Source organism: Ovis aries, chromosome 2 (genome assembly GCF_016772045.2).
Source record: "Ovis aries strain OAR_USU_Benz2616 breed Rambouillet chromosome 2, ARS-UI_Ramb_v3.0, whole genome shotgun sequence".
In the NCBI taxonomy this organism is placed as follows: Eukaryota; Metazoa; Chordata; class Mammalia; order Artiodactyla; family Bovidae; genus Ovis; species Ovis aries.
In genome coordinates, this window is record NC_056055.1 from 79,639,115 (window position 1) to 79,783,293 (window position 144,179).

Below are 144,179 nucleotides of genomic sequence, written 5' to 3' on the forward strand. Positions count from 1 at the left end.
ACAAATAAGCAAATCTAAATAATTATAATTCATTGTTCATTCAGGCATAAATGTAGTTTCTTGATAAAAGCTTAGTTATGTGTTTAGTTCAAAAAGTTGCACAGCTGTTTTTATTTAAGTTATTGTACTTCACAGCACAACAGAAATATTTAGGAACACTTCTCTTTTCATGACATAGAATATTAAAAACAGGTGTACTTAAGGACTAACAGTTATTAAAATAAATAATTTACTGCTTCGTCAAGTACTTTATCTTTTGGTTGTGCTGGGTCTTCATTGCTGTGAAGCTACTTCCTAGTTGCAATACATGAACTTTTATTGTGGTGGCTTCGCTTGTTGTGGAGCACAGGTTGTAGGACACACAGGCTTCAGTGTGGTGCCTTTTCAGTAGTTGTGCCATTGGGCTCAGTAGCTGCAGCTCCAAGCCTCTAGAGCACTGTTTCAGTAGTTGTGGTAACGGGCTTAGTTACTCTGAGGCATGTGGGATCTTCCCAGATCAGGGATTGAACTCATGTCCCCTGCATTGGCAAGCAGATTCTGTACCACTGAGCCACCAAGGAAGACCAAGAACACTATTTATGTGCTTTAACATTTATCTAACTGTGAACATATGGAGGAGAAAATACTGTAACTTCAAATACAGTTTGATGCCAATGCCTTGATTGTATTAAAACACAATCAGTTTATATGCTACTGCCTTCGCACCCTTAGTTCAAATGCCAACAAAGTTAACAAACACAAAGTCAATGTGGTAGGCAGAATAATATCATTCAAAGATATCTCTTGTCCTAATCATAGGATTAGATGGACCTTTGTTGGCAGAGTAATCTCTCTACTTTTGAATATGCTGTCTAGGTTGGTCATAACTTTTCTTCCAAGGAGTAAGCATCTTTTAATTTCATGCCTGCAGTCACCCTCTGGAGTGATTTTGGAGCCCCCCAAAATAAACTCAGACACTGTTTCCACTGTTTCCTCATCTATTTCCCATGAAGTGATGAGACCGGATGCCATGATCTTCGTTTTCTGAATGTTGAGCTTTAAGCCAACTTTTTCACTCTCCTCTTTCACTTGCATCAAGAGGCTCTTTAGTTCTTCTTCACTTTCTGCCATAAGGGTGATGTCATCTGCGTATCTGAGGTTATTGATATTTCTCCCAGCAATCTTGATTCCAGCTTGTGCTTCTTCCAGCCCAGCGTTTCTCATGATGTACTCTGCATATAAGATATTTAAGCATGGTGACAATATACAACCTTGACATACTCCTTTTCCTATTTGGAACCAGTCTGCTGTTTCATGTCCAGTTCTTTTACTTATTTATTTTTAATTTTTTAATTTTTTTCAATTTTACTTTAAATACCGTATTGGTTTTGCCATACATTGACATGAATCCGCCACAGGTGTACATGAGTTCCCAATCCTGAACCCTCCTCCGCATATCATCTCTCTGGGTCATCCCAGTGTACCAGCCCCCAAGCATCCTGTATCCTGTATTGAACCTATACTGGTGATTCTTTTTTTACATGATACTATACATGTTTCAATGCCATTCTCCCAAATCATCCCACCCTCTCCCCCCACAGAGTCCAAAAATCTGTTCTATACATCTGTGTCTCTTTTGCTGTCTTGCATATAGGGTTATCATTACCATCTTTCTAAATTCCATATATATGTGTTAGTATACTGTATTGGTATTTTTCTTTCTGGCTTACTTCACTCTGTATAATCAGCTCAAGTTTCATCCACCTCATTAGAACTGATTCAAATGTATTCTTTTTAATGGCTGAGTAATACTCCATTGTGTATATGTACCACCTCATGCGAAGAGCTGACTCATTGGAAAAGACCTTGATGCTGAGAAAGATTGAGGGCAGGAGGAGAAGGGAACGACAGAGGATGAGATGGTTGGGTGGCATCACTGACACAATGGATATGGGTTTGGGTAGACTCTGGGAGTCTGTGATGGGCAAGGAGGCCTGGCGTGCTGCGGTTCACAAGGTTGCAAAGAATCAGACACGACTGAGTGACTGAACTGAAATGAACTCAATCATAGGACATGTACATATAAAAATACTCTAATACCCAGAACCTGTGAACCACGTGGCTTATATAATAGGGACTTTGCAGATGTCATTAAGTTACTGGCCTTGAGTTTGGGAGATGATTCTGGGTTGTTTATTTGACCCAATAGTCACCTGATCCCTTAAAAGTGGGAAATTTACCCAGCTATAATGAAAGAAAGAAAGTGGGTGGGGACAGAGATTTGCATTGTGAGAGACATTTAACTCACTGTCACTGACTTTGAAGATATAGAAAGCCATGGGCCAAGAAATGTGCATAATTTTTGGAAACTAAAAATGGTCCTTAGGTTACAACCAGAGAATTCCAGGGACAGAGGAGCCTGGTGGGCTGCCGTCTATGGGGTCACACAGAGTCAGACACGACTGAAGCAACTTAGCAGCAGCAGCAGCAAGAAAATGAAACCTCAGTCCTACAACTGCCAATAATTAATCTTCCAACCACCTAAGTTAATAAGCTAACAGGTTTTCTCATAGATCACCCAGAAGGAATCACAGCCATGCTGATCTTTTTCACTTTAATCTGGTGAGGCCTGTGTTAAGACTTGTGCTCTATAGCACTGTTAATTTGCTTTGTTTTAAGCTGCACAGTTTGTGGTAATTTGTAATGTTGATGCAGACAAGGGCTCAGTCATGTCCGACCCCTTGCCACCCCATGGACTATAACATGCCAGACTCTTCTGTCTGTGGGAGTTTTCTAGGCATGAATACTGGAGTTGGTTGCCATTTCCTTCTCCAGAGAATCTTCAAAACTCAAGGATCAAACTTGGGTCTCTTGCTCCTGCTGTACTGGCAGGCAGATTCTTTACCACTAGCACCACCTGGGAAGCCCTTAAAAAATGGTCTGATTATTATAAAAATCAGAACTTACTGTCCCCTGCAAAGTGTCTCAGGAACCGCAAAGGGTTCAAGAGTTCACAAATTGAGAAATGATCTTCTAGACCTACAGATATCACCTCATAGTAGAATTAGATTGTAGCCAAATTGTTTGTAATGCTGTTTTTAATTTTTGTCTTTTTGATAGTGGCATCTTTCTTTGTAACAACAGAGCTTTGTATTATGAAAAAATCATATTTTTTTCATGTCTGTTACTTCAGATAAAGTAAATCAAAATAAAAAACAACAAAAGTAGTTTAAACTGAAAAATTTGCTCCCCACTAGACCCTTGGATGCGAAGAGTTGACTCATTGGAAAGACTTTGATGCTGGGAGGGATTGGGGGCAGGAGGAGAAGGGGACGACAGAGGATGAGATGGCTGGATGGCATCACTGACTCGATGGACGTCGATCTGAGTGAACTCCAGGAGTTGGTGATGGACAGGGAGGCCTGGCGTGCTGCGATTCATGGGGTCGCAGAGTCGGACACGACTGAGCAACTGAACTGAATTGAACTGAGACCCTTGGAGAAGGAAATGGCAACCCACTCCAGTGTTCTTGCCTGGAGAATCCCAGGGATGGGGGAGCCTGGTAGGCTGCCATCAATGGGGTCACATAGAGTCAGACACAACTGAAGTGACTTAGCAGCAGACCCTATACAAATCTAAGAGAACTTAAATCTTCCTGCCTTGTGTTTCTTACATACTATTCAGTTACTAAACGTTCCAGCATTTACTAGTGAAGAGCTACCATAGAGACAAGAACATACTTTACAGTTATAGGAAAGTGTACTTGACTTCAGATGCCTAAGCCTTCGGAGAAAAATCAGTTATACCAACAAATTATAAACCACTTGCCTTTAATTAGTTAATTTTTTGCAGTTGCATATAGATAGATATATAATTTGAAAAGTTCAAACAACAGTTTTAAGAGGGCATTCAATATAGAGCAATACAAATTAAATAAGCAAAGAATGTATTTTTTCTTAGGGAAATAATTTACTCCAACTTACATAGATTTTATGTTCAAATATATGGGGATATTAGAAAAGTATAAGATAAGAAAACCACAGTAAATAAGCTGTTATTATTTTACTAGTGATTTTCCTAAAAATATATAATACTGAATATATTAAAAATAAATGTAAAATTAGGTAAAATATTTAACATTGAACCAGGAATATATGTTCCTTAAAATGAAAACCAACAGCCTTGCTCAGTTCTTTCATAAGTAAAACATAAATATCATAGACATAAAATAGTAATGAATTTTTTTATATAAAAATCTCTTAAGTTGCTAAAGGGCAATAGGTTTACCTGTCAAGCTAATGACAAGCTATAAGCTGTTTTAGAATTTCATTTTTGTTCTACATAACAACCTTTTAGTTCTTTGCTCAGTCAGCTCTTTCCTACCATGTAGTTTTCAATTTAAGTATCCCATCTCAGGAATCCCTTTCCGTATCACCTTTAACCCTTGAGCAGTGTTCATCTGTGCAAAGCCCTAATTTACTTTATTAAGCTGTTTGTTTATCCTCAGGATCCCCACTTTGATAACAGCTACATTGCCTGCCGTTTTCAACATTATATACCAAGTGCTTAGAATAGTCCCAGGCAGGTAAGAAATACTACACAAATGTTTATTGGAAAAAATAATAGCTAGGCATTTCTCAGTTCACTTTGAAAAACCAGGGCTAACTTTCATTTATTTCTGGTCTAGGTTTATAGCTGTTAGGGATGCTTGCAACAGCAGTGTAAGAAGAAATCTGCTGCAGACAATCAGAAATAGTATTTATTCCAATAGGAGCAGGATGGCATTAGAAACTTCAAGACATATTCTGAACATAGAATGAAATCTGTGTATGAAAAGATCATGTATTTACTTAAGAGATAGTGTAAGTCAGGACCTAACACATGAAAAAAAGCATAGTCAGGATGTCACAAGGGGGTCTTTCTATGCCTGCCACAGTATCTCCTTGGGCCTGCGGGATTACACGATTATCAGATTGCACCTTGAGCAGACATATCTGAAGTACAAACAGGTCATCTTAAACTCAAAGTTAATATGCTTGAAGGAGAAGAATTGGGGGAAATTTCAATTTGTTTTTTCCTGCCACGTTCCCAGAATCTCACTAGGCAATTAGTTCTCCCACCGTCTTGTGAAACAAAATTAAATCACTGTTTTACAGATGAGGCCACTGTAAGTCATTCACTAATTTCCCTAAGGTTATAGTTAGAAAATTAAAAATTAGACTATGAACTTAAAATTTTTTAGGTACATAGTCTATTGTTTCTACTATAGTATATTGGCAATAAATTTTCTTAAGATTTAAGACTCAGTGAAGAAAAAAATGTTTAAATATTAGACCATGTATGAGCATTTGTATTATCGTCTTACCTAGCACAGAAGACTTGTGGTGATTTTTTGAATAATAACTAATTAAATAGAAGTTTTAACACAGTGCAAGTCTGCCTTAACTTAGGGCTTGAAAAGTGAAAGTGAAAGTGAAGCCGCGCAGTCATGTCCGACTCTCTGCCACCCCATGGACTGTATAGCCTGCCAGGCTCTTCCATCCATGAGATTTTCCAGGCAAGAATATTGGAGTGGGTTGCCATTTCCTTCTCCAGGTACTTAGGGCTTAAAAGGTGTTTAACCTGGTGAGAAAATGTTTTTGAATATCAAGAGAAACACAGGCATACTTACAAAGGGCTGTTGACAACAGAGAGTAGGGAGGGTCATTCATTAGGCCTGAGAATCACACTCCAGAGAAGTCACGGTATAAAATAAGGATACAAAAACACTTTAAAATACCAACATCGCTAATGAATAGAGGCTTTAAAAATGTGAGGAAAGAGTGAGGAAAAGAGGTCGAGAGAGAGAGAGATGTGTTTTTATTCCTTTCAAAAGTTTCAGCTAAATTGATTTATCTTTCTTGGGTATAGCAACCTTATAGCCATGGATGCTGATGGCTGATAGGTGTGAGAGTATGACTTGGACTTTATTCATGAGTATAAACTATTAATGTGGATCTACAGTTAATTTGTCTGTTGAATTTTCTGCTGGTATAAAGAATACACTCCAGCCTTGATCAGTGAGTTTTTTTTTTTTGTTTGTTTGTTTTGTTTTTAAAGAATGGTTCAGTAAAACATCATAGCTGGAAGCCAGTGATCCTCAAAAAATTTAATATAATTTTTCAAACATAATTATATTTTTATGCCTAGACAGATGCATATTTTGACACATATAACAGGACAGTAGTCCTTCTTTACTGCGGTTAGCAGGGTCAGACTTGAGACCTGCACTGAGTCCTCCACCTAACACCCTATGAGTGTAAGACCTTGAGAGATGAAATTCATATCTAGGGTCTCAAAGCTGCTTAGGAGACAGTTCAGTTTCTGGCCTGGTTTTACTGTCAGTAAGCTGCCTCTGTCCAACTCCAAACTTACCTGCCGTACCTTTCTCCTATAAACTTGGTTTCCATTCCCATTCCCACCAGTTCTAACATTAACTCTGAAAGCCTGAGTGAGCTCTGTACTTTGAGGAAATACGTTAGTCCTAACACTCATAACTGTCCTCTACTTCAGTATACTGAATTCAGTAGTGATTTTCATCCAAACCTTCACACAATCTCCTATCCATAAACCGCTTTCTATTGTTATTTGATTATTTTGTTTGTGTGTGTGTGTGTTGCTTCCACAACTAGTGTGAATATTCCTTAAGGGCAGGACCACATATTAAAATCATGTAAAGAAAAACAAGGGAAACAATTATATATGGGTCACTATTTACTTAATGGCTTTTGAAGGCAAGAAAACTTACAGGGTAAAGGCCTTTTAGTGGCTATCAGCTAATTAACAGTAGTTGCCATAGAAAAGATACTTGTTTGTTGCTTTGCTTTCATTTCAAAGTACAGATGCTTTTTTATTATTTTTATATGTTATTGCCTTAACTCCTCTATATTTATCACTCCCCTATGTTTGGCTGTGAAAGCTAGAGTTATAAGTAATTTGAATTTCTCAAATATTAAAATATATTCTAACATTTATCCAGGTCATTCTTTTAAATATATCTTGCTGACTTCCATATGAATACAAGAATCTATATCTGACTGACCTAGAAGACCACTTCAAATTTGAATCAATAAGATTAAATCCTTTGTTTTGGGGAAAACATAAGACTTCTGATGTTCACATTTAAAGCAAACAAGTTTGAAAATTTGTCACATTTTTATTTCCTTACATATGGTTTCAGTATTATGTATTTGGATATATTGTAATCAGTTGTTTGAGAAAGAATGCAAACATAAGTCTTTTACCAATCAGCATAAGTGGTTTCTATTGATACTGGATTTACTTGTGTGCCTGATCTTGAACCAAAATTGCCAAAAAAAGCAAAAAAAAAAAAAAAATTATTGCCTGCTGGAAAATTGTACAAGTGTGTGAATTATTCAAATTCAGTGATTGATGGAACAGAGGCAAAATCTGTGCAGTGGAAAGAAAGATATTGTCTAGTTTTACCTTCAAATAGTGGAAAGGCTCTCCTGGCTGGATATAATTTTCCACTACACTTTAACTTCCTTTTCCCAGCCTGCTTATTAAGAGTGCTGCTACAAGTGGGAGAGAAATAGAGTTTCAAAAGTTAAAAGGTTGGAGAGACTTCCTGAAAATTTTGTGTGTAAATTAAGTAGCTATCATTGTCTGAGACTTGGAAAAGTATTGAAAAATCTCTGAGGGAGAAAGCACATAGGAAAGGTATAAATTCAGAGTGTGATATTAGAAGACTGACTTAATATGAGCATGAAGAAGCTCTGAACTGTAGTGAATTTCACTATGGCATTAAGGACTGGGATGATATATGGGAATGTCTTCTCGTGCTTCAAATCTCTGACCATAGAGGGAAGAACATTTCAGACAACACGTTTATGCTCCATAGACTGAGATAACTAGAGGAGAATGGTATATATACGTACATACACTCACAACAGATATGTGTTGCATATGTGTGTACACACAAAACTTTGTAAACTAACAACTAATACAGGTAAAAGTCAAATAAGAAAAGCAGTAGAATAAATTTAAGTGAAATAACAAGTAATAATATGCTACAAAGAAACAAACATTTTGAGCTACTTTGCAAGGAACAGCTGTGTTGCATTTTAAATCGAAACAAATACCATTGACAGTAATATAAGAAAGAAAACATCACTGGGAGATCTAAATGACCTCTGAGGTCTTGGGTTTTTATTATTCTAATTTATATGATTCTGCTGATCTACAGAATTTTTTTTTTTTGTGAAGTATATGCTCTCCATCGTTACAAATACTGAATGGGTAAATTTTATCATCTTTAAAATTATTAAATATAATTCTATTTTTTAATATAAATTTATTTATTTTAATTGGAGGTTAATTACTTTACAATATTGTATTGGTTTTGCCATACATCAACATGAATCCGCCACAGGTATACACGTGTTCCCCATCCTGAACCCTCGTCCCTCCTCCCTCCCCGTACCATCCCTCTGGGTCATCCCAGTGCACCAGCCCCAAGCACCCAGTATCATGCATCAAACCTGGACTGGCAATTCGTTTCATATATGATATTATACATGTTTCAATGCCATTCTCCCAAATCATCCCACCTTCTCCCTCTCCCACAGAGTCCAAAAGACTGTTCTATACATCTGTGTCTCTTTTGCTGTCTCGCATACAGGGTTATCGTTACCATCTTTCTAAATTCCATATATATGTGTTAGTATATTGTATTGGTGTATTTCTTTCTGGCTTACTTCACTCTGTTTATTAAGCTCCAATTTAAAGGAATCTCATCTTCCAATATAAAGGTAACAGCTGGAATTATGGAGCTGAAATATTGTTTAGTTTGTCTTAAAACTGACTGTGTTATGTGCTGAAATAATAGCTAAGTGGATAATATACTTAAAAAGCTCATATGTTTCACTGTTATAATTTATTTCCTTGATATTCTTCTGGTTTTCACTTGTATATGAGAAGTGACTCTTAAACATCTTAAAATAACCTCCTCTCTTTCAAGTTAAAATTTTTTAGCAAGTGCTTTTTAAATTACTAAATATACAATATTAAAAATTAATTTGCAAGATTGCTGCTTTAAATATACTTATGGCCTGAAGTGTTCTCCCCCTTTCATGTGTTGAAATTTGAACCTCCAGTACCTCAAAATGTGACTTTCTTTGGAGATGGGGCCTTAAGGAGGTAACTAAGATAAAATGATGTCCTAATCGAATTAGGGGAGAGTCCTAATCAAACATGAATGGTGTCCTTATAAGCAGAGGAGTCAAGGAAAGAAAAGACAAATGTAGGAAGACCACATGAGAGCACAGTGAGAAAATGGCCATCTACAAGCAGGGAGAGAATCCTCAGAATAAACCAGATTTGCTTACACCTTGATTTTGGATTCCTAGACTCCAGGATGGTGGGGGGGGGGTGAGGGGGTGGGGAACCTTCTATTATTTAAGCCACTATTTCTACAGTATTTGGTTATGGCACCTTATAAACTCACACAAATATTAGAGACAAAATGTAAGCTTATAAGGCATTGATCTTGTCCATTTCTTGTCACCATTCATAACTCCCATCCCTACAAGAAAAATGTTTAAATATTAAGCATAAGCTTTCACCTAAGAGGGAGAAAACTTGAAGATGTCTCCCTCAAACTTATTGCAGAAAAACAAAATTACAATTTTTCTTGAGCCTTTCAGAGCTAAATATGCACAGGTATATTAACTAAGTTGAAATATAAGGAAAAACAGTCACCTGTAAGAAGAAATGTGGTATAAGAACTTGTTTATCTGAAAGAGGCCAGCCCTAATACAAGCCAGATAGGAGAATTTGGAAGGCCAAGGATGTGGTAACAGGATATCATGGAACCCTTTTAGCCACAGATAGACTTCACACCTGCTTGAAGTCTCTTTTCCCTTTTTTCTTCTTTGAACATACAAGCAGGATTGGGGGCATAGTGGCAGAGAGGTTGGAGAAACCCTATCTTGCAACGGCTTGAAAGGAACACGGAGAGAAAGACACAATGACAAAGGAGGACAATAATCTCTCAAGACAGAAAACAAAAGGGATAAGTTCCTATAGTTCCTTGAAAAAGCTTTCATCCTATAGCACAGAGAAAGAGGAAGCCCAAACAGAGTCCAGCCTGCTATCTGATTTGAGAAGTGGGAGCTATGAGACTGGGAAAATAAGTGACTAAAGTTTGTAGGCTAGAGTGTAATAGAGCTTCATCAAGAAAGACCACAGAGATCTGCAGAGACTCGCAGTATTCAGCACGAGTATTCGCAGTATATGCACGAGTGAAGACATGGAAGGAAATTACCTGGGACTGAGAAAAGAACCACCTGAAGTGATAAAGGAGAGTATCTGGCTCTTACATAGAGTTTGGGATTGCGCCTGTTCCTGCCAGATAAATTGGAAAACTCACAACTATGAAGCATTGGATAGAGTATCCACAAGAGTTTTTCCTCAAAAATGGGGAACAATTAACCTCAAACATTTTTCTGTCTGGTACAGACTAACAAATTTTAAAAATAAGACCTGTAAGATCAAACTGTTTCCATGTTACTTATCCATGTCACAGAACAAATCTCAAATATAAGAATACAAAAATATTCATCACTTCACCAAGGTAAAATTTGCAATATGTGGAGCCAATAAAAAATTATCAGGTGTCCAAAGAAGCAGGGAAATATTACCCACAATGAAATGAAAAATCAATTCCCAGACTAAAGCAGATGCTTGAATTACTTCCCCAAAACATTAAAACAGTTATCAAACTGTTTTCAGTATGTTAGAATTTTATGGAGATGATATCACAGGAAAAAAAAGAATTACTGATTTCAAAAATATCCAGCCATTATTTTTTCAAAGTTTTTTTTTTTTTTTCTCTAATCCCATCTCTCTCCTCTTTACTCAGTATTCCAATTACATGTACATTAGGCCACCTAATGTTGTCATACATCTCACTGATGCTCTAGACATTGCATTTGATGTATTTTCTTTTGTGTTTCATTTTGGATACTTTTTATTGCTATTTTGTCTACATTACTAGCCTTTTCTGCAATATCAGCATCCCATTAATCTGATCCAGTATATATTTTTCAGTTGTTGCCTTTAGAAGTTGGATCTCATTCTTTTATATACATCTTATTAATCTGCTTACATTTTTAACATATTTAATATAGATATTAAAACTTTTAATATCTTTTGGTAATTAACATATCAGACTATTTGTACATATTTGAAAATTAAACAACATCCTTTTGAGTAATGCATGGGATCAAAGAGGGAGTGACAAAGGAACCTAGAATATATAAGGACTTGAATGAAAATGAATACTATATACATACCAGAATTTGAGGAAAGTGGCTGAAGTAGTGCTTTATGGAAATTTAAGGTATAAATTATCCTTATAAGAAACTAAAATATAAAATATGAAATACCATCCAAAAGAGCAGAAACAAGATAATAATAACAAGATAAGAACATAGTCCATAAAATTGAAAGCAAGAAAATAATGAAAATTCTTTTATTATTTTTAAATATCAACAAAATGGAAATCCTCTAGTTAGACTGAGCAGGGAGAAAAAAAGAGAGTGATAGTGGACACATAAATTACAAATGTCAAGACTGAAAGAGGAAACCTTATTACAGATCATAAAGACTTTTCAAATATAATGAGAGAATATGACAAAGAATTAAAAAAAAAACAACTTATGTATGTATACTTCAGAGGAAGTAGATAACATGAGTAATCCTGTATGGATTAAAGAAATCACATAATAAAAATATTTAGAGAAACAGTATTCCTGGCCCAGAAAATTTCCCTAGTAAATTCAACCAAACTTTTAGAAAATTATATTGAGGAAGATATCTGCAGTGATGAAGTAAAAACCTCTATAAGTCTGGAGTTCCATAAGCATACAAACAAGAACTTTAGCAAACACTGTCTAAAGCAATATTTTCAAATTCAGGTAATTAACTAAAGACTTGCAACAATCTGATAAATATTTATCTAAGAAAAATGGCTGATTCTGATGGTGAGATTAATGGCATTTTAGTTTCCCCTATTTCATTTCCATCATTCCTATCCACATTAACTTTGAAAACCAATAACCTCATGATCATAGTAGTTATGACATCATGGAGACCAGCAGCCTTCCAAATATAATGTGTTTCAACCTCCCCACAAAGTCACAACACCAGATAATTTTTATTTTTGGCCTGTCTTGCATAGCCACTGACATTGCTTGGTTTTACTTGAGCTAAGAACTCAGTTTTAACAGCCTTTTCCCTGGAAGCCTTATCAAAAACAATTAGTGACAAATATTTATCATCATAACTTCCTGAGGCAGAAATAACAGTTTGTATAAACAAGAAGCTGATCATGAAATGAAATGGTGGGAATAAGATGTCAGTAGAGACCTTTGCAAAGCTCCAGTTTTTTCCTAGAAGTCTAAAAAGACAGATGCATGTGAGATCTATGCAGAACCCCACCCAGTATATAATATTAGGTTGATCTTTTTAATAAATGATAGCACTAAGTAAAGTAAAGGCAAAATTTTAAATTGCAAAAGTGTTTAAAGTGTCCCCCAAGGTACTCATGAAACCTATTGGAAAGGACTCAGAGACACTTAAGAAAAAATATATGTCCAACTATTGTGTGTACTGTGTGCTCAGTTGCTTATTTGTGTCTGACTCTGTGTGACCCCCATGGACTGTAGCCCTCCAAGCCCCTCTGTCCATGGCATTTTCCAGGCAAGAATAACTTTCCAGACAAGAATAAGAGAGCCAGTTGCCATTTTCCTACTCTGGAGAATCTTGCTGACCCAGGAATCAAACTCACATCTCTTGGGTTCCCGGCATTGGTAGGCAGATTCTTTACCACTGTGTCATCTGGGGATTCCATGTCCAGTCATTAGCTTACTCTTAATATAATAAAGCAGATACCACAATGATCGTACAGCAAATAATACAAATGTTACAGAATTAATTGAGGAAAATCACAAATAAAAAGTAGTCACTACAACAATCACAATAATTCCTGAGGAATGAAAGAGATCTGATTTCCAGAACTGTTGTATTATAGTGTTTAAAATGCCTAGTTTTCAACAAAAAATTACAAAGCATGTAAAGAAACAAGAAGGGGAAAAAAAGTAATAGAAACTCTTCCTAAAAATATACAGACATTCAATTATTGTACAAAGACTTGTAAATAACTATAAAGAATGCATTTAAAGAACAAAAGGAAACCATGTCTAAGAAATTAAAAATATGAAAACAGTTCTTGGCAAGTAGAAACTATCAATAAAGGAGCAGAACGATATTTGTAGAAATAATAGTCAAAACATCAGTTTTGATGAAAATTAATCTACATATGCTATAAATTCAACAAACCCCAGAGAACATAAACCTGAAGATATCCACACCCAGCCATATCATAGTTGAACTGTCAGAATCCAAAGAGAGAATCTTGAAAAGGATGATGTTCAAAGTGCTGAAAGGAAAGGAAATAATATTAACTAATAATTCTATATACAGAAAATTTTTCCTTCAAATGTGAAAAAGAGCTTCTTTTATGTCGGGAGCCTCGTTAGGCATTACTGACAAAATGGAGGCATGGCCCCAACCCCCTCTCTTTGTCCCATAGGCACGGACCCAGGATGAAGGAGTTAGGCCTTATGATTCTGACTTGTTTTGTCCTCACCTCAGCTGAGTTGACTGAAAAGGAATATTAAGGTACTTATTGTTCTTGAGAGGAGCATGAGAAGCCACAAAGCCTTCTGCAGCTGTGCTCAGAGAATAATTCATAAAGTCAATCATTGACATTTGTTTAAGGACTTTTACAAAAGAGTGTTCCAGGATGAGCACATAGGCCATAGCTTGAGGCCATGGGAGGGATTGCTATCTGAAGCCTATTTGTGAGGAAAATGTTTATGGCAAAGGAGTTTACTGAATTTAAGGCTTAGAAATAATTAAAATAGTTAGAAGTTAAAGATTTAAAGAATGTTGTAATGTTAGCATATTTTACTATAGCTTATAAAGGTTAGGAATTTTAGAGATACCATAGCTAGAAGCCTTTTTAAGAGATAGAGAGCTCAGGATGTTAGGGGCAAACAGGATTTAGAAAGATAAGAAGTAAACTGAGGAATGTAGCATGAGTTACAATGTAATCACAAGTTAACTATAGGACACATAAGAGGAAGTAGATAATAGATGGTAAAGCTGATTCCAAGAGAATCACTGAAGCAGGAGCTCTGTTTCAAGGGCAACAATGATTTATGGAGATAATAAATCTGGGTGAGGGGGAACTGAAAATGTCAAACCTCTGACCTAATGCTTTTGCAAAAGTATAAAAGAAGATCTTAAACTTGAAATAAATGCACAGTCCAAGAAAATTGAGAGGCTGCGTCGTTACTCGCTGACACTGTCCCTCCCTTCAAGTTGAATCCCTGGCTGCTCGAGCTGGTCTCTGGCACTTTCACATCTGGAAAGATGGATATATATACTCTTTCCTATCCTCTTACTAAGTACAGCCAGCTTCCAAAAACATCACATATACAGAACAAATATAAGAAAACTGAGAGGCAGAGAGAAGGTAGATAAACTAAAAATCTAGGAACAAGGGACAAAGTACATTGAGTTCCTCTTTTGTTGTTGTTGTTGTTGTTTTGCCTCACATCTCTCACAGTTAGAGATGAAGAAACAGAGAAAATGGAAATGACTATGACTGCAGTCAGAAGTAAATCTCGAATGAAAGCCTTTTCTCTCTAGTCAAATGACCAGGAAAAAGGGAGAATCTAGCCAGACAAAAATCTTCAGACAATACCCACTCTACTCCAATCAAGTGTCACAGAAAATATCACATCTATATACTTACCTACAGCAAAATGATATTGAGGAGCCTGAGCTGCCACACTCATAAGGCTGCAATGAGATTCTCCAGAATCTACCAGGTTACTGTCAGAGAAAGCCAAGTAAAGAGACCATTCAACTCCACCAGTAGTAGCAAAGCCTCCACTCATCATGATTTCAGTGGAGACCAGAAGGAAAGCCTAAAGTTTCACTGGCACTAAGCATTAAGGAGGAACTCCTACCCATCTCCACTGTGGTGCTCTCAGAGGAGACTTTATGGAGTGTTACCACTTTTAGGAGTTACCACCACACCACTCTATCAGTAGATATGGAACTGCTACTTTTACCTAGATGTCCAGCTCACTCAAGTGTCAGTGGAGGCTGAATTGAAAGCCTGTACTTTTACCTTTAATTGGAATTTACAAGACAGTGTCTCTCTCCCCTTCCCTTGTTGGAGCAATGTAACAGGTAGCCAGCTTAGGGTTATTTTTTCAGCAGTATCACAACATGATATGAAAATACCCTGTTTCAACTGAAAGTCAATCATTACACTAAGTTATTAGAAAATCTCAAACTGTTAGAAAAAAAAAAAAATCACTAGGTCCCAACATAGGCATAAGAAATATATTAGAATTACTTGACAAAAAGATTTTAAAGCAGCTACAATAAAAATTCTTCACTTAAGTATGAAAATTTTATGACAAATGAAAAATGGTAAGTCTCAGAAAAAAGTAGAAATTATAAGGAAATTATAGAGGATAAAAAAAGAATAAAATTAACATTTTGCACCTAAAAATATATAAACTAGAAATTTTAGAAAGATAAGTAAATGGGTTCATCACTAGATTGGAGGAAATAGAGAAAGTAATCAATGAATTAGAAAATACTTCTTTTAATATGAAAGTAGAAAATGATAGGAGGATAGACCAAAAAATAAATAATATATAGAAAATGATAACAAATGAAAGCAGAACTTATGCCTTTTTAGTTATTAAAGGTAGATGGATTAACACTTCAAGAAATGGCAGAGATTGGCAAAAGGGTAAAACAAAAACATGATGGAACTCTGTGTTGGCTTTGAGTCATAACTTAGATTTAAAGATACAAATAGTTTATAGTAAAAGGGTAAAAAAGAATATGCTGTCTGACATTAACCATAAGAGATTAGCAGAGGCTATGTTGATATCAGAAAATAAATTGACTCTTAAGGCAACAATTATTACTAAAAATAGAAAAGGGTATTTTAGTTGATAAAAAGATCAGTTCATCAAGAAGACTAAACAGTTATAAGTACATGCACCTAAGAACAGAGCCACAAAATCCATGATGTAAAAAATGGAAATAACTGAAGAGAGAAACAGAAAATTTCATGATAGTTGGAAGCCTCATTATCATGCTTTGAACAGTAGATATAATAAGTAGGTATAAAATCAATAAACAAATAGAGGTTTAAGCAACAGTATAAGCCAATTAGAGAGCTACACAGCATTCCATGAAACAATAGAATAATATACATTTATTCAGCTGCATATTGAAAATTATCTATGATAGACTGTATGTTAGACCAGAAAACAAATCTCAATCAATGTTAAAATAATTGAAATAACATAAAATATGTTCATCACATGAAGGTAGATAACAATAACAATGCAATTTGGGAAGCTTTTAAAATTGTAGAAATCAAACCACATTTTCCTAAATATCCAATACCCCATCAAAGAAAAGGGAAATTAGAAAATATTTTCCGTTGATTGAAACAAAAATATACACCATGCCAAAATTATAGCTTATGATTAAAGTAGTAAATAAAGGGAAACTTGGGCTTCCTAGGTGGTACTAGTGATAAAGAATTCGCTTGTCAATGCAGGAGAATAAGAGACAATCCCTAGGTTCAATCCCTAGGTCAAGAAGATCCTCTGGAGGAGGGCAATACTCCAATATTCTTGCCTGGAGAAAACCATGGACAGAAGAGCCTGGTAGGCTTCAATCCATAGGGTCACAAAGAGTCAGACATGACTGAGGATACTAAGCATGCACACACAGAAGGTAACATAGAACTGTAAACTTGAGTATTGAAAAAGAAGAAATATCTCAAACCTATAGCCTAAACTTTACACTTAAGAAAGTCAAAAAATAAGGGAAAACTAAACTCTGAAGAATTAAAAGGAAGGAAATAGTAAAGACTAGAATAAAACTATTAATAAGAAAATAAATCAGACAACAAAACCAACACAACTTTAAAAGTTGTTTCTATGAAAAGATAAACAATTAACTAGACTGAACTCAAAACACAAACTAAACAAGCAACTCAGACTCATATATCAAGAACTGTGGGAACATTACTATTGAATGCTGCTGCTGCTAAGTCACTTCAGTAGTGTCCAACTCTGTGTGACCCCGCAGAAGGCAGCCCACCAGGCTCCTCCATCCCTGGGATTCTCCAGGCAAGAATACTGGAATGGGTTGCCATTTCCTTCTCCAATGCATGCATGCATGCATGCTTCAGTTGTGTCTGACTCTGTGCGACTCCATGGACAGCAGTCCACCAGTCTCCTCTGTCCACAGGATTCTCTAGGCAAGAATACTGGGGTGGTTTGCCATGTCCTTCTCTGACTATTGAATAAAAGATAATAAATTTCAAAAGATATAATGACATAATATGAACACTTTAAGCCAACAGGTTAGATAACACAGATAAAATAGATACATTCCTATAAATCTATAATGAGTAAAAAGTTTGAAATAGTAATTAGGAAACTTCTCACAACTCAAACCTTGGCCTAGATGGCTCTCTATTGAATTCTACGAAATACTTAAAAGATTAACACAATTTTTTTGCAAACTAATCCAAAAAATAAGAGGAAGAGGAGACCATTCTGTGAGGCCAGCATTAACTTGTTATCAAAACCAGATATGGCAATAAAAGTAAACTACAGAATGATACCTTATAAGTATAAATTCAGAAGTCCTAAGAAAATTACCAGATAGAAACAGTGTATTAAAAGTTTTATATATCATGAACAATTAAAATTTATCCTTTGGCACAGGTTTTCCTACAATGGTGATGAAAAGATTTTTTATAATTAGATAATGATAATGATTGAATATCTCAGTGGTTATACTGAAAATCCACCAATCCATACATTTAAAAGGATGACTTTTATAGTATGTGAATTATAGCTCACAAAACTACTCTAAAAAGTAATATGAACCCTACACAATTTTGTTTAAAGAATTTAAGAAGTGGTAAAACATAATCCATATTATAAAGCATGTGTTGTATGTGTGCTCAGTTGCTAAGTTGTGTCTGACTTTTTGCAACCCTATGGACTGCGGCCTGCTAGGCTCCCCTGTCCATGGGATGTTCCAGGCAAGAATACTGAAGTGGGTTGCCATTTCCTCCTCCATGGGATCTTCCCTACTCAGGGATAGAACCAGTTTCTGTCTCCCACATTGGCAGGCAGATTCTTCACCACTCTGCCACCTGGGAAGTCCCAAACCATGTGTTACCTGGAACCCAAATTAGAAGGCAGCAAAAGAAAAACAAATTTGCAACACAATATTCCTCCTGAATACAGATGCAAAAATGCTGGAACAATAATCATTTGAATTTTGCAACATGTATAACAAACCATACATGATAACCAAGTGGGTTTTACCTAGATTATACTTTGAAAAGTGCAAGCCAAGATTATCCTTTGAAAAGTGATTTAACTCACCATTCTCAGCTAGTAGAGTGACTAAATCTCTCTGAAATGCTAATTGTTGATGAGAATGCTAAGCAACTGGCTCTCTCATATTTTATGGTGGGAATGGAATGGGTATAGTCACTTGGAAAAAGCTTGCCAGTTTTTTATGAAGTTAAATATTTACCAGATGACTTTGCAGTCTCTTATCTAGACATTTCCCAATTGAAATAAAAAGTTTCTGTTTATACAAATTCTTGAATACAAATTCTATTTACATCTTTATTTATTAGAAGCAACTCACCATCAAATGGAGAAAAGAAAGATGCATGCATATAAATGAAAGGAACAAACTCATTACACATAAAGCATTAATGAATCATAAATGCATTATTTTAAGAGAAAGAAGCTAGACTCTAAATGATTTCAAGTGTATAATCCATTTATATAACATTCTGGGAAGGGTAAAACAAGAAGCACAGAACTGAAATCAGTGATTGCCAGGGATTAGGGTGAAAAAAGTGCTTGTCTACAAAAAGGAAAGCCTCTTTTATTAATGTTACAATATTCTTATGTTAAGTGATACGTATTAGAATATGACACATATAACAAGCATATTACATGTGAATCAAATGACTATAACATGCCTAAATTAAATTATATGCCATAAATAGGTAATTTAAATGAACATGACACATCATATATGTATCTTGGAAATTTGCAAAAATTGGACAGAACACGAGAGTTATTTTAATTTTGATGAACTTCCTTCAGTTTTAAATATCCACACATTTATGTGTATGTGGTAAACTACATGTATATGATTCTGATTGTCTTATATAATTTCTTGCAGTAACCACACTAACATCAATAACAACCAATAGTTGCATTTGATTTTCACTCTAACTCCAGAAACATAATGTTAGTGTTTCAAGTTTTATTAATTTAAAATCTTGGAAAGATTAAGATACCATCTCAGAAATTAGGGAGTGGAGCAATTTGGATATTGAGTAAAAGGTACACCCGTGGTGGATTCATGCTGATGAATGGCAAAACCAATATAATATTGTAAAGTAATTAGCCTCCAATTAAAAAGAATAAATTTATATTAAAAATAATAAAAATACACTATACTGGACCACTGTATATTTAACTATGCCTCCAAATTTAAATTGTAATGATGCTTTTAATTTTCTTAGATCCTAAAAATTACATTTGACACATAAAAATTTTACTTTCATGTATCAGAATTTCATATGTTTTCCATTTTATTTAAGCATTGGTAAAGTTATGACTAACCTAGATAGCATATTCAAAAGCAGAGACATTACTTTTCCACAAAGGTCCATCTAGCCAAGGCTATGGTTTTTCCAGTGGTCATGTATAGATGTGAGAGTTGAACTGTGAAGAAAGCTGAGCACTGAAGAATTGATGCTTTTGAACTGTGGTGTTGGAGAAGACTCTTGACAGTCCCTTGGACTGCAAGGACATCCAACCAGTCCATTCTGAAGGAGATCAGCCCTGGGATTTCTTTGGAGGGAATGATGCTGAAGCTGAAACTCCAGTACTTTGGCCACCTCATGAGAAGAGTTGACTCATTGGAGAAGACTCTGGTGCTGGGAGGGATTGGGGGCAGAAGGAGAAGGGGACAACAGAGGATGAGATGGCTGGATGGCATCACGGACTCGATGGATGTGAGTCTGAATGAATTCTGGGAGTTGGTGATGGACAGGGAGGCCTGGCGTGCTGCAATTCATGGGGTCGCAAAGAGTCGGACACGACTGAACGACTGAACTGAACTGAACTGAACAGAAGCATCTCTTTATAGTAAAATTCATATTTAACCTAAAAATGAATACAATGTACTATCATAAAAAAGGTTTTTACTTTCAACACTTCCCAAATATTCCTTATCCAATAATAATTAATGGCATTTTCCCATTATTTTTGAAGTCTTATTTGTAATTTATTTTATTTATAGACATGAATGCTAGATATTTATGTGTTTTTAGTTATTTTATGCTGCCTGTGGGTTTCAATTATTACAACCTCAAGACATACAATGTTTGTACACTTAAAAATCTATTGAGAGTAGATCTCATGTTATCACAATAAAGATAAAATAAAACTAAATGTATGTGTAGTCATAGTATTGGACTCCATTGCTTTCCTGTTCCCTTTTTAAAAGCTATCATTTTAGCACTCTTTCACCTAAACTTTAAGATTGTTTTCTAAAATGATTTAGAAAAATATATTAAAGAATCAAACTTTTCAACAAATATGCTTTTGATCAGTAAAGAATAATTACATAGGACACTCAAGAGAAAAAGAAAAAAAAGTGTTTCTTATAAAACCAAACTGACATTCAAACATAAAGCACAAACTATAATGAAGATAAAATAACTCCGGAAATGCATTTTCAATGAACATTTTCTTATTAAACTATTAGACAAACTATTCTCTCTTGACGACTGCAAAGACTTGCAGATTGTCAGCATACAAATAGATACCTAAAGCTTAGCAGAAATTAAGCTTAAAAACAGCTCAATTCCCAGTTGAGAGAATTACATTTTAGCTGATCAGTTAGTTGCAGCACATGAGAAACCCTAAACCACAAGACCCAGTTAATATATGCCTGGATTCCTGACCCAAGAAAACTGTGAGCTAGTAATTCTTGTGCGGTCCACTAAATTTTGAGTAACATTTTGTTTATGAAACAATAGATAACTACTTCCAGTTTATATCATTTTATAATAATCCAGTCCAGCTTCATTTTCCCCAGCTTTATTTATGTATAATTGGCAAATAAAACCATAAGATATTTAAAGTGTACAAAGTGATGATTTGATATATCCATACATTTGAAAGGATCCTCCTACATGGACTTAACTTATCCATCACCTCACATGTTTACCTTTGGTTTTTGGTGTGTTTTTCTTTGTCTGTTCATTTACTTGGGGGTGTGGTGAGAACATTTATAGTATACTCTCTTGGCAAGTTTCAAATACACAGTGGTAACCATGTTATACATTAGATCCTCAGACTTTATTCACCCTGTAACTGAAAGGCTTATACCCTTTAACCAACCTGTCGCTATTCCCCCACTCCCCTGACCCCTGTAAACCATTTTCCTACTTGTTCTTCTGAGTTTGCCCTTTTAATTTCCTTTTTGAGATTCCACATATAAGTGACACAATGCAATATATGTCTTTTTCTGCCTGAATTATTTCACTTAGCACAAGTTTATTTTTGATAAACAGATTTTTGCCTCTAGGTTCAACGTCTCAGAGTAATACATGACTTAATTTGTTCTCTCTAGAATAGAACTCATCATTTTCGGCTGTCTTCTCTGGAAGTTGGCTGCCTTTGGATGGTGCTGTGTTACATACCTTGTGCATACCAGATCCCAGGGACCCCACAGAGACTGAGACAGAGCTGTGTTTGTGTGTCTCCTGAGGAGGTATGGGTCAGCAGTGGACTGCTACAGGGGCATGAGCTCTGGGTACAGTAGACCTGGTATGGCATAGGCCCTCTTGGAGGAGGTCTCCAGAAACCCCACCATAGAGCCAGCAGAACTTACATAGGACTGGGGAAACAGACTCTTGGAGGGCAGAAACAGAACCTTGTATGCACCAGGACCCAGGAGAAAGAAGTGACCCCACAAAGAGACAGATCCAGACTTGCCCGGGAGTGTCCAGGAGTCTCTGGCAGTGGTGTAGGTTGGCAGTAGCCTGCTCTAGGGTTGGGGGCATGCATGGGACCTTTTGAAGGAGGTCACCATTATCATCATTATCTCCCCAGCATAGTTTGGCCTCAGGTCAAATAACAGGGAGGGAACACAGAACAGCCCATCAAAATAAAATTGGATTAAAGATTTGCTGAGCATGACCCCCCTCCCCCATCAGAACAAGACCCAGTTTCCCCCACTCAGTCTCTCCCGTTATGAAGTTTCCATAAGCCTTTTATCCTTCTCCATCAGAGGGCAGACATACTGAAAGCCATAATCACAGAAAAATAACCAGTCTGTCCACATGGACCACAGCCTTGTGTAACTCAATGAAACTATGAGCCATGCTATGTAGGGCCACAAAAGAAGGACAGTTATGATCGAGAGATCTGACAAAATGAGGTCCACTAGAGAAGGGAATGACAAACCACATTAGTATTCTTGCTTTGAGAACCATATGAACAGTACGAAAAGACAAAAAATAGGACACTGAAAGATGACCTTCCCAGGTTTGGTGGTGCCCAAAGACGATTACTCCTTGGAAGAAAAATTATGACCAACCTAGATAGCATATTCAAAACAGAGACATTACTTTGCCGACTAAGGTCCGTCTAGTCAAGGCTATGGTTTTTCCATTGGTCATGTATGGATGTGAGAGTTGGACTGTGAAGAAGGCTGAGCGCTTAAGAATTGATGCTTTTGAACTGTGGTGTTGGAGAAGACTCTTGGGAGTTCCTTGGACTGCAAGGACATCCAACCAGTCCATTCTGAAGGAGATCAACCCTGGGATTTCTTTAGAAGGAATGATGCTAAAGCTGAAACTCCAGTACTTTGGCCACCTCATGCGAAGAGTTGACTCATTGGAAAAGACTTTGATGCTGGGAGGGATTAGGGGCAGGAGGAGAAGGAGACGACAGAGGATGAGTTGGCTGGATGGCATCACCGACTTGATGGACGTGAGTCTGAGTGAACTCCAGGAGTTGGTGATGGACAGGGAGGCCTGCTTTGCTGCGATTCATGGGGTCGCAAAGAGTCGGACATGGCTGAGCGGCTGAACTGAACTGAACTGAACTGAATATGCTACTGGAGATCAGTGGAGAAATAACTCCAGAATGAATGAAGAGATGAAGCCAAAGCAAAAACAACACCCAGTTCTGGATGTGACTGGTGATTGAAGTAAAGTCCAATGTTGTAAAGAGCAATATTGCATCGGAACCTGGAATTTTAGGGCCATGAGGCAAATTGGAAGTGGTCAAACAGGAGATGGCAAGAATGAACATCAATATTTTAGGAATCACCAAACTACAATGGACTAGAATTTGTAAATTTAATCCAGAGGACCATTATATCTATGACTGTGGGCAACAAACCCTTAGCAGAAATGGAGTAATAAACATAGTGAACAAAAGAGTCTGAAATGCAGTACTTGGATACAATCTCAAAACTGACAGGATTCTCTGTTCATTTCCAAAGCAAACTATTAAATATCACGGTAATCCAAGTCTATGCCCCAACCAGGAATGCTGAAGAAGCTGAAGTTGAACGGTTCTATGAAGGCCTACAAGACCTAAAACTAACACCCAAAAAAGATATCCTTTTCACTATAGGGGACTGGAATGAAAAAGTAGGAAGTCAAGAAATACCTGGAGTAGCAGGCAAATTTGGCCTTGGAATACAGAATGAAGCAGGTCAAAGGTTAACAGAGTTTTGCCAAGAGAAGGCACTGGCCATAGCAAACATGCTCTTTCAACAACACAAGAGAAGACCCTACACATGTACATCACCAGACGGTCGACACTGAAACCAGATTAATTATATTCTTTGCAGTCAAAGATGGAGAAGCTCTATACAGTCAGCAAAAGCAAGACCAGTAGCTGACTGTGGCTCAGATCATGAACTCCTTATTGCCAGATTTAGACTAAAATTGAAAAAAGTAGGGAAAACCACTAAAGCATTCAGGTATGACCTAAATCATTTTACTATGATTTTACAGTGGAAGTGACAAATAGATTCATGGGATTAAATCTGATCTACAGAGTGCCTGAAGAGCTATGGACAGAAATTCATGACATTTTACAGGAGGAAGTAATCAAGACCATCCCCAAGAAGATATCTGGGGAGGCCTTGCAAATACTTGAGAAAAGAAAAGAACCCAAAAGTAAAGGAGAAAAGGAAAAATATACCATCTGAATGCAGAGTTCTAAAGAATAGCAAGGAGAGATAAGAAAGCCTTCCTCAGCAATCAATAAAAAGAAATAGAGGAAAACAATAGAATAGGAAAGGCTAGAGTTCTCTTCAAGAAAATTAGAGATACCAAGGGAACATTTCATGCAAAGATGGGCTCAATAAAGGACAGAAATTGTATGGACCTAACAGAAGCAGAATATATTAAGAGGAGGTCACAAGAATACATGGAAGAACTGTACAAAAAAGATCTTCATGACCCAGATAATCATGATGATGTGATCACTCACCTAGAGCCAGACATTCTGGAATGTGAAGTCAAGTGGGCCTTAGGAAGCATCACTACAAACAAAACTAATGGAGATGATGGAATTCCAGGTGATCTCTTTCAAATCCTGAAAGATGATGCTGTGAAAGTGCTGCACTCAATATGCCAGCAAATTTGGAAAACTCAGCAGTGGCCACAGGACTGAAAAAGGTCAATTTTCATTCCAATCCCAAAGAAAGAAAATGACAAAGAATGCTTAAACTACCACACAATTTCATTCATCTCACACACTAGCAAAGTAATGCTCTAAATTTTTCAAGTCAGGCTTCAACAGTGAAGCCATGAACTGTGAACTTCCAGATGTTCAAGCTGGAATTTGAAAAGGCAGAGGAAGTAGAGATCAAATTGTCAACATCTGTTGGATCATCAAAAAAGCAAGAGAGTTCCAGAAAAATATCTACTTCTGCTTTATTGACTATGCTAAATTCTTTGACTGTGTGGATCACAGCAAATTGTGGAAAATTGTTCAAGAAATGGGAATATCAGACCACCTGACCTGCCTCCTGACAAATCTGTATTCAAGTCAAGAAGCAACAATTAGAACTGGACATGGAACAACAGACTCGTTCCAAATCGGGAAAAGAGTACATCAAGGCTGTATATTGTCAACCTGCTTATTTAACTTATAAGCAGAGTACTACATGAGAAATGCTGGGCTGGATGAAGCATAAGCTGGAATCAAGATTTCCAGGAGAAATATCAATAACCTCAAATATGCAGATGATGCCACCCTTATGGCAAAAAGTGAAGAAGAACTAAAGAGCCTCTTGGTGAAAGTGAAAGAGGAAAGTGAAAAATTTGGCTTAAAGCTCAACATTCAGAAAACGAAGACCATGGCATCACTTCATGGCAAATAGATGGGGAACAGTGGCTGACTTTATTGTTTTTTTTTTGGGGGGGGGGGGCTCAAAAATCACTGTAGATGGTGATTTCAGCCATGAAATTAAAAGGTGCTTATCATTGGAAGAAAAGTTATGACCAACCTAGACATCATATTAAAAAGCAGAAGCATTACTTTGTCAACAAAGGTCCATCTAGCCAAAGTGATGGTTTTTCCAGCAGTCATGTACAGATGTGAGAGCTGGACTATAAAGAAAGCTGAGCTCCAAAGAATTGATGCTTTTGAACTATGCTTGGAGAAGACTCTTTAGAGTCCCTTGGACTGGAAGGAGATCCAACTAGCCCATACTAAAGGAAATCTGTCCAGTATATTCTTCAGAAGACTTGATGCTGAAGCTGAAACTCCAATACTTTGGCCACCTGGTGAGAAGAACTGACCTATTTGAAAAAACCCTGATTTGGGGAAAGATTGAAGGTGGGAGGAGAAGGGGACAACAGGTGATGAGATGGTTGGATGGCATCACCGACTCAATAGACATGAGTTTGAGTAAACTCCAGCAGTTGGTGATGGACAAGTAGGCCTGGCATGCTGCAGTCCATGGGTTTGCAAAGTGTTGGATACAACTGAGTGACTGAACTGAACTGAACTAATGTTACTTACTGAAAGACTTCAGTACTTATGGTTTGAATATTCTCTGAATTTCTCATTGCCTTTCATACTGATATAAATTCCCACCACTTAGAATGTTTATATTTAATGGTAACTTTTGCATGATATTGATACTGACTCTAATCAATCTAAATTTCATAGGACATGCAGTAACAAATCTATAAATACACACACACACACGCACACACACATGCACACACACACGCACAGTTATGAAAGGTTGTTGAATCATGACGCCGGGATTCTTGGCCCCCGGAGGAGAAGAATTCAATCCAGGGCCAGAGACGAGGCTTGATCACTCAGAGCTTTTGTGTAATAAAGTTTTATTAAAGTATAAAGGAGATAGAGAAAGCTTCTGACATAGGCATCAGAAGGGGGCAGAAAGACGACCCCCCTGCCAGTCTTTAGCTGGCTGTTATATAATTTCTAGCAGTCTGTTAATGAAAGAAAGGAATGTCTTAAAACTCAGAATGGCACCAGGCCCCTCACCCATAAGATGCATTTTGGGATAATCTTGACACCAAATGGTTTATCTTGGGCCATAAAATGATTAACTTGAATCTTGAAGAAGGGCAGATCACCATACAAATAGTTTCATTTACATAGATTAGAGGAACAATATCTAAGTATAACATACTTGTTTGTCAAGTAGGTTCTGAGCCAAAAGGCGAACCGACTTGAAGACAGAGTTTGGGGTAAATGCATAGTACATTAGCATAGCTTAAGATAAACATTTCCATAAGAAACTCGCATTGGTTATCTCTAGGTTTGAGAATAATTAACTTCAGGTGAAACCAGGTGTCATGGCAACAGAATTTTAAGAGAAACCTCCTTTTAAATTTGTATAGAGAAGGAAAAAATATCGCTAGTTTGTTTCCTCCTGCTGCTTAAGAGAGATAAAAATGTCTGACACTTGCAAGCTATTTCCTCTGGAGACCCCTGGCCTTCCTGCCTCTTACCCTCTCAGTTATAAGGCTTTCCCAGCTGCAATGCAGGAGACCCAGGTTAATCCCAGGTCGGAAAAGTTAGCAAAGGGAATGGCAAACCACTTCAGTATTCTTTCCTGGAGAATTCCAAGGAAAGAAGAGCCTGGGAGGCAACATTGCCTGGCATTGCAAATAGTTGGACATGTCTGAGCAGCTATCATATATGGTTATACTTTGAACTACTAGACAGAGTACTGAGCATATGTATTCAGAAATATCCTGAACCACAGTTCACACCATAAGAGCAGAATTTTTTCACCCTGCCAGACAAGTCTTATTATGGGTTCCTGACTCTCTCGATACTGAGTTTTCCAAGGATGCTAATAGAATGTGATAGAGAAAAGCTTTAGTTTTGGAGTTAAATTTACTAACCATGGCAGAAATCCCTGCTTCATTTATTTTAAAATGTGTACTTAAAAGATTTTAGTCTTCCCTTTTAGAATCAAATGAAGTAACATATGGAAAGTAACACAGTTTTTGGTCCAGATTAAATGGTGACTATTATTATCACTAATTTTCATATACTACATTTATCAATGTAAAAACTTCCTTACATAAAAAGTTCTCCCAAGGAAAGTATGTTAGGATTTTAGATTAATTTAATATAACAATTAATTAAATCTACCCTGGGATTTACACACACACAGTGTGTGTGTGTGAGTGTGTGTGTGTGTGTATAAATACAAATATATGGATTAAAAATACTGCCTGGGTAGCTCAGCTGGTTAAGAATCTGCCTGCAATGCAAGAGACCCCAGTTCAATTCCTGGGTCAGGAAGATCCCCTGGAGGATGGCATAGCAACCCATCCCAGTATTCTTGCCTGGGGAACCCCCATGGACAGAGGAGCCTAGAGGGTTACAGTCCATGGGATTGGGAAGATTTGGACATGACTGAGTGACCAAGTACAACAGCAACAATATGTTATAAATCACACTGAAAGTACAGACATTGCACAAAAAGGTTGAACTGTGGCTTCTCAGTATAGTTTCATTATAAAATGATTCAATATTTGTAATACATAACAGATAATATAGACAGGTTATACAGATTATACAGAGAAGGCAATGGCAACCCACTCCAGTACTCTTGCCTGGAAAATCCCATGGATGGAGGAGCCTGGTAGGCTGCAGTCCATGGGGTTGCTAAGAGTCAGGCACGACTGAGCAACTTCACTTTCACTTTTCACTTTCATGCATTGGAGAAGGAAATGGCAACCCACTCCAGTGTTCTTGCCTGGAGAATCCCGGGGAAGGCGGAGCCTGGTGGGCTGCCGTCTATGGGGTCGCACAGAGTCAGACACGACTGGAGCGACTTAGCAGCAGCAGCAGCATACAGATTATAATTGAATTCTTGGGTGTATCATGCTAGGAAAGTAAGAAAAAAAGAAAACTAAATGTTATACCCTTGATAACACCAGTCATTGAAAAAATAATTTTACAAAAATAAACATTGCCCTTCCTATTACATAATTTAAGTTCTTATAGTACAACTTAAATATACAGGATGTAAAGCTAAATAAGCTTAATTTGATAGTTCATGTGTAGCTTATAGAACATGTTTTATTTTGGGGTTTGTTTGTTTTGTGGATTAAAAAAAAAAACATTTCAAAGTAAGCACAAATCAAATAAAAAACCATTGACTTTCGTAATAGCATAGTCAATGTAGCTAAAAGCTAAAGTATAAAGATGGAGTTAACTACAAATACAGTTTGTCTTATTTGTTGATTTTTCTCATTTTGAACATGTTGGGTTATTGATGCTATTGCCTTTATAGTTGTTTTATTTTGTTATGGTGGTGGTTTAGTCACTATGTTGTGTCCGACTCTTTTGACCCAGTGGACGGTAGCCTGCCAGACTCCTCGGTCCATGGGATTCTCCAGGCAAGAATACTGGAGTGGGTTACCATTTCCTTCTCCAGGGAATCTTCCCAACCCAGAGATTGACCCTGGTCTCCTGCATTGCAGCCAGATTGTCTACTGGCTAAACTACAAGGGAAAGGGAAATCCTTTATTTTGTTATACTGCCAATGAATTTAAATGAAATCAAAAATCCATTATTTTAAATGAGGAAATAAAACTTGTACCCCAAAACACAATAACAAGAAGAATCAAAGAACCTGTCAACTGTATATGAGCAATGGCATATTTCATATCTGGTCAAATATAAATTAGCAAAAACAGAGGTTGAGTCATTCAACTTACAGAATGCTTACACAAGGAGAATAAATACTGACCCCAAGTTTGTTTTTAGGAACAACTCTTAGTTGTGCTGTTTCTGATGCAGTAACACTGTTGCTGTGGCACTAAGTGAGTTTCAATTTTAAAATCTATTTGAGTAGGAATGGTGCCTAAGGGATCTGGATATTATATATATATACATTTAATTTAAAAATCTACTAAACGAAGACCAAATCATTGTTGTTTGCTGTGTCTAGAACCTTATGAAGTCAATACTATTTACAACATTTAATATTTCTACATTTAAACTTTACAGCAGGTCTATATAACCAAAATTATTGAATTTTTACTCTGGCTTTAAAAGTTATTTTGTTTCACAATAAGCTTTCCTGACTTTTAAGAAGGAAAAACAAACAACGGAAGACATTTCTGCATTAATAATCCGTGTGGAGTTAATAAAAGTAATAATACTTTAAAAAATAATACATCTAGTGTGGGAAAATATATATTGTAGCTTTCTCTCTCTCTTTGGCTCCCTCTCCCTCCCTCCCTGTCTTCTTCTCTTCCTCCTTCCTTCCTATTGTCTCTTTCTCTTTCAAATAGAATTTCAATTGAAAGTAGAAGATGTTGTGGGGAGGGAGGTGGGAGGGGGGGTCATGTTTGGGAACGCATGTAAGAATTAAAGATTTTAAAATTAAAAAAAAAAAACAAATAAATACAAATTTAAAAAAAGGGGAAAAAAAAAAGAAAGTAGAAGACAAGTTAATTTGATTCAAAATTAAATGGATTTATTTCTTCCTATTTGGATTTCTTTCTTGGTAATGATGGATACCAGAGTTATCACCACATGTAATAGTAGTTTAGGTGATGGCCAATAGTTTGAATAAATTAAGCCAAATCAATGTTGTTTACTAATTTGCACTGTACTAACAGATTTATCTTTGGATATTAGGGACAATATAGGAAGAGAGAAAGGAGGGAGAGAGAGATTCTATAATCACACATTACAACTAAAATAATGAAAGAACTCAACCCAGAAAAAATATAATACAATTTATATTTCCACCAAAAGTATCCAGAGTTTCCAATTTCTTCATATTGTCACTGACATTTACCATATTTTTGTTTTATCTTTTTTTTAAATGTTTTTGATCATAGCCATCCTAATGGGTATGATTTTGCTTTGCATTTTTCCCTAATGATTATTGACGGCTTCCCAGGTGGTGCTAGTGGTAAAGAACCCATCTGCCAATGCAGGAGACATAAGAGAAAACAGGTTCAAACTCTGGGTTGGGAAAATCCCATGGAGCAAGGCTTGGCAATCCTCTCCAATATTCTTGCCTGGAGAATCCCATGGATGGAGGAAGCCTGGTGGGCTATGGTCCATGGGGTCCCAAAGAGTCGGACATGACTGAAGTGACTTAGCATGCATGTACCGATGATGATTATTGATGTTGGTTATCTTTCCATATACCTCTTGGCCACTTGTATTCTTTGGAGAAATGTCTATTCAAGTTTTTTGTCCTTTTGCTATTGAGTTGTAGGAATTTCTTACATAATTGGAAAGTTAACTCCTCATCAGATATATGATAGAAGCTAAGGTACTGAAAAGCTAGTTCTCTGACAGTGACAACAGGAAATTTATGGAAAATCAGGGTTTGGCTTACCATTATTTCAATGGGAACAAAATACAAGAGAAAGTATAATTTATCTAGTAAAATGTTTTTAAAAAAGTCTGGATGTCTCCAGTATATCTTCCATCACTAATCATCTCTAACCTGGATGTTATAGATATTTTCTATTTCTCTCTTTACACATGCAATAAACATCCAGTATTCTTTTACAAAGGTGAGGTGGGGCCCATTTGAATACACTTTTTCATCTTTGTTTCCAGGTTTGCATCATTTCTCTACTTGACCAGCATTATCTACTACACTAGTATCTTACTTTGTCCTGCTAAGTGTCTCTTCTGACTTCTCTCCCTCTTCCTCAGAAATACCAAATTTTCCTTACTAAAAATACAGTTCTATCAGGTCATGCTTATGCTTGAGCACCTTCACTTAATTCATGTTTTTAAATACAAAACATACACCCTCTACTATGAGATAAAGCTCTTTCATAAAATGTCCTAATCTCCATTTTCTGTGTGTTGTAAGTTAAATTAACACCTGTTAAATTGAACTCAGGGTGTTGAATGATGAACCCAGGTTTTACAAAAGACCACAGTGGAGTTGAAGTGGAGTAATTTATTACTCTTGGGTCCTGGATGAAATGCAAGGCATACCTACAGAGGCTACGAGGTGAGGTCAAGGAAGGGTCCAGTCACAGAGAGAAAGAGAGGCACAGGATTTGGGACTTGTGTCTTTATTGGGCTCTGTCAGTGGAATTCTTAGGGATTCTCAGGTTAAAGCCAGATTGGTCAATTAAAACCAAAAATAAAAGGGTTTTCGTAAGCTCTACAGTGTCTTATCAGAGAAGGCAATGGCACCCCACTCCAGTACTCTTGCCTGGAAAATCTCATGGATGGAGGAACCTGGTAGGTTGCAGTCCATGGGGTCGTTAAGAGTAGGACACGACTGAGCAACTTCACTTTCACTTTTCACTTTCATGCATTGGAGAAGGAAATGGCACCCGACTCCAGTGTTCTTGCCTGGAGAATCCCAGGGGTGAGGGAGCCTGGTGGCCTGCCGTCTATGGGGTCACACAGAGTCGGACACAACTGAAGCGACTTACCAGCAGCAGCAGGAAGCAGTGTCTTATATAATGGATGTGAATGGGGGAAGGAGTAGGTCCTGGGAAGCAAGGGAGACTGTTTATCACAAGGGCCATTGATGAAGTCATGTCAGAAACTTACATTTACTTGCCATTTTGAGGGCTATCATGTAGAACATGCTCTTACAGTTTACAGTTTAAGGTACCTCTGCAGGCTGTTTGGGCAAAAAAATGGAGGTCGAGGAGGTAGCAATACCATGGAGTACCTTAGCTAAATTCTTATGACATTTACCAATATTATTTGTACTGCAGTATGGTTAATGTTTATGCTGGGCATTCATATCTTTCTTTGTACCTTTTCCTCTCCATTTAGTGTTCTTGACAGTTAGAATATTTGGATTGAAAAAAATGAGCTATCTTCCCTTTTGTCAGACATTCCCTCACTCTTTGAGGTGGGGGGTGGAAACAAGCTGTTTCTCTCGAAATCTCAAACATATTGTTAAAATCTCTTGTTATAATACTCAGCCTATCAGGTTTTATTGTCAATATTCATTTATTCAGTTGTGTTCTTCATTAAACTGTATTTATTGAGTATGAAAAAATAGTTTTGCTCTCATTTGTTTCCAAACTTAATGTAATTCTTTGAATACTCTAGCTGTTTAGTCGATAGCTCTTAAATTTTCAAATTTCTTTAACTAGGAATTTAATCCTACAAAAATATTTATTTTTACTAACAATTTATTCATGTCAGTTTGTAAAAATTTAAATGGAAACAGACTATGCTTTATTTTTTCTTAGCATTTCATCCTTCCTGTATTTTTTTAGTATTAAAATGTTTTACAAGTCATTTTTTACTTTGGGCTTTATCCAGTGTATTTTATATATTTTTATTAAATATTTTAGATATCTGCTTTTGATGTAAAGCCCAATGGTTTCAGTTTTGATAATAAATGTTATTTCATAAAAAGGAACAACAAACACTTTGACATTATAATAGCTTTCACACGTGATATTTCAGAAATCAGAGAAAACAAGTGTAGGCATCTTTCAGTCCACTTAATAATTTCATTTCTAAATTTATAGCCACACACCAGTTGTTACTAAAGAGAAGGCAAATTAACTTCTTTCTATAAGTTGACTTTGAATAATTTGGAGTTAAATTTGAACTGAATTTGGAAAAGTGCCAGATGAAATGGGATGGCCATCTGCACCATATGGTCTTGGAGAGGTTCTTAATGCCCAAGTACTAAGAAAGAAGTTCAGAAAGTTTTTTCTTTTACTGAAAAAAATTGTATCAGCCACTACTGCAAAACATTAGCTGTGAAGAGTGTGAATGTCTTAAGTAATAGAATGAAAACAAAGCCCAAAGTTATGTTTGAAAAACATAATACCTCAGGAAAAATGAATAATTATCTGTTTATGACAAATAAGAGAAAAAAAACAAATAGTCATAATAACAAGAAGGTGCCAAACTAAGATAAGCAAAATAAACCACACATATTTCTAGATAGGGACTATAGAAATGAATTAATGTAAAAATTGGTAGGATAGCTGCTATTAAAAAAAAAAGGAAAAGAAAGGTAAAAATATTTTATTCAAAGCTTGTCCCAAGTGTAATTTTGTGAAAGGCTAGCAATCTGTTTTATTCAAGTATTGCATAAATAGCAAATTTTCACATTATGCTGAGAACAAAGGACACTGTTATTTGTGCCCAAGACAGTGCTTCTTTAACTTTATTGTGGTAGCAATTAGAATGTAAAAACTCATAAAGTTTACCTTTTTTTTTTGGTCTTTGGTGATTTTAGGTTTGTTTCTTAGTTGCTTTTATGCAGTTTGGTGACTGTATAGATATCACACTAAGAGTCCTTAATGTTTTTTGCCTTTTGTTTTTGGCAGGGATTTATTTACAGAATAGATGTTATTGATGATAACTTCTTCTCCTCCATAGAGCAGCATAAACAAATGGCTTAAGTATTACACAGATAAAAGAAAATAGAAGCTATTGGCAGTAGCCCAATCATTTTAGAGGTATTGTGTCAGAAAATGCTCTACTACAAGCAAATCACACCAAAATAAAGACTAAAATCAAATATATTGAACGATGTAAACTTACTCATATAGGTTTCTTTTACTCATATCCCCCTGTCCCCAGCCCCCATACACCTTCCTAAATATCTAGGGCTTTTCACTGATGAAAGTCTTTTTCCATTATCAGAATGAAAAGATAGGTCAAATGTAAAACCAAAAATAATAATCTGAAATGCATGTAATTGATATTTGAATCTTAAGCCTGTTCTAAATTTGACTCTGTGGAAAAGTTATATGTAGCTAGGTGTTCTGATAAGAGGGAAATGAATGTTTTATGTTTCATTTATTCAATAAAAATGCTCTTCTTTTGGATTGCCACCAACTTATAAATATATTTTACATGTAGAGGTCTAGACACTCAGGCAGCTTCCTTGAAGTGGAACCAATTACATGCTCCTGTAAGTCATGCAAATGTAAGAAACATAATATACATTGTTTTAAAAGAGTGGAAGTTATCACAAATAGCTGTACGAACCCTTTCAAAGATAGTCTGTCTCAAAACTCTTTCCATGCAGTTACTTTTGTGTAAATTAGTAGAGGAGAAAGGTGTTGGAGAAGACTCTTGAGAATCCCTTGTACTGCAAGGAGATCCAACCAGTCCATTCTAAAGGAGATCAGTCGTCGGTATTCTTTGGAAGGACTGATGCTAAAGCTGAAACTCCAATACTTTGGCCACCTCATGCAAAGAGTTGACTCATTGGAAAAGACTCTGATTCTGGAAGGGATTGGGGGCAGGAGAAGAAGGGGACGACAGAGGACGAAATGGCTGAATGGCATCACTGACTCAATGGACATGAGTTGGAGTGAACTCCGGGAGTTGGTGATGGACAGGAAGGCCTGGTGTGCTGTGATTCATAGGGTCACAAACAGTTGGACACGACTGAGCAACTGAACTGAACTGAAGGAGCTTCCTGGGAGAATAAAGATTGACCAGTTCCCTTCAGGCATTCAGTATTTCTAGAACTTTCAAATGGATGGAAATGATGGCTACTGAAGAATCTGGGCATTAAAAGATGGCAAGGGGCTTTAAAATTGATACAACAGATATTTAGGCACCAGCAATATCTAAATATTATGTAGATAGATTAGTTTACAAAAAGAAATGAGTTTAAATGAATTACTGAAGTTTGCTCTTTTATTTATTCATTTTTTGTTACGGGTCAAATTATGGGAACTGACTCTTAACTATGTTATTCATTAAAAGCATGTTATCCAAACTGGGCTTAAGGTAATCTAAAAATTTGCTGACATGCCCAGTATGCATTAAAAAAAAAAAAGATATTAAACACAAGCACATATTCAAGCAGTAATAGAATAGCCATTTAATTAAACCTGGCATAATTCCAAATAATCAATGCAAGGATATATATATATATATATATATATATATATATGCAAGGCTATATAAAAGTCAGAAAATAAAATGACCTTTGTAAACAATTAATCCAAAGAGTTATATGTATAATTCAAATGATGTATCTCTTGCTGTCATTTGTTCTATATCTGTTTTTTAAAATATTCTTTTTAATCTTAAAATACCTATTTTATGTACGAATTAAATTATTCAATAATAAATTTATGAAAATGCCTGCAATCACTGTGACATATTTCTATTTAGCTTAATTAAGTCCCACTCATTTTTCATTCTCTGTAAAATGATGATGAAATAAATAATGCAGTGTATTCTGACTTCCAAGATATCCACTGAAAAATTTTACTTAACTGATCTTTATCTTAAAAACTTGAAGGGATTCTCAAAAAGATTAATTAAAAAAATACTACTTGTAAGAATAATCATTTCATATGATCCTACTATATTGGAAAACTTGCATTAATATAGATTTTTTGATATTTATTTGTTCTGAACATTATCATCTTTGCAACTTTTTAGTACTAAACATATACTAACAGACTATGGGGAAGAGAGTCACCACTGGTAAATGTTTTAGTTGCATTTACATTAAAAATCAGTTTGATTAAGTATATAATAATATGTTCCTAAAATGTTTCATAGCTTTTAAAATTATTGGTGAGTTGTTAGAAATAAAAGAAAGTAAAATGAGTGATGTTGAGCATCTTTTCATGTGTTTGTTAGCCATCCATATGTCTTCTTTGGAGAAATGTCTATTTAGTTCTTTGGCCCATTTTTTGATTGGGTCGTTTATTTTTCTGGAATTGAGCTGCAGAAGTTGCTTGTATATTTTTGAGATTAGTTGTTTGTCAGTTGCTTCATTTGCTATTATTTTCTCCCATTCAGAAGGCTGTCTTTTCACCTTGCTTATATTTTCCTTTGTTGTGCAGAAGCTTTTAATTTTAATTAGATCCCATTTGTTTATCTTTGCTTTTATTTCCAGAATTCTGGGAGGTGGCTCATAGAGGATCCTGCTGTGATTTATGTCTGAGAGTGTTTTGCCTATATTCTCCTCTAGGAGTTTTATAGTTTCTGATCTTACATTTAGATCTTTAATCCATTTTGAGTTTATTTTTGTGTATGGTGTTAGAAAGTGATCTAGTTTCATTCTTTTACAAGTGGTTGACCAGTTTTCCCAGCACCACATATGGATGGCTAACAAACACATGAAAAGATGCTCAACATCACTCATTATTAGAGAAATGCAAATCAAAACCACAATGAGGTACCACTTCACACCAGTCAGAATGGCTGCGATTCAAAAATCTGCAAGCAATAAATGGTGGAGAGGGTGTGGAGAAAGGGAACCCTCCTACACTGTTGGTGGGAATGCAAACTAGTACAGCCACTATGGAGAACAGTGTGGAGATTCCTTAGAAAATTGCAAATAGAACTACCTTATGACTCAGCAATCCCACTGCTGGGCATACACACCGAGGAAACCAGAATTGAAAGAGACACATGTACCCCAATGTTCATCGCAGCACTGTTTATAATAGCCAGGACATGGAAACAACCTAGATGTCCATCAGCAGATGAATGGATAAGCAAGCTGTGGTACATATACACAATGGAGTATTACTCAGCCATTAAAACGAATTCATTTGAATCAGTTCTGATGAGATGGATGAAACTGGAGCCAATTATACAGAGTGAAGTAAGCCAGAAAGAAAAACACCAATACAGTATACTAACACATATATATGGAATTTAGGAAGATGGCAATGACGACCCTGTATGCAAGACAGGAAAAAAGACACAGATGTGCATAATGGACTTTTGGACTCAGAGGGAGAGGGAGAGGGTGGGATGATTTGGGAGAATGGGAATTCTAACATGTATACTATCATGTAAGAATTGAATCGCCAGTCCATGTCTGACGTAGGGTGCAGCATGCTTGGGGCTGGTGCATGGGAATGACCCAGAGAGATGTTGTGGGGAGGGAGGTGGGAGGGGGGTCATGTTTGGGAACGCATGGAAGAATTAAAGATTTTAAAATTTAAAAAAAAAAAATTTTTTTCAAAAAAAAATAAATAAATAAAAATAAATTAAAAAAAGAAAGTAAAGACTGAAATTGACTTTTCTGTATAATCTCCCTTCCATCAAAATTTTCCATTAAACATAAATATTTTTTTCTTTAGTTACTGTTGTTTCTCTCAAAATGATACTTAAGCTAGAAATGTTTAATTAAATATGTACTGAAAATTTTTCCCAGGGAAAACTTTATAATATGAAAAAAGTACATTGAAATATCAATAACCTCAGATATGCAGATGACACCACCCTTATGGCAGAAAGTGAAGAGGAACTAAAAGCCTCTTGATGAAAGTAAAAGAGGAGAGTGAAAAAGTTGGCTTAAAGCTCAACATTCAGAAAACGAAGATCATGGCATCCAGTCCCATCACTTCATGGGAAATAGATGGAGGAACAGTGGAAACAGTGTCAGATTTTATTTTGGGGGGCTCCAAAATCACTGCAGATGGTGATTGCAGCCATGAAATTAAAAGACGCTTACTCCTTGGAAGAAAAGTTATGACCAACCTAGATAGCATATTCAAAAGCAGAGACATTACTTTGCTGACTAAGGTCCGTCTAGTCAAGGCTATGGTTTTTGCAGTGGTCATGTATGGATGTGAGAGTTGGACTGTGAAGAAGGCTGAGCGCCAAAGAATTGATGCTTTTGAAATGTGGTGTTGGAGAAGACTCTTGAGAGTCTCTTGGATTGCAAGGAGATCCAACCAGTCCATTCTGGAGATCAACCCTGGGATTTCTTTGGAAGGAATGATGTTAAAGCTGAAACTCCAGTACTTTGGCCACCTCATGAGAAGAGTTGACCCATTGGAAAAGATTCTGATGCTGGGAGGGATTGGGGGCAGGAGAAGAAGGGGATGACAGAGGATGAGATGGCTGGATGGCATTACTGACTCGATGGATGCGAGTCTGAGTGAACTCCGGGAGTTGGTGATGGACAGGGAGGCCTGGCGTGCTGTGATTCATGGGGTTGCAAACAGTCAGACACGACTGAGCGACTAAACTGAACTGAACTGAAGAATTTAAAAAAAAAAAAAAAAGCCCACACCAAAAAATGTAATTTTCATCATAGGGGACTGGAAAGCAAAAGTAGGAAGTCAGGAGATACAAGGAGTAACAGAAAAGTTGCTCTTGGAGTAAAAAATTAAGTAGGGCAAAGGCTAACAGTTTTGTCAAGAAAACACACTGGTCATAACAAACACCCTCTTCCAACAACAGATACAATGATTTACCTATGTACATCACCAGACAGTCAATAACAAAATCAGATTGATTATACTCTTTGAGCCAAAGTGGGAAAATCTCTATACAGTCAGCAAAATCAAGACCTGAAGCTGACTTTGGCTCTGACCATGAGCTCCTTATTATAAAAATCAGGCTCAAATTGAAGAGAGTAGGGAAAACTGCTAGGCTATTCAGGTATGACCTGAATCAAAGCCCTTATAATTATACAGTATAGATTCAAGGGATTAGATCTGGTAAACAGAGTGCCTCAAGAACTGTGGACAGAGGTTCATAACAATACGCAAGAGATGGTGACTAAAACCATCCACAAGGGGGGAAAAAATGCAAGAAGTCAAAGTGGTTGTCTGAGGAGGCCTTACAAGCAGCTGGGAAAAGAAGAGAAACAGAAGGAAAAGATATGCCCAACTGAATGCAGAGTTCCAGAGAATAGAATGGAGGGAAGAAAGCCTTTTTAATGAACATGGAAAGAAATAGAAGAAATCAATAAAATAGGAAAAACTAGAGATCTCTTCAAGAAAATTGGAGATACCAAGGAAACATCTGATCCAAAGATGGGCACATTAAGGGACAGAAGCAGAAGAGATTAAGAAGAGATGCCAAGAATACACAGAATAATTGTGTATTAAGAAGATGTGGCAAGAATAACTGTGAAATTATAAAGATTATAAACAAAAAGATTGTAATGACACAGGTAACCACTATTGTGTGGTCACTCACCTAGAGCCAGACATCCTAGAGTGTGTAGTCAGTGGGCCTTAGGAAGCATTGCCATGAACAAAGTTAGTGGAGGAGATGGAATTTCATCTGAGTTATTTCAAATTCTAAAAGATGATGCTGTTAAACTGCTGCACTCAATATGCTGGCAAATTTGGGAAACTCAGCAGTGGCCGCAGGACTGAAAAATGTCCATTTTTATTCAAACCCAAGAGAAAGGCAATGTCAAAAAATGTTCAAATTACCATTCAGTTGTACTCATTCCACATGCTAGCAAGAATATGCTCAAAATCCTTCAAGCTAGGCTTCAGCACATGAACCCAGAACTTCCATATCTCCAAGCTGGATTTAGAAAAGGCAGATGAACTAGAGATTAAGTTGCCAACATCTGCTGAATCGTAGAAAAAGTAAGGAAATTGAAAAAAAACACACATCTGCTTCATTGACTACACTAAAGCCTTTTACTGTGTGGTCCACAAGAAACTGTGGAAAATTCTTAAAGAGGTGGGAATACCAGATCACCTTACCTGCCTCCTGAGAAACCTGTATGCAGGACAAGAAGCAACAGTTAGATCCAGACATGGAAAAATGGACTGGTTCAAAATTGGGAAAGGAGTACATCAAGGTTGTATATTGTCACCCTGCTTATTTAACTTGTAAGCAGAGTACATTCTGCAAAATGCCAGGCTGGATGACTCACAAACTGGAATCAAGATTAATGGGAGAATTATCAACAACCTCAGGTATGTAGATGATACCACTCTAATGGCAGAAAGCAAAGAGGAGCTAAAAAGCCTCTTGATTAGAGTGAAAAGGAGAGTGAAAAAGTTGGGTTAAAACTCAACATTCAAAAAACTAAGATCATGAATCCAGTCCCACCACTTCATGGCAAATAGATGGGGGAAAAGAGGAAACAGTGACAGATTTTATTTTCTTGGGCTTCAAAATCACTGCAAATGTTGACTGAAGCCACAAAATTAAGACGCTTGCTCCTTTTAAGAAAAGCTATTATAAACCTAGATAGAGTATTCAAAAGTAGAGACATCACTTTCCTGACAAAGGTCCATATAGTCAAAGCTATAGTTTCTCCAGTAGTCATGTACAGATGTGAGAGTTGGAACATAAGGAAGGCTAAACACCACAGAATTGATGCTTTAGAACTCTGGCACTGGAGAAGTCTCTTAAAATTACATTAAATATTATATGCTAAATCGCTTCAGTCATGCCTGACTCTGTGTGCCCCATAGATGGCAGCCTGCCAGGCTCCCCAGTCTCTGGGATTGTCCAGGCAGGAACACTGGAGTGGGTTGCCATTTCTTTCTCCAACGCATGAAAATGAAAAGCCAAAGTGAAGTCGCTCAGTCGTGCCCAACTGTTAGCGACCGCATGTACTGCAGCCTACCAGGCTCCTCCGTCCATGGGATTCTCCAGGCAAGAGTACTGGAGTGGAGTGCCATTACCTTCTCCATATATAACATAATATAATATAATATTATATATATATATATATTTATTTATTTATTCAGCTTCCAATAAATTGCAAACAGATAACACCATAAAGTGTAATGAAAATGAAACTACTATACAATAGAGAAATAAAGACATAAAAATACAAGATCATTTCAATTGTTTTTACATTCCTCAGATAAGTTCTTCAACAAATTTCTATGGAAATGTATTAAAAACACTCTTGATGTCTCCACTTACCATGTGACAGACTAGCTAATAGTTCATAGAATGGCTTTGATCAGTGGACTATATTTTTGAGTAATGATTTGTGCCTTCAGCATCCAGCCCCAGTATCACATTTCCTTTAGTAATAACAAGTTAAATGTGCTGCTTCCTCCCTCACTGCAAGAAATCTCTTTCCTGGTGTGAGCATCATTTGGCATTAATTAAGCCTACCTATCTCACCAGACATCTAGCAGTTTCAAAAAACTTTAGTTCACAGCTGCCTTGTGGAATAAGCTACAAGTCAGAACTGCTGCTTGCATTTAAAACTATCACTAACTTTAAACAATTGCAATTATAATAAGAAAATAAGTCTGATTTTATATAGTGGAGATAAACAAGTACATTGTGAAATACTAACAATGACTGAATTCCAAATGATGGATTAAAATAGGGAGATGGAAAATTATGATGATGCATATAATTCTATTCTCAAAAAGTAAATGAAATCGTTGAAATCACATAAAAGACACTTCAAGAGAAAAGTGAAAGGACATTGTTTTCTTTACTTTTGTTTTTATTTTTTTCAGTTTTATTTATTTTTATTTTACTTTACAATATTGTATTGGTTTTGCCATACATGGACACGAATCCACAAGCTGGAATCAAGATTGCCAGGAGAAATATCAATAATGTCAGATATGCAGATGACAACACCCTTATGGCAGAAACTGAAAAGGAACTAAAAAGCCTCTTGATGAAAGTGAAAGAGGAGAGTGGAAAAGTTGGCTCAAAGCTCAACATTCAGAAAAAGAAGATAATGCATCTGGTCCCATCACTTCATGGGAAATAGATGGGGAAACAGTGGAAATAGTGTCAGACTTTATTTTTTGAGGGCTCCAAAATCACTGCAGATGGTGACTGCAGCCATAAAATTAAAAGATGCTTACTCCTTGGAAGGAAAGTTATGACCAAGCTAGATAGCATATTCAAAAGCAGAGACATTACTTTGCCAACAAAGGTCCATCTAGTCAAGGCTATGGTTTTACCTGCGGTCATGTATGGATGTGAGAGTTGGACTATAAAGAAAGTTGAGCACCGAAGAATTAATGCTTTTGAAGTGTGGTGTTGGAGAAGACTCTTGAGAGTCCCTTGGACTGCAAGGACATCCAACCAATACATTCTGAAGGAGATCAACCCTGGGATTTCTTTAGAAGGAATGATGCTAAAGCTGAAACTCCAGTACTTTGGCCACCTCATGGGAAGAGTTGACTCATTGGAAAAGACTCTGATGCTGGGAGGGATTGGGGTCAGGAGGAAAAGGAGATGACAAAGGAAGAGATGGCTGAGTGGCATTACCGACTCAATGGACGTGAATTTGAGTGAACTTCGGTAGTTGGTGAAGGACAGGGAAGCCTGGCATGCTGCAGTCCATGGGGTTGCAAAGAGCTGGACAAGACTGAGAAACTGAACAATGATAACAAATAAAACAATTTTCATTGAAAATTAACTGGGGAAAAAAAAAAAGAAAATTAACTGGAAACTGGCAGGAAAACTTCTATACAACCAAGGCTTTAAGAAATATTCACATAGAATGAAGAAGAAAAAGGAAAGAAGCAATTGGGTTAGGACCTGTACCCTTGGGAAGGGACTCGGAAGAAAAGGAAGGTTACAGGTGTGGAGATCCTCCCTGGAGAATGAGTAGTCTGAGACATATTTGGTTCTCCAGTCCTTAGGGCCAGCACAAGGAAGATGTACTCCCTTGGCTGCTTGGAAACCCAGTGGGACTACAAGTGACTACCAGTTGAAAGCAAGTACACAGTTATAAGACAACATGTCAGAACCTGATGGTAATCCAAAAAAAAAAAAAAAAAATTAAAAAAAAAATAAATCCATGAATACAATGCTTGCAAGACACTCACTTCAGAACTGAAGCCACACATGAACTGAAAGTGAGAGAATGGAAAAAGATATTTCATGTAAGCAGAAAGAACAAGAAATAAGAGATAATGATACTTGTATCATTCAGTCAGTTCAGTTCAGTTCAGTTGCTCAGTCATGTCAGACTCTTTGCGACCCCATGAATTGCAGCACGCCAGGCCTCCCTGTCCATCACCAACTCTCGGAGTTCATTCAGACTGGCGTCCATCGAGTCAGTGATACCATCCAGCCATCTCATCCTCGGTTGTCCCCTTCTTCCCCTGCCCCCAATCCCTCCCAGCATCAGAGTCTTTTCCAACGAGTCAACTCTTCTCATGAGGTGGCCAAAGTACTGGAGTTTCAGCTTTAGCATCATTCCTTCCAAAGAAATCCCAGGGTTGATCTCCTTCAGAATGGACTGGTTGGATCTCCTTGCAGTCCATGGGACTTATATCATTATAAGTATATTATTATACTTTAACATAAAAGCTACAACAAAAGACAAAGAAGGACATTATATTGATAAAGGAATTAGTACAAGATGAGAATATTACTCTTGTTAACATATGCACCTAATATAGAACACTGAAATATATGGAGCAAACATTAGCAGACATAAAGGGAGAGTTTTATAATACAATAATAGGAAGGGACTTTAATACTCTATTTCACCAGTGTACAGATCATTCATAAAGAAAATTTATAAAGCAACAGTAATCTTGAATGACACAATAGACCAATTAATCTTGATAGATATGTATAACACATTCCATTCAAAAGCAGGAGAATATTCATGGACCATTCTCCAGTAGAGATCACACCCTGTGTCACAAAACAAACCTCAGTACTTTTAGAGGCTAGACACTATATCAAGCATTATTTTTTCTGACCACAAGAGTATGAAACTAGAAATCAACTACAGAAAGTAAAAGGAAAATATAAAAAACACAGAGAGACTAATCAACAAGCTACAAAAAACTAATGGGGCAATGAAGAAATCAAAAGAAATCAGAAAATATCTTGAGACAAAAGAAAATAGAAAAAACAGCTTTGCAAAAGCACATTCAAGTGGTATGTAGTGATGCACACCTACCTCATGAAACAAGAAAATTCTCAAATAAATAACCTAGTATACCTTATAGATGGAGAAGGCAATGGCACCCCACTCCAGTACTCTTGCCTGGAAAATCCCGTGGATGGAGGAGCCTGGAAGCCTGCAGTCCATAGGGTCGCTGAGGGTCGGACACGACTTCGCGACTTCACTTTCACTTTTCACTTTCATGCATTGGAGAAGGAAATGGCAACCCACTCCAGTGTTCTTGCCTGGAGAATCCCAGGGACCGGGGAACCTGTGGGGCTGCCATCTATGGGGTCACACAGAGTCAGACACAACTGAAGCAACTCAGCAGCAGCAGCAGCATACCTTATAGAGAAATTAGAAAAAGAACAAAGTAGTGTCAGCAGAAGGAAAAAAAAAAAAATCAGAGAGGAAAAATAAGATACTGAAAAGCCAATAGAAAATATTGGTCAAATCAAGAGCTGTGTTTTGTTGTTTTTTTTTTTTTTAACAAGCGAAATAAATTATTTTAGCATGACTCTTCATGAAGAAGATGTTAAATAGACAAAACAAGTAATAAAAGAAGAAAAACAACACCACAGACACAGGCACACACACACACACACAAATCATGAGAAGAGTACACATAGTCATCTGCCTATAATTAGGAAAAATTAGAAGAAATGGACAAATGTATACAGTTTGTGAGAACTGAGTCAAGAAGAAGCAGACAGTTTGAACAATTGATCACTAGTAGTTAAACTGAATTTATAATTTAAAAAAAAAAAAAAGGAACAAAAGAAAACCCTCCCAACAAACAAATTTCTAGGACCAAATGGCCTCACAGTGAAATTCTACCTACATAATAAAGAGGAGCTAATATCTGTTCTTCTCAAAGTATTCAAAAAAAAACCCGTTTCATTGCTAACTTCCAAATTCACACAAGAGGGCCATCATTACCCTGATATCAAAACCAAAGAAAGAAAAATCCAAGCCAATATGTTTTATGAATATAAATGCAGAAATTCTCAACAATAAATTAGTGAACTGATCCCAACAATATATAAAAAGGGTCATACATTATAAAGTTGTGCTTATTCCAGAGTTTCAAGGATGATTCAATATTGGAAAATCAATCACTGTGATACATGAGGATAAAAAATAAAGATAACATTTCATCTCAAATGCATTTGATGGAATTCAACATACATTCATGACAAAGCCCTTATCAAAGTGGATATAGAGGGAACACATGTCAACATAATAAAGGCCTTTATGACAAACTCACAGCTATCATTATACTCAAGAGTCAAAAGTTGAAACCCTTTTCTCTAAAATCAAGCACAAGACAAGAATTAAAAGAACACTGTCAACACTTTTGTTTAACATAATATTGGAAATCTTAGCAATAGCAATCAGATGAGGAAAAGAAACAAAGGCATCCAAATTGGAAGTAAAACTGCCCCAATCTGTAGATGACATGATACTCTATAATGAAAATTCTAAATCTTCACCCAAAATAATTAGAATTAATAAATGAATTCAATAAATCTGAGACATAACCTTAAATGCAAAAATCTATTGTTTCTTTATACACTGGTATAAACTGTCAGAAACAGAATGCAAATATCTGTTTTAAAACCACAACAAATAGAATAAAATATTGGAAATAAAGTTAACCAAAGAGGTGAAAGAACTATACTCTGAAAACTAGAAAACAGTGATAAAGGAAAATGAAGATTATACAAAATTGGAAAGATATCTCATTCTCTTGCGGTGGAAGAATTAATATTGTTAAAATATTTATATTACCCAAACCAATCTATAGATTTAATCAATCCTTATCAAAAGACCCATGACATTTTTCACAGAACTGAAACAAGTGGTTATAACATTTAAATGGAATCACAAAGGACCATGAGTTGCAAAAGAAATCTTGAGAAAAAACAACAAAGATGGAGGTTTGACATTCCCTGACTTCAGACTATACTACAAAGCTACAATAACCAAAACAGAATAGTATCATCACAAAAACAGACACAAAGATCAATTGAACAGAACACATTTTCCATAAATAAACCTGCACATTTATGACCAATTAATCTACAAAAAAGTAGGCAAGAGTATACAGTGGAGAAAATATAGTATGTTTAATAAATGGTGCTGGAGAAAAATGAAGATCTGCATGTAAAACAATTAAATTAGAACATTTCCTCATGGTGTATACAAAAGTAAACTCAAAGTGAGTGGAAGACCTAAATGCAAGACCTGAAAACATAAAATTCCTAGAAGAGTATATTGGCAAAACTCTCTTAGACATGTATCTTAGTAATACTTTTTTGGATCAGTCTCCTAAGATGAAAGAAAAGTAAAAATAAACAAATAGAACCTAACTGAACTTAAAAGTTTTTAGCAGAGCGAATGAAACTGTTAGCATAACAAAAAGACTTAATGGGAGGAAACTTTTGCAAATGATATGACAGACAAGCCATTAATTTCTGACATATATAAATAGTTTATACAACTCAATGTAAAAAAAAAAAAAAAAACAACCCTAAATAGACATTTTTCCAAAGAACTCACAAAAATGGCTGACAGTAGTAACATGAAAAGAAGCTCAGGATCCTGAAGAGAACCCGAGTAAGGACATGGCATCCCACTCTTGTACTTTTGCCTAGATAATATAAGTGGAAACAACAATGTATTTATCACCTCTCATCTATCAGAATGCTATCACTGAACAGTCTTCAAATAAATGTTTCTGAGGATATAGAGAGATGGAAACCTTTTACACTGTTGATAGGAAAGTAAATTGGTGCAACCACCATGGAAAACAGTATGGAGTGTCCTCAGAAAGCTAAAACTAGAACTGCATTATAATCTAGCATTTCCAGTCCTGGGAACATATCTTTTTTAAAAAATGTAAATACCAATTGAATAAGATGCTTACACCCTGATGTTCACAGCAAAAATATTTATAATAACCAAGATATGGAAGCAACTTGTCTGTCTGTGAAGAGATGGATGGATAAAGAAGAAGTGATAAACACACAAATACACACACACACTGGAATATTACTCAGCCAAAAAAAAAAAAATTCTGCCATTTGTAATAATGTGGATGGACTTGTGGAAATATTATGTTTAGTGTAATCATTCAAACTGAGAAAGACAAATAATGTATGTTATCACTTATATGTAGAATCTAAAAATATAAACCAAATGAGTATACATAACAAAACAGAAACAGACTCACAGATATAGAAAACTAGTGGGTATCTGTAGGGTGAATAAAGGATGGAAGGGCAATATTTGGATAAAGGATTAAAAGATATAAATTACTATGTATAAATAAATAAGTAAAAATGATATATTATTATATAGTATATAATATATAGCATATTATATACTATATTATTGTATAGTACAGCAAACTATAGCCATTATCTTATAATAACTTTAAATGAATTTCAATCTATAAAAAATTGAATCACTATACTATAAATCTAAAATTAATATATTTGATAATATTGTAAATAAACTATGTTTCAATAGAAAAGTAAATAAGTAAAATGAAATAACTTACATGGACCTTATAATTTGACTTCCTATTTCTTCATTGTCTTCTTTCTCCTGAATCTACTTTGATCTCAGTGCTATTTCTGGAATGAGTCAGGAAGGCGCTCTCTTGGTATATTTCTATGTGTTATTCAACTTTCTCAGCATCCCCACAGCTTACAGTTTCACCTCACTCCTCTCTTTGCTCAAATTCCTCTCTCAATAGGCCTTCTCTATTTCAAATCCTGAAAGATGATGCTGTGAAAGTGCTGCACTCAATATGCCAGCAAATTTGGAAAACTCAGCAGTGGCCACAGGACTGGAAAAGGTCAGTTTTCATTCCAATCCCAAAGAAAGGCAAGGCCAAAGAATGCTCAAACTACTTCACAATTGCACTCATCTCACATGCTAGTAAAGTAATACTTAAAATTCTCCAAGCCAGGCTTCAACAATATGTGAACCATGAACTTCCAGATGTTCAAACTGGTTTTAGAAAAGGCAGAGGAACCAGAGATCAAATTGCCAACATCCACTGTATCATGGAAAAAGCAACAGAGTTCCAGAAAAACAGCTATTTCTGCTTTATTGACTATGCCAAAGCCTTTGACTGTATGGATCAAAACAAACTGTGGAAAATTCTGAAAGAGATGAGAATACCAGAATACCTGACCTGCCTCTTGAGAAACCTATATGCAGGTCAGGAAGCAACAGTTAGAACTGGACATGAACAACAGACTGGTTCCAATATACGTCAAGGCTGTATATTGTTACCCTGCTTATTGAACTTATATGCAGAGTACATCATGAGAAATGCTGGACTGGAAGAAACACAAGCTGGAATCAAGATTGCCGGGAGAAATATCAATAACCTCAGATATGCAGATGACACCACCCTTATGGCAGAAAGTGAAGAACTAACGAGCCTCTTGAAAAAAGTGAAAGAGGAGAGTGAAAAAGGTGGCATAAAGCTCAACATTCAGAAAACAAAGGTCATGGCATCTGGTCCCATCACTTCATGGGAAATAGATGGAGAAACAGTGGAAACAGTGGCTGACTTTATTTTTCTGGGCTCCAAAATCAGTGCAGATGGTGACTGCAGCCATAAAATTAAAAGACACTTACTCCTTGGAAGGAAAGTTATGACCAACCTAGACAGAATATTGAGAAGCAGAGACATTACTTTGTCAACAAAGGTCCGTCTAGTCAAAGCTATGGTTTTTCCATTGGTCATGTATGGATATAAGAGTTGGAGAGAGAGAAAACTGAGCGCTGAAGAACTGATGCCTTTGAATGGTGGTGTTGGAGAAGACTCTTGAGAGTCTCTTGGACTGGAAAGAGATCCAACCAGTCCATCCTAAAGGAGATCAGTCCTGGGTATTCATTGGTGGGTCTGATGTTGAAGCTCAAACTCCAGTACTTTGGCCACCTGATGCGAAGAACTGACTCATTGGAAAAGACCCTGATGCTAAGAAAGATTGAGGGCAGGAGGAGAAGCGGATGACAGAGAATGAGATGGTTGGATGGCATCACCGACTCAATGAACATGGGTTTGGGTGGACTCTGGGAGTTGGTGATGGACAGGGAGGCCTGGTGTACTGTGGTTCATAGGGTCACAGTCAGACATGACTGAGCAACTTAACTGAACTGAATTCATCATCAAATTTGCCTTACTTTTTCTGTCTTCACCACTTTATTTTTTGCTCTATATCATTCACCATTTAGACTATCACCTTCCAGCTCTTATATTTTGTATTTTCTTTCTCTATTTAGTAGAATATAAGCTACACAAGTGTAGGCATTTTTATCTTTTTAAATCCCTTGTGCTTAGAACAGTGACTTTAATAGAAATTTTATTTAATTCCAGTTTTTGGTGTAATGTTTTTAGCAACTTGATGTCTGGCTCAATTTTTAGTCTGTACTACTTCTTATATCATAGGGCTTTATAAGAAATATAAGAAAAACCCACACACAATAAAACATTTTTCATGTTCCTCAACACATATTTGACAATCAGTTAATATCAGCTATATTGGTACTGTTATTTATGATAGTTTATCATTGTTAATTACTATGTTAGCAATAGTGATCAGCTTCCTCAGGGCCTCAGGGTAGATATTCAACCTGCAGTGCAGGAGATGAAAGAGATATGGGTTCAACCCCTGGGTTGGGAAGATCTCCTGGAGGAGGGCATGGCAACCCATTCCAGTATTCTTGCCAAGAAAATCCCATGGACAGAGGTGCCTCTTCCCTGGTGGCTCAGAAGTAAAAAAATCTGCCTGCAATGCAGGAGACCTGGGTGCAATACCTGGGTTGGGAAGAGACCATGAATGAGGTCATGGCAACCCGCTCTAGTACTCTTGCCTAGAGGATCCCATGGACAGAGGAGACTGGCAAGCTGAAGTCCATAGTATCACACAGAGTTGGACACGGCTGAAGTGACTAAAAAGCAGCAGCAGCAGAAGAGACTGGCAGGCCTTTGTCCATGGGTTCACAAAGAGTCTGATATGACTGAAGAGCTGAATATGAAGTCATAATTTATAATAGTCATATTTCTGAAGGGGCAGTGAAAAGCAGATTTTTTAAAAGGGAGTATACATTTTCAGAAACATTAGAAAATAATCTTGACACAGCAGGACTCTTTAATGGTGGCATTTTCACTTGTAGTAAATATGGTAGTCTTGGTAGTCTTAAGTAACTATTTTCTTGTATTGTTTTTGGATGCTTTGGCATGCCTTCTTGTTGTTAAATATTCCATCTAGGTTTGTCATAGCTTTTCTTCCAAGGAGCAAGTGTCTTTTAATTTCATGGCTGCAGTCACCATCTGCAGTGATTTTGGAGCCCAGAAAAATAAAGTCAGCCACTGTTTCCAGTTTCCCCGTCTATTTGCCATGAAGTGATGGGACTAGATGCCATGAGTTTTTTTGAATGTTGAGCTTTAAGCCAACTTTTTCACTCTCCTCTTTCACCTTCATCAAGGGGCTCTGTAGTTCCTCTTCACTTTCTACCATAAGGGTAGTGTCATCTGAATATCTGAGGTTATTGATAATTCTCCTGGCATTCTTGATTCCAGCTTGTGCTTCTCCAGACTGTCATTTCACATGAAGTACTATGCATATAAGTTAAATAAGCAGGATGACAATATACAGTCTTGATGTACTCTTTTCTCAGTTTGGAACCAGTCCATTTTCCCATGTCTGGTTCTAACTGTTGCTTCATGACCTGCATACAGGTTTTCCAGGAGGCAAGTCAGGTGATCTGGTATTCCCATCTATTTAAGAATATTCCACAGTTTGTTGTGATCCACACAGTCAAATGCTTTAGTGTAGTCAATGCAGCAGAAGTAGATGTTTTTCTGGAACTCTCTTGCTTTTTCTATGATCCAATGGATGTTGACAATTTTATCTCTGCTTCCTCTGCCTTTTCTAAATCCAGCTTTAACATCTGGGAATTCTCGGTTCATATACTGTTGTTAGGGAAGCCACTGGTGGTGCAGAGTTTAAAGCGTCATACTGCTGAAGCCTAGCTTGGAGAATTTTGAGCGTTACTTTGCTAGCATATGAAATGAGTGTAATTGTGAGGTAGTTTGAACATTCTTTGGCTTTTCCCTTTGGAACTAGAATGAAAACTGACATTTTCCAGTCCTGTGGCCACTGCTGAGTTTTCCAAATTTGCTGACATATTGAGTGCAACACTTTCACAGTGTCATCTTTTAGGATTTGGAATTCCATTACCTCCACTAGCTTCGTTCACAGTGATGCTTCCTAAGACCTATGCCTGTTATCTCACAAAGTGCTAGCCAAGAGGACTTCATTTCCATATACCAACACCCTTAATCTAGGAAGGCCATACCACTCTAATGGTAGAAAGCAAAGAGGAACTAAAGAGCCTCTTGGTGCGGGTGAAGGAGGAGTATAAAAAAGCCACCTTTAAAAATAAATATGAAAGAAATTTTTTATGAAAAAAAAAAAAAAAGATCATGGCATCTGGCCCCACATTCCATAGCAAATAGAAAGGAAAAAAGTGGAAGTAGTGACAAATTTCCTTTTCTTGGGCTCTAAAATCACTGTGGATGGCAACTGCAGCCCTGAAATCAGAAGACAATTGCTTCTTGGCAGGAAAGCTGTGATAAATCTAGACAGTGTGTTGAAAAGCCAAGACATGTCTCTTCTGACAAATGTCCATATAGTCAAGGCTGTGGTCTTCCCAGTGGGCACATTAGGTTGTGAGACCTGGACCATAAAGAAGGCAGAACATGAAAGATTGGTGCCTTTGAACTGTGGTGCTGAAGCAGTCTTCTGAAAGTCCCTTGGTCAACAAGGAGATCAAACCAGTCAATCTTAAGGGAAATCAACCCTGATTACTCATTGGAATGACTGATGCTGAAGCTGAAGCTCTAGTATATTGGTCATCTGATGTGAACAGCTGACTCATTGGAAAAGTCTCTGATGCTGGGAAAGATTGAGGACAGAAGAAGAAGAGGGTATGAGAGGATGAGATGGCTGGATGGCATCACTGATACAATGGACATGAACATGGGCAAACTTCAAGAGATGGTGAGGGATAGGAAGACCTTGTGTGCTGCAGTCCATGGGGCTGCAAAGAGTCAGACATGACTGGGCAGCTGAACAAAATCAACATAAAAGCAAACCCAGCAATAAAATTCTAAAGACAATGATTCTCACATGCACATTTTTCAGGAATTCATGGAGTATTAGAAAACATTCTAGCCAGAGACTTCAAACTGAAAGTGTCAGATGATTTTCAGGAAAAGACAGTTTCTAATGAAAGACCTTTTAGGTTTAGTATTTCCAGATCCACTGAATCTCAGTATGTGAGTAGTTTCTTCTTCAATCCAATGGAACAAAATTCAGAACCAGGTTTATCAGGTTTAATTGTCAGGGTTAATCTTTGTGCTCTTATTCTTTATTTTCTCAGCTGTCTAAAAGTCCTAAAGATTTAAATTTGGAAATAAGATCTAGAATCTAACATTTTTGATCCCACCTTAAATGTGAGCCACCAACTATGGCCATAATCTTTCTCTTAATTTTCATTTGTATTTCAGTGCTTGTAATTTCAAGTCTCAAATGTTGTACCTTTTTCAGTAACATCACATTATTTGATAAATGACCATTAAAGAAGTTCAGGGAAATCTGACACTTTCAGAAGTTAAGCCTCATCTTTATCCTACCAAAACATGTGAAATAGTGGTACATATCTGAATTGAACATGTCTCTAAGATTATGTCCTTGATTTAGGCTGAAAAAATGACTTGAAGACTGAGAACAGAAATAAAGACAGTATACATAACTGATGGATGTATAAACTGTTATATATACTTGGTTAAATAAACAATTTGGCATCATTTCTAAAAGGCAGTGCTTCCCTCTACCCTATGACTCAACAAATGTATTCCTGCAATCTGAAAAATTTACTTTTGCAGATGTACACCAAAAGATTCAAAACAAAGATAAGTAACATCTTTGTTTGTAATAGCACAAACCTGGAAGCAATGCAAAAGCCCATGAAAGTAAAATTTAAAACAAACAAACAAACAAAGAAAAAACCAGTATTTTTGGGATCATATTTTAACAGTGAAAATGAGTCAAAATAACTTCACATTACAGACTGTATGAAAATTAGTGACAAAATGTCTAATGAAATAAAAGCAAATCATAGATACATAACTTCAAAATCAATAAATAAGCAGAATTTTTTACATGTTAATAACAGAGGAGAGTAAAGGTTATTGAGAGATCAGCAGAACTGTGATTTTAAATAGGCTGACCAAAAAGACTTACTAAGGTAAATTTGCATTAAAACTTCAAGAATGTAAAGAAATCAACTATTTGTCCATCTAAGAGATTAGTACTTCTGGTAGAGAAAAATAACTGAGGTAAAAGTCCCAGGGCATGCCCAACTGCTGTCTAATTTGAATCCTATATCTGAAATATTTTGTTCTACCCATCACTTTCTTTATGTTCTGCAATCTTTTTTAGACTGGCTAATTGCTACTTAAATTTAAATAAGTCAACTCCTGTGATGTATCAAAAGCCTAATTTGAATTATTTTCACTGATATAGATGCTCCTACCTTTTGCTTTTCTCTCACATAACAGTGTATTATTGACAATTAAATTTCATTGTTTATTCTGTCTCTTCATACATAAAACAAGCAGGAATAGCTTTACAGTTAGTGTTTCTTCTGAGAAATGTACAACTTTTTCCAGATAAAAATTACCTCAAGACATTGACAAAAGATGATAAGATGAAACATAAATTCCACAGCATTAACACTTCTCAGGGAAGAATCATTTATGTCTCATATTCTGCATTCCAAATCAAAATTATCAGTGATAGCCATTACCTTTGTGGAAATGGAATAAAAGAAAAAAGCTTGACAGCTAAGTTGAAGAAAGAAAAGATATTGTATTTTCAAATAATAACTGGCATAATGGAATTTCACAATAATGCTTTTGGAAAAGTACCTTCTCAATTGATGTAATGTCTGCCAGATATGTAAGTCATGTGAAATATTTAACTTGTCCAAAAAAGTAAAAAACTAAAAAGGCAAACAATCTACCTGGAATCCCCTCATTAAAAGAATTAATGATTACCTAGAAAAGCTATAAAACTTTCCTCCTTATCATGAAATTTGATAAAGTGAAAAGAAGTTAAGGAAATCATACACATTCTCAGCCACATTTCCTTTTCTAAGTCTATGTCAAATTAGATGATGCTAACTAAGAGGACTCATTTGGTCTAATATTTAGCTATATGTTATAAGAATATTTCCAAGAACCTACTTGGCTTTCTGTTCCTGAACTCCTGTTTACAATATATTTAGTTTTCTATAGCAAGTTTGATATCACCTGTGTATCTTTGCATAAGGCAATTACAAAACTCCTCTTCTAAGAACTTAAATGACTTAGCTTTAAGGTGATTGTTGCCACCAATCCTAATTACAGTTATTAGACTTAGGTGGCTTAGAGGGTAAAGCATCATTGCATTTTTTTCCTGATGGTGGGTTTTGAGGTCTACTGTCAATTTGATTAAATTCTTTCTTCTACTTGATTCCCTAAACAGTTACTTTTGTTGCCTATCACACCCAACACCCTCTTGGTGCCTAATTTTAACATTTGTTCCATTCTCCCCTTTAAAACTTTTTCTCCTAGTTAACTCAAACTTTTGAATTTACATGCCAGCAGCATACACAGTAATTATATATGTTGTATATATCATGGATATGATATGATAGGTACTTAGTGGACCATAAAGACTTCAAACCAAGCTTGTTGTATTCCAAAGTCTGTTCATTTCTGGCTGTTTGTTTTCCAGGGTTAGACATGAAATTGCAGATAATCCATTCTGGAAAATATACAAGGATACAATGCTTTCTGGCTTACATTGTCTACTGTCAGCCTCCCACCAAAGATCACAAGGAAAAATAATACTGAATGAAAGCTAAGTTCATTAAAAGAGTTGAAGTGAAGAACATAATCTTGAAAAAAAATTAAGTAGTGTCTAGGAAGGGAGGGTCAGAAAAGTGTATCTGTAGGCTTTTGAATCTGGACACAGGCAACTTAAGGTGATTTTTTTATGAAGGAGGACAATGTATCATATTACTGGGTATTAATTGGGCAAATTTAATAACATAATGTAGAATTCATAGACACAGTAAGGAGAGGCCAAGGGCCTTGGTAAGTAAAGTGTTTGACAAAAAAGTTGTTTTCCCATGTGAGCAAATTTTTGTCTGGGTGAATTGATTTGTAAGATTTTCCAAAACCAAATAATGAAATTATCTGTTGGCTTACAGCCTTCTCTGCCTAAGAGACAATTTTGGAATTAAATAATTAAATTTCAGCTAATGTTGAAAGAAGTAGTTTTTCTTCTTAGTCACAATAATTAAACTTTGTAGATACAAATAGTCTCAGTCTTCAACATATATAATGGCAAATGTCCTATACTTGCTGAACATAAAGTTAAATTATGCATTTGAACTCATGTTGGAATATGTGAAGTGTGCATTGTGTTGTCTTGCTTGTTAAACTGAACATAGAGTAAAATCCACTTAATTCCTAGAATAATCTCCTCATGAATTTATAGATAAGTTCTGAAGTCTTAACCTCAGGACTCTACCTAAAGGAAACACACACACAAAAATGTTATCATTTTCAAAGTGGTTTAAGTGAGAAAGCAGGCACCTGGATTTAGGTTCAGGAACTTGTGGTTAATTATGTCCTTGAAAACCAACCTAGGACAAAGCAACTCAACTTACCTTAGGCTTTTTTTCCTCTTTCTGATACTGGGTTCCATTAACAACCCCCTCACCACTTTGTGCCCCGTCTAAATATTTCAAACTTTCTCTCGCCTGAGTCAACATTTATTTAAATAGTTCTGTTAATTTTCCTGATAAATAGAATTTTGCCTAATTCTTCAGGAGTCCCTATGTCACAAACCTCATTTCTGGAGAGTGAATCTGTCTTTTTTGTGTTTTTTTGGTGTTTAGATCTGTTTGTATAATCTGTCTATTATCTCTGATGCCATACATTTTTCTTTGAAGCTTGTAATTAGTATGCTAGACATATTTTTCTTGTTGTTTTTAAATTCATTAATTAATATTCTGCCTAGTTCAAGGAAGATATAAGTCATTACAGAGAGAAAAAAGCTACATCACTATAAAATAAAGCAAATAAATAGAAGAATAGATTAGAGTAGAAGAAAAACTTTGCTATAAAATAAAAAAAAAATGAAACAAAGATTTTGTGTAACAAAGTATAATTGCTAGAGATAGATTCCAAATAGACTTTGGACTTGCTAGAAAGACAGAGAGGTGATCATAAACCTTTATAAAAATTACTCAAGGGACTTCCTTGATTGTATAGTGGTTAAGCTTCTGCATTTGTAGTGCAGAGTGCATTGGTTTGATCCCTGTTTGGGAAATTAAGATCCCCAGGTAGTGTGACCAAAAGAAAAAAGTTATTCTGTTCCAAGAAAGCCACTTGCTTGGGAAAGCATGGCCTTAGAGGAAATCTTTATGATATGATATAGTAAATATTCTACTCTGTATTCATTACTATGATATTTAATGACTTGTCACTTTTCCTAACAATGCCTTTGAATGCCAACTGACAATATACTATCTAAGGGAAATCATTTAAAAACAAATCAGAAGATAGCTAGTCTAAATTCACGAATTTTAAATTGTTGTTCTATCAGAACATATATTTGAATTTGCTAAACATTAAGACAAGGAGTTTTAAAAAGACTTATAGAGATACAGAAACTGTATTATCCAAAAATAATACTGAGACTTATTTCTCTAGGAACCACAGTGAGGATAATTGATACCTGTTTTATGTCCGAGACCAGTGATGTAAGGACTATTGGAGAGAATGCAGAAAAAGCTGTTTCATTGGGCAGATCTAGATAGATATTATTGATAAAGACATTTAGAGAATATAGAAGAAGGGGTATGATGAGTTTTTGAGTAAATTTGACTCGGGTCAGGGATACTAAGATACCCAGTAAAACATTATTTCTGGTTGTGTCTGTGAAGTTGTCTTTGGAAGAGATTAGCATTTGTATCAGTAGACTGATCACTGTCACTGTTGAAGGCCAGAGCAGAACCTCAAGGTCAAGAAAGAGCAAATTCACTCTCTGTACTTAAGCTGAGAAATCTATCTTTTCTTGCCCTTGGTTATCAATGCTCCTGATTCTTGTGTTTTCCAATTTGGACCAGGACTCACACTGTCAAACCACCACTTCTCTTCCCCCAATTGTCATGTCTTTTGACTTGGGCTGGGTTGCACCATCAGCTTCCCTGTCTTCAGCTTGCAGATTTGTGGATGACAGAGCATGGGACTTCCCAGTTTCTATAGTCACATTAGCTAATTCCTATAATAAGTCTCCTTTTCTCTCTTTCTATCTCTCTATCCATCCAACCATCCATCCATCCATCCATCCTGTTAGTAGCTATATTTCTCTGGAGAACCCTGACTAATGCAGGAGTTACAGATTTTTAAAAGAGTTTGCTGATGTTTGACCATGATTCTAAAATGATAAGTAAGAGAGTTTCAGGACTTGGGAGAGAGAGTGATACTGGAATAAAGTAAGAACATATATATCCTTTTTGGAATTTTAATGTAGAAAATGAGAGGGGGCCTGGGAATCTGGGATTTATTTTGGCAAATGTCATAAAAATATGTGTAATCTCAAGGCAGATAACAGTACTGAAACCCTGAGTTTTGGAAAGCTAAAATGAGTGTGAAACCCACTAATGACAGTGAGGAAGGCTAAAGGAAGAGAGATCTTAACAATTATGAATAACATTTTCTCAAAATTTATAGTATACTATCCTGACTTCTAAATAAATCTAAATAAATCTAAACTTATCTACAGTTATAGAATAGAAGACTGAGGATTAAAACAAACATATATTGAAACCTACCTGTTTCTTTTCTGATTTCCGGTGTTTTCGAGTAGTGAATGGAGGGGTATGTCTACTGTTTTTTTTTTTTTTTTTTTAACCACATCATCTGTATATCAGAAGTAATTTGAAGTGACTTAAAGGAAATAGTTCTTTTAAATGTTCAAAATTTAGTTAGAACAGGTTAAGATATATTGTATTAATAAACAACCCCAGGTTCACATTATTTATGCGATATATGGTTATTATAATTTAGTTATGGTTCTTCTCCATAGTCTCCTCTTCTAGGTACACAGCCTAACAAAACCTCCATCATCTAGATGTCACCAATTGCTGAATAAGAAAAGAGAAAGATAGTAAATGATATACTTGCCCTTAATGTCTTCAACCTGAAATTGACACAACAGTTACTGTTCATTTGTTTCAAGGCAGATGTCATACCTTCACCTAATTATAACTATGTGGAAAACAACACACACAGGAGAATTGGAAGTAATGTAAGCACACACGTGACTACCATGATCTGCCTTCAGGTGGCAGTGGTTTAGTCACTAAGTCATGTTTGACTCTTGAAACCCAATGGACTGTAACCTGCCAGGCTCCTCTGTCTGTGGGATGTCCCAGGCAAGAATACTGGAGTGGGTTGCCATTTCCGTCTCCAGGGGATCTTCCCAAACCAGGGATCAAACCTGCATCACCTGCACTGCAGGCAGATTCTTTACCACAAAGCCAACAGGGAAGCCCAGTTGGCCTACTAGTCACCAGATATTCACCTTCTTTCTCTGAGACCCAAGCATATCCCCTTTTTAAGGGAGAAATCCAAAAGTCCTGTCACTTTATTCACATCTAAGAATAGAATTTCTGAGAGTTCATGGCAGTCCTTGAGTTGGGGTGCTGTGAAATGGTCCTAAACTTGTTCTAGATGTCTAGATGTGGTTTTATTGGATCTGGAGACCTATGAGTTAAAAAGAAATTGCCCATGGCAAAGTTAAAACTAAGGCTTAGGTCTTTGCACAAAGTTGTATGTATAACATAGGCCTTATATATATAATATTTTTTTAAAAATCAATAAAAAATAGATTTTCTTTTTTCTTGTTGGAATCTTAGAAGAAAAAATATTTGGAAAAAGTGAGAAATACCCATCACTGCATGTCAATTAGATGGGGAAATAATGGAAACAGTGACAGACTTTATTATTTTGGGCTCTAAAACCTCTGCAGATGCTGACTGCAGCCATGAAATTAAAAGACACTTGCTCCTTGGAAGAAAAGCTATGACCAACCTAGACAGCATATTAAACAGCAGAGACATTACTTTGCTAATAAAAGTCCATCTAGTCAAAGCTATGGTTTTTTCCAGTAGTCATATATGGATGTGAGAGTTGGACTATAAAGAAAGCTGAGCACTGAAGAACTGATGCTTTTGAGCTATGGTGTTGAAGAAGACTCTTGAGAGTCCCTTGGACTGCAAGGAAATCCAATCAGTCCCTCCTAAAAGAATCAGTCCTGAATGTTTATTGGAAGGACTGATGCTGAAGCTGAAACTTCAATATTTCAGCCACCTGATGAGAAGAACTGACTCATTGGAAAAGACCCTGATGATGGGAAAGATTGAAGGCAGGAGAAGAAGGGGACAACAGAGGATGAGATGGTTGGATGGTATCACCAACTTCTCCACACATCCTTACCTGAATATTTGTTTCAAAACAGTGAATTCATCTCATGCTTTTCAACTATTTTAAAAGGTAGTTCCTTAACTCTAAACCAAACTGAAAATATTATTCTCAGAGCCTTATGCAATTGCAAACCTGTTCCTAGGAATACAACATAACTTTTGGTCTTAATATTTGCTTTGGATACTGATATTTTTGTGTGAATTCTACATGAGTTTGAGTAAGCTCCGAGAGTTGATGATGGACAGGGAAGCCTGGCGTGCTGCAGTCCATGGAGTCAGACACGACTGTGTTACTGAATTGAACTGACTAAAGAAATACCTATATTGTCTAAAGTATGCTATCTCTACAACTTTGTTCCAAAGCTTGATCAAACTTGATATATACTTTTGAAATTCAGAATTCTTTCTTTTACTTTATTTGAGACATTATTTTACTCCAGAAAATAAAATGAGTTAATATTAGTCAATCATTTATTGTCATATTGTGCTGAACACCTTTATATGCTATATTTAATTTGATCTTCTATCATTATTGTAGACACAGGGAATATAAATTTTTCTGAAATGTTAGGGTTGGTAGTTGGCAGAAACAGATTTAAACATCAGATCTATGTCTCAAAGTCCACAACCCATGGATTTTTTTTTTTTTTGCCACGTCTCATGTCATCTCAAAGTTCAAATTCAATATGTATTATCTCACAAGACTGTGCTAGACCCAGTGTAGGGAGAAAAAAAAATGCCCCAGGCTTTTCCCCCAAGTGATTTATGATCTTGGAAGGACTGGAAAATAGAAAGGTAATAGTTGGCTTTGGCGAGTAAAGTTTTCTGAGCTTTGGCTCCTGAGCACTTGAACTTTGCATTGTGTGTTGAGAACAACATTAGAAAAGTTTCAGAAGGGAGTGTGCATTATCTCTATATTAACATTGCCTTTAGTGAGAATGAGTAAATCTGGTGAGGAAACAGGCAGTGGATAATAGAATGCCTTGAAAACCACAGAGATAATGTGAACTTACCTTTATCCAGAATCTTAAAGTGAATTATCCTTGCCCTGTTATGAATTCAATAGATATTTTTAAGACACTAACTTCTCCACATATCCTTACCTGAATATTTGTTTCAAAACAGTGAACTCATCTCATGCTTTTCAACTATTTTAAAAGGTAGTTCCTTAACTATAAACCAAACTGAAAATATTATTCTCAGAGCCTTATGCAATTGCAAACCTGTTCCTAGGAATACAACATAACTTTTGGTCTTAATATTTGCTTTGGATACTGATATTTTTGTGTGAATTCTACTCCTGTTCATTAGCTCAATGTCCTCTCTAATGTCCTTGTTACTCCAAACCCAATATTCTGAAAAGAGAAATGGGATGATGTATTTGGTCTAATCTGGACACTGACTGAGTGATGACATTTAAGCACATTGTGAGTTAGAACTAGCACAGTATAAACTGCAATTTCGGCTGAGGAGTAAGGAGGATGGGCAATTACGCTTCTAGTAGGCTATTTTTCATGTCCATAACTGGACATAAATATAGGCAATTCAGAGTAGGAAGAAATATGACTAGAACTCAGCTTGGCTGACTTAGTTGCAAACAGAAAAAGGATCCTGAAAAGGGCTGGGAGTTGGTCTGTTTTAGCCTCATTTGTTTTCAAGATGAGTCTGTTTCTGCCTCATCAATTTCTACTCCTCATTGAGTCATGCTCCATGCTTGTTAAATATCACTTCATTGCTTTCAACTTCATCCTTCTTAGTCAACATCTCTCAAGCAAGCCACAGCATAGTAACACCAAGTTTCAGTCCCCCAGTGAAGCACATCTTGGCCCTATTTTTCCAACTCTGTTCATTTATCACCCTGATCTGAGCCAAGAATCCTGCTCTCTTCTCTCCTTATCAGCCACTCTGTTACATCACATCAAAGTCCTTGTACTCATCAGGAGCAGCAATGGGAACAGTTGTCACCTTGAAGTATTTCACTAGCACAGAAGGTGAGATACAGAATACAGAAAGGAAAAAAGCTTTCCTTCTGCCCTCGATAAAATATCTCTTTCATTTTTCTGCCCTCAGCAGGCATATCTCTAGTGGCTTCTAGAGGGAGAAATTGCAAAGAGCTCCCCATGCTAAATGTTCAGGATCACAGTTTGAACTGAATGAACTGCTTACTTTAAAGCAGGAAATTGATGAGGGCTGATATCTCTAATCCTTTTATTCCTGTTCATCTCATACCATCAATTATCCAGAGAACATACATCACCATACCACTCACCTTCTCGTAGATCTAATGCCCTACCCCTTTCTTCCTCCACACTTTAGACATGTGATTTTTTAAAGTCCTTTCTAACCTAAACACCTTCTCTTGATATTTCTTTAATCTTCCCACTCTTAGTGAGAACTGGAGTTCTCTTGCTCACTGAATAATCAATTTTCCTTGTAGGTTTCTCTAGTGGAAGATGTTTTATCCCTTTTATTTCTTATAACTAGGCATCAGGGATAGTATGTGTTTTTCCTGTATTCCACTCTAAAGTGAAAACCATTTGTCTAAGCCATTCCTTCAAAATGTCAGCTTATTTGAAACTCGTGCCATTTACTATTGAAAAAAAAAATTAGCTCTCCTAATTTGTTATTTACCAATTCTTTACAGATCTGTGTCACTCTTTTTAATCACTGAAGAGTATTTTTTGTATTCTGCTTTACTTTTTTTCTCCCCTATCTCAGGTATTACCACCTCAACTATATCATCACCCATTTTGGGGTCCACAAACACTGGCTTCTCAGTCTCTTGAACTACTCACTTTCAATTATTACTTTCTCAATTTTATCTCTTTTTCTCTGGTCACACCTTGTAATTGATCATATTTGTATTTTTTTTTAATAATTTCTGTGTTATATACTTTTTCCATTTCATTACATAGAATAATGAAATTTTATATTTAATAAAGTAATAATATTTGCTCATTCATAAGGCTAATCTTAAGTGAACCATCTTTTTCCTTTTAGGTTTTCCTGGTGGCTCAGTCGATAAAGAATCTTCATGTAATGAGGAAGACCTGGGTTTAATCCCTGGGTTGAGAAGATCCCCTGGAGGAGGGTATAACAATTCACTCCAGTATTCGGGCATGGTGTTAAAAATAAAATTACTACCGCTACCATGATTCACTAAATGGAGTCAGCATATTTATCTACCATTACTTTTGTATTAAAGCTGCAAGTATCAATACAGTGAAGGGAAAATAACATCTCAATATTATTTTTAAAATACTTTTGAAATTGCAGTGTCTGAAAAGTGGCTTGGGGAAGGCCATCGGTCTACAGACTGAACTGAGAACAACTGTTGTAGAATATTTGTTTGAAAGTGAAGTAAAACCTCACATGAAGCATACATTTTAAATTAGATACAGAGTTCTTGATGTTTTGAAATTTGTGTGATGGTAAAGTGGACAAAACTGTTATTTTAAACTGGTTGTTAGAGCAAAAAGTAGTATATGCTACCTCTTGATTCTTAAAAATGGCTAGGAGTTTGAAAAACAGAAGAAAAGGATGTCTAAAAGACCAGTTACACACTTCGCGTAGGCATTGAACTGTTTGGTTTTCATGGTCAAGGGAGAGTGATTTAAGGTACAGTAGACTGTTAACTTGTAATAGGTAAGTGGAGTTAGGGTAGAAATATTCAGCTGTGATTTGTACTATGAAGTTGGAAGACTTGGCTCTATTTTGTTTTGAGGGAAAATCAAAGACTATTGGTTAGGGACACAGGAAGTAGAATTTAGAGAAAGTGTTTCTGATCATTATGCCAGTCTCATAAATGGTCAAGTTCTCACTGAAAATATTCATGTTCAAAATAAATTCTCATTTTTCCCCATCATACTCCACAGATAAGTGATACTTTGAAATAAAGTTGGACTAGCTTAGCTCTCTAGGACCTCTGAAGCATATTTCCTAACTAAGAGCTTACAATTTTATGATACACTGCGGTGCCCAAATGTACCACTACTAAGGCCCAAGATATATTAACACTTAGATATGTAACCAGTTTTTTTTTTTTTTTCTCCACTATTAGTCAGTTACCCACTCCAGTACTCTTGCCTGGAAAATTCCATGGACAGAAGAGCCTGGTAGGCTACAGTCCATGGGGTCGCAAAGAGTCAGACACGACTGATCGACTTCACAGAGACTTCACCCAGTTAGGCAAACTTGCCTCTATTTAGGTTATTTCCCCAAGGGCTCATCTCATTTTGGAACCTACATAACATGTTTTTGTTTCACCCACCTTGGACTGAGACATATAAAAAGTGATTTCATACATGTTTGTATGTCCAATAAACACTGAAGGGCATTTAAGAGATCAGCTTTCATTTTCAGGAAAAAAATAAAAATAAAACTATTTGGTTAAATACTTCTGCACTGGGTGGAAAGGAGAGAGCAAAAGACTGCCATTTTTTTAAAAGCTTGAAAGCCAGAGAAGCTAATGAAAATCAACTGCCAGAAGACATTTTTTTTAACTTCATTTCAGTTTTGGGATCTGTGATGAAGTTATTTTGGGATTCAGCACTTTCTAAATGCATATATGCTGCCTCTTAATTCTGGGTTGGCTTCTCATAGCCTAATTTGGCTCTTTGGTATTCAATCATCCTGATATGTGCTGGAAAAGTCTAGTTATTTGGATAGAGAATCTAACATTTTCTGGCCAGTAGTATTTCAATGACATCTCCAACTACTTAGAGGACCATATCTAGAGCTCCTTAGCATTTATAGTTTAGCCTCCTAGAACATTTCATACAGAAACAAGAGTAATGGAAGGTAAAGATAGGTTTACCCCTACATTGTGCAATCCCAAATTACTGAATATAGTTAGCTTTGAATTCTCTGGTTCTGAGAGATAAGAGCCAAAAGAGCAAAAAAAAAAAAAAAAAAAAAAAGTAAAGTGGCTATTTGAGGCCAAACTTTCTAAAGGTTATTTAATCTGGAATATTGTGCTTGAATCTAATTGTTAGGACAAAATAATAAAATTTTAGTTTGAGTATAAAAAGTCACTCTTGGATTTTCTATGAATAATTTACATTTAGACACATTCAATACTTTTTAAACTTAAATTGCTTATTGAAAAGCAATATGTGAACATTTTTAATATTCCAAAATAGATAAAGAACTTTCCACTACATAAGTTCTCTTTTAAGGCCCTTTTTTTTTGGTATATTCTCTCTCAGAAATTCTCTGGGCACATATAAATTTTCAAATGAGATCATATTATACATAGTTTTGAATTGCTCTCATTTTTACCATATTTTGGTATCCTCCCATGTTAACATATACTCATTTTCACTTTGTTTTTAACAGTTTAAGAATGTTTCATTGTATATAAACACTATAATTTACATAAGTCCTCCAGGATGAACATATTGATTCTTTTCCATTTTTGATACTTGCAGAATGATTTATAATGAATATTAATGTCATATATTTGTGTGCATTTATAGTATTATTTTTATAACTTTTTAAGTAGACTTGCTGAGGTAAAAGGTATATACTTATAATATTTTTGTACTTATAGCTTGTCTTATATTTAGCTGATATATATTATTCTGTGATATGTTTAGCCAATTTCACTTACACTTTTTAGGAGTAAATGGAAATTTTTGAACTGAGAATGAGAAGTCTGAAGTACAGAACAATAGTTAAATAGAAGAGAATAGCTTCTTAGTAATATAAAATTGATGCTTTTTTCTCCATATCTGTTACTTACAAATGGAAACTGATCTGATGTTTTATTAAGAAAGTTCAAGATGACTTAAAAATGAGGTTATACTTGATATATCTTATTTTAAACACAAATATCACAGTTTATTAATTACATGCCATTTATTATTTGTATTTATATGAGTGATATGGGTATTTATTTGCCCTTTGCCCCAAAAGCTCTTATTTAGAGAAATACCTTGTTATATAATTACAGTGTTTTACAAGAGGAAATAGAGATTTAAAGTATTAAATATTAATGTTTTCATATTAGCAAGCCTAAAGAAAAATATGATTATTTTCATAAATGCTGAAAATACTTCCATCAAATTTCAATACCCATTTCTGGTTAAAACGTGGAGTAATGTGTTAAATGGTGCTATCTTTATTACCCTGACAAAGCACATATACTTTATTCTGAACTAACATCTTTCTTAATGGGGAAAATTGAAGTATTTCCATCATCTAATGGAAAAGGGCAGAGTTGACCATGGACTTCTGTGCTATTTAACATTTTATTGGAACTACAAGACAATGCAATTAAATAAGAAGGAAAATAAATGAAGGGATACAAATTTTAAAAGAAGTAATAAAATATTTTCTGTTTGTGAATGATATAATTAACTGGAAAAACCAAGAATGATTAATAAAATCAATGAAAAATTAATTTTAAAATATAGGACATGAATTTAGTATGCAATAAACTGTATTATCAATAAATAAATTATCAAATATTATGAGACAATATTTTGTTTGCTATTATTAATAATCTTTCAATTATTTATAATAGCAAGAAAAATATAAAATAGTGATAAATTTTTAAAAAATTATACAAAAATGAGGAAAGTTTAAAACACAAATGAAAGACACAAAAATAAACTTGAACAAAGGGAAAGCTCTTATTTTTTGCATAAGAGCCCTCAATATTTTAATGACAGCAATTCAATCAAAGTTAGTTTACATATTTAATGAAATCCTAGTTAAAATACTAAGTTGTGTGCCTCATTGAACTAATATTATCTATCAAGCATACGAGAAATAAATGTGAAGGATTTCCATCATTATCTATGAAAAATCTGATATTGGACTCACATTGCGAAGTAAACAATAAAAGAAAACTGAGAAAAAGATAACAATTACAGATGTTGAACAATAGGAAAAATACAACTTTTTTCCCTTCAGTTCAGTTCAGTTCAGTCACTCAGTCTTGGACTCTTTGCGATTCCATGAATGGCAGCATGCCAGGCCTCCCTGTCCATCACCAGCTCCCGGAGTTCACTCAAACTCGCGTCCATCAAGTCGGTGATGCCATCCAGCCATCTCATCCTCTGTCGTCCCCTTTTCCTCCTGCCCCCAAATCCTTCCCAGCATCAGAGTCTTTTCCAATGAGTCAACTCTTCTCATGAGGTGGCCAAAGTACTAGAGTTTCAGCTTTAGCATCATTCCTTCCAAAGAACACCCAGGGCTGATCTTCAGAATGGACTGGTTGGATCTCTTTGCAGTCCAAGGGACTTTCAAGAGTCTTCTCCAACACCACAATTCAAAAGCATCAATTTTTCCCTTAAAGATAAGAAATGAATGAGACAATTATGATTTCTCTCACTTTATGCCCATAGGCCCCATCTGGATCTGGCTAGAGAAGGGTGTCTTTGAAATGCAAGCTGGCCTTTGATTTAGATTGATGAGAATGAGGTTAATGTTTGGGAGGACCAGAACCATGAACATTTACGTGGCTGAGTAACAGAGATGAGGAAACTATAGTTACGGGACTCCACAAATATGCATTTTTAAATGAATTTCAGGCTAAATGTTTGGTTGTGTATTGTGAGACTTTATGAAGTCAGACATTAAAAAACTATAACATACAATTTCAAGAGTATGCACATACACACACACATATTCATGCACAACAACAGCAAAACAAACAGACAAAAATTAAGGAGTAAGGTCAATAATTAGCAGAGCTCCTACCATGGTGGGTGACATTTGAATTTTAATCTGCCCTAGTAGTAAATTTAGTAGAGACCACAGAAGGTCACACTTTATCAGTAGAGATCAATTAGCTCTGTAGTAAAGAATGCTTTATTTTTTTCTTTCTAAATGCTTTATTATCTACAGTTACATATTTATTTAGTTATTTTCTTTATATATAAAATGTTTATATTTATACATAAAGTACAATATTTATAAACCTTTCATGTACATATATTGAGTTTTAACAAATGCATACATATACCTGTGACAAATTCTGTCCAAGATATAGAACATTACTGTTAGTCCAGGAAATCAACTTCTGACCTCACCCTCATACAAACAATATCAATAGTCCATTCCTTTTAATTACTATGTAGTATTATTTTCTGTTTTATCTTTTTTGATAAAATTTACTTTTGCTTGTATTTGTTTAGTTTACTGCTTTAGACTGCATATTAAAAAGCAGAGACCTCGCATACAGGGTTATCGTTACCATCTTTCTAAATTCCATAAATATGTGTCAGTATACCGTATTGGTGTTTTTCTTTCTGGCTTACTTGTGGAAGATTCATGTTGATGTATGACAAAACCAATACAATATTGTAAGGTAATTAACCTCCAATTAAAATATATAAATTTATATATAATAAAAAGCAGAGACCTTACTTTACTTAAGTCAAAGCTATGGTTTTTCCAGTAGTCATGTATGGATGTGAGAGTTGCACCATAGAGAAAGCTGAGAGCTGAAGAATTGATATTTTTGAACTGTGATGTTGGAGAAGACTCTTGAGAGTCCCTTGGACAGAAAGGAGATCAGTCAACTCAATCCTAAAGGAAAGCTGTCCTGAATATTCATTGGAAGGACTGATGCTGAAGCTGAAACTCCAATATTTTGGCCACCTGATGGGAAGAACTGACTCATTGGAAAAGACCCTGATACTCAGAAAGTTTGAAGGCAGGAGAAGAAGGGGATGACAGAGGATGAGATGGTTGGATGGCATTACCAACTCAATGGACATGAGTTTGAGCAACCTCCAGGAGTTGGTGATGGACAGGTAGGCCTGGTATACTGCAGTCCATGGGATCACAAACAGTTGGATATGACTGACTGAACTGAAGTACATATGAATCCCTATAAAGAAACAAAATGAAAATAAATGACTCATACAAATTAAAAGAATCAAACATATCTTACTATCAAAGGAAGTATTGTGTTTATCAAATATTTGATGAGATGGGCCCATGAGATTAGCTCTAGTCTTTTGTAAAGACCACCTGTTAACAAATAGAAGAATTAGAAACAAGTTGAACTAATAAAATTTATGTGATTTAACCTCAAAACAATAATTATTCAGGTGTACATTATTAATGGGTTAGGCATCATTCATAAATGTTACTTACTATTATTAGAGAGTTTAAAAATGTACCTTTACAATGAGAAGATCTCATTGTCTCCAAAGAAATGAAATGATTCAAATGAGCATAACTATGAGCATTCACGCTTATTCATGATTATGAGCAGGACAGTTTGACAGTATGTACATCCTTGTGAGGTTCAATTAACTAGCCAACCAACTATGACATATTTTTTCAAACAAATTGTGTAACCTGTGTCTGATTTGTCTTTAGACCTGTGTTCCAGTACACAAAGAATACAGTACATGAAGGAAAAAATTGAGTAGTATAACAAAGAGAAAAGCAGTCAAGTCCAGACATCAGTACAGTTTGTAAAAGAGCTATCCTGATCTTATAAAATATTAAATATCATTTAAATTATATGAAGAGATTTGAGTCAAATGCAATGTGTGATTTTTGAGTGAAGAGTTGTTCAACATATCTGAATATGATTACTTAGTTGCAAGGTTCAATAAAGAAACAAAAAGATAGATGAATAAATAGATACACTAGATTATAATGATAGATATAGTTGTTAAATCAAATATAAAAAAATATTAATTAGTTATGCTATCATTTTATTATTTTAATGTGTTCTGTACTTTAAAAATTTTCATAATAAGACTGCAAAATATAAATTTTCAAAAGAGAGTTAATTCCTTAGAATTAATTTGGACAGAGTAAAAAGTGAAAAGTAGGTAAACTTCATTTCAATTTGCTAATACATTGTGTGACTCACTTAGATACAGTAAATATTCTCTTATTCATCATGACAATCTTTTTTGCTCCTGACACACAGAAGGTCCTCAATAAATAATTAAATTGAATGGAAATAACAAACGCTTTCATAATTGGCCTTTGTCTTTAGTTTGGTTATATTTAATATGTTTGTGAGCTTTTCTTAATGTGTTACATTTTTCCCAAACTTAGTAATTGACTATTTTATGCCAAAGTTTAATATTTTAGAAAATGCTAATTTCCAATATGTTGATGTGAAAATATATTTGAATAAGAGTTAACTAAGGGTGGAGCAGTGGTAAAGAAGCCATCTGCCAATGCAGGAGACACAAGAGACTGGGATTCAATCACTGAGTTGGGAAGATCCTCTGTGCTTAGTCATTCAGTTGTGTCTGACTCTTTGCGAACCCATGGACTGTAGCCTGCCAGGCTCCTATCTCCATGGTGATTCTCCAGGTAAGTTGGGTTGGGTTGGCTGGGATGGGTTGCCGTGCCTTCCTCCAGGGGATTTTCCCAACCCAGGGATCGAACCCAGGTCTCCCACATTGCAGGTGGATTCTTTACCCTCTGAGCCACCAGGGAAGTCCAAGAATACTGGAGTGAGTCGCCTATGGCTTCTCTAGTGGATCTTTCAGACCCAGAAATTAAACCGGGGTCTCCTGCATTGCAGGCAGATTCTTTACCAACCAAGCTACCAGGGAAGCCCTGGGAAGATCCTCTGGAGTAGGAAATGGCAATCCACTCCAGTGTTCTTGCTTGGAAAGCTCCATGGACAGAGAAGCCTGGCAGGGTACAGTCCATGAGGTCACAGAGAACCAGGCACAACTGAGCACACACACACACACATACACACACACACACACACACACACACGATATATTGATATTTATAGAGTAAGGGGAGGAAAATAACTCTATATCTAACTCCTATGAATCACAACATCTTAAACATTAGAAATCCTTAAAATGCAGTTTTAGTAATCTTATTTTCAAGAACAATTTCTCAACTAGCTTGATAATAAATGCTTCACATTTTTGCTTTTCTAAAATTAAAGTATATATTCAATAAAATGTTAAGTCTAATTGCCTGGTATTCTAGCAGAGTAGATGCAGCTTATAAGTTGATCTACTTAGTCATGCCAAGGTTTTTGGAGAAGGTCCAGTTTTTGTGCTGATCTTTGTGGTTTTCAGTAATTTTATTTTATTATGCTAAGAGTCCTTGGCCTCTCTTAAAGCATATTTTAATATTGCCTTAATTGAGACTCTGACTCATAATTCAGGAAAGGCTTTTATGACTTTTTAAATTATATGCATTTATAAGTCTTCTAGGTCTTTTGGTATACATTCAGAATTTTTTTTTTCTTTAATGATATATACTTTTTTAATCTCAGCTTCCAATTATGTATAAAAACTAAAGATCTTATTTTTCCCCTTAATTGTCAGTGACTTTTTGGGTTTTTTTCTTTATTTTAGGATATCTTGATTCTCTTGTTCTTATTGTCTTTGCAGAACTTTTTATACTATGCACAATAAAAATTTCTGCTTTGTATTCACTGAATTTACACGTGTTGAAATTTAGTTGTGTCTTCATTGCTTCTTCAAAGCAATCTTTTTCTCTTTCCATCTCACTATTCTGCAAATATACACCAATATATTAAATATGAAGACCTGAGTGAGTTACAAGCTGGAATCAAGATAGGTGGGAGAAACATCAGCAACCTCAGATATGCTGATGATGCCACTCTAATGGCAGAAAATAACAAGGAATAAAGGGCCTTGATGAGGATGAAGGAGGAGAGTGAAAGAGCCAGCTTAATACTAAATATTAAAAAAGCTAAGATCATGGCACCTGGCCCTGTTACTTCATAGCAATAAGAAGGTGAAAATGTGGAAATAGTGACAGATTTCTTTTTCTTGGGCTTTAAAATCACTGTGGATGGCAACTGCAGCCCTGAAATTGGAAGACAGTTGCTTCTTGGCAGGGATGCTATGATAATCCTGGACATATCTTGAAAAGCAGAGACATTACTCTGCTGACAAAGGTCCATATAGTCAAGGCTACTATCTTCCCAGTGGTCACAAAAGTTTGTGAGACCTGGACCATAAACAAGGTGGAGCACCAAAGAATTGATGCCTTTGAACTGTGGCACTGGAGAAGGCTCCTCAAAAATCCCTGGGACAGCAAGGAGATCAAACCTGTCAGTCTTAAGGGATATCAACCCTAAATTATCACTAGAAGAAACGATGCTGAAGCTCCAGTGTCTTAGTCATCTAATGCAAACAGCTGACTAATTGGAAAAGTCCTTGATGCTTGAAAAGATTGACAACAGAAGAAGAGGGCATCAGAGGATGAGATGGCTGGATGGCATCACCAATGCAATGGACATGAACTTGGGCAGACTTCAAGAAGGAGATCATGAGGGACAGGGAGACCTGGCTTGCTGCAGTCCATGGGGTCACACAACTGAGTGACTGAAAAACAACATATTAAATAAATTAATGGAGCTTAGCTTTCTTTTGCTAACTTTGCTTCTAAGTTATTCAACTTCCACTGCCTAATAAGACATTTCCATCATGTTTTTTATTACCCATTGTCAGGCTAGTGAATCAGGTAAGAACATTTCTACACATCCTAACGTATACTGATATTTCCGAAGCACAGGAGACAGAAATGGAGTAGGAGCCAGAATGCTTCAGATGCAGCATACATTGAAGAAGATACATTTTCTACTTTATGCAAACATGTAAACAGTTTGTCATTGTCAAACTCTGATCTTACATAGAGTTCTTGACATCACTAGCACACTATGAAATAACAACATTGTATCAAAAAGCTAGTAACTAAAAAGAACAAAAAGTATTTCTTGTTTTCAAGGTATCTTTCTAAGGACATAAGAAAATTAAACTCCTCTGCTACAGAACTCTCCAACATAACTTATGTAAAGATAAACATTGAACCTCAAGAAGGGGTTTTACATCTGGACTTGGAGATGGACTGCATCCTCCATGACTGTTTAGTGACTTAGTGTTCTATAATAACCTGGTTGAAAATTTCCATCACAATCTGACTAGACAAAAAAGCCATCACCTGTAATTGTATTAAGCCTCCATTAGCTTGTTCCAAAATATAAACCAGCTTTTCATTAATTTTATGAATACACACACACATGCTTTAATTTATAAATGCTTGTTCAGATACGTGTTGATGACTTTCCAATCTCCTTAAACTCATAACATTTGCATAATCTGGCCCCTTCATGGATCACAACTTTCTTGCAGTGAAGGGGCTTGTGTAACTCAATGAAGCTATGAGCCATGCTATGGAGGGCCAGCCAAGACTGATGGGTAATAGTGGAGATTCTGATAAAACACAGTCCCCTCGGGGAGGGAATGACAAACCATCCCAGTATTCTTGCTGCAGGAACCCCATGAACAATATGAAAAGTTAAAAAGATATGACACCAAAAGATGAGCCCCCCAGATCGGAAGGTGTCCAATATGCTACTGGGAAAGAGTGGAGGGCAATTACTAATAGCTCCAGAAAGATTAACGCAGCTGAGCCAAAGCAGAAACAGTGCTATGTTGTGGGTGTGTCTGGTGGTGAAAGTAAAGTTCAATGCTCTAAAGAACAATATTGCACAGGAATTTGGAATGTTAGGTCCGTGAATCAAGGTAAATTGCATGTGGTCAACCAGGAGATGGCAAGAGTGAAAATCAACATCTTAGGAATCAGTGAATTGAAATGGATGGGAATAGGTAAATTTAATTCAGAACCATTATATCTACTACTATAGACAAGAATCCCTTAGAAGAAAGGGAATAGCCTTGATAGTCAACAAAAAGAGTGAGAAATACAGTCCTTGGGTACAATCTCAAAAATATCAGGATGATCTCAGTTTGCTTTCAAGGCAAACCATTCAACATCACAGTAATCCAAATCTATGCCCCAATCACTGATATTGAAGAAGCTGAAGTTGACCAGTTCTATGAAGAACAACAAGAAATTCTAGAATTATCACCAAAAAGAGATGTCCTTTTCATTTTAGGGGATTGGAATCCACAGGAGTCAAGAGCTACCTGGACTAACAGGCAAGTTTGGCCATGGAGTACAAAATGAAGCAGGGCAAAGGCTAAGAGAGTTTTGTCAAAATAACACACTATTCATAATAAATACCCTTTGCCAACAACACAACAGAGAACTCTATGCATGGACATCACCAAGTAGTCAATACTGAAATCAGATTATATTATTTGATTATATTATTTGAAGAATAATACTGAATTCAATACTGAATAATACTGAATAATACTGATTTCAATACTGAAATCAGGCTATATTATTTGATTATATTATTTGAAGAAAATTGTTTGTATATTCTATACAGTCATCAAAAACAACACCCGGCTGACTGAGGCTTAGATCATGAGCTCCTTATTGAAAAATTCAGACTTAAATTGAAGAAAGTAAGGAAAACCATTAGGCCATTCAGGTATGACCTAAATCAAGTTATTTATTATTATACAGTGGAGATGACATATAGATTCAAGGGATTTGTGTGGTAGACAGAGCACTTGAAGAACTATGGATGGAGGTTTGTAAAATTGTATGGAAGGTGGTGACCAAAATCATCCCAAAGAAAATGAAATGCAAGAAGGTAAAGTGATTGTCTGAGAAGGTGGTCCAAATACCTGAGAAAAGAAGAGATACAGAAGGCAAAGGAGAAAGGGAAAGATACACCCAACTTAAGGCAGAGTTCCAGAGAATAGCAAGGAGAGATAAGAAGGCCTTCTTAACTGAACAATGTAAAGAAATAGAGGAAAACAATAAAAATGAGAAAGATCAGTGATCTCTTCAATTTAATTGGCGATATCATGGGAACATTTTGTCCAGGGACAGACATGATAAAGGACAGAAACAGTAAGGACCTAACAGGAACAAAACAGATTAAAGAGGTAGCAAGAACACACAGAAGAACTATACAAAAGAGGGCTTAATGACCCAGATAATTATAATAGTAGATCACTCACCTACAGCCATACATTCTAGAATGTGAAGTCAAGTGAGCCTTAGAAAGCATCACTACAAAGCTAGTGGAGGTGATGGAAATGCAGCCGAGCTATTTAAAATCCTAAAAGATGGTGCTGTTAAAGTGCTGCACTCAATATGTCAGCAAATTTGGAGAACTCAGCAGTGGCCACAGGACTGGAAAAGGTCATTTTTCGTTCCAATCCCAAAGAAGAACAATGCCAAAGAATGTTCAAACTACTGTAACCTCATGCTCATTTCACATAACTAGTAATGTTATGCTCAAAATCCTACAAGCTAGGCTTCAGCAGTGTGTGAACTGAGAACTTCCAGATCCACAAGTTGTGTTTCAAAGAGGCAGAAGAACCAGAGATTAAATTTCAAACATTCCCTGGATTACGGAGAAAGCATGGGAATTCCAGAAAAAACATCTCCTTTTTAACTACACCAAAGACTTCTAGTGTGTGGATTGAAACAAACTGTGGAAAATTCTTAAAGAGATGCCAATATCAGACCACCTTACCTGCCTCCTGAGAAACCTGTATGAAGCCCAAGAAGCAACAGAACCAGACCTGGAACAACTGACTGTTTCAAAATTGAGAAAGGAGTATGACAATGCTGTATATTATCATGCTGCTTATTTAATTTAAATGCAGAGTATATGACACAAAATGCCAAGCTGAATGACTCATAGGCTGGAATCAATATTGTCAGGAGAAATATCAACAACCTCAGATACACAGGTGATACCATTTTAATAGCAGAAAGCAAAGAGGAACTAAAGAGCCACTTGATGAGGGTGAAAGAAGAGAGTGAAAAAGCTGGCTTCAAACTCAACATTCAAAAAACTAAGATCATGGTATCCAGTCCCATCATTTCATGGCAAATAGATGGACAAAAGTGGAAGCAGTGACAGATATTATTTTCTGGCTCCAAAATCACTGTGGCTGGTGACTGAAGCCATGAAATTAAAAGACACTTGTTCCTTGATAGGAAAGTTATGACAGATCTAGGCAGCATGTTTAAAAGTAGAGACATCACTTTGCCAACAATGATCTGTATAGTCAAAGCTATGTTTTCTCCAGTAGTCATGTACAGATATGAAGGTTGGACCATAAAGAAGACTGAGCACTGAAGAATTTTTGAATTGTGGCTTTGGAAAAGACTCTTGAGAGTCAGTTGGACTGCAAGGAGATCGAACCAGTCAATCCTAAAGGAAATCAACTCTGACTATTCACTGGAAGGACCAGTGCTAAGAAACTGGGACTCCAGTACTCTGACCACCTGTTGCGAAGAGCTAACTTATTGGAAATGACCCTTATTCTGGAAAAGATTGAAGGCAAAATAAGAAGGAGATGGCAGAGGATGAAATGGTTGGATAGTATCACCGACTCAGTGGACATGAAATTGAGTAAACTCTTGAGAGATAGTGAAGGACAGAGGTGCCTGTTGTGCTGCAGTCCATGAGATTGTAAAATGTCAGATATAATTTAGAGACTTGAACAACAACAATAGCAGAATCTGGATATTTAGTAGAATATTAAGTATCTATTTAATATTAGAATAATATTTAATAATAATATTTAATAATAGAATCAGTCTGCACCATAGTCACTCATTAAATTATCAGTTCTTTGCTCTTTTAATTCATCCAAGTAATGTTTATTGAACCATTTCAATAACAATATTTTACCCTGATACTTTTCCTCCTTTTTAATGACTCCTGGTGTAACAATGGCACCCCAATCCAGTACTCTTGCCTGGAAAATCCTATGGATGGAGGAGCCTCAGTCCAGTCCAGTCACTCAGTTGTGTCCAACTCTTTGCAATCCCATGAATCACAGCATGCCAGGCCTCCCTGTCCATCACCAACTCCCAGAGTTCACTCAGATTCACGTCCATTGAGTCAGTGATGCCATCCAGCCATCTCATCCTCTGTCGTCCCCTTCTCCTCCTGCTCCCAATCCCTCCCAGCATCAGAGTCTTTTCCAATGAGTCAATTCTTCACATGAGGTGGCGAAAATACTGGAGTTTCAACTTTACCATCATTCCTTCCAAAGAAATCCCAGAGCTGATCTCCTTCAGAATGGACTGGTTGGATCTCTTGGCAGTCCAAGGGACTCTCAAGAGTCTTCTCCAACACCACACTTCAAAAGCATCAATTCTTCGGCACTGAGCCTTCTTCACAGTCCAACTCTCACATCCATACATGACCAGTGGAAAAACCATAGCCTTGACTAGATGGACCTTTGTTGGCAAAGTAATGTCTCTGCTTTTGAATATGCTATCTACGTTGGTCTTAAGTTTTCTTCCAAGGAGTAAGCATCTTTTAATTTCATGGCTGCAGTCATAATCTGGAGTGATTTTGGAGCCCCCAAAAATAAAGTCTGACACTGTTTCCACTGTTTCCCCATCTATTTCCCATGAAGTGATGGGACCGGATGCCATGATCTTCGTTTTCTGAATGTTGAGCTTTAAGCCAACTTTTTCACTCTCTACTTTCACTTTCATCAAGAGGCTTTTAGTTCCTCTTCACTTTCTGCCATAAGGGTGGTGCCATCTGCATATCTGAAGTTATAGTCCATGAGGTCACCAAGAGTCAGACACAACTGAGCGACTTCACTTTCACTTTCATGCATTGGAGAAGGAAATGGCAACCCACTCCAGTGTTCTTGCCTGGAGAATCCCAGGGACGGGGGAGCCTGGTGGCTTGCCATCTATGGGGTAGCACAGAGTCGGATACAACTGAAGCAACTTAGCAGCAGTGTAACACTGTGTTATAAACAGCCAAGGCCCGAGAGACTTAAACATTGATTTGCTCTTCCCATCTGTATGAACTTGAGATACTGAGTTCACTGCCTTGATGTTCAGTCACTAAGTCGTGTTCAACTCTTTGTGACCCCATGAACTTCAGCACACCAGACTTACCTTTGCTCTCTCCTGGAGTTTGCTCAAATTCATGTACATTGAGTCAGTGATGTTATCTAACCATCTCATCATTTGCCATCATTTTCTCATTTTTCCTTCAATCTTTCCCAACATTAGTGTCTTTAGTTTTCTATAAAATAAGTTGGAGCAGGTGAGTTACTTCTAGTCATAGTTTAAATGTAGAAAACACAAAATATAAGAAAAGGCAATAGCTAAATTTCATCGTTTTGAAACTTTTTGTTCAATTCTTTTCTCATCACTGCATTGCCTTCAAACATTAACTCTGATTTCTCTTAAATCTGTATCTCTGATCCTGATACCAATTCCACTCTTTGCATCTAAATCTCCATTTCCTTATAATAGTCATACTCATGTTCTGTCAGGAAAAATCTCCTTATATACAGTTTTACCTAACACAAGTAATGAGTTAGATAAAAAACTCAATTTTACCTAACTCACACTACCCTTCTAATTATCTAGAAGAAAGATCTGTGAGTTTTATTTTTTTTCATTTTTCTTTGCAGCACTCAATTTAGTACAATATAAATATGTATCTTAAAGTGAGCTTCCTCTTTTGTTGTTATATATTAATTTGCATTATTTGCAGAGACAGTTTGATTTTTTAGAAAAGTTTAGAAAAAATTTATTGGCTCATGTTTATTTATATTTAGGAAAAGTGAGACTATGCATTTGAAGGCCATTTAGAATGGACAGCATCACTTTACTGTTCTTCGTAAGTCAGTTATTTTTAAGAAAGACAGTTTTGAAGTGGTCAAATTTTTATTTTGAGCTATTGCCTTCTTTTTCTTGTTGATCTCCTATTGAACATATTTCATTGAACCTCACCACCTTAATTACTATGTATAACCTATATAACCTATATGGAAATTACCATGGAGTTGTGCTAACTTTGTCTTTCTTGTGAATCCAAAAAAATAATTTTTATCTCTTTAGAAAATAATGCTTCATAATGCACAACAATATTATTAAGTTATGGAATTGACCAATTCACCTCCTGCTTTCAAAATATTCTTTTGGAATATTGTGATCATTAATCTTGAAAATATTATACTTACAGTGTTTTTAAAATGTTTCTTCTTCAGGTTAGGGAAGTTTTAAGCCATAATTTCATCAAATATATTTTCTACCCATTTCTCTCTTCTTTTTCTAGGACTCTTAAAATATGAACGTTAGTGTTCTTGAGGTTGTCCTAGAGGTCCCCTATCATCATTTGATTTTTTTTTTTTCCTCTACTGATTGGTTAATCCATCTTGTCTCTTCCAGTTTGCTTATGCATTCTTCTTTATTATCTAATCTGCTGTTACTTCTTTCTAGTGCATTTTTCATTTCAATTATTGTATTTTCAACTATGATTCTTTTTTTTTTGTATTTTCTAGTTCTTTGTTGAACTTTTATTGAGTTCAGTTTTTTTTTTTTTTAACTGTTGCTTTGAACTCTTTCTTTATAAGGTAAATATCTATTTTACTAGGATTCCTCCCTTTGCGTTTTATCTCTTTATTTTGCCTGAAACATATGCCTTTGTCTTTTCATTTTGTTTGACTTTCTCAGTTTGTCTCTATTAATAAATAAGATGAGACTGTTACCTATCCTAGTCTTGAAAACATGTCCTTGGGTGGGAGCATGCCTGTGCAGTTTACATGCGTCCAAGTGGCTTTGGTGAAATGGTTGGATCTGAAGAGAGCAGATGACAGTTCTTCTCCTATGATATACAGGCAGCCACTGCATGATGTGAAGAAGGAGGGCCTAAGTCAGGGTCTATGGCTAGAGCCCAGTTTGAGTCAGGGTTTATCCCAAGCTCGACAGCATTTGCTGACATATCCTGGGTGAGGCCATACCTCAAGAGGATGGGGCAGACACCCTGAGATAGTTGGGCTTTGCCCCAGCATAATGGAAATTCTTTATTGGGCTGGATTTCAATATCTAAATTTTGAAAACCGCAACTTGTCAAAATGGAGTAAGTTTTCTGTTATTTATTTGTATTTTTATAACTAATAAATAGAAATGTAGGGTCTTTATGAAGTGTTAGCAGCATTGTTTCTTTATATTAAATTTAATTAGTGCCTGTATTCTGAAGTAGAACCAACAATGAAGTCCTTTTGTATTTATGAAGTATCAGTAAATACTACAGAAATTCCATTAATTATCCTTTAATAATTTGAAATAATATAATTATTAATATTGTAAATTTTGATGTAAATTATAAAAATGATACATAAGTCTTTAATAATTGATAGTATATTACGGAAAATAATCACCACATTATTGGCTTTGATATCAGTTCAGTTCTGTTCAGTCGCTCAGTCGTGTCCGACTATATGCTACCGCATGAATCACAGCAGGCCAGGCCTCCCTGTCCATCACCATCTCCCGGAGTTCACTCAGACTCGCGTTCATCGAGTCAGTGATGCCATCCAGCCATCTCACCCTCTGTCGTCCCCTTCTCCTCCTGCCTCCAATTCCTCCCATCATCAGAGTCTTTTCCAATGAGTCAACTCTTCACATGAGGTGGCCAAATTACTAGAGTTTCAGCTTTAGCATCATTCCATCCAAAGAAATCCCAGGGCTGATCTCCTTCAGAATGGACTGGTTGGATCTCCTTGCAGTCCAAGGGACTCTCAAGAGTCTTCTCCAACACCACAATCCAAAAGCATCAATTCTTCAGCACTCAGTCTTCTTCACAGTCCAACTCTCACATCCATATACCCACCTTGATTTGTTTTCTTTATCTATTTATTTTATATGATTATTTTAAAATTGAAAATATTATTTTATTGAAGTATAAAATATTTAAAATATTATATTTTTGCCAGGTTCCAGGTATACAGCATAGTGATTCAGTGTTTTTATAGATTATACTCCATTAAAAGTTACTACAAGATAATGGCCATAATTCCCTGTAAAATACAATATATCTTGTAGCTTATCTACATTGTACACTGTGGTTTGTATCTCTTAATCCCCTGTTCCTATCATAACTCTCACTGCTTTTCTCTCTCCACTGGAAATATATTTCATCTCATTTCCAGTCTTTGTGTGTCGTTAGCCTTGAACTGAGTTTTGTAGGCAGCATATTGAAGGGTCTTTTTGTTTTCTCTCAGCCACTCTACATCTTTTGATAGGCATTTAGTCCATTAATAAGGTAATTTTTGATAGGTAGTACTTACTGCCATTTTATTACTCATTTTCTGGTTATTTTTGTTGTTCTTCACTATTAATTTCTTCTTTTTGTTTCTTCCCTTATGGTTTCATGATTTTCTTTATTAGTTTGTTTATGTTCCTTTCTTTTTAGTTTTTGTTTATCTATTACATATTTTTGATTTGAGCTTACACTGGTGTTCATATATATTGACCTATAATTACATCTGTGTGTGTGCATGCTAAGTTGCTTCAGTCGTATCCACTCTTTGTGACCCTGTGGACTGTAGCCTGCCAGGCTCCTCTGTCCATGGGATTCTCCAGACAAGAATACTGGAGTAGGTTGCCATGCTGTCTTCCAGGGGATCTTCCTGACTCAGGGATCGAACCTGCATCTCTTATGTCTCTTGCATTGGCAAGTAAGTTCTTTACCACAAGTACCACCTGGGAAGCCCCATAATTATATCTATTTGTTATTAACAAGTAGTCATTTTGTTCAAACACATTCTAAAATATCTACATAAAATCTCCACATTTCAAGTTTCTTATATCCTATTTTCACATTTTCATGCTCATCCCTTATTTGTTTATTGTATTTATAATTGCTTTTGCATTTTTGTTTGTCTTTTAATCTTCATAGTGGTGCATGTAAGTGGTTGATCCTCAGTCCTTATTCTATATTTGCCTTTTCTAGTGATATTTTCCTTTTCCAGTGGAGTCCACTTAGATTTTCATATTTAATTTCATATATTTCCACTTAGAGAAGACTTTAACATTTCTTTTAGGATAGGCTAAGTATCAATGAACTCATTTAGTTTTTGGTTGTCTTAGAAGTTCTGTATTTCTCCTATTTTAAATAATGATGTTGCAATGTAAAGCATCCTAGGATAAAGGTTTTCCCCTTTCAAGCCTTTAATATATATTATGCCCCCCCTTTCTGGCCTCCAAAGTTTCTGCAGTTAAATCACTGAAAATCTTATGAGTATTACCTTCTCCATGACTCTTTGCTTTTCTCTTGCTGCCTTTAGAATTCTCTCTTTAATTATTGCCATTTTAATTATATCATATCTCAGAGTGAGTCCCTTTTATTTCATCTTTCAACTTTCTGTACTTCCTGTGTGGAAATCTGTTTCCTTCTTCAGGTTTGGGAGGTTTTCAACCATCATTTCCTCAACTGCATTTTTGATCCCCTTCTCTCTCTGTTCTCTTTCTGTGACCCCTATAATGAGTATGTTCATACACTTAATATTATGCCAGAGATCTTTAAAAATTGTCCTCATTTTTAAAATCTGCTTTTCTTTTTTCTGTTCTGATTATTTCCATTATTTTATCTTCCAGTTCACTTTTTCATTCTTCTGTATCACTTAATCTGATATTCATTTCTTGCTGAGAAATGCAGCAAGACTTTCATAGTAAATCCAGATACCACTAAAGTAGATCTCTCTCTCCCCTGAATGGGTCCTGTCAGTTTGTGCATTTTTTTTTTTTTAAGTTCAGCCATTGAATTAGTTGTTTTTGATTGATTCACTTTAATATTTTCTATTTCCTTGCTAAAACAGTCCCTGTTTACAGTGTTTCCTTTCACCAATTCAGTTAACATTTTTATTACCAAGTACGAATCTTTTGAATTCTTTATCTGATTAATTTTTAGTTTCTGTGTCATTATTTTTTCCCAGAGTGTTCCATTACTCTTTAATTTGAGATTAGTTTCCATGACTTTTAATGCTGGTTCTTTCTGTGCCTTTATGAATTTAAGTGAAGGAGTTACCTGTTCTGGTCTTGAAAGGATATTCTGATAAGGGAGCATTCTTATACCCATTGCATGTGTCCATTGCCTTTGGTGGGAGAGCTGGATTTGAGGTGGATGAAAGTCATGTCTTTCCTCAAGATGTGCTGACAACTTACATCTTGCTTGGGAGTGGGGCTGTAATTGGAGGCAACAGGTGTGAGGCAGTACAGCCTCTTGATTTGGTATAACCTCTCACTGCCCTACTAGGGATGGATGATCTGATTTCAAATTGCTGAAACAGAAGCTCCAAGGGTCAGGCTCAAGCTGAATCTACTCTTTTCAAGGTTGTGTTTTTTTTCTTTCCCCTCACTGGGAAATTTACCCCAGAGGAGGGGAGTGCTGAGGCAAGTGAGGCCCTTTCATAAACAGAAGTCCAGTGGGCTATCTGTGTATGTGCCTACACCTCTGCTCAGGCCCAACCTCAGTTAGGCATAAATCTCTCATAACTGGTAACTACCCCATCCTCTACTGCCCCTACCCTGGTTTGGAATCATTTAGCAGGGCTGGACTTGTGTAGACTCTCAGAGTGTATCAGGAGGTGAGATGTGATGGAGACACTTCTGAGATGCCACTTGAGTAAGCACCAACAGTAGCTACCACTGCTCCATTCAGGCTCTGCCCCATGACTTGGTCACCTGTGGCTCATGACTGAGTCTTTTCCTCAATCAAACGTGCCCTAGACCCACTGCTGAACTGAGATACGGAGTAAGCAGGCTCAGCATTTTCATTCAGATCAGGCTGAGGTACACAGCAAGGCTTTCATAGGAAATCCAGACACCACTACAGTAAATCTCTATTTGCCCTAAATGGGTGCTAGCCAGCATGTGCTTGTTCCTCATCAGCAGAGTCTAGGCTTCCCACAGCCATTCTGTCTGTTCTAATGTTTCTCCAACTAGATAAGGGGGTTTATCTCTCCCACATAGGACCGCAGGACATGAGCATCCAGTCTGTGACTGGAATTGCCTATCCCTCAGGGTGTATCTCCACCCATGCAACTTCCTTTTTCTTCTGAGTTTCCCTTCCGGGGGCATAGGTTCTGACGCAATCGTTCTTCTTTCCTTCCTACACAATTATGCTTGTATCTTTCTTATGGTCTTGGTAATACAAGAGTCCTTCTGCCAGTTTCCTATTAGTTAACAGTGAGGATTATCCCACATGTAGATGAATTTTCATGGGAGAAGTAAGCTCCTTGTCCTCTTACTTCCTCATCTTAATCTTTCCATTCAGTTTAGTTTATATGGTTGATTCTTATTGATGAAATATCATTGTTATTCACTTATATCATGCTTTACTGTTTGAAGAGCATGGTGTCTATTGACTAATTCTGGTATAAAAGGCAATTCTATAATTATTATTCTCCTTATCAGAGATAAAGTAAACTGGGAAAAGTCTACATTTATATAAAAATAATGTGTAGAATACTTGTTCTTTTAAAAGTGTATCATAATTTAGTATTCTGCCCTGAAGAAATTACTTAAACTCAAATTTCTCAATTTTAACATTTTCTACAATAGATTCTCAGGAACTTTTAAATCATGTTGAATTTTGTGACGTTACATTAACCTTCTCCAAGGAAGTGCCTGTGTTTCTCTTTTTGGAATTTAAAAACAATTTTAAACAATCCAATCTCTTTGACCTCTTTAGGTTTTATTTAACACAATCTCCCTGTTTCTTAAAATACTTTGAATCTTGGTAGAATTATCTGAACTTTGACAATCATGACAGAATGCTTTAACATCCCAATACAGACTAAGTGATACTTAGCTTTACTTGTGGCAAACAAAACTAAACATTTACTCCTAAAGAATATTGTTGTTTTAAATGTAAATATCAAAACTTGACAAATCTTCAAGTAATTCTACAAACATGCTTGACCAGTTTGATATTTTTGCAGTGGACCATTGTTTTTCTCTTTGTTTCTTTTGGGGTGTGATGCAGTGAATACTAACTCTTTGCAAAATATGTTACTATTTTTCTTAAAGAAAAAAATAATGTATATTTGCAGCTCTTTATAATATGGGATGTCAAAGGTTGTTGTCTCAGTTAATATGAGACAATTGTTGAAGACATTTGTATATGATTTAACAGGCACTTTTGACAGAGTGAATTTGATATAGTTTTGATGTTAATAAATATTCTTTACTACCTCATTTGTATAAGACACTGAACAATCTTATATAGTTTTTAATGTATACTTGGAGTGTACATACTTGTATGGTTTGAGTAGACTGAATGAGAAAATGAATCAGTGCCTTCAGCAGCAGAGTACTGAGCATGGAGAAAATTATTTGCAAATATTAGCTAGCTAACATGAGTCTCATTAGTCATATTACAACATGTTGATCTTTCACTAAACAAATTTCTAATTAGATTAATTATTGTTTCATGTATATAGTTTTGTTAAATATTTTGGGGCATTGTGTCTATATGCTTTTTTAATCCTGCTATTTCTTAATTATCCATTAGTCTTTTTCTTTTCCTTTATTTGCACTAAAATTTTCAGTCAATTTTTAGTGTTTTCCTTTTTTGGCCACTAGTCTTAGTGAAAATTTATATGTAATTCAGTCAAAGACATCTAAAAGTGTAATGTAATTTGACTTTTATATCCTAAAATTTTCTTTGATTTTGAAATACAGTCTTGTTCACTGTTGAAAATCAATATCTTAAAAGCAGTCAACTTCATAATCTGAGCCCTTGTTCCATGGAATTTAGAATGTTATAGTTCTTAAAGTGAGAAGTTACATACTGGCTAATTTGTGTCACTTGAAGTTGTTGTCAAGTACAAGACAGTAAATTGTTAGGCTACCAAAGTAATTAGCCACTGTATTAGGTTTTGCTAGGCTATGGTGCATAGAAGATTAAAAAGCATTTGTGAACAGAATTGAGTCTGCAGCTGCTCTGTAGCAACCCATACAAAATTCACTATCTTGAAAGATTAGGATGGGGTACATGTCTCTGGGGTGAATGCTTTTGAAAAATAATTCACATTCACAGTCCTCCCATATTCAGGAAGCCTGATTTCTCACAACGATCTTTTGAGTGGCAGTACTTGAACTTCCCATTCCAATACTAATGATTAATGTATAAGAGTTGCACAGTTTAGTATCATTTTTTTTTCTCCTGAAAGCTTCTTGGATCCTGATTTCAGTAACTGATTTAACATATAAATTGGCCCAAACTTGGCAAAAATCAAGAATATTTAACAGGGCACAGATGGTGCAGCAGAAAGCAATATCCAGAGATTTGGTGACTCGAGTGCTCTCTAACCCTCCACCAGCTGCTTTAGCTCAAGTGTGAATAAAGACCTTTTAAGAATCAATGAAATTGTGTTATGTTGTGCCTAAGTAGTGTCCACCCAACCAAACTGACACCAAAAACAGAAACAACCATATGGTTTTAAATGTATTAGAGAAAAGTAGGCTGCAGCTTGATGCTTAAGATCAAGTATGTTAAAATATTACTGCTGATTTCTTGTGCACTGCATATGTCTAAGAAGCATCTTATATGAAAAAGTATACTCAGCTCTGAATCTCTTAGTTTTCTGATTTAAATGTAAAAGAAGGTAAAAAAGACAACCGCCGCCCAAGTCCAGAAGATATGCTACAGATTACTTTAGGAATTGAAACAAAACCACAATCAATACCTTTTTTATATATTTAGGCCCTGATACAACATGAATGGAACTGAGCTTTTTTTTTTTTTTTTTTTTTTTTAATATCCAGAGATGTTTTCTATGGCTCCTTTAGTTTGCAGAAAATGATGACTGATTTTACACACTGTTTATCCTTAACATGTGAAATTTGATCCATTTCAGGTAGCCGAAGACCTCCTGGGATGGCTTTCATTTTCAACAGGTAATATAAAATAAATGAATCATATTTTATAAATATTCATTAAAACTCAAGTGGCTGTGGCTAATATAGAATGTGTTTCTAGCTTAGAATATAAAAATACTTAAATTAAACAAGATTTTATATTTTTATGACATTTTATTAATCACAGAGTAAACATTTGAAAGGAACTTGTTAAAGTAGTAGGAAATAAAAGAAGCATTATTAAATAAGACCAAAAATATGAATTGATGTGAACCTCTTTAAAAATATGTAAAGAGAATTATTTAACTATCTATATTACACATTAGTATATTTCACTAAAAATGTAAATCTTAAAAATTAAATGGTTTAAATGACCTGTTATTATAATTGTATATATACATGGTGATTTATCATAATTGTATATTCTAAGTGATTTATTGTTAGATATATTTAAGAAAAAAATTCATTGAAATTTGCCCTGTTCCAAGTTGGATTATCCTATATGTCACCTATGAGAGTAAAATATGAAAACTCTTTAAATGACTATTTGATGTCATATATATTTTATATATTTTTAGTTGAATGCTCTGGTCATGCTTAGCCACTTAGTCATGTCCAACTATTTGCAACTCCAAGCCCTCCAGGCTTCTCTGTCCATGGAATTCTCCAGGCAAGAATACTGGAATGGATTTCCATTTCCTTCTCCAGAGGAAGGTCCCTACCCAGGGATCAAACCCAGGTCTCCTGCATTACAGGCAGATTCTTTACCTTCTGAGCCACCAGGGATTCCCAGTTGAATGCTCTATTGGAATATAACTGTGAAGCCTTAGTATAAACTGTATCTTCAAGCAGAATAGTAAAGATACAGTAAGATAAAGGTGAGGAAATTTGGAAGCAAGTAAAAGGCGCCAATGACAATTTTTCAGTGTGTTTATTTGGGATTTTTACCTTAATTATTTTAAAAGTACCTGAAAAAGATTTCTTGCCTGGAGAATCCCAGGGACAGAGGAGCCTGAAGGGCTGCCATCTATGGGGTCACACAGAGTTGGACACGACTGAAGCAACTTAGCAGCAGCATCAAAAAAGATTATGTAATGAGATATTTTGGGGCAGACTAGGTGAGAAAATAGAAGAGACAAAAAGTAGAATTCAATCTCAGATTTTTATTGGAAATTAGACAAGTAAATCAAGAGTTATTGAGGAGGAAAAAGATTGAGGAGATAATAGATAGCTTAAGCACTAAAGACAAAACAGGCTGTCATCTAGGATGCTGATTCATTTGTGTGACTTAAAAAAACAAAAAAGAAAGCTTAGTCAGCTGCTACAAGGATAGATACTCTTGCAATTTTCATTCACTTTTTAGATATAATCCTATTATCAGACTCAAAGCATATTGACTGAGGTGGGGGTTCTTGAGGAAGACATTGTCCAATGCCCTTTAATCTTTCCTTAAAGATACCATTGGGAAAAGAGAAATATCAGGCATTTTGCATCTGTTATATACAGAATCCCACTAGCCCTGATCCTGAATTGCTATTATAGCCTTCTTATTGGAGGGAGCCTTTTGGGTTGAGGTAATGCATGGAATTCAGGCATAAACATCTCCCATTTGATATAGTAGGTACACAGATCCCATTTGTGTTTATTTACCTTGCACTTTAGTGCATAATTAGAATGGACACATACTGGTAGAAGAGTCCTCATGGTGGCTTCCTAACTTGATAGGAATCCTATCCTTTTCTTCCAATTTAATAAATCATAAGTGATACTTTGTCTTGAGAAAAATTGTTGAAATCTTCAGTGCAATTCTCTTTAAATAATAAAGAGGTTTGTGGTCCCTATTATATAGTCTTCATTTCACCTCTGTCATCCCTGCTTAAAGAATGACCCAAAATGTAACCCAGTAAACTTATTCAAGTGGTATTTTCAGCAGTTTTGTCCTATATGGTAAATTTAGATAAATTTTTAAAGATTTCCACAAATTCTCCATTTGTACCATTCTTCCAAGAGATCAGAGTTACTTGATTTCAGTTTAATTCAATTATATCCCTTCCACCTTGGAAAAGGAAGTGATTTGTTCTCACAAGAATTGACAACTCATCCAACTATAAAGGATTGCCAATAGCAGTGGCAAATCTTATAGAAAATTATATTTACTGCCATAGACAGTAACGTGATATGGTTCTTTTTATGTCTTTGGTGGCACTTGTAATGCCTCTTCTTTTATTTCTGAATTTACTTATTGGACCTTCTCTCCTGCTTCTCTCTCATATATATATATTTTTTTATTTTGCTTGTCATCTTTGTGCAGGGCTCATGAAAATCTTTTGTGTATCATTCTGATTTTACTGTATGTGCTAATTAAGTTATTATTTCTCCTTTTCTTGGTTAGTCTAGCTACAAAGGCTTGTTATTTTTATTTTCTCAAAAGATTAGCTCTTCGTTTCATTGTTCCTTTCAATTGTCTTTCTCAGTTCAGTCGCTCAGTCATGTTCGACTCTTTGCTACCCCATGAATCACAGCACACCAGGCCTCCCTGTCTATCACCATCTCCCAGACTTCATTCAGACTCACGTCCATCAAGTCCGTGATGCCATCCAGCCATCTCATCCTCTGTCATCCCCTTCTCCTCCTGCTCCCAATCCCTCTCATCATCAGAATCTTTCCCAATGGGTCAACTCTTCGCATGAGGTGGCCAAAGTACTGGAAATTCACCTTTACCATCATTCCTTCCAAAGAAATCCCAGGGTTGATCTCCTTCAGAATGGACTGGTTGGATCTCCTTGCAGTCCAAGGGACTCTCAAGAATCTTCTCCAACACCACAGTTCAAATGCATCAATTCTTTGGCGCTCAGCCTTCTTCACAGTCCAACTCCCACATCCATACATGACCACAGGAAAAACCATAGCCTTGACTAGATGGACCTTATTCGGCAAAGTAATGATCTGTTTTGAATATGCTATCTAGGTTGGTCATAACTTTCCTTCCAAGGAAGGAAGTCTTTTAATTTCATGGCTGCAGTCACCATCTCCAGTGATTTTGGAGCCCAAAAATATAAAGTCTGACACTGTTTCTACTGTTTCCCCATCTATTTCCCATGAAGTGATGGAACCGGATTCCATGATCTTCGTTTTCTGAATGTTGAGCTTTAAGCCAACTTTTCCTCTCCTCTTTCACTTTCATCAAGAGGCTTTTTAGTTCCTCTTCACTTTCTGTCATAAGGGTGGTGTCATCTGCATATCTGAGGTTATTGATATTTCTCCCGGCAATCTGGATTCCAGCTTGTGTTTCTTCCAGTCCAGGGTTTCTCATGATGTACTCTGCATAGAAGTTAAATAAGCAGGGTGACAATATACAGCCTCGATGTACTCCTTTTCCTATTTGGAACCAGTCTGTTGTTCCATGTCTGGTTCTAACTGTTGCTTCCTGACCTGCATACAGATTTCTCAAGATGCAAGTTAGGTGGTCTGGGATTCCCATCTTTCAGAATTTTCCACAGTTTATTGTGATCTTCACAGTCAAAGGCTTTGGCATAGTCAAGAAAGCAGAAGTAGATGTTTTTCTGGAACTCTCTTGCTTTTTCCATGATCCAGCAGATGTTGGCAATTTGATCTCTGGTTCCTCTGCCTTTTCTAAAACCAGCTTGAACATCAGGGAGTTCACGGTTCACGTATTGCTGAAATCTGGATTGGAGAATCTTGAGCATTACTTTACTAGCGTGTGAGATGAGTGCAATTGTGCGGTAGTTTGAGCATTCTTCGGCATTGCCTTTCTTTGGGATTGGAATGAAAACTGACCTTTTCCAGTCCTGTGGCCACTGCTGAGTTTTCCAAATTTGCTGGCATATTGAGTGCAGCACTTTCACAGCATCATCTTTCAGGATTTGAAATAGCTCTACTGGAATTTCATCACCTCCACTAGCTTTGTTCATAGTGATGCTTTCTAAGGCCCATTTGACTTCACATTCCAAGATGTCTGGCTCTAGATTAGTGATCACATCATCACGATTATCTGGGTCATGAAGATCTTTTTGTACAGTTCTTCTGTGTATTCTTGCCACCTCTTCTTAATATCTTCTGCTTCTGTTAAGTCCATTCCACTTCTGTCCTTTGTCAAGCCTATCTTTGCATGAAATGTTCCCTTGGTATCTCTAGTTTTCTTGAAGAGATCTCTAGTCTTTCCCATTCTGTTGTTTTCCTCTATTTCTTTGCATTGATCACTGAAGAAGGCTTTCTTATCTCTTCTTGCTAATCTTTGGAACTCTGCATTCAGATGCTTATATCTTTCCTTTTCTCCTTTGCTTTTCACTTCTCTTCTTTCCACAGCTATTTGTAAGGCCTCCCCAGACAGCCATTTTGCTTTTTTGCATTTCTTTTCCATGGGGATGTTCTTGATCCCTGTCTGCTGTACAATATCAGGAACCTCCATCCATAGCTCATCAGGCACTCTATCTATCAGATCTAGGCCCTTAAACCTATTTCTCACTTCCACTGTATAATCATAAGGGGCTTGATTTAGGTCATACCTGAATGGTCTAGAGGTTTTCCCTACTTTCTTCAATTTGAGTCTGAATTTGGCAATAAGTAGTTCATGATATGAGCCACAGTCAGTTCCTGGTCTTCCTTTTGTTGACTCTACAAAGCTTCTCCATCTTTGTCTGCAAAGAATATAATCAATCTGATTTTGGTGTTGACCATCTGGTGGTGTCCATGTGTAGAGTCTTCTCTTGTGTTGTTGGAAGAAGGTGTTTGCTATGACCAGCGCATTTTCTTGGCAAAACTCTCTTAGTCTTTGCCCTGCTTCATTCTGCATTCCAAAGCCAAATTTGCCTGTTACTCCAGGTGTTTCTTGACTTCCTACTTTTGCATTCCAGTCCCCTATAATGCAAAGGACATCTTTTTTGGGTGTTAGTTCTAAAAGGTCTTGTAGGTCTCCATAAAACAGTTAACTTCAGTTTCTTCAGTGTTACTGGTTGGGGCATAGACTTGGATTACCGTGATATTGAATGGTTTGCCTTGGAGATGAACAGAGATCATTCTGTTGTTTTTGAGATTGCATCCAAGTACTGCATTTTGGACTCTTGTTGACCATGATGGCTACTCCATTTCTTCTGAGGGATTCCTGCCCACAGTAGTAGATATAATGGTCATCTGAGTTAAATTCACCCATTCCAGTCCATTTTATTCCCTAATTCCTAGAATGTCAACATTCACCCTTGCCATCTCTTGTTTGACCACTTCCAATTTGCCTTGATTCATGGACCTGACATTCCAGGTTCCTATGCAATATTGCTCTTTACAGCATCGGACCTTGCCTCTATCACCAGTCATATCCACAACTGGGTATTTTTTTTTGCATTGGCTCCATCCCCTCATTCTTTCTGGAGTTATTTCCCCACTGATCTGCAGTAGCATATTGGGCACCTACTGACCTGGGGAGTTCCTCTTCTGGTATCTTATCATTTTGCCTTTTCCTACTGTTCATGGGGTTCTCAAGGCAAGAATACTGAAATGGCTTTCCATTCCCTTCTCCAGTGGACCACAATCTGTCAGACCTCTCCACCATGACCCACCCATCTTGTGTTGTCCCACAGGCATAGCTTGGTTTCATTGAGTTAGAAAAAGCTGTGGTCCTAGTGTGATTAGATTGACTAGTTTTCTGTTAATATGGTTTCAGTGTGTCTGTCCTCTGATGCCCTCTTGCAACACCTACCATCTTACTTGGGTTTCTCTTACCTTGGGCATTGTCTTTCTAGCTCTGTTTAAATTTTTATGCTCTAATCCTTTTATTTCTTTCCTTTCACTAACTTTAGAGTGATTGTTATTTTTGTTCTCAGTTTGTTTTCTTTCCTGGAGGTGTAAATTAGACTGTATATTTGATTTTTCTCTTAATAAAGGCATTTATCACTATAAACTTCCTTCCTAAGACTACTTTTAATACAGCCCTTAAGTTTTAGTATGTTTGTTTTCATTTTAACTTGTCTTGAGATATTTCCTAATTTCTCTTTTGATTTCTTCTTCAACCCATTTGTTGTTCAAGAGTGACTTGTTTAATTTCTATATATTCATGAATTTACCAGTTTTATGTATGTCAGTTAGGTCCATTGGTCTATGATGCTTTTCAAGTCTGCTCTTTATTATTTATTTTTTGGTCTGGATATTACATTCATAATTGAAAGATAATAAAAGTAATAAAATATAATAATAAAGATAATAAGTAACAATAAAACTCCTGCTATTACTGTATTGGTGTCTCTTTTTCCTTTCAATTTTGCCAGATTGCTTGGTACATTTAGATGCCATGATGTTGGGAGAATTATACATACATATTTATAATTGTGCCTTTCCAGTGAATTGATCTTTTTGTTGCTGTTGTTGTTATAGTCACTAAGTCATGTCTGATTCTTTGCTACCCCTATGGACCATAGCCTGCAAGGCTCCTCTGTTCATGGGATTTGCCACTCAAGAATACTGGAGTGGGTTAGGATCTTCCTGACCCAGTGATCAAACCTGTGTTTCCTGCATCTCCTACACTGGTAGGCAAGTTCTTTACCACTGAGCCACCAAGGTCATTATATAAGGTCCTTCTCTATCTCTGTGACAGTGTTTGACTTAACGTTAAGTTTAGTTTGATATAAGTAATAACAGTCCGGTTTTCTTTTGGTTCCTATTTGCATGGATTATTTTTTCTATCTCTTCAATTTCGGTTCATATGTATTCTTATAACTAAAGAGTTCCTTCTGTAAACAGCATATAATTGTATCTTGAGATTTTTGTTTTGTTTTGCTTTAAAAAATTCTTTCAGATAGTCTGTGTCTCTGTATAGTGGAGTTTGGTTCATTAATATTTAAAGTAATTATTGATAGAGAATGCCTTGCTATTTCCATTTTATTGTTTTCTGTCTGCCTTATAGTATTTGTCCCTTTTTCTCACTGGCTGTTTTTCTTTGTGTTTCATTGATTTTTCTGCATTGGTATACTTTGATTCTTTCCATTTTTCTTTTGTACATATTCTATTGGCATTTTCTTTCTGATTATGGTGGGACCTACGTAAAACAGTCTATGGTTATAACAGTGTTTTAAGCTGATAACCTAATGACATATGGTATGTAACCTTTGTTCCACTTGCTTTTTGTCTTTGTCTTTGTTGGTCATTTTATTATAATGTGTCTTGGTATAAATTTCTCTTATTGGTAACCTTTTATTGAACCTCTTATTGGGCTCCTAGATTTAGAGATTCATTTTCCCTTTCCAAGATTTGCGAAATTTTGGACCACTATTTCTTTGAATAACTTCTTATTACATCTTTGTCTGTTGATCCTCTTATGGTATTCCATAAGTCTGTTTAGCAATTTTCATTTTTTTTAAAATTCTGTTTTTGTTGTTGTTGTTAGCACCTCTTATTGGATAATTTCCAATGTCTTTTCTCTGAGTTTACTGATCCTTTTTCCTGCTTGATATAGTCTTCTGAGAAGCCCTTCTAGTGAATTTTCTAGTTAACTTATTATGTGCTTCAACTCTATGACATCTGCTAGGTACTTTTTAATATTTTCTATCTCTGCTAATATTGTCAGTTTGTTCATGCGTTGTTCTTCAAACCTCACTGAATATGTTTATGATGATTATTTTAAGTTTTATTTCAAGTAGCTTATATATATCCATTTCATGAGGGTCAGTTTCTAGAAATTCATTGTGTTCCTTTGCTTGGTACATATTTTTATCATTTTTTTCATTGTCTTTGATTCCTTATATTAGACAATACAGTTGCTTTTCTCATTCTTTTTGTACTGGTCTTGCATGAGATAAGACCCAAACTAGTTGTCCCAGTCAGAGATTCTGAGCAGCCCTTCAAAACTTCATGCCAGTTCAAACAGTCATATTGTTCTCAGTGGCCCCCCAGGCATCTAGTGCTGGGTTTCATCAGTCCCCCAAGACACGACAGAATCCCCAAACTGAGAAAACTACCAGAAAAATCAGCGTATTGGACACACAATGTTGTTTCCTCTCTTGGAGAATCTGGGGACTGGGTTTCTCTTTGCCTGAGCTGGGGTGTGTGATGTGGTATGTGTTAATTTGACAGTTTAAGCAACAGTTTTTGTTCTCAATGGTAACTAAGATCTAGAGTATCCCTGGTCTCATCAGAGACCAAAAACAGGTGAGACAGAAGTAAGTGCCTCAGGGAGCCCACAGCATCATCATAATGTTGAACCTATGGTCTAGTGCTTTCCTTCCATCCCGAGGAAGAAAGTGGGAACTGGGAGTATCTTTTCAATAGCATGGTGCTGTGCCCTGTTAGGACTAATGATGGAATATCACTGCCAGCTTTAATGTGGCTCAGTCTGTGCTCACCCCGCATTCATAAATCTTTCAGTCAGTTCCTGAATTTCTCCCAAGGGAAACTGTTCTGTGGATCGTCACTAAATATGTGTGTCCGTGAGGGGAAGACATTGTCAGGACTTCCTATTTACCATCTTGCTGATGTCCCAAAATATATTTTATGTCATAAATATTTTAAAAATCCAAGTAGCATATAGACACACACAAATCAATATTATTACGATAATTCAAGAAGTGTTTAATAGACTGTTTTATTTATAAAGTACAAGTGAGTGAAAGTGCGAGGAATAGTGTTAAGTCGCAGAGTTAATAAGAAGGAGCTGTAGCTCCTTGTAGAGCGGAAGGAATGAAGGGAAGACATGGTTATCAGAATCTGGAAAAAGAGCAGAATGGAAAAGATAGAGATTATAATAGGCTAAATAATGTCCTCCTGCCAAAAGATCTGCCTTCTAAACACTGGAACCTCTGGATGTTGCCCTGTATGAGGAAAACAAACCAACAAACTTTACATATGCAATTAACTTAAACATCTTGAAATAGGAAGAATATCAAGGATGATAAAGTGGAACCTAAACATTATTACATATATTATTATAAGAGGGAGGAAAAGGGAGATTTGACACAGAAGAAGGTAAAGTGATATGATTACAAAAGCAGCAGAATTGTACAATGACAAGCCAAGAATTATGGCAGTCATCAACAACTGGAAGAGTTTAAAAATGGATTCTCACATAGAGCTTCTGGAGGACACGTGGCTCTGGCAACCCCGTGATTTTGGCCAAGAGATATTGATTTTAGACTTATGATTTTTAAAACTATGAGGGAATACATTTCTGTATTTTTAAAACCCCAAATTTATGATAATTTATGTCATCTGCAGGAAACTAACAGTGTAAAGGGAAGAGAAAATAGAGGATAAAACATATAAAGCTGGAAACAGAGTGGAAACATAATTGACTTTGGAACCAGAAAGATTTGATTTGAATTTCATATTCCAAACATATCATTTCTGTAACTTAGTTGTTAGCACGATAGTGGTGGTTTTCATTTAAGCAGTATTTCTTGCAGCTTATGGGATTTGCCATGTATATTGTTAAACATATTTCTGGCAATTTTGTTATTGTTAAATAGTAGCCTCTATCATGCAAGACAATTAATAGAAGGCAAAGTAGAAGAGATTGGCATAACAATTATGGAAAGGAGAATTGAAATTATGCCACATGAAGAATTGAAAGAACTGGCACCATATGTTACTAGAAGCAGTGAGTAGAAGCAACAAAACCATAGGAGAAATAATATATCCAAAGTGATCATGACAGATAAGGGGGGATATTCTACAAAAGTGTGTGAGGCATTCAGGAGTATGTGTCCAGAATATCAAAACTGACAGGAACAAGTCCACTTGAATGTTGAAACATAGGAGTTTAAAAGATTTTAAAAATTCCTTAATGTAGGTAAGAATTAGTTCCCTATCTTGTCTTAAGACTGTGGTTTAAAAGTGTAAATGAGGTAAAATGCTGTGCAGCTTTGTGGCTTTATCAGTCTGGAAAGTAAGGTTTATGAGAAAGCACTACTCCATATATATACCTATTTCATATTCTCCTTGACACCATAGTGAAGTGAAAGTTGCTCAGTTGTGTCCAATTCTTTACGACCCCATGGACTGTTTAATCCATGGAATTCTGTAGGCCAGAATACTGGAGTGATTATCCTTTCCTTTCTCCAGGGGATTGTCCCAACCCAGGGATCAATCGAACCCAGGTCTCCTACATTGCAGGTGGATTTTTTACCAGCTGAGCCACAAAGGAAGCACCCTTGACACCATAAGTATTCTTTATTGAGGGAATAGATTCAATAGACAGAGTGCCTGAAGAACTATGGATGGAGGTTCTTAATATTTTACAGGAGGCAGTAATCAAAACCATCCGCAAGAAAAGGAAATGCAAAAAAGCAAAATAGTTGTCTGAGGAGGCCTTACAAATAGCTGAGAAAAGAAGGGAAGTAAAAGGCAAAGGAGAAAAGGAAAGATCCCCATTTGAATGCAGAGTTCCAAAGAATAGCAAGGACTAATAAGAGAGCTTTCCTAAGTCAACAATGCAAAGAAATAGAAGAAAACAATAGGATGGCCAAGACTAGAGATCTTCTCAAGAAAATTAGAGATACCAAGGGAAACTTTCATGCAAAAATGGGCATAATAAAAAAAAAAAAATCACAGACCTAACAGAAGCAGATGCTATTAAGAAGGAAGAAGTGGTAAGAATACACAGAAGAACTATACAAAGAAGATCTTCATGACCCAGATAACATTGATGGTGTGATCACTCACCTAGGGGCAGACATGCTGGAGTGTGAAGTCAAGTGGCCTTAAGAAGCATGACTATGAACAAAGCTAGTGATAGTTTACGGGGAGCTGTGTAGGATTCTTGATCTCCAAAGAGGAAGATTTAGCTTCAGGACCAGGGACCAACCTCAATCACTCAAGAGCTTTTATGTACAAGAGTTTTATTAAAGTATGAAAAGGGACAGAAAAACTTCTGACATAGAAATCATAAGGGATTTTGCTAGTGTTAGCAAGGGAGTTATATACATTTTTAATTAGTTATTACAATAAATCAAAAGAATGTCTGAAGTTTGTGAAAATTTTACCAGACCCACCCCCACAATTTACATCTTAGGCTAACAGGATTTAGTCCAGCTCAGTTCAACTGCTCAGTAGAGTTTGATTCTTTGCAACCCCATGGACTGCAGCGCGCCAGGCCTCCCTGTCCATTACCAGCTCCTGGTGTATATTCAAACTCATGTCCATTGAGTCGGTGATGCCATTCAATCATCTCATTCACTGCCGTCCCCGTCTCCCCCTGCCTTCAATCTCTCCTAGCATTGGGGTCGTTTCAAATGAGTCAGTTATTTGCATCAGGTGGCCAAAGTATTGAGGTTTCAGCTTCAGCATCAGTCCTTCCAGTGAATATTCAGGACTGATTTCCTTTAAGATTGACTGGTTGGTCTCCTTGCAGTCCAAGGGACTTTCAAGAGTCTTCTCCAACACCACAGCTCAAAAGTATCAATTCTTTGGCACTCAACTTTCTTTATGGTCCAACATCACATCCACACATGACCACTGGAAAAACGATAGCTTTGACTAGATGGACCTTTGTTGGCAAAGTAATGTCTCTGCTTTTTAATGTGGTGTCTAGGTTGGTCATAGCTTTTCTTCCAAGAAGCTTTTATTTTCATGGCTGCAGTCACCATCTGCAGAGATTTTGGAGCCCCAAAATATAAAGCCTGTCGCTGTTTCCATGGTTTCCCCATCTATTTGACATGAAGTTGTTGACTAAAAAATGATCTACAACTTGCGAGCTGTCAGTTAAGGGCAGCTGGGGCAAAATGTGGACTCTAGCCCAGGAGGCAGCATCTCAGATAGCTCTGAGAGACTGCTCCAAAGCAGCAGTGGGGGAAAGTCAATATATAAGGTTTTGGTGAAGGGGAAGGGGAAATTTAACACCATGAAGCACTCAATATGAAAAAGGTTTTTTGTTACTCATGAGGGTCTGATGTCACCATGAAGGGATTTAGTACTTCTCTAGATATGAGGAAATGCAAGGATTGAGATCATAAAATGTGTTCCTAAAAACATCCAACTATCTAAAGACCTGTCCCACAAGATTCCCTGAAGCACAGAGTGCCTCACTTCACCCTGAACTCCCTCACAGACTGTTGAAGATCAACAGCTATAAAGGCATGGGGTTCAGTCTCCATAGAGGCAGATGGCAAATATCTTTGTTGTTCAGTCACTGGCAATGCTCTTCAGTTTAGTTCAGTTCAGTCACTCAGTCGTGTCTGACTCTGCGACCCCATAAATTGCAGCACGCCAGGCCTCCCTGTCCATCACCAATTCCCAGAGTTCACTCAAACTCATGTCCATCCAGTTGGTGATGCCATCCAGCCATCTCATCCTCGGTTGTCCCTTCTCCTCCTGCCCCCAATCCCTCCCAGCATCAGGGTCTTTTCCAATGAGTCAACTGTTCGCATGAGTTTCCCATGTACTGGAGTTTCAGCTTTAGCATCATTCCTTCCAAAGAACACCTAGGGCTGATCTCCTTTAGAATGGACTGGTTGGATCTCCTTGCAGTCCAAAGGACTCTCAAGAGTCTTCTCCAACACCACAGTTCAAAAGCATCAATTCTTTAGTGCTCAGCTTTCTTCACAATCCAACTCTCACATCCATACATGATCACTGGAAAAACCATAGCCATTATTCAGTTCAATTCAGTCGCTCAGTTGTGTCTGACTCTTTGCGACCCCATGAATCACAACACGTCAGGCCTCCCTGTCCGTCACCAACTCCTGGTGTTCACTCAAACTCACGTCTGTCGAGTCGGTGATGCCATCTAGCCATCTCATCCTATGTTGTCCCCTTCTCCTGCTCCCAATCCCTCCCAGCATCAGAGTCTTTTCCAGTGAGTCAACTCTTTGCATGAGGTGGCCAAAGTACTGGAGTTCAGCTTCAGCATCAGTCCTTCCAATGAATACCCAGGGCTGATCTCTTTTAGGATGGACTGATTGGATCTCCTTGCAGTCCAAGGGACTCTCAGGAGTCTTCTCCAACACCACAGTTCAAAAGCATCAATTCTTCAGTGCTCAGCTTTCTTCACAGTCCAACTCTCACATCCATAGAGACCACTGGAAAAACCATAGCCTTGACTAGATGGACCTTTGTTGGCAAAGCAATGTCTCTGCTCTTCAATATGCTATCAAGGTTGGTCAAAACTTTTCTTCCAAGGAGTAAGCGTCTTTTAATTTCATGGCTGCAGTCACCATCTCCAGTGATTTTGGAGCCCCCCAAAATAAAGTCTGACAATGTTTCCACCGTTTTCCTGTCTATTTCCCATGAAGTGATGGGACCAGATGCCATGATCTTCCTTTTCTGAATGTTGAGCTTTCAGCCAACTTTTTCACTCTCCACTTTCACTTTCATCAAGAGGCTTTTTAGTTCCTCTTCACTTTCTGCCATAAGGGTGGTGTCATCTGCATATCTGAGGTTATTGATATTTCTCCCGGCAATCTGGATTCCAGCTTGTGTTTCTTCCAGCCCAGCATTTCTCATGATGTACTCTGCATATAAGTTAAATAAGCAGGGTAACATATACAGCCTTGATGTACTCCTTTTCCTATTTGGAACCAGTCTGTTGTTCCATGTCCAGTTCTAACTCTTGCTTCCTGACCTTCATATAGGTTTCTCAAGAGGCAGGTCAGGTAGTCTGGGATTCCCATCTCTTTCAGAATTTTCCAGTTTATTGTGATCCACACAGTCAAAGGCTTTGGCATAGTCAATAAAGTACAAATTGATCTTTTTCTGGAACTCTGTTGCTTTTTCGCTGAAAGGTATAGGAGGAGTTATTTCCTCAGGGGAAGAATTCCTAAGAGAATTTTTTCTTCAAGCTTCCTCTGCAGTCTAAAGAATATTGTGACCACATTGTCAAAAACTGTAATTTTTGTGTGTGACCATAGTTTTATAGCAAAAATTTAGATACCAGATAGTACTCAACTTGGCCCTGATAACAAGTGTAGATTGGTCCCAGCAGGGATTATCCCTCTCAGGAAGTAGAGGTTTGATCATCCCCAGGCTGTTGATTACAGGAGGAGGACCTGTACAGAAGGAAACTTCAGCTCATTTTCCTATCATAAATCGATAAAGATCTAATATTTTTAGGCCATTTTTCTTGTCATTGGATCATAGCTATTGATTGACCAGTCATTTAAAAAATTTTCCCTAGGGGTTCCCAGGTCAGGTGTGGAACCTTAGAGTAAGCAATTCACATATTCTCTTGAACAGTTTGTACCAGATGTCTGTGCATTCAAACCAAACTGAACCAGAACTTCACCAGCCAGGAGTCACACTCCAAATGAAGCAAAAGCAAAGAAATGTCCAGAAATCAAAAGCCAAGTGGCAAGAGTGCCCCCAAAACATGATAAAATGATGTCCTAAGATCAAAAGCCAAATGGCATAAATGCCAAATGTGTCTTCCCAATTCCACTAGACCTGTGACCTGGCAAAGTCAGTGCTAGCCGCCTTTTTAGTTCTGATAGTTTCAAGCAATTTTTGGCTGATTTTCTGTGAAGAAGTTACTCTATTAATCCCTCTTTTAGAAGCTTCTAGATATCACTCAAAGCTCAGCGGGCCTTTTCTAATTGTGCACACAAAAATATCAATTTTAGAATATCAAAAGAACCGCAATTTGGCTATTTCAGGTTGAGATCTCTTTTAGTATAATTTATTCAATTAACTAGGTCCTTGCAAGTATGAGCTCCGTATGTATTGTACATGAATCTGGCTAGATTAGAATTATTTAGAATTAGTCATAGGCTGGTTTTCTGACAACCTTTTGTTTCTGTTGAGAGATTCTGTTTCCCATTGTAAGCTGAATTTGTCAGGGATAAAAATCACTAGTGAATTTGTGTAGTGGGCCCATGTGCTGCTTGTGAGCTTAACTCCTCCAGGAGTCGCCCCAAGTCGTTTCAGCTCCTCTTATGTGTCTCGGATTCTGCCTCCGTCAATCTAAGACCACCATGGCTGCTCAGGTCACTGAATGGCCAGTTCTTATTTGACACCCGCAGAAGAACAAGTATTTTAATTAATGAGTGGGTTTCCCTATGGGACCACTGCCTGGTATGAAGACTAGACCTCCATCTTTCCTGTAAATTTCTGTCACCTGAGAAAACCGAAACCAGCTGGGAGGAGTCTTGTCCCTTTTCTTCATAGCAAAGTTCTCATGTATTTTCCTCAGTTTTATCCTGACAAATTCTCTAAAGGCAGTCAGATTGAGGAAAAGTGTCAGATCAGCCTCTTAACCACTCAGCCAAGACCATTCAGTCCCCTACAACGGAGCGACCTAGATATCTTTCAGCAGAGCCCCCGGTATTCCTCGATTTTTTTCCCAGTCGAGCCCCCCACCCAGTACCTTTCCACTGGTTGGACAATTTTTCTGGCATCTTTCAGCCAGCCCACCACCCAGTATCTTCCGATTGGGTAGGAATTCCTTGACATCTTTCAACTGAGCCCCACTCAGTGTCTAGACCATGAGTAGGTATGCCCCAGATGTTTCACCCACGGCACCCCCATGCCTGCCCAGTATCTTTCCTACTAAAAGGGGGCAGGTAACCTGCTCCACCACCAAGTAAAACTCAAAATCTCAACCAATATGGGTGATTCAAGTCTCAGGAGAGACTTACCCAAATTCGTCTGTACTCCCCAAGGAAGCAGATGGGCACAAGGGGCCACTGCTGGTACCAAAGCTCCAGTTCCTTGTGGAGTCCAGTCAAAAGGAGGAAGTCCACTCTGGGTCACCATCATTGTCGACTAAGAAAAGATGTACAACTTGATGTACAACTTGTGAGTTGTTTTATTTGGGGCAAAATGAGGTCTGCAGCTGAGGAGGCAGCATCGGAGAGCATCAGGCAGTCTCTGAGAGACTGCTCCAAAGTGGCATGGGGGAAGTCAATATTTAAGGTTTTGGTGAAGGGGGAGTTCAATACCATGAAGTACTCAGTTTACAAAAGGTTTTTTGTTAGTTGTGAGGATCTAATGTCACTATGAAGGGATTTAGTGCTTCTCTAAATATATGAGGAAATGCAAGGATTGAGATTATAAAATCTGTTTCTAAAAACATCCACCTATCTGAAGACGTGTCCCACCAGATTCCCTGTAGCAGAGTGCCTTACTCCATCCTGAACTCTCAGGAATTATAGAAGGTCAACAGCCATAGCAGCATGGGTTCAATCTCCATAGAGGCAGATGGCAAATGTCTTTATTGTTCAGTCATTGGCAATACTCTTGGTAAGTGCCAATTTGTAGTTGACAAAGTGATGGGACCAGTTGCCAGGATCTTTCTGAATGTTTTCTGAATGTTGAGCTTTAAGACAACATTTTTACTCTCCTCTTTCATTTTCATCTAGAGGCTCTTTAGTTCTTATTCTCTTTCTACCATTGGAGTAGTGCCATCTGCATATCTGAGTTTATTGATAACAGGTTTAGAACTTAACAATAGAAAGATACTACCAGACCAACTCCCATAATATATATTCTAAGATATTAGGTTTGTATCAGGAATGTTTATTCTTAGATATACATTCTAAGATATAGCTGTGAAAAGAAGAGAAGCTAAAAGCAAAGGAGAAAAGGAAAGATATAAGCATCTGAATGCAGAGTTCCAAAGAATGTCAAGAAAAGATAAGAAAACCTTCTTCAGTGATCAATGCAAAGAAGTAGAGGAAAACAACAGAAGGGGAAAGAATAGAGATCTCTTCAAGAAAATTAGAGATACCAAGGGAACATTTCATGCAAAGATGGGCTCGATAAAGGACAGAAATTGTATGGACCTAAAAGAAGCAGAAGATATTAAGAAGAGGTGGCAAGAATACACAGAAAAACTGTACAAAAAAGGTCTTCATGACCCGGATAATCACGATGGTATGATCACTCATCTAGAGCCAGACATCCTGGAATGTGAAGCCAAGTGGGCCTTAGAAAGCATCACTATGAACAAAGCTAGTGAAGGTGATGGAATTCCAGTTGAGCTATTTCAAATCCTGAAAGATGATGCTGTGAAGGTGCTGCACTCAATATGCCAGCAAATTTGGAAAACTCAGCAGTGGCCACAGGACTGGAAAAGGTCAGTTTTCATTCCAATCCCAAAGAAAGGCAATGCCAAAGAATGCTCAAACTACCTCACAATTGCACTCATCTCACACGCTAGTAAAGTAATGCTCAAAATTCTCCAAGCCAGACTTTAGCAATATGTGAACCGTGAACTTCCAGATGTTCAAGCTGGTTTTAGAAAAGGCAGAGGAACCAGAGATCAAATTGCGAACATCCGCTGGATTTGTGGAAAAAGCAAGAGAGTTCCAGAAAAAGATCTACTTCTGCTTTCTTGACTATGCCAAAGCCTTTGACTGTGTGGATCATAATAAACTGTGGAAAATTCTGAAAGAGATGGGAATACAGACCACCTGACCTGCCTCTTGAGAAACCTATATGCAGGTCAGGAAACAACAGTTAAAACTGGACATGGAACAACAGACTGGTTCCAAATAGGAAAAAGAGTACGTCAAGCTGTATATTGTCACCCTGCTTATTTTACTTATATGCAGAGCACATCATGAGAAACGCTGGGCTGGAAGAAGCACAAGCTGGAATCAAGATTGCCAGGAGAAATATCAATAACCTCAGATATGCAGATGACACCACCCTTATGGCAGAAAGTGAAGAGGAACTAAAAAGCCTCTTGATGAAAGTGAAAGAGGAGAGTGAAAATGTTGGCTGAAAACTCAACATTCAGAAAAGGAAGATCATGGCATCTGGTCCCATCACTTCATGGGAAATAGATGGGGAAGCAGTGGAAACAGTGTCAGACTTTATTTTTTGGGGCTCCACACTCACTGCAGATGATAACTGCAACCATGAAATTAAAAGACACTTACTCCTTGGAAGAAAAGTTATGACCAACCTTGATAGCATATTGAAAAGCAGAGACATTGCTTTGCCAACAAAGGTCCATCTAGTCAAGGCTATGGTTTTTCCAGTGGTCATGCATGGATGTGAGAGTTGGACTGTGAAGAAAGCTGAGCACTGAAGAATTGATGCTTTTGAACTGTGGTGTTGGAGAAGACTCCTGAGAGTCCCTTGGACTGCAAGGAGATCCAATCAGTCTATTCTAAAAGAGATCAGCCCTAGGTGTTCTTTGGAAGGAATGATGCTAAAGCTGAAATTCCAGTACTTTGGCCACCTCATGCGAAGAGTTGACTCATTGGAAAAACTCTGATGCTGGGAAGGATTGGGGGCAGGAGGAGAAGGGGACAACATAGGATGAGATGGCTAGATGGCATCCCTGACTCGATAGACGTGAGTTTGAGTGAACTCTGGGAGTTGGTGTTGGACAGGGAGGCTTGATGTGCTGCAATTCATGGGTTGCAAAGAGTCGGACACGACTGAGTCACTGAACTGAACTGAAAATATCAGGATTAATCCAAAGCTTTTCAGGAAGGAGAAACTCTCCTCAAGCAGGATACATAGTTGTTATATAATTCTTAGTGTGTGAGTGACTGAGTGAAGTCACTCAACCTTTGTGACCCCATGGACTGTAGCCTACAAGATTTCTCTGTTCATGGAATTTTCCAGACAAGAGTACTGGAGTGGGTTGCCATTTCCTTCTCCAGGAGAAATTCCCAACCCAGGGATCGAACCCAAGTCTCCTGCACTGCAGGCAGATGCGTTGAGGCACCAGGGAAGTCCCTATAATCCTTAGTACAGAGTTTAAACTGAGTTGTTTGTTGTGTAATCATTAGTTCTGGGCTTAAAGAAAAAGAAAAAAACAGTTTATGTGACTAAGACTAAGGAATGGAGAGATTAAAAAAAAAAAGTTTGTCCTTTCCTCCTCCTTGAGAATTCCAGAGCACCCCCACCCCTACTTTGAGAGCCTCAGACTCCTTTCTCCTCCTTGGGGACCCCAGACTTCTTAGCAAGCTGCCTAGGAATTGACTCTCTCACTAGTGGAGGTGATGGAATTCCAGCTGAGCTATTTCAAATCTTAAAAGATGATGCTGTGCAAGTGCTGCCCTCAAATATGTCAGAAAATTTAGAAAACTTAGCAGTGGCCACAGGACTGCAAAAGGTAAGTTTTCATTCCAATCTCAAAGAAGGGCAATGCCAAAGAATGTTCAAACTACTGTACAAATGCACTTATTTCACATAATAGCAAGGTAATGCTCAAAATTCTTCAAGTTACTCTTCTACAGTAAGTGAACCAAGAAAATCCAGATGCACAAGATGAATTTAGAAAAGGCAGAAGAACCAGAGATTGAATTGACAATAGCCATTGGATCACAGAAAAAGCAAAGGAATTCCAGAAAAATATCTACTTCTATTTCATTGACTATGCTGACACCTTTGACTGTGTGGATCACAAAAAATTGCTGAAAATACTTGAAGAAATGGAAATGCCAGACTACTATACCCACTTCCTGAGAAACCTGAACATGGGTCAAGAAGCAGCAGTTAGAACCAGACATGGAACAATGAACTGGTTCATAATTGGGAAAGTAGTACATCAAGGCTGTATTTAATTTCTATGCAGAGTAGATCATTCAAGATGATGGGCTGCATGAATCACAAGCTGAAATCAAGATTCCTGGGAGAAATATCAACAACCTCAGAAATGCAGATGTAGTTGTTCAGTTCTTCGGTCATGTACAACTAAGTTTTTGTGACCCCATGGAATGTAGCCCTCCAGTCTTCTTTATTCATGGGATTTCCTAGGCAAGAATACTGTAGTGAGTTGCCATTTCCTTCTCCAGGGAATCTTTGCAATCCAGGGATTGAACCCATATTTCCTGCATTGGCAGGCAGATTCTTTACCAACACCACTGAGTCACCACTCTAATGGCAGAAAGTAAAGAGGAACTAAAGAGCCTCTTGATGAGGGTGAAACCAGAGAGTGGAAAAAATTGGCTTAAAACTCAGCATTCAGAAAACTAAGATCATGGCATATGGCCCCATCATTTCATGACAAATAGATGAGGAAAAAGTGGAAAGAGTGACAGATTTTATTTTCTTGGGCTCTAAAGTCACTGTGGACAGTGACTACAGCCATCAAATTAAAAGACACTTGCTCCTTGGAAGGAAAGCTATGACAGACTCATTGGAAAAGACCCTGATGCTGGGAAAGATTGAAGGCAGGAGGAGAAGGGGATGATAGAGGTAGAGATTGTTGGATGGTATCACCAACTCGATAGACATGAGTTTGAGCAAGCTCCAGGAGTTGGTGATGGACAGGGAAGCCTGGTGCGCTGCAGCCCAGGGGGTCACAGTCAGACATGACTGAGCAACTAAGCACACAGTTCAGTTCAGTTTGTTCACTCACTCAGTCATGTCTGAGTCTTTGCGACCCCATGGACTGCAGCCCTCCAGGCTCCTCTGTCCATGGGGGTACTCTAGGAAGAATACAGGGGTGGGTTGCCATGACCTCTTCCAGGGGATGTTCCCAACCCAGGGATTGAACCCAGGTCTCCCTCATTGTGGGCAGATTCTTTACCATCTGAGCCAACAGAGAAGCCCATGACAAACCTAGACAGCATATTAAAAAACAGAGACATACTTTGCCAACAAAAGTCCATATAGTCAAAGCTATGGTTTTTCCAGTAGTCATGTACAGATGTGAGAGTTGAACCATAAAGAAGTCTAAATGCCAAAGAATTAATGCTTTTGAACTGTGGTGCTGGAGAAGACTCTTGAGTCTCTTGGACAACATGGAGATCAAACCAGCCAGTCCTAAAGAAAATCAATCTTGAACATTCATTGGAAGGACTGATACTGAAGCTTAAGCTTCAATACTTTGGCCACTTGATGCAAAGAGCCGACTGACTGGAAAACAACTGATACTGGGAAAGATTGAGGGAAGGAGGAGAAGCAGGTGATAGATGATGAGCTGATCGACCAACATCAACTCAATGGACATGAGTTTGAGCAAACTCTGGGAAATAGTGAAGGAGATGGGAGCTTGATGTGCTGCAATTCATTGTGTTGCAAAGAGCTGGACATGATGTAGTGACTGAACAGCAGCAAAGCATGGGGAAATTTGAGGGCTTGGAACTAAGGGAAAAAATGTGAATGAAACATAATAAATCTCTTTCAAGCCTCGGATAAGAGACACATGTCTATTTAAGAAACAGCCCAAGAGAGGCAGTGGTTGATGGCAGAAGAAAAATAAAACCTAGTCTTAAATTTTCACAAAGAGGTATAGATCTGTAATGAGGTGGTCTGTTATGAAATAAATTGAGTATTCCAAAACCTTGATAAGATAAAGAAGGAAGAGGAAAAAGATGAAGAGAAGAAGGGGAAAAGGAAGGAAGACAAGTAATAGAAAGGTATCATGGGAAAGAAAAGGAATTAAGAACTCAAACCAAAGAAAAGAGAGCTATGACAATACTTGAAAGAGTGAAGAAAATCAGCCAATTTATAGTCATGAGAGAGCACGACACTTTCAAGCAACAGAAAGTACCTGTGTCTGGACTCCATGAGTTATAGAATAAAAACAATTTTGGAAATCAGTTGAGAAATATGTTAAATGTCTTCTTATGGCATTTTGCAGATTTTAGGATGCTTGTGTGAGGTTTGCCAAAATCTACAAGCATTGTTAAAAATACAATATATAAAGAAAATTATAAATGTAACTTATTATTCTGTAGACTTACTTAGGACAACTCTATTTAATCACTGGATAGTGATTTTATTTTTTAAATAAATCTAAGTTTTGTGATTTGTAAGAATATCACTATAGTAAGCAAAATTAGAAATAAATAGCAAATAGTATGATTTATATATGTTTCTCTTATTCTCTGAGAAAGCAAATACTTGGAGACATAATTTTTCCATTTAATGTTTAAAAGGTTATTGTTTTTAATATTAGGTGAACAAAGATGAATTTAATGCATTCAGTTAGAAAACTCATTATTCAACACTTAGTGCTATTGCTACCATATTAGATATGCTAATTTATACAATTGACCTTATATAATTGGTTTAAAAACCTTGTATAACACGCCAGTATATTAGTTCATTGATGGAATAAATGAAGAAACCTTAAATTGAACTAATTTCATAAAGCTCATTATTATTACAATATATGCTTCTCTTTTGGTTTTCTTTTTATCTTTACAAATATTTAAAGTTAGTACTTAAAAGAAATCAATTTTAGAAAGTATAATACAAAAGTATTGTTCAGAATCACCAAAACAAATTTAATTTCTGTCTGATTAGGTATATAGTTCATATTATTCCAGAAGAGCAAGTGAAGGAAAATCATTATTCCAGGTAAAACTGGTTTATTTCAGTCACTTCAATTAGAGCCAAAAATTCAATCGCATAAGCTTTCAGGAAAAGAAAGAACATAAATACAACGGTAATGCAGTATATATTTGCATATTAAAATTAAGGCACCATATGCAATTTTTGTGCTTCATTGCCCAACACATGCTGATGGAGAGAAAAGGAGCTAGTGAAAGACATTAACCCAGTAATAGATTTAGAAATACTGGACTGGTGACAGACTACTAGATCAATCAACTCAGCACAGCAAAAGCATTGTGTTCTAAAATAAAGTCAAGGCAATAATCATAGGCAAACCAAAATATAATATATGATTTTAGTCACAAATTTCTGTCAGATCATCGCATAAGTACTTGAGACCCTACATATGCAGAATGGAAAACATTGTCTCTTTTTCAAAAAACTTCAGTCATTTCTAATGTTCTACTTTTCATAGGAGCTACTGCTTAGGGAATTTTAGCTTGGAAACACTGGAATCATAGTCAAATTTTCACTCTGGTTCATTCTTTACATTCAACTTGTTATTAATTTGCATTTTGTGCTGTGTTATGTTATGTTGTGTTATGCTATGTTATGTTATGATGATTGTTCTGTCCTCTCCTATCCTATCCCATTCCATCCTATCTTATTTTAGTCTATTTTATTTCAAGTATATGTTTTAAACCAGCCATTCCTGAGAGATGGGAATATCAGACCACCTGAACTGCCTCTTGAGAAATCTGTATGCAGGTCAGGAAGCAACAGTTAGAACTGGACATGGAACAACAGACTGGTTCCAAATAGGAAATGGAGTACGTCAAGGCTGTATATTGTCAGCCTGCTTATCTAACTTATATGCAGAGTACATCATGAGAAACGCTGGACTGGAAGAAACACAAGCTGGAATCCAGATTGCCGGGAGAAATATCAATAACCTCAGATATGCAGATGACACCACCTTTATGGCAGAAAGTGAAGAGGAGCTAAAAAGCGTCTTGATGAAAGTGAAAGTGGAGAGTGAAAAAGTTTGCTTAAAGCTCAACATTCAGAAAACGAAGATCATGGCAACTGGTCCCATCACTTCATGGCAAATAGATGGGGAAACAGTGGAAAGAGTGTCAGATTTTATTTTGGGGGGGGGCTTCAAAATCACTGCAGATGGTGACTGCAGCCATGAAATTAAAAGATGCTTACTCCTTGGATGAAAAGCTATGACCAACCTAGATAGCATATTCAAAAGCAGAGACATTACTTTGCCGACCAAGGTCCATCTAGTCAAGGCTATGGTTTTTCCTGTGGTCATGTATGGATGTGAGAGTTGGACTGTGAAGAAGGCTGAGCACCAAAGAACTGATGCTTTAGAAGTGTGGTGTTGGAGAAGACTCTTGAGACTCCCTTGGACTGCAAGGAGATCCAACCAGTCCATTCTGAAGGAGATCAGCCCTGGGATTTCTTTGGAAGGAATGATGCTGAAGCTGAATCTCCAATACTTTGGCCACCTCATGCGAAGAGTTGACTCATTGGAAAAGACTCTGATGCTGAGAGGGATTGAGGGCAGGAGGAGAAGGGGACGACAGAGGATGAGATGGCTGGATGGCATCACTGACTCAATGGATGTGAATCCGAGTGAACTCTTGGAGTTGGTGATGGACAGGGAGGCCTGGTGTGCTGCGATTCATGGGGTCGCAAAGAGTCGAACTCAACTGAGTGACTGAAATGAACTGAACTGAACTGATTCCTCAGCCCTGGACTGTAGAACCGTAGTGGTTCTCGGCCTGTTAGAAACTGGCCCACGCAGTAGGAGGTGAGTGGCAGACTAGTGAGCAAAGCTTCATCTGCTGCTCCACATCACTCCCCATTGCTGCTATTATTGCCTGAACCATTTCACCTCCCCTGTACCACCATCCCCATCCCTGGAAATATTGTCTTCCACAAACTCTGTTTCTGGTGACAAAAAGGCTAGGGACTGCTGCTTTAAACTATCATCCTTTCTTTCTCACTTTCATGATACTATTTCTAATGTGCTTTAAATTTTAGCTATGAATTATAATATTGCTTAAAAATATATTTGTGTCCAGGCAATCCTTATATTTGCTTTCTGAAATACTTCTTAACACAAACTTAGTTATTTGTGGGACTTTCAAGTCTTCTGCCAAGACACTGAGCTACCTTTGTGGATTCAATTGTTTCTATTGAGCTCATTCAAACCCCTCCAGCCACAATGTATTGCTTCCTACCTCTTGAAAATGGCAACTTCTGTCTTATCTTATTTTTTGATTTATGTTTTGTTTGTCTATCATGCTAAGGTATTCTTTATGAACATCCAGAATGTTTGATGAAGAATTGATTTCTTTAACAGGTGTTGCTCATGGTTTCTAAAATCCATGCATACTTTCTGAGTTTTAACTGACATATACCCTGCCTGCCAGAAGCTCTCTTTCTTAACTTCTTTGAAGATTAGTGTGCCACATGACTAAGTTCTAGCTAAAAGGATGTGAACAGAAAAAAAAGTATGCAGTTTCAATGTCATGTCTTTAATTTTTTTTTAATTTTAATTTTTATTTTATTTTACTTTACAATACTGTATTGGTTTTGCCATACATTGACATGTATCCACCACAGGTGTACGTGAGTTCCCAAACATGAACCCCCTCCCACCTCCCACCCCATATCATCTCTCTGGATCATCCCTGTGCACCAGCCCCAAGCATCCTGTATCCTGCATCATCATGTCTTTAAAATAAAACTACTTGCTCTCTGTATCTTTCCACTTACAACAGGGAAAACTCTAGATGTTATGGTGATGTCAGTTTTAACCATGTGATTAAATAAGTTTTCTTGGTAATAGCAGACTTACAAGATAGATAATATCTTGGTCTAGTTGTTACTGCTTATACTGACCTGAATTTCATCTCTAGATAGTTTGGCTATTACTGTTAAAGTTACAGAATAATGATATTACTTATTAAAGTTGTGTGAAGAGAATAAATATCTTATTTAGACACTATAGGTTGAAATCTATTTATTACATCATATGAGTGATTCTCAAGACTGTTTTTTTCTTTCCTTTTCCTTTTTACTTTTTTTGGTGTGTATAATGTTGGAATATCCAAGAAGTAATAGTAAATTTACCATAGCCTTGTCTAACTCAGTGAAACTAAGCCATGTCCTGTGGGGCTACTCAAGACAGGTGGGCATGGTAGAGAGATCTGACGCTGGGATGGAAGAAGCACAAGCTGGCATCAAGATTGCCGGAAGAAATATCGATAACCTCAGATATGCAGATGACATCACTCTTATGGCAGAAAGTGAAGAGGAGCTAAAAAGCCTCTTAATGAAAGTGAAAGTGGAGAGTGAAAAGGTTGGCTTAAAGCTCAACATTCAGAAAACTGAGATCATGGCATCTGGTCCCATCACTTCATGAGAAATAGATGGGAAAACAGTGTCAGACTTTATTTTTGGGGGCTCCACAATCACTGCAGATAGTGACTGCAGCCATGAAATTAAAAGACGCTTACTCCTTGGAAGAAAAGTTATGACCAACCTAGACAGCATATTGAAAAACAGAGACATTACTTTGCCAACTAAGTTCCGTCTAGTCAAGGCTATGGTTTTTGCAGTGGTCATGTATGGATGTGAGAATTGGGTTGTGAAGAAAGCTGAGCACCAACGAATTGATGCTTTTGAAGTGTGGTGTTGGAGAAGACTCTTGAGAGTCCCTTGGACTGCAAAGAGATCCAACCAGTCCATTCTGAAGATCAGCCCTGGGATTTCTTTGGAAGGAATGATGCTGAAGCTGAATCTCCAGTACTTTGGCCACCTCATGCGAAGAGTTGACTCATTGGAAAAGACTCTGATGCTGGGAGGGATTGGGAGCAGGAGAAGAAGGTGGATGACAGAGGATGAGATAGCTGGATGGCATCACTGACTCGATGGATGTGAATCTGAGTGAACTCTGGAAGTTGGTGATGGACAGGGAGGCCTGGCGTGCTGCGGTTCATGGGGGTCACAAAAGTCGGACATGACTGAGCAACTGAATTGAACTGAATAGTAAATTTTAAGGTCACAAGGCAGAAAACTTTTGCGTTCTTTATCATTGATTTAGTCTCGTTTTTACATTTTCTAATGACAGTTCTAGGTTTTAGTGTATGATATTATTCTAGCAGTTATTTATTGCTGCATAATAAATTGTCCAAAAATTAGACTTTTATAGCCACACACTTATTACTTTACAATACTCATGGGTCAGGAATCTGCATGTGGTTTGATGGGTTCTCAGACAAGGACTCTTACAAGCCTGCAATCAAAGTGTTATCCAGGATACAGTTATATCAATATTTTATATGATCTAGGATCCTTTTAATATTTGATGTTGATAATAACCACTTGCACTCATTGGATGGTTGTTGACAGCATCTAATTCTTTTCAAGTTGTTGGGTTGGAGACTTTAGTTACCTGCTGGCTATTTTCCAGAGCCTGTCATCAATTCATTATAGAATTATAGTATGAACAAGGTAACCTGCTTCCCTGGTGGTTCAGAGGTAAAGAATCTGCCTGCAATGCAGGAGATGCAGGTTCCATCCCTGGGTTTGAAGAGTCCCTGGAGAAGGAAATGGCAATCTACTCCAGTATTCTTTCCTGGGAAATCCCATGAATGGAGGAGCTTGGTGAGATAAAGTCCTTGGGATTGCAAAAGAGTCAAACATGTCTTAACTACTAAACAACAAAATGAGGCATCTAAAACATGGCAGTTGGCTTCATCAATTTGAGCAAGTAGCAGTGGACAATGGAAAGAAAACAAGTGTGAGTAAGAAAAAAGTCGTAAGGATTTATAACTTAATCTTGGAAAGAAACTCCATCACATTGGAATATTCTGTTTGCTAGAAGCAAATTATTAGACCCAGCCCACACTTGAAGGGAAACAATTATAAAAAGGTTTAATTACAAGGAAGTGTACTTATTTGAAAGTCATTTAGGAAGCTGCCTAAGAATGATTTTCTGAAATATTTCTTGAATCTCAGGGTTCCTTTGCCTCCTTCCCATTAATTTTATTTTCTTATATCTCAGGGAAGGGGAAATGGCCACTCTGAGTAATTATGATGAAAAAAGACTATGTTAGTTGTTGAGTCATGTCTGACTCTTTGTGATCCCATAGGTTGTAGCCTACCAGGCTCCTCTGTCCATGGAATGCTCCTGGCAAGAATAATGGAATGAGTAGCCATTCCCTTTTCTGGGGAAACTTCCCAACTCAGGGACTGAACCCAGGTCTCCTGCATTACAGGCAGATTCTTTACCATCTGAGCCTATATACAGTGTTCTAATTCTAAAAAGTTCAAACTTATGAATTAAATTTATTAATAAATATATAACAGACATAAATTTACTTTGATTCTGTATCACAATTAAGCAGCAATTGTATTCCTATAAAAAATCAGGAGCTCTGTTTCTCCAGCCTACTTTGGAGGAATAAATGCTTCAATATCATATTATTATTGGCTACACTTAGTTTTCTGCTCTCCCTAAAGATATAGTTTTCAAACAATGGTCTATCAATCTTAAGTTAATATTTATTATTTTTATAAATTTTGCTTAGTGAAAATCCATATTTAAGAAAAGTATAAAAACAAATTTTAAAAATGATGCACAATAAAAATGTACCTTCATAATTGTATAAATAGATTTTAGATTTTCTTTTAAAGTAGGTATATAAAGACAAAGAAACGTTTCTATTTTCCTATAAGGTTCAGAATATATTTAGACAGATAAAAATTATTACTATATTCTAACATATATATATATATATATATATATATGTAACCTAGAAAAATGGTATGGAAGAATTTGTTTATAGGGCAACAGTAGAGAAACAGACATAGAGAATAGACTTAATGACATGAGGAGAGGGAAGGAGAGGGTGAGATGTATGGAAAGAGGAACATGAAAACTTACATTACCGTATGTAAAATAGATAGCCAACAGGAACTTGCTGTATGGCTCAAGAAACTCAAACAGGGGCTCTGTATCAACCTAGAGGGGTGGGATGGGGAGGGAGATGGGAGGGAGTTTCAAAAGGGGGGGGATATATGTACACCTATGGCTGACAGAATGTGGTCCACTGGAGAAGGGAAAGGCAAACCACTTCAGTATTCTTGCCTTGAGAACCCCATGAACAGTAGGAAAAGGCAAAATGATAGGATACTGAGAGAAGAACTCCCCAGGTCAGTAGGTGCCCAATATGCTACTGCAGATCAGTGGAGAAATAACTCTAGAAAAAATGAAGGGATGGAGCCAAAGCAAAACAATATCCAGCTGTGGATGTGACTGGTGATAGAAGCAAGGTCCGATGCTGTAAAGAGCAATATTGCATAAGAACCTGGAATGTCAGGTCCATGAATCAAGGCAAATTGGAAGTGGTCAAACAAGAGATGGCAAGAGTGAATGTTGACATTCTAGGAATCAGCAAACTAAAATGGACTGGAATGGGTGAATCTAACTTAGATGACCCTTATATCTACTACTGCAGGCAGGAATCCCTCAGAAGAAATGGAGTAGCCATCATGGTCAACAAAGAGTCCATAATGCAGTACTTGGATGCGATCTCAAAAATGACAGAATGATCTCTGTTCATCTCCAAGGCAAACCATTCAATATCACGGTAATCCAAGTCTATGACCCAGCCAGTAACACTGAAGAAGCTGAAGTTGAACGGTTTTATGAAGACCCACAAGACCTTTTAGAACTAACACCCAAAAAAGATGTCCTTTTCATTATAGGGGGCTGGAATGCAGAAGTAGGAAGTCAAGAAACACCTGGAGTAACAGGCAAATTTGGCCTTGCAATGCGGAATGAAGCAGGGCAAAGACTAAGAGAGTTTTGCCAAGAAAATGCACTGGTCATAACAAACACCCCCTTCCAACAACACAAGAGAAGACTCTACACATGGACATCACCAGATGGTCAACACTGAAATCAGATTGATTATATTCTTTGCAGCTAAAGATGGAGAAGATCTATATAGTCAGCAAAAACAAGACCAGGAGCTGACTGTGGCTCAGATCAAGAACTCCTTATTACCAAATTCAGACTTAAATTGAAGAAAGTAGGGAAAACCGCTAGACCATTCAGGTATGACCTAAATCAAATCCCTTATGATTATACAGTGGGAGTGAGGAATAGATTTAAGGGCCTAGATCTGATAGATAGAGTGCCTGATGAACTATGGAATGAGGTTCATGACATTGTACAGGAGACAGGGATCAAAACAATCCCCGTGGAAAAGAAATGCAATAAAAGCAAAATGGCTGTTTGGGGAGAGCTTATAAAGAGCTTTGAAAAGAAGAGAAGCAAAAAGCAAACAAGAAAAGGAATGAATAAACATCTGAATGGAGAATTCCAAAGAATAGCAAGAAGAGATAAGGAAGCCTTCTTCAGCGATCACTGCAAAGAAATAGAGGAAAAAAACAGAATGGGAAAGACTAGAGATCTCTTCAAGAAAATTAGAGATACCAAGGGAACATTTCCTGCAAAAATGGGCTTTATAAAGGACAGAAATGGTACGGACTTAACAGAAGCAGAAGATATTAAGAAGAGGTGGCAAGAATACACAGAAGAACTGTACATAAAAGATCTTCATGACCCGGATAATCACGATGGTGTGATCACTCATCTAGAGCCAGACATTCTGGAATGTGAAGTCAAGTGGGCCTTAGAAAACATCACTAAGAACAAAGCTAGTGGAGGTGATGGAATTCCAGTTGAGCTATTTCAAATCCTGAAAAATGATGCTGTGAAAGTGCTGCACTCAATATGCCAGCAAATTTGGAAAACTCAGGAGTGGCCACAGGACTGGAAAAAGTCAGTTTTCATTCCAATCCCAAAGGAAGGCAAGGCCAAAGAATGCTCAAACTACCGCACAATTGCACTAATCTCACATGCTAGTAAAGTAATGCTCAAAATTCTCCAAGCCAGGCTTCAGCAATACGTGAACCGTGAACTCCCTGATGTTCAAGCTGGTTTTAGAAAAGGCAGAGGAAAGAGAGATCAAATTGCCAATATCCGCTGGATCATGGAAAAAGCAAGAGAGTTCCAGAAAAACATCTATTTCTGCTTTATTGACTATGCCAAAGCCTTTGACTGTGTGGATCATAATAAACTGTGGAAAATTCTGCAAGAGATGGGAATCCCAGACCACCTGACCTGCCTCTTGAGAAATCTGTATGCAGGTCAGGAATCAACAGTTAGAACTGGACATGGAACAACAGACTTGTTCCAAATAGGAAAAGGAGTACGTCAAGCTGTATATTGTCACCCTGCTTATTTAACTTACATGCAGAGTACATCATGAGAAATGCTGGACTGGAAGAAACACAGGCTGGAATCAAGATTGCCGGGAGAAATATCAATAACCTCAGATATGCAGATGACACCACCCTTATGGCAGAAAGTGAAGAGGAACTAAAAAGCCTCTTGATGAAAGTGAAAGAGGAGAGTGAAAAAGTTGGCTGAAAGCTCAACATTCAGAAAAAGAAGATCATGGCATCTGGTCCCATCACTTCATGGGAAATAGATGGGGAAGCAGTGGAAACAGAGTCAGACTTTATTTTTGGGGGCTCCACAATCACTGCAGATGATAACTGCAGCCATGAAATTAAAAGACACTTACTCCTTGGAAGAAAAGTTATGACCAACCTAGACAGCATATTGAAAAGCAGAGACATTACTTTGCCAATTGAGGTCCATCTAGTCAAGGCTATGGTTTTTCCAGTGGTCATGTATGCATGTGAGAGTTGGACTGTGAAGAAGGCTGAATGCAGCAGAATTGATGCTTTTGAACTGTGGTGCTGGAGAAGACTCTTGAGTCCCTTGGACTGCAAGGAGATCCAACCAGTCCATTCTGAAGGAGATCAGCCCTGGGATTTCTTTTGAAGGACTGATGCTAACGCTGAAACTCCAATACTTTGGCCACCTCGTGCTAACAGTTGAGTCATTGGAAAAGACTTTGATGCTGGGAGGGATTGGGGGCAGGAGGAGGAGGGGACGACCAAGGATGAGATTGCTGGATGGCATCGCTGACTCGATGAACGTGATTGAGTGAACTCCGGGAGCTGATGATGGACAGGGAGGCCTGGCGTGCTGCGATTCATGGGGTCGCATATCAGACACGACTGAGTGCCTGAATTGAACTGAACTGAACTGACGGCTGATTCATGCTGAGGTTTTACAGAAAACAACAGAATTCCCTGAATCATTTATCCTTCAAAAAAATATAAAAAATTTTTAAGAAATATGTATATTAGATATAAGAAAAGTTACATGAATATATCTACTCATAAACAAAAACATTCAATTACTTAACCAATCCTAAGATATTTCTGTAGGCCCCTTGATTTCTCTCATTTCATTTCTTTCTCTTTCCTTTGTTTACTTTCTCTTCTTATTCTGTACAATGTTTGGCAATGTTATCCACTCCATATATTCAATTCAGAATGTATTCATGCAACAAATCATTTTTTCAGCTCTTTGAATCTCTATCCAGTTTTGATGTTTGATTCTGCTTCAACTTTTCCTATCTGTTGCTTGCCTGAATTTCTTATATATGGTGTCCTAAAGGGAAAGTTGTACCTATATGGTGTTGTCTCATCAACACTTAAAGATCACCTGGTCTTGAGTACAAAAAGTAAAAAAAAAAAACAAAAACAAAAACAACAAAACAAAAAAACTGGACTGTATATTGATCTTACTACTTCCAACGATGACTTTATTTCTTCCATTTTCTTTATAAACAAACTTCTGCATCAAGCAGTTCCAATATGTTACATCCATGTTCTCAACCTCTACTTACTCTTTAACCTCTCTAATCTAGTTTTCATTCATATCACACCACTGAAAATTCTCCCCCACAGATTATCAATAGGCTCTGTTTTATTAATTTTCCAAGAATGTAGGTGTTGTTTCTGATTTTTCTGTGTTCTTTCAGTGGACTGTTAACCACTGCTTTCTTTTGAATTACTCTTCCCTATCTCTTCATGGGAAATAGATGGGGAAACAGTGGAAAAAATGTCAGACTGTATTTTTGGGGGCTCTAAAATCACTGCAGATGATGACTGCAGCCATGAAATTAAAAGACGCTTACTCCTTGGAAGCAAAGTTATGATCAACCTAGATAGCATTTTCAAAAGCAGAGACATTACTTTGCCAACAAAGGTCCGTCTAGTCAAGGCTATGGTTTTTGCCGTGGTCATGTATGGATGTGAGAGTTGGACTGTGAAGAAGGCTGAGCACTGAAGAATTGATGCTTCTGAGCTGTGGTGTTGGAGAAGACTCTTGAGAGTCCCTTGGACTGCAAGGAGATCCAACCAGTCCATTCTGAAGGAGATCAGCCCTGGGATTTCTTTGAAAGGAATGATGCTGAAGCTGAAGCTCCAGTACTTTGGGCACCTCATGTGAAGAGTTGACTCATTGGAAAAGACTCTGATGCTGGGAGGGATTGGGGGCACGAGGAGAAGGGGACGACAGAGGATGAGATGGCTGGATGGCATCACGGACTCGATGGACGTGAGTCTGAGTGAACTCTGGGAATTTGTGAAGGACAGGAAGGCCTGGCGTGCTGTAATTCATGGGGCCGCAAAGAGTCTGACATGACTGACTGAACTGAACTGAACTGAACATTTTCTTAGTGTTTCCCAGGTGGTGCTAGTGGTAAGAACCTGCCTGCCAAAGCAGGAGACATAAGAGATGCAGGTTCAATCCTGGGTTGAGAAGTTCCCCTGAAGGAGGAAGTGGCAACCCACTCCACCATTCTTACCTGAAGAATCCCATGGATAGAGGAGCCTGCCAGGCTATAGTTCATAGGGTCTCAAAGAGTCAGATACAACTGAAGCAACTTAGCAATAATATCTTGGTTTAATGAAAATCAGAAAATATGTCCCATTCCTCTCTCTCCAGCTCCCTGTCCTTTCGACTCTAGTGAGTTAGCACTCATACACACTTTCTTATTCCTGTCCTTAATTTCTGTTCACATGCCAGGCACATCCTCATCCTTCTCTGCTCTGACCTAAGTTTTTGAAGCTCTAATGTCTGCTTATATTTCACCAGTGGATGTCAGAGTATTCATCACATAACTTCAGAAGAAGTGAGGAAGAACAAATTAACAACATGCCCAGAAAATGGTGTCCCTGAAAATCACTCTGCTAACACTGTACTATTTCTCAATTGGTTATCAGGTCTAAGTCTGAATTGTAATTTTAAAGTATTTTAAAGAATCTTCAAGCTTCTCTCTACTTACCAACCTTATTTCACCTGGAAACTAACAAAAAGAATTTACTAGTAATAAATTTCTAGACTGTTGAATGCCAACATGACTGGTCCCCTTCCTTCTCCACTTAACACATATCTAAAAATCCACTACCAATTTTAAACCCACTATAATTTTCCACGAACATAGTTCCCTATAGCACTATTTTTTATGCAAAAACTTGTGGCTACAAAAGAAAAGACTGCAGTGCTTTCCCCTGTCTTGGATGAGACTAGAGGTAAAGTATCAGGATAGCAGATTCTGTCTGAGTTTACGAGAGGCACATAGTTTCATTCTCTCAGACTCAATATTTCTAAAACTAGGTATTTTCACTAAAGATATATTCCCAAAGGAAAATATATATTGCAAACATATTTATTATGGTGTGGTATAGTATAGACAATTTGAAGCCAGATTGAACATCTGGAAACTGGATTATTATTCCTTAAATAATCATATATCAAATTAATAAAATATTTCTAGCTATATAAATGGTCATTGTAAAGACTTATAAGATCCCAGATAATTATGGGTGAAATAAAAAGTTTAATGAAATAATGTACTACCCCAATTAAAGTAGGAAGGTGTCTAAAAATTAATTATGGGTACAGCTTATATCTTACAAATCTGTAAATGTTTTATATTAAATCACTATTATAATCGACATATTGTACATTATGAGTAAAAATAGAAAGAAATAAATATTAGATATTAGAAAGATGAATATTGAAGATGAAACTAAAGTTTTGCCATTAGGAGCTTTTTTCTTGGGAGCTCCTAATTATTATGTACTTGTTTATTATTGAAACCTCAAAAAGAGCATAACTGAACAGGGAATTATTTATAAAGGGCTACCAAAACAATGGAGATAAAAATATGTGGTTTAAAGTCAGGAAAAATTAGAGATCCTGATATGGGAATAGATGTGGAAACAGTGTCAGACTTTATTTTTTGGGCTCCAAAATCACTGCAGATGGTTACTGCAGCCATTAAATTAAAAGACACTTACTCCTTGGAAGAAAAGTTATGATCAACCTAGATAGCATATTCAAAAGCAAAGACATTACTTTGCCAACTAAGGTCCGTCTAGTCAAGGCTATGGTTTTTCTAGTAGTCATGTATGGATGTGAGAGTTGGACTGTGAAGAAGGCTGAGTGCCGAAGAATTGATGCTTTTGAACTGTGGTGTTGGAGAAGACTCTTGAGAGTCCTTTGGACTGCAAGGAGATCCAATCAGTCCATTCTGAATGAGATCAGCCCTGGGATTTCTTTGGAAGGAATGATGCTGAAGCTGAAACTCCAGTACTTTGGCCACCTCATGCCAAGAGTTGACTCATTGGAAAAGACTCTGATGCTGGGAGGGATTGGGGGCAGGAGGAGAAGGGGATGACAGAGGATGAGATGGCTGGATGGCATCACTGACTCGATGGACATGAGCCTGAGTGAACTCTGGGAATTGGTGATGGACAGGGAGGCCTGGCGTGCTGCGATTCATGGGGTTGCAAAGAGTCGGACATGACTGAATGACTGAACTGAACTGAACTGCACTGATATTGGTATTCTCTTTTGGAGTCTTCAGATATGTAGCTACAAGAGGAAAAACAGGGTCATAAGCAATACAAATATCACATTTCTTGCTTAGGCCTGATTATTGATTTTATGTATTTTGTGGTCAAGAGCTAGTAAGAAATGAACTGTATAAAAACATGAGCCCACAAGGAAAAAAATCCATATTGTGAGAAATATGTAGGAATATTATCCTATAGAAGGTGTTTGTACAATTTTGTTAATTGAGAAAGTGTGTGTGTGTGTGTGTGTGTGTGTGTGTGTGTGAATCACTCATTCCTGTCTGACTCTGCGATCCCATGGACTGTAGCCCACCAGACTCCCCTGTCCATGGGATTCTCTAGGCAAAAATACTGGAGTTGGTTGCCATTTCCTTCTCTGGATTTGAGAAGATAGCAATGTAAATAATTCTTAATTAGATTAACAGTGTCAAACTGGTAATCGTAAAGGCACAGAGAAAACCCTAAGATATCATGGAAGCAACCTTAGCATGAAATACTTGCTACTTTTAGGACTCATGGGACAAAGGAAGTGGTTTGTGTCATTAAAATTTAGGAGCTTGGAGAAAGGATCCTGCACAACTGAATCTCTGAGCTTTGAGGAGTGGGTCATGGCCATTTGTCACAGGTGTGTCTGACTTTGAAGAGAACCATGCCTTTGAAGATAAGGTGCCAGCCCAAGGTGCTGGCGTCCCTGAGAGAACGATGGTGCTGTGCTTGTGACTTGTGTAAAAAGCTGCAAACTATTAATAGATTCAACTGCTGTCACTGTATGGAACTGCTGCTGCTGTGGTGAAGATACATGATTGCTAAAGAAACAGGAGGTAAACAGGCCTTCCTCCCTCTTCCAATTTCTCAGTCTTTCTCAAGCGGCTATTATTGGAAGAACCTGAAAGGGAACAAGACGGCAGAACAAAAATGTGGTGTGGAAAGTTCTATCTGCATCATTGTAAAAACAAATCACTGAGAGACAGATGCTCATCAACTGGTACCAAAGGAGTCCCTTGAAATCACCGGTCACAAAAAAGTCTTATTGGTGAGAATGTGTATACATTGAGTCACTTATGGACTCATTTGTGTATCAGATACCATGAACGTTAATGTACACTGATTATGTGAAAAGCAAATTTTGAGTCTTCATATATAAGTAGTGCAATATATGGTCCCTGATCTTGCTGTTCCTGTTTGCAATACCAGTTGTCTCAATGTTCACACAATTCACTAAACCCAGGGAAGGAGACTCGAGGAGCTGTAGTAACTGAAGACATGTTTATTCTCTCCTGGCTATCACAGCAACCATAATACAGCTTCTCTCTTGGCTGACAGCAGCTGTAGTAGCATCCATAACATAACCATAATGTAGCCACAATGTAACCACAACATAATCTCATATGATACAATCACGATGTTGCTCCAATGTTGCCCCAATGCAGGAGCAGCCAGGGCTTTCATGGTGAAGCTCATACAGGAGTACCACACAAAGTAGCCCATGACCAAGAAAGTATCTCATGACATGCATGCACAGTGCTGTAAATGATCTCAGCTGTTTCATAGTCATTATTTACAAAACGGGAGGTGAAAGAGCCCGAACAGTCCATCTTGGCTAATTTGTTCTCTCCCCACAGTCCCCAAACTCCACATGATTATTATTTAGTACTGAGTTTTATCCTGGGTTCTGTGTTATATCCAAATAGTTTGGATATATATCAGGTAGCCTGATATTATTAATAATAACATCACATTTTACTTTTAGAAGTGTTCCAATTCAGGTGATAAATCATATTGTTACTGAACACATACCTTACAATTAAATAGACATGTCCAATAGACATTAATTTGTGTTTTACCAGCAACATACCTAAGGGATGTGCTATAATGTGCTTAGTCACTCAGTCATGTATAACTTTTTGTGACCTTATGTACTGTCGTTGAAGCTCCAATACTTTGGCCACCTGACGTGTAGAGATGATTTATTAGAAAGACCCTGAAAAAAAAAAAAAAAAAGACCCTGATCCTGGGAGAGATGAAGGCAGGAGAAGAAGGGGAAAAGTTGGTTGGATGGCATCACCAACTCAATGGACATGAGTTTGAGCAAGCTCCAGGAGATGGTGGAAAGACAGGGATGTCTGGGGTGCTGCAGTTCATGGGGTCACAAAGAGTCAGACATGACTGAACAACAGCAACGACAATGGACCATAGACCGCCAGGCTCCTCTGTCCATGGGGATTCTCCAGGCAAGAATACTGCAGTGGGTTGCCATGCCTTCCACCAGGGGATCTTCTAACCCAGGGATCAAACCCAGGTATCCCACACTGCAGGTGGACCTGAGCCACCCAGGAAACCCAAGAATACTGGAGTGGGTAGCCTATCCCTTCTCCAGGGGAACTTCCTGAACCAAGAATCAAACTGGGATCTCCTGCATTGCAAAATATAAGGAATAGTAGTGATAAAATTGAGGGGACACACAACTATGTTATTTAGATAGTACAGATGATATGAAAGGAAACATTCTAAAGGGAGGAACTGTGTAAGTTGGGTGTTAGAAGATTAGTGGAAGTTTATCATCATCATGATGCAAATAAGGACACTTGAGACAGCAGCGGCAGCAGAGAACATGTGGGGAATTTATGAAATTCTAATCAAGGCTTTAGCAAGTCTTGGAATCAAGTAGCAAGTTTATATGTGACCATAAACAATCAATCAAAAGTATCCACTGCTGACTCTGAATCTACACAGACACTTCAATTTGGAATACTCCAATAATGAACCTGTGGTTGTCGGGGCAAGAATGGGAGAAAGGAACAGTTAGGGAGTTTGGGATGGGCATGAACACATTGTTGTATTTAAAATGGATAACAAACAAGGACCTCCTATATTGTACATGGAACTCTGCTTAGTGTTATGTGGCAGCCTGGATGAGAGGGTGATTTGAGGGAGGTTTGATACATGTATATGTATGGCTGAGTTCCTTCACTTTTCACCTGAAATGATCACAGCATTTTTTGTTAATCAGCTATGCTGCTGCTGCTAAGTCACTTCAGTCGTGTCCAACTCTGTGCTACCCCATAGATGTCAGCCCACCAGGCTCCCCCACACACTGCAGTACAAAATTTAGTAAATATATAAATATATGACACTGGAAAAAAGAATAGTCAAATATTGATGATGCTAAGGGCATTGCAGACATTGTCTCACTTAAAATTGAAAAAAATAAAATCAAGGATATTTCTAGTTTTTTACTATTTCAAATATAGCTTCTGTAACATTTATGTAAGTACTTTTACTTGAACATAGATCTTCATTTCTCTGGAAAAAATTCCTAAGCAGTATAATTACTTGTTTGAAGATATATCATTTTCAGTGGAGTATTTTAGCTGTTCTGCTTATATATCTTTGTCTTTTCCTTTCAACACTTGAATAACTGCCATAATCCTGTATTTGCACTTGGCAGGGTATGAAAATGACCAATGTGCATGCATGAGTGTCTCTGTGTGTATGTCTGTGTAGTAATGTCACTCAGAGGAAGTGGTTGGCTAAAGAGGTGACAGTTACAAAAGGAAAGAGATAAAGATAAACCTTCCAAAACTCGCATTGGCAGTCTTTACAGCTCTAATCATTTGGTGAGTAGATGTTAATAGGAAATTTGCTATTTAATAAAATATGTGCAAGAAAAGCACTGTACGTTTCTTTCATGGATTTGAGAAATTGTCTGTCTTCCCTTATTAAAGGCTGTGTTTACTTCTTTTACACAAGTATAAATAAATACATTGATTTTTAGACATATTAGAGATATTCATCTGGGTATCTTTTCAGAGAGAAACACACCAGGGAACTGAAAAATGCTACACATCACTGAGCAGTAACATCTAATTATTACTGGTGGGGAAAGCCATACCAAGTGGGTCAGCTTTTAGATAATGCTGCTGTTTCTCCTGTCAAGCTATCTACTTGTCATTTTCATAGCTACTGATGGATGCCTCCATTTATCAGAAGTTTCTGAAAGCATTATTCGTTTAGAGGATAGGGATTAGTATAGGGGTTTGAAAATACATTATCTGAATATATGGATCAGAGGAGCACTTTTAATTCCTGACTCTTTTATAGGAAGTAAAATATTTGGTAAATTGAGTTCTGTGTAACAATCTCCCAGAGACCAATAAAAGCAGACATATGCAATTACTGAAACTGGCACCAGTCTCATCAACACTTAAAAAAATAAAATAAAAGCTCTCAGCTGAAGCCTGAGTGTTTACCCTATTCATCTGATATTGTATTTCAGTGTTATTATTTTTAAGTAATTTCTCCATGTAATCTTTGTGTTGAAGGTTATATCTTAATTTTTCCTAGATAAAAGCTGTGCATAATATTAACTGAATATCTATCAGTCACTCAAAATGTCAAAAATAATCATTTTTAAGAAAGACAAAACAGTCATTTTGTTAAATTTTTGCTAAAGTTTAATATAAGTATATATGATATATTCCTTTAGTTTTTACATTAAGCAAATGCAATGATGAAACATTATTGTGGGATAATTTATCAGATAACTTGGCTAATAGAAATAATTGTGCTTTACTCTGAAAACTCTTGGTATAAATGAAACTCATATACTCTTTGGTGTAAGAATACTATTTACTTGTGAAGTATATCTCTGAATATAGTATCACTGGTATATTTAGGTATTTTAAGAACTATTTCCATAAGAAATTGTCACTTCAATATAATTTTTTTCTAAAAAGTTAGTGTTCCAAAATCCACTACATATTCAATAAATGGTTCAGTACAGCAGTTGAAAACATGTCTCAGAAAGACCATACTGAAACTCAACACTTATTTTCACTTTCTTGCTGAGTTTAGCCATATCTTTTTATTCAATTCTCCCTTCACTGAAAATTCTTTAGAGTAGATTACAGATATCTCCCAACACAATGTATATCACTCATAGCAGTCTCATGACCACATATTCTTGATACATACTCATACCAGTTCTCATGATAGACTTTAATAACCACCTACTGTGTTGTCTATTGTTCTCTCCCTGACAGATATGACTCTATTATCTTACATTCAGGAGTCTATGTAGTGATATTGATTAGAGATAATGAGGCAATTATTAACAAAAGTATGATATTGGATTTTAGTGTTAAATTTATCATTAATGGTAAATAATTTGTAACATATCACAGAGTTGATCATAACATGCCTACATCATAACTCAACAGATGAAAAATACCATTTTTTTAAAAAAGTAGTGACACGATGTCAGGAGCAGTGTTAGGCATTACTAACAAAATGGAGGCACTTGCCCAACTCCTTCTCCTCATCTCACAGGCATGGTCCCAGGATGAAGGAGTTAGGCCTTGTGATTCTGACTTGTTCTTTCCTTTCTTCAGTTGAGTTGGCTGAAAAGAATGTTAAGGTGCTTGAGAGAAGCATGAGAAAGCACAAAGCCTTCTTCAGTTGTGCCCAGAAAATAATCTATAAAATAACCATTGACATTTGTTCAAGGATCTTTACAAAGAATGTCCCAGGATGAGCATGTAGGCCACAGCTTGAGGTCATGGGAAGGATTGTTATCTGAGACCTGTTTGTGAGGGAAATATTTATGGCAAAAGAAGTTTGCTGAGTTTAGGGTTTAGGAATAATTAAGAATAGCTAGAAGCCTTTTTAGGAGATAGTAATCTTAAGATGCTAGGGGAAAACAGGATTTAGAAAGATAAGAAATAAACTGAGGAATGTAGCATAAGTTACAATGTAATCACAAGTTAAGTATAGGACACATAAGAGAAAGTAAATAATAGTAAATCCAATTCTGAGAGAATTGCTGAAGCAGGAACTCTGTTTGTAGGACAACAATGATTTCTGGAGACAGTAAATCTGGGTGGAGGAAACTGAAAATGTCAAACCTCTGACCTAATGCTTTTGTCAAAGTATAAAAGAGAACCTGAAGCTTGAAATGAACATGTAGTTCCGTACTATGAGTCAGAGGCTACATCATCATCTGCCGACACCGCTCACCCCTTCAGGCTGATTCCTTGGCTGCTGGAGCTGGACTCCGGCATTGTTGTTTAATGGTTTTAAATTAGAGACAAGTGTGGCCTCCTAGCAGCGAAGGCAACGGCAACCCACTCCAGTACTCTTGCCTGGGAAATCCCATGGATGGAGGAGCCTGGTAGGCTACAGTCCATGGGGTCGCAAAGAGTCGGACGCGACTGAGCAACTTCACTTTCACTTTTCATTTTCTTGCACTGGAGAAGGAAATGGCAACCCACTCCATATGCTTGCCTGGAGAATCCCAGGGAAGGGAGCCTGATGGGCCGCCGTCTATGGGTTCACACAGAGTCGGACACGACTAATGTGACTTAGCAGCAGCTGCAGTGATCTCCCTAGCAATGCTGTGCTTTTTCTTTTTTGGGGATTTCAGTCTCTTCATAGCTGCACATGTTGTACCAGTAAAAAGTAATTGCTTTAATGGTCCGTCAGCTATGTGATGGTGAAGTGTTTGAAGGAGGGGAATGTTCTACAGTTCTGTGATTAGAACTCAGTCTTTTAGTGAGGTTATGCCCCTGGAATTTGAATTTCATGATAATTTCTCAGTTATCTTTTACCCCTCTCATTTTGTGGGACAGGATGCATAGAGGTGGTTGGAGATGGGTATTTCCCTTCTCCCATATAGAAGGCTAGTACCATCTCTAGCTCATTATTTCCCTTCCCTAGTTTAGTTAGGTTCTGATAATAACCAGCTGATTATGGTTCTCTTACATAGTTTCTTCTGTAGTCAGCCTTTGTTAACTTATTATTGACTGTGGGATTTTTGCAGAAACTAATGTCTGTGGCCTGCAAATTTTATTTTGGACAGCCCAAAATTAATTCTATTAATTCTCTAATACTTTGCAGGTTATTACATTCAATAGTTAAAACTGACACACCTGTAAAGTTTTCTCCAGCACCATGAGTTTCATTTTCACTTTCTGATCAGAATTAATCACTAAGGTTTTTTGTTGATCTAAATTCATATTATCTGAATCAGAACTATATTCTGAAAAGCTGTCATCTTCTGATATACTAAACATCATTTGGACAATCAAAGAATGCATCTGCATAAACGTCACTGAAAAATTATCCTTCATTAAAAATTGCATAATACATCATTTTTTAAAGTGTTATGATAAGAAATTTGTGTTTATAATATACACAAGGTTGGAACAAAAACCTAACGGAAAAAAAATATATATATGAATGATAGGGAATATCATCAATGTTGAAGTGAAGTGGCTCAGTCATGTCCAACTCTTTGAGACCCCATGTACTGTAGCCCACAAGGCTCCTCTGTCCATGGGATTTTCCAGGCAAGAGTATTGGCTCCTGCTGTTGCTAAGTTGCTTCAGTCGTGTCTCACTCTGTGCAATCCCAAAGACAGCAGCCCACCAGGCGCCGCCGTCCCTGGGATTCTCCAGGCAAGAACGCTGGAGTGGATCTCTATTTCCTTCTCTAGGGGATCTTCCCAAGCCAGGGATTGAACATGGGTCGCTCACATTGCAGGCAGACACTTTACCATCTGAGCCACCAGGGAAGCCCAACAATTTCACACAGTAATGTTAATTGTATCACTTTTTAAAAATATATATATTGATATGTCTCTGGTCAGTAATGGGTTAAACAGCCCCCCACGTATTTCAAATGGTTCATATTCTCCTCTTCCTGCCAGAGACAGGGGGTGTTTTATTCTGAGATATTTACTGTCAAAAATTGGTCAAGCTCATAGGAGCAAATCTGAGAATATGGTGCATCCCCTCTCTGTCTGAGTCTCCCTGTAGTTTTTAGCTCTTCAAGTTATCCGCACAGAACCTGCCAACAACTCATCAGTTACAGTTCAAGGTTTTCCTTCCCCAGCACTGGTTTCCAGGGTAGTTTCTACTTGGGAATTTGTACTGAAGTAAGTTGAGATTTTTATTCCTTCATCTCTCCAGTCTTTGAAGCAGTAGTTTCTCTCATGTCCTAGCCTTTCTCATGGATATATGAATTGTTGATTTTTCGCTCTGTTCAGCTTTTTACTAACAAGAAGGCAGGAGAAACTTTCAAACTGTTGAATACAGAAATGGAAACCAGAATTCTAGGGTTTCTTTCTGAGATGATAAAAATTGACTATATGATGGTGTACATGTCTGTGAAAATAGTAAAAACTAAACACTATTGAATTAATCACATTACAATGATGAATTTTATGGCATGTTAACTATCTCAATAATGATTTTATTAAAAAGGACAGGATGTATGTATTTTTGTTTGAAGCTCCTTTTTTTTTACCCTATGAGACTTAAAAAACAACTATAAGAAGTAATAATAATAAATCTTTTTTATGGAGTCACAATGTATAAAGATATAATTGGTGATATAACAGTAAAGGAGGATGAAACAGAAGTATATAAAGTGAAAGTTTTTGCATACTATTGAAGTTAAGTTATTCATGTGAACTAGAATCTTTTAAATTAAAATCAATTGCAATCCTTAGAGTAGTACTTAAAAAATAACTCAAAATATACATTAAAACAAGCAACAAGACATTTAAAATGTCACATTAAATCTATTTAACACAAAAGAAGGAGGAACAGTAGAACAAAAAAAAGGTATAAGCTGTGTGAAAAGACAAATTATATAAAGTAATAAAGCAATTCATTATTGCATTTGTAACATAAAAATTATGTATAACAGTAAAAGCACAAAAAAGGAAGGCAGAAGAAGGCTATAAAGGAGAAATAATTATATGTAATTATAATTATACATAATTATATTATAATCATTTTTATGCAAGAAATAGCATAAATAAGTAGATTTTGGCAAAATAAGTTGTATATTATGAGCACTGGAGCAAACACAAACATGTTAAGTTAAAACATATATAGTGAAAAATAATCTTAAAGGAATGACATTGTTGTCCTTGATGTATTCACTTAAGGAAAAATCATATATTAAAAGAGCAAAAAAAAAAATTTGATATATAATAAAACAAAATGTAACATAGCAGATGGCTACAGCTATATCTAAATTGTTATCCTAGTTGGAAAACAACTTCACTAACTAATGTACAGTGTTTGTGTAAAGTCTCTTTTGCCTTTATTTTAAGTACTTCATACATTTCCAAAGTTATTCGTGTTTGCATTTCTCTAATCCCTTAGAAAGACTGATTCATGAATTTCTAAAGCAGATATTTTTTTCTGCATTCCATCCTGCACTCATTAAAATACCCTCTCTGTGTATTTAAGTTGCATGGATTTTGAAAAAAATCAAAATCATGTATAGCTACCATTATGCTATATTAAACAGAATCATTTCATTGACCTGAAAATCCCCTTTACTTCATCTATTCAGACTTCTCCTTCTCCTCTTCTGGTACCTCTGATAACTACTTATTATTTCACTATCTCTGTAGTTTGATCTTTTCTAGAATGTTATAAAACTGGAATAATATGTTACAAAGCATTTTCAGACTATTCTATTTTAGTAATATGAATTTACTCTTTATGTATGTTGTATAATTTATAGTTTATATGTATATTTATCGCAGAATAATATTGTCATATAAATTAATAGAGCATGTTTATCCATTCACTTATTAAAGAGCCTCTGGATTTTTTCCAACTCTTAGTGATTTAAAAAAAAAGTGCTTGTAAGAATTTACATGCTGGTCTTCTTTGGACATAGATAACAGATCAGTTGAATAAATAGATAAGAGTATGATTAGATGGTTGTACAGTAAGAATGTAAAAAATCCACCTAAAATGCAAGAGACCTTGGTTTGATTGCTGGGTTGGAAACATGCCTGGAGTAGTGATAGGCTACCCATTCCAGTATTCCTGGGCTTCCCTGGTGGCTCAGATGGTAAAGAATCCGCCTGCAATGTGGAAGTACTGGGTTTCATCCCTGGGTGGGGAAGGTCCCCTAGAGGAGGGCATGGCAACCCACTGCAGTATTCTTGCCTGGAGAATCCCCATGGACAGAGGAGCCTGGTGGCATACAACAGTCTGTGGAGTCACAAAGAGTTGAACACAACTGAACAACTAAGCACAGCCCAGCAAGAATCAGTTTCATTTCACAAGAGATATTCAGACATACTTCCAAAATGGTTGTGCCATTTTACAAATGAGAGTTCTTTTTTTTTTTTTTTTTTTTTAGCATTTAAAAACTTCGTTTTAAGGTCTTCAATTTGAACATTTTAAATAACGCAACATAGTATTTTGATATTACAGTATTAACATAGTGCTTGATTAAAGATCTGCAAATCTTTGTAGTAACACATTAAGTTAAAAAATTACCTCAGACGGTAAATATGAAGACGAAAGGAGAATATTTTAATACAGTAATCTGTGCCATACTGACAATTGAGTACGAATACAGCTGAGGATAGTTGACTAAGTAGTAAGAGCTTAATTTTTAGTGGTTTAAGAAAAGTTAGAAAGATTTAAAAATTACAGCTACTTTTAAAATTTAAGGATTACATATAAGTACACTTGGTGGCCTTCTGGCCAAACAATAAGGTGTACAGAAATTTATTCATACAGTGTTAATTCACAGTCCTGATAACTGAATGGCTTGCATAAGAAAGGTATGGCTAGATGTTTCTCACTGGCTGGAAGCAGACATTATATAACTAATCCTTTAAAATGCCAAAATACTCAACTCCCACCCTGCTTTGTAATGGATAACTGCACAAAAAACAGACATTAGCATTGTAACAAAGAAGTCATGGTGTTGGTGATCAACTGGTATAAAGTATATTACTTTGCTTACCTATTTAAACAAAACTTGTCTGTAACTACATTAGTAAGTCAGATCCATCATCCTGAACGAAGGGCTTAATTTTTTTTTTTTTTCTGAAACAAGTTTCCTGACCTTTTCGAATGGCTATTTAATAACTTTCCATTTGAGTGTAAATTTATATATGAAGGGAAGAAAAAATCTTATCAGTAAATCTTATATATTTGGGAACTATTCCTCGATTCCCAGATAAAAAGGAATCATGTAACGGGTTCCTTTCTTATGGCTCCATATAAAAGAAACTGTCAGGGAATAATTTTTAAAAAATATGTTTTCAAACTGAGGTGTGGTTACTATAGATTAGTGATTTTAAACAACTGAGAGTATATTTTTTAAAGAGTCACTACTGAGATAATAAAATATATAAAAAAGAATACCATTTTAATACAAATTTCAAATAAGCATCTTTCCCCTCAAATCTCAGACAAGTATTTTTTTAAGTACAGAACAAAACATGCCAACATAATCTGTAGTGTGTTAGCATAATTTAAGAACAAATGCACAGATGTGACCTTTAAATTTTCACTTCAAAATAGGCTGACCACTGGGATTGCATTATAATTTTGAACAAATGATTGAAAACCTTTGTTACCAATTGTGTTTTCTCTATAGGAAAAACAAGACTTGCTAATGTTTTAATATACACAATTTGAAGAAGTTATATTTTTCATAAGAAAGTGATATTTAAGCTAAGCATATAGTATTTACAAAACAAGTTTCAGTTTAAAAAAAAAATAACAAAACATACCAAATTACAGTTTTGTAAATACAATCCATTTTGTCCTTGTAGAGAATTAGTGAACATACAAATTCAGAATTTAGCTAGACTGCTTCCAAGAAAGACAGGTAGACTTGGCGACTGTGAATTCAAGTCAGCTACACAGGTAGGAGGCTAACTTGGACTCTCTTGTGAGCAGCACTGTAGAAAGGATTTTTTTAAGGGGATAAAGGCTGCATAAAAGCAGTTATCTTGGCATGTGCAAACAAGAAAAGGGAAAGCTGTATTGAAGGAAGGGGTGAATTAAAGTCCCTAAAATTCAAGTCCCTTCTTTAGGGAGGTGAGAACCTCCTTGGCATATGCCCTGCCTTTTCTGAGCTGTGTTATAGAAAAGTACAGACTCTGGTGTTTGGGACTGCCATCTCCAAACCAAGAAAATTAAATTTTGCTTTGCATTCTTGCCGACAATTGATAAGGCAATATTTGGAATTTAGACATTGTTATAGATATATGAGATATAGAATGATCTCTGTTCGTTTCCAAGGCAAACCACTGAATATTATGGTAATCAAAGTCTATGCCCTGACCAGTAATGCTAAAGAAGCTAAAGGTGAATGGTTCTGTGAAGACCTACAAGACCTTCTAGAACTAACACCCCCAAAAATGTCCTTTTCATTATAGAGGATTGGAAAGCAAAAGTAGGAAGTCAAGAAACACCTGGAGTAACAGGCAAATTTGGCTTTAGAGTACAGGATGAAGCAGGGCAAAGGCTAACAGAGATCTGCCAAGAGAATACATAGGTCATACAAACACTGTCTTCCAACAACACAAGAGAAGACTCTACATATGGACATCACCAGATGGTCAACACTGAAACCAGATTGATTATATTCTTTGCAGCCAAAGATGGAGAAGCTCTATACAGTCGGCAAAAACAAGACCAGGAGATGACTGTGGCTTAGATCATGAACTCCTTATTTCCAAATTCATACTTAAATTGTAAAAGGAGGGAAAAACACTAGACCATTCATGTATGGCCTAAGTCAAATCCCAAACAATTATAGAGTGGAATAGAGAATTATAGAGAAATAGATTTAAAGGACTAGATCTGATAGACAGAGTGCCTGATGAACTATGGACAGAGGTTCGTGACATTGTACAGGAGACAAGGATCGAGACCATCCCCAAGAAAAATAAATGCAAAACAGCAAAATGGCTGTCTGAGGAGGGCTTCAAGGCCAAATTTGCCTGTTATTCCAGGTGTTTCTTGACTTCCTACTTTTGTTTTGAGGCTGTGAAAAGAAGAGAAGACAAAAGTAAAGGAGAAAAGGAAAGATATACCCATTTGGAATGCAGAGTTCCAAGGAGAGATAAGAAATCCTTCCTCAGTGATCATTGCAAAGAAATAGAGGAAAACAACAGAATGGGAAAGACTAGAGATCTCTTCAAGAAAATTAGAGATACCAAGGGAACACTCCAAGCAAAGATGGGCTCAACAAAGGACAGAAATGGATCTAACAGAAGCAGAAGATATTAAGAAAAGGTGGCAAGAATACACTGAAAAAACTATACAAAAGAGATCTTCACAACCCAGATAATCACGATGGAGTGACCGCTCACTTAGAGCCAGACATCCTGAAATGTGAAGTCTGGAATGTGGGCCTTAGGAAGCATCACTATGAACAAAGCTAGTGGAGGTGATGGAATGCCAGTAGAGCTATTTCAAATCCTAAAATATGATGTTGTGAAAGTGCTACACTCAATATGCCAGCAAATTTTGAAAACTCAGCAGTGGCCACAGGACTGGAAAATGTCAGTTTTCATCCCAATCTCAAAGAAAGGCAATGCCAAAGAATGCTCAACTACTGCACAACTGCACACATCTCACATGCTAGTAAAGTAATACTCAAAATTCTCCAAGTCAGGCTTCAACAATATGTGAACAATGAATTTCCAGATGTTCAAGCTGGTTTTAGAAAAGTCAGACGAACCAGAGATCCAATTGCCAACATCTGCTGGATCATGGAAAAGGAAGAGAGTTCCAGAAAAAGATCTATTTCTGCTTTCTTGACTATGCCAAAGCCTTTGACTATGTGGATCACAATAAGCGGTGGAAAATTCTGAGAGAGATGGGAATACCAGACCACCTGACCTACCTCTTGAGAAACCTATATGCAGGTCAGGAAGTATCAGTTAGAACTGGACATGGAACAACAGACTGCTTCCAAACTGGCAAAAGAATACGTCAAGGCTGTATATTGTCACCCTGCTTATTAAACTTATATGCAGAGTACATCATGAGAAACGATGGACAGGAGGAAGCACAAGCTGGAATCAAGATTGCCGGAAGAAATATCAATAACCTCAGATATGCAGATGACACCACCCTTATGGCAGAAAATGAAGAACTATAGAGCCTCTTGATGAAAGTGAAAGAGGAGAGTGAAAAAGTTGGCTGAAAGCTCAACATTCAGAAAATGAAGATCATGGCATCTGGTCCCATCACTTCATGGGAAATAGATGGAGAAACAGTGGAAACAGTGGCAGACTTTATTTTCTTGGGCTTCAAAATCACTGCAGATGATGATGACTGCAGCCGTGAAATTAAAAGACGCTTACTCCTTGGAAGAAAAGTTATGACCAACCTAGACATCGTGTTAAAAAGCAGAGACATTACTTTGCCAACAAAGGTCAATCTAGTCAAGGCTATGGTTTTTCCAGTAGTCATGTATGGGTGGGAGAGTTGGACTATAAAGAAACCTGAGAGCTAAAGGACTGATGCTTTTGAACTGTGGCATTGGAGAAGACTCCTGAGGGTCCCTTGGACTCCAAGGAGGTTCAATCAGTGCATCTTAAATGAGATCAGCCTTGAATATTCATTGGAAGGACCGATGTTAAAGCTTAAATGTCAATATTTTGGCCACTTGATATGAAGTACTGACTCACTGGAAAGACTCTGATTCTGGGAAAGATTGAAGGCAGGAGGAGAAGGGGATGACAGAGGAAGAGATGGTTGGATGGCATCACCCACTCAATGGACATAAGTTTGTGTAAACTCTGGGAGTTGTGATGGACAGGGAGACCTGGTGTGCTGCAGTCCATGGGGTCACAAAGAGTAGGACATGACTGAGTAACTGAACTGAAATGACAGATATATGAAAGTGAAAGAAAGTGAAGTCACTCATACATGTCTGAGTCTTTGCGACATCATATAGTCCATAGAATTCTCCAGGCCAGAATACTGGAATGGTAACCTTTATCCTTCTCCAGGGTATCTTCCCAACGCAAGGATCGAACTCACGTCTCCTGCATTGCTGGAGGATTCTTTACCAGCTGAGCCACAAGGGAAGCCCAGTTATACTGGAGTGGGTAACCTATCCCTTCTCCAGCGGATCTGCCTAACCCAGGAATCAAATCGGGGTCTCCTGCATTGTAGGTGAATTTTTTTTTTTTTACCAATGGAGATATCAGGGAAGCTATGGGTATATAGAGGCAATTTACTTTACATTTTCTAAATGGCAAATAATTTTGGTTATATTTTCATATACTTTTTTTATCTTCTTTGATGTCTTGACTTTTTGGCTGTTTTTCTCATTTTAAAATTGGATTCTCTAATTTCCCAATGTTGAATTTTAAGTGTTCTTTGTATATTTTGGATATGATTCCTTTATCAGATATGTTCTTGGTTTTGTTTGCAAATATTTTCCTTCCGTCTTGTCTTTTCATTATCTTAATATTATTTTTGTGGAGCAGAAGCTTTTCATTTAATGAAATTCAACTTATCTTTTTTTACTGAATCATATTTTTGGTTTTGAATGCTTAAAAATCATTGCCAAACCCAAGACAATAAAAATATTCTCCTGTATTTTCTTCTAGAAGCTAAAAAATGTTTTATGTTTAAGCTTATAATGAGTAATTTTCAGTTACTATCATGAAAAGTGTAGGTGTATGTCTATATCCTTTTTTTTCATAAATAGTCCAATTATCCCAGTATCTTTTGAGAAAAGAATATCCTATCTCCCTTAAATTACCTTTGCTCCTTTGAAAAATACTATTTGACTATATTTGTGTTGATGTATCTTTGGATCTTCATTCTGTTCCATTTAACTTATGTGTCCATTCTCTCACCAATATCATTCTGTGTTGTTTATTGTAGCTTTATACTAAACTTTGAAGTTGAACTGAGTGAGTCTTTTGAATTTCCTTGTCTACTTTAGTTTTGTGCTGTATTTTCCTTCTTTGAATAAATTTGAGAATCAGTTTATAGATGTCTTCTGAACAGCATGCTGGGATTTTGATTTAGATTGCCTTTGAATACATGCATCAAAGTGGAAAGATTTTCTTAAGTTTCCTAGTGTATAAGTACAGAATATCCCTCCATTTATTTAGGTCTTACTTAGTTTCTTTTATCTGTTTTATATTTTTCTGAAAATACATGCATATATTTTACTATTTCCATACTTAAATACTGGGTTGGCCTAAAGGTTAGTTCATTTTTCCCACCATGAGATAGTTCAGTATGGAAATACAAAAAACCTCGAATAGCCAAAGCAATCTTGAGAAAGAAGAATGGAACTGGAGGAATCAACCTGCCTGACTTCAGGCTCTACTACAAAGCCACAGTCATCAAGACAGTATGGTACTGGCACAAAGACAGACATATAGATCAATGGAACAAAATAGAAAGCCCAGAGATAAATCCACACACATATGGACACCTTATCTTTGACAAAGGAGGCAAGAATATACAATGGAGTAAAGACAATCTCTTTAACAAGTGGTGCTGGGAAAACTGGTCAACCACTTGTAAAAGAATGAAACTAGATCACTTTCTAACACCGCACACAAAAATTAACTCAAAATGGATTAAAGATCTAAATGTAAGATCAGAAACTATAAAACTCCTAGAGGAGAACATAGGCAAAACACTCTCTGACATAAATCACAGCAGGATCCTCTATGAGCCACCTCCCAGAATTCTGGAAATAAAAGCAAAAATAAACAAATGGGATCTAATTAAAATTAAAAGCTTCTGAACAACAAAGGAAAATATAAGCAAGGTGAAAAGACAGCCTTCTGAATGGGAGAAAATAATAGCAAATGAAGCAACTGACAAACAACTAATCTCAAAAATATACAAGCAACTTATGCAGCTCAATTCCAGAAAAATAAACGACCCAATCAAAAAATGGGCCAAAGAACTAAATAGACATTTCTCCAAAGAAGACATACGGATGGCTAACAAACACATGAAAAGATGCTCAACATCACTCATTATTAGAGAAATGCAAATCAAAACCACAATGAGGCACCACTTCACACCAGTTAGAATGGCTGCGATCCAAAAATCTGCAAGCAATAAATGCTGGAGAGGGTGTGGAGAAAAGGGAACCCTCCTACACTGTTGGTGGGAATGCAAACTAGTACAGCCACTATGGAGAACAGTGTGGAGATTCCTTTAAAAATTGCAAATAGAACTACCTTATGACCCAGCAATCCCACTGCTGGGCATACACACCGAGGAAACCAGAATTGAAAGAGACACATGTACCCCAATGTTCATCGCAGCACTGTATAATAGCCAGGACATGGAAACAACCTAGATGTCCATCAGCAGATGAATGGATAAGAAAGCTGTGGTACATATACACAATGGAGTATTACTCAGCCGTTAAAAAGAATTCATTTGAATCAGATGAGATGGATGAAACTGGAGCTGATTATACAGAGTGAAGTAAGCCAGAAAGAAAAACACCAATACAGTATACTAACACATATATATGGAATTTAGGAAGATGGCAATGACGACCCTGTATGCAAGACAGGGAAAGAGACACAGATGTGTATAACGGACTTTTGGACTCAGAGGGAGAGGGAGAGGGTGGGATGATTTGGGAGAATGACATTCTAACATGTATACTATCATGTAAGAATTGAATCGCCAGTCTATGTCTGACGCAGGATGCAGCATGCTTGGGGCTGGTGCATGGGGATGACCCAGAGAGATGTTATGGGGAGGGAGGTGGGAGGGGGGTTCATGTTTGGGAACACATGTAAGAATTAAAGATTAAAAAATAAATTTAAAAATAAAAGATAGTTCTGGCAGTGCTTAATTGTCTTATAAACTTCATTTGAAAGAATTTTGTTAGATTGAATTTTGACAGCTGTCATATTCGTGTGCATGTGATACAGGAGATGTGGGTTTGACCCCTGGGTCAGGAAGATCCCTGGAGGTGGATGACAACCCACTTCAATATCCTTTCCTGGAAAATCCCATGGACAGAGCAGCCTGACGAGCTGCAGTTCATGGGATCACAAAATAGTTGGACACAACTTAGTGACTAAGCAATAATTTGCTTGAATGGTTTTAATAAAACCTCTTTGTGAAGGTAATTTATTGAGTAGAAACCTGAGGTATGAGAAGGAGCCAGTCAAACGGAGTACTGGAAGAAGAGTACTCTGCTCTAGTCTCAATTCCCCCGTAATTTGGGATTGAGATAGAGAGTTCAGTTTTCACCCAGGTATGCAATAACCATAATCCCATACAGATGATGTATCAACCAGGGTTATTTGGAAGGGTTAACAAGAAGCAGGCTTCCCATTTGGTTCAGTGGTAAAGAGTCAGCCTGGAATGTAGAAGAACTGCAATGCAGGTTCCATCCCTGAGCTGGGAAAATCCTCTGGAGAAGGAAATGGCAGTCCATTCCAGTATTCTTGTCTGAGAAATCCCTTGGACAGAAGAGCCTGGTGGGCTACAGTCCATGAGATTGCAAAAGAGTTGGACACAGCTGAGTGACTAAGCAACAACAATATTTCATTTTAGGTACAATGTTGAATCTTATTGTCTTTATTTTCAAAATCCAGTTGTTAATTATTGTTATAGAGAAAAGCAATTAAATTTTGTACAGTAACCTGTATATTGCAAATTTGTTATAATCACTTATTAGCTTCAGGAGTTTTTTGTTGTTGTTGGTCCTTTAGGATTTTTTTATTTATATACGATATATCGTCTATAAGCAATTTTATTCCTTTTTATCTTTTATTTTATTTTCTTGTCTAAAGTGTACTGCCTAACACTTACAGTATGACATTGAAAAACACCAGTGAGTGAAAATATACTTGTCTGTTTTTATTTTTTAAAAAATGTATTTATTCTGAATTGGAGGATAATCACTTTACAGTACTGCATTGGTTTCTGCCATACATCAACATGAATCAGCCATAGTTATACATAAGTCTCTTTCCTCTTGAAACTTCCTCCCACCCTCACTTTGCCCCACCCCTCCAAGCTGTCACAGAGCACTGGGTTTTAGCTCCCTGCTTCACACAGCAAATTCACACTGGCTGTCTGTTTTACTTATGGTAATGTATATGTTTCCATGTTATTCTCTCAATTTGTCCCACCCTCTTCTTCCCCTACTATGTCCACAAGTCTGTTCTCTATGTCTGCATCTCAATTGCTGCCCTTCAAATATATTCATCAGGCCATCTTTCCAGATTCCATATATACACATTAATATATGATATTTGTTTTTCTCTTTCTGACTTACTTCACTCTGTATAATAGGCTGTAGGTTCATCTACGTCATCAGAACCAACTCAAATGTGTTCCTTTTTATGGCTGAGTAATATTCCATTATATATATGTATATATATGCACAGCTTTTGTCAAGGATTTTTACATTGTTCATAAGAAATATAGGCAGTAGTAGCTGATTCTTTTGTAAATATTTTAATTTTGGAAGTATCACTGACCTACAATACTGTGTTAATTCCAAGTGTATAGCAATGTGGTACACTTATACATATATATATACACACACACTTATATACATATGTATGTATACACATATGTGTATGTATATATTCATTCTTTTTTAGATTATTGTCTAATATAGGTCATCATAAATATTCAGTAGATTTCCCTGGGTTATACAGTAGGTTCTTGTTATCTATTTTTTAATATATTCTCCAGTATTCTGGCCTGAAGAATTTCATGGATTGTATAGTCCATGGGGTTGCAAAGAGTCAGACAGGACTGAGTGACTTTCACTCTTTCACTTTCACCGCTCTTATATATCTCTATCTAGTATTGGTATTAGGGTAATGCTGGCATCACAGGATAAGTTTCCAAGAATTCCCTCAACTTCTATCTCTGGAAGAGATTTTAGAGCATTGTTAACTTATTTTTATTAAACATATGAGAATACACAGGTGAAACCATCTGAGACTAATGGTTTCTTTTTTCAGAACACTAATTACTTGCATTTTTTAAATTATTTTATGAAAACTTGACATGAGATCTACACTTTTAACAAATTTTTATATTATACCTAAAATGTTTTTCCACCTTGTGTGTGTGTGTGTGTGTGTGTGTGTGTGCTATTGTTGCCTATGTTTGGTGTGGTATTTATGAATCATTTCCAAGACAAATGCCATGAAATTTTCTATTTTTTGTTCAAGAATTTTACAATTTTGGTATTATGTTCAAGTCCTTTAACCCACTCTGGAGTTGATTTTTCTGTACATTGTCAGATGGTGGTCCAGTTTTATTCTCTTGTAGGTAAATATCTGGTTTTCACAACACCATTTGTTGAAGGGACTAACCTTTCTCTGTACTGTTGAAGCTACCTTTGTTTAAGACTAATTAACTATATATACATGGAATTATTTGGGGGTCATTTATTTAGCTTCATCAATCTAGATGTTTCTCTATATGCCAGTACCATACAATTTCACTTACATGGTTTTGTAACTTATTCTGAAAATAGGAAGTATGATGCCTCTAACTTTGTTCTAATTTCCCCAGATAGTTTAGGGTACTAAGTATCTTTTTGGTTCTATATTAGTTTTATTATTTATTTTTAACTCCTGTGAAATATGACATTGTGATTTTGATAGGGATTGCATTGAAACTGGATAAGTTTGGGTAGAATGAAGATTTTAGTTGTATGGTTTCTAATACATGGACACATGATTCCTTTCCAATTTTTTTGCATCTTTATTTCATTAATGAGTCTTCAACATATAAATCTTGCACCTCTTAAATTATTCCTATGTGTTATTTTAATGGGATTGTTTTCTTAATTTCCTTTTCATTTTGTTTTAGTGTGTAGCAATGCAACCAATTTTTAAATGTTGATTTATATACTGCAACTGGACTGAATTCCTTTATTAGTCCTAACAATTGTTGTATGTGAAATTTTTAGGGTTTTATAGATATGGGATCTTATTATCTATAATCAGATAATTTTATTCCTTCCTCTGGTTTAGATGTCTTTCACTTTTGATTTGAAAGATTGCTCAGGACTTCTATACTTCAGTCTTGCCAATATCACTCTGCCAGCAAAATATTGATGTATAATTCAATTCTTAGTAGGTATAATGAATAGGTGGTCTTCCCAGGTAGCTCAGTGGTAAAGAACCTACCCGCATGTACAGGAACCTCAGGAGAAACTGATTTGATCTCTGGGTTTTGAAGATCCTCTGGAGTAGGAGATGGTAACCCACACCAGTACGCTTGCCTGGAAAATCCCATGGACAGAGGAGATATGTGGGCTACGATCCATATGGTCACAAAGAGTCAAAGAAAACTTAGTGATTGAGCATGCAAACATGGATATAAAATGAATAGGTATATTCATATGATCTATTTTTCCTCATGATATTTGATAATTTGTATATTAAAAGGAATTATTCCATTTTAGTTATCAAATCTATGGGCATTGAATTATTAAAAATATTCTGAATTTTTTTAAAAAATGAGATGAATAGTTAAGCTTCCTCTTTCATATATGATATAAAATATGTCTTTTTTCATTTTATCTTAGTTAACCTGACTGGAATCTTATCAAATTTTGAGTATCTTTTTCAAAAATCTAGCTTTTGGATTTGAATATTTTTTTCTTTTTCACACTTTTTGTTCTCAATTTCATTGAATATTGTTGTAATAGCATTTTTCTTCTTGCTTTGCAATTAAATTGTTGTTCTTTTTCAAGTTTCTGAAATCAAAAATTTAAAGTACCAATTTTAATCTCTCTTCTTTTCTAAGATATAAATTTCATTCTATAAATATCCCTGTAACTCTGGTTCCTACTCTATCTCACAAATTTTGATGTGTTGTAATTTAATTTTTGTTATTTTCAATGTAATTTTTAAAATTATCTTTGAGAATTCTTGATATTTTATTTAGAAGTATGCTATTTACCTTATCAAATATTTTTATATTTTCCAGCTATCTTTTTGCCAATAATTTTTAGTTTATTTCTATTGTCATCTGGAACATAATTATTGGATTTTTTTTTTTTTTTTGCCATTGTGTGTTGTATGGCTCAGAATGTGGTCTTTCTTTGTGCAGGTTACATGTAAGCTTGAGAAAAATCTGTATTCTACTGAAGGTGGATATAGTATTTATACATGTTGATTAGAACAAGAAGAATGATTGTGACATTTAGATAAATTATATCCTTTTTCATTTTTTCTACTCCCTTTTGATTTCAGTTTGGGAAATTTCTATTGACATAATTAAATTCACTCTTTCCTTGGTTAAAGTTTGTAATATTTTAATCAGTTATTTAAATTTAATTTATATAAAAATAAAATCTATATTATATATATGATTTTTGTTCTGATGCTTACTTTGCCTCTTTGGACTCTGTGTATGTGTGTGTGTGTCTGCCTTTTAGATCACTTTGTAATTCTTTTGTGAACACAGTTTTGATTTTGAACTATTAAACCTGTGCAAAGGCCATAGAGTAGATACTGCTTTTTCTGTGTGTCCATATTGGAATGATTAAAATTGAATTGTTTGTGCTTATGTGCTTGTCAGAAGAAAGAATAAAAATTCAAAAACATATAATCAGTTCAATTCAGTTCATTTCAGTTGCTCAGTCGTGTCCGACTCTTTGCGACCCCATGAATCGCAGCACGCTAGGCCTCCCTGTCCATCACCATCTCCCGGGGTTCACTCAGACTCATGTCCATTGAATCCGTGATGCCATCCAGCCATCTCATCCTTGGTCGTCCCTTTCTCCTCCTGCCCCCAATCCCTCCCAGCATCAGAGTCTTTTCCAATGAGTCAACTCTTCGCATGAAG